Source organism: Microchirus variegatus, assembly GCF_963457635.1.
Source record: "Microchirus variegatus genome assembly, chromosome: 11".
Lineage (NCBI taxonomy): Eukaryota > Metazoa > Chordata > Actinopteri > Pleuronectiformes > Soleidae > Microchirus > Microchirus variegatus.
The window spans coordinates 1,132,623-1,265,515 of NC_139812.1; the positions used below are offsets into that span (position 1 = coordinate 1,132,623).

At 39.2% G+C, this 132,893-nt stretch overlaps 2 protein-coding genes across 2 annotated transcripts; both read left to right on the forward strand.

The window, feature by feature from the left end:
- Positions 1-1,871: 1,871 nt before the first annotated feature.
- Positions 1,872-106,826, forward strand: kcnq5a (potassium voltage-gated channel, KQT-like subfamily, member 5a). The gene is made up of 17 exons (XM_083897878.1): positions 1,872-2,245; positions 80,302-80,392; positions 82,620-82,746; positions 83,299-83,474; positions 84,100-84,225; positions 85,302-85,412; positions 86,804-86,899; positions 90,114-90,208; positions 90,951-90,977; positions 93,577-93,630; positions 95,769-96,010; positions 97,373-97,481; positions 101,819-101,950; positions 102,764-102,880; positions 104,016-104,129; positions 104,933-105,059; positions 105,758-106,826. The coding sequence occupies exons 1-17, from the start codon at positions 1,893-1,895 to the stop codon at positions 106,808-106,810; spliced, it is 3,150 nt and encodes a 1,049-aa protein (XP_083754004.1). The 5' UTR covers positions 1,872-1,892; the 3' UTR covers positions 106,811-106,826.
- A 17,013-nt stretch (positions 106,827-123,839) lies between these two features.
- ddx43 (DEAD (Asp-Glu-Ala-Asp) box polypeptide 43) lies at positions 123,840-131,530 on the forward strand (the record flags this gene model as incomplete). The annotated part of the gene is made up of 16 exons (XM_083897980.1): positions 123,840-124,173; positions 124,375-124,430; positions 125,557-125,674; positions 125,862-126,032; positions 126,210-126,291; positions 126,725-126,884; positions 128,384-128,502; positions 128,609-128,719; positions 128,802-128,943; positions 129,087-129,187; positions 129,461-129,548; positions 129,731-129,858; positions 130,082-130,191; positions 130,342-130,480; positions 131,005-131,092; positions 131,387-131,530. 16 exons carry the CDS (start codon positions 123,840-123,842, stop codon positions 131,528-131,530), a joined length of 2,091 nt encoding a protein of 696 aa, XP_083754106.1.
- Positions 131,531-132,893: the final 1,363 nt, after the last annotated feature.

The following is a 132,893-nucleotide window of genomic DNA, read 5'->3' on the forward strand; positions in this document are numbered from 1 at the left end:
TCTCAGGTTTCGAATCCAGCTCATGTCGTGACTTTTTGATCTGCTGCACGGTAACCTGTCAGAAAACTGGAGGAGATTTCGACAAAGGTTTGACCGGAGGTGCTAGTAAGCTAAGGTAAGGTGCAACCTTCACTATTCCTTTATGTTGCCGGAGAAGAGGCAGTTGTAATACCTTCACACAAGCAGACAACGATTAACATAAATTGCCGATAATGCCGGACAAATTCGATCTGGATTCGAGTAATCGAGTACTGTGACCCAAAAAAGGGAATGAGCAGTACTGTAACAGTACTGAAGCTGGCATCCTACGGGGGGGGGGTTGCTCTTACCCACCTCTATGTCCCTCCAGGATGCATACACCTCCCCACATACATTTAGGGCACTGGGGGGAGGTATGGAGGGGCTGATGGGAGGTTGAACCACCACATGTTGGGGCCACTCTCCTTGGCCCCTGATGATCTGGGTGAAGGAGCATGTCCACTGTCTACCAGCAGTGGGGCGTCCGTGCCACACCTTACCCCCACACGAGTTTCCAACATAACTCATATTTCATACTCCATATCACACACACATGCACACACACCACCAAGTCATCCCCTGGGGGGTGGGCATGAGTACTCTCCCGGTTACCCGACCCCTGCTCACTCCTTGGCCCAATTGGGGTTCTGGCTGTTTGGGTGTAAAAACTTTTGTAAGGAGGGCGTTAAAATTCTATGTAACTTCAATACTTGACCAATAGAGGGCAGACTTGGGCCACATTTGACATAAACTATCTTCATGTCTTGCTGAAATATCCAAGCTGCTGGTGTCTTTGGAGACACAATCAAAGAAAATAACAAAGAGAATGAAACTATATCTCAACTACAAATAGGCACTTTAAAAAAAATTCAAATAACAAATGTTAATATGAAACCACGCTTGCAACATGAACATGTGCTGTGATCAATTAAGGATTATTATCAAATTCACTTTTTAATAAGTGTGATTTGAAAGGAGTCACTCATTTAGTGAAAAGCACAGATTTTGTGGAGTTCCAGAACCGAGGCCCTGAAATGGAGGAAGAAGTCGGACAAGGGAGGAAGAAGAACGGAAGAACAAGAAAAGAAAGAAAGTTCAATGGTCACGTGGTCGGTCGGCGTAGTAAACAGTGACGCAGCTGCTAACAACATGACCAGGGAACGTGTTCGGTTCACGGAGGAGACAGAGTTTAGTTCACTGCTTTTCTCGTCAAGTTATGTGCTTGAAAGAGTTCATAAAAAGTTATGAGTTGTTCATGAAATTCCGCTACTCTGTCAAAGTCTTGCCTCCAGACGCAGGAGCAGGGATTTGTAATGTTTACACTGAAGTGATCGATGCTGCGCGTGTGTAGCCTGGAGCCTAATGTGATGTGATGAGCGGTAAAGTTCTCCTGCGTAAAACCTGCGTCATCGGTGCATTTGATGCCCTTTGACGTCGCTTCATTATAACACATGATGGTTACATGTAAGGCAATAAGACATCATCTCAGCACTCCACAGTGTGGGTTTGATGCAGGAGCTCAACTCCACGCGCTGTGTGCAGTTTGAGAGGAAGACGCGTGACGGGGAGAGAGTGAGTTTGGGGAGAGCGTGGTGGGAGGGTGTGAGAGCCCTCCCCCCCTCCAAATGGCTAGATGGATTCACTCCTTCATAACCCAACTCCTCTTCAGCCTTGCGCAGATGACCAAAGTGTCCAGAGGAGCCAGAGAAGCAGCCACAGAGTGACAGGATGAGAGCACAGTAGACTTTTTCACTCCTCGCCCACTCATTTGTCTCATTTAGTGAAAGCCGAATCAGCCAAAAACAACCTCTGGCTCAAAAGCACTTGGCCTTTATGTGAATGCCAGCGCACTCCACGCCTGCGCTGGTGATGCCATGCCGCGAAGTCACACCGGCGACGACAGCGGCGGCGGCGGCGGCGGCACCGGGCTCTGGCTGAAGAGCTCCACGGGACGCCGGGCGCAGGATTACGCACTGAAAGATGTGGAGTCTGGGAAGAGGACGATGAATAACGCGGCGCGTGTGGGCGAAGGGCTCCTGTCTCCCGGTTCGGCAGGTGCGGTGGGAGCGGAGAGGACGCAGGGCGCCCGGCTCAGTCTGCTGGGGAAGCCGCTGATCTACAGCGCGCAGAGCGGCCGCAGGAACGCGCGCTACCGGCGGCTCCAGAATTACCTCTACAACGTGCTGGAGAGACCGCGGGAGTGGGCGTTCATCTACCACGCGTTTGTGTGAGTGCTTCAACTCTTTTTGTTCATCTCACACCAGAGATTTAGAGACTGACCAGACACTTTTCACCATTCTCTTTGTTTCAAATATGTAAAGTAGAGTTTCCATATTCTCCTGGTACCAATATAGCAGACTGTAGTTGATGTTGACTGATGTTCGGATTATAATCATGGTATGAAAGTGGTGCAGATTAGAGTGGAGAGGGGTGTTTCTAAAGAAGAGTGAATGTTTTCGCAGAAACGCCTCCTTTTCATTCTCCTTCATTCATTCTGAATGCAGAAAGAACCTAGAAAAGAAAGTACTACAAGCACTTGGTGACTTGTTTTTTTTTTCATGTTTCTGCATGGTAAAGATAAGATAAGATAAGATAAGATAAGATAGCTTTATTTATCCCACAGTGGGGAGAGAACAGGGTTCCAGCAGCTGGGAGATGGGTGTTTTGTCTTATTGGATTATGTCATGTTAGTGTGGATGTCTGATTAATGTGTTCACCTGTTGCTCCAGTCACAGTCTGCAGAAAACACTGAAAGTGAAACACCTTAAATTGGGCTACATTTGAGTCATTTTTGAACAAAGTATCACTATATACATCACAAAGTGTCCATAATACACCAGATAGACAAACATTGATATAAATAATTGTGTTCATACATACATTTGGGGTTGGATGTTTTACCCCAGTCGTTTGCTGATCCACACGTTCAAAACCACTACTTCAACTCTCTTTAACTTTCTAAATTGTAATATTTAATAATCATCATCATATTTTTTTTTATCATCTGAAATAGCTACTTTGCTGTTTTGATAACCTTTTCGGGGCCATGTATCTCACAGCCGTTTAGGGGTGCGTGTTTGTTCGTGAACATGTTTTCCCGCTCGGTCAGAACCATCAGTGTGAGCACATGATGACGTTGTGGAGACATTTTCAGCAGGTCCTCACATCTTTAGGGTTTTCTGAGGAAGAAGAGCTGGATTTAGGGTTGGATTATCAGGCCTTACGATTAAATGCAAACGTCCAAGTATATTATTTGTACAAAAAGGGTTAAATCTGTACATAACATGAGAAAATCTGAGTTCTTGTCAGGGAAACTCTGTCAACTCTCACCCGAAAATTGTGCATGTAATATTATCTGCTACTACTTCGCCTGATGTTAAGTCTTTCATCGCTGGATTGGTGAGAGAGAGAGAGAGAGTCTGGGAATCATACTCGAAGCACACATTTGTTTTTAAAGCCTAATTTCTTCAATAAAAACAGTCCGCTGACCACAGCGCGGTGTGAAATTGCCCTCATGGCCAGTGCTGCTGATTTGAATTCTGCCTATGAAATAATAACACTGCAGCTTCCTTTTGCCTCATGCAGTTTCAATTAACCAATTTGGAGATTATAGCAAACATTCTGGCTGAGATTTCCGACTTTGTGTCTAAGCTAATAGGATTTGTTGTAGTACTGCCTGCACTGTTTGAGTCCCAAGGGTGTTTTTCCACATGACGCACATACTTACTCGATTCATTCACAGCAGTTTTTTATCTTGGTAGCGATCGCGTCTTTGCAAGCAGTTGCTTGATATCTCGGTAATCTTGACAGTTACTTGAAAATCATCTGCAAGAGTTTCTGCTGTGCTGTGTCAGTGCTCTTCACCCGAGAGATCACCCGTCAATCACGCAGGGTTGCTTGGTTGCAAAGACACCTTTCAGAGCTGGTAGTAACATTTTGTCCAGAGAGATCTGATCATGTTCAGATCACATTAAGGGTCATGGTCTGAATGCACAATATCTGTCCTGAATGCATCCTCAGAGCCGATCACAAAAAAACACATTAGGAGGTGGTTTGAGGTTGCATGCGGCCACATTCCTGAGCTGACCTCCTCTGACCTTTCACCTCAGTTTTTTTTTTACACTAAACAGCACCCATACATTCACTTATTTGAAGCCACAATATTAACTCTGATCGCCATGTGATTTATCTTCATAGTTTAAATTGGTGCTTTGGTTCACTCAGCTGCTCCTGACTCTTATTCTTCTCTCCGTCTGTCACTCACACACACACACACACACACAAACACGTGCACAGCAGACACATCTGTACAGTCGCACGTTAAAAACAAATTTTGGTTCTTTTGAACAGACCATGACGTCACGAAAAATGTAGGGCAGATCTGATCTTGTGTTCGCAGGAGAACAGTCGTTGCTAGTGCTCACATGCGATCACATCACTGAGGATGTTGAGTTTGCTGCTCTTGTCTTTGCTGCTCAGCTGGTGCAGCAGATGTTACTGGGTTTTTTTTTTTTCACTGTTTCATAGAAAAAGACTGCCGTACTTGGAATGTCTGTTTTTTTTTTTTCATTATTTCATTATTATTAATGAAGAGCAGACTGCACTATCACACCAGTTTTAATTCCCTCCTGCAGAATACACACTTGATTTCTTTTTCTCACTACTGTGCATACTGTATACAGTGCAGTCACATGGTTGGAGCGATGAAGCACCACATCCCTTCGCGTTCTGAAGGAGTCTTGTTGGAAGAAGAGCGCTGTGAGAAGGAGGAAGTGGAGCTGTCAGAGGAGGGGCTGTGAAGCCGGATGTTGACATTTTATTTGCTCAGGCGGGACAGCTGAGGGTGCAGGGGTTAAGTTGTTACATCTGTTCACGACCACAGCCTCCCACACTTGGTAGTTAGCATCAACTGCATGAATGAAATGATATACATGTACCACTCAAACAAATTGTTTAAGTGAGACATTTCACGACAGAGCCGCAAAAAATGAATCTCACTTAAAAGACAAACTGACAGAAAAGGAGATACAGATCACATGATGTGTGACAGTGTTCACGTATCAACTTGTTTTGGTCCAAACATCCACATGGATTCAAGGATAAAGTGGACGATGTTCAGAGGCTGAGGTCACGAGGACCTCACAAATCATGTTTATGACCAAAAACTCAATAATTAATGCTCGAAAAATGACAGATGACCAGGATAGATCTAATTAAGGTAAAAAAAATGAAGAGGTGACATTTTATAACCAGAAATCCATAGCTCAGTTGTATTATGATATCACAATGTTCTTCACAAACATTTGGGCCACATTTCCTCCAACCTGACAGGACGGCTGAGGCTTACGACTGTGAAGCAGTTATTGTTATTATAGTTCACCTCAGCAGTTTTGTTGCAGCCCTTTATCTGATTTCAGTGGATCAAACTAAACCCTGTTAAGGCACAATGGTTGTATTTGATCTGCGACAACACTTCTCTGTCCAAGTTCACTCACCAGCCTGTGTCCAGTTTGAGACACAGTTTGAGACACTGCGAGATGTCCATTTGTGTTTCCCTTCCACACTATTGTTTAGCTTTATGTGCGTAGTGAAGCACTTACGTGACATCTATGTGTATTTTTGATTTTACTGGATGCCTTTTTGCATGGAGTTTACATTTTCTCCCCATGTGCGAGTGGGTTTCATCTGGGTTCTCCAGTTTCCTCCCACACTCCAAAAACATGCGGATTTGTGGATTAGGAAAATCGGACACTGTAAATTGACCGTAGGTGTGTGACAGTGGATAGTTGTCTGTCTTTATATGTGGCCCTGTGATGGACTGGCGAGCTGTCCCGGGTGTACCCCACCTTTTGCCCTATGTCAGCTGAGATTGGCACCGGTGCCCACCATGACCCTCATGTGGAGGATATAGTGGAAGAAGATGAGTGAGTGAGAGTGAGAACATAAATAAAAACAATTCAGAAAACAAAACAGAAAAAAAAAAATCATGGCAATATCAAAAGAATTAAATAGCCATTATGTATTGTGAGGTTATTTAATGTATTATCATATATTTGAAAGATTTTAAGATTTTAAAAGGCCATTGAGTGGTCCTATCGCACATATATGTTAGTTATGGAGGTCTACTTACAAACATTAACTTGTTTTTATGTTCAAAAACCTCCTACTTGCTGGATACGAGCCGATAGAAATCTCTCCTCACTGAAGCTCTCCTCAGCCGCTGTGTTTCAGAATGAAATCTCACAGCCAGAAGACAGACTGTGTTGTGATTGGCCAGCCAGCGTAGAGCCTTCCCAACTCTCTTGTGATTGGCCAGTACCTGGAAGTGACGTGATTAGCACACCAGCTCTCAGAAGCGCAGCAGCTCCCCCCTCTGGAACGGTGGATGCACTGCTAGTCATTATCAAAACATTGTTTTAACAGTGTTTTGATAATAGATTTGTCCCGACTCCCCGCCGCAGTCAGAAGACACTGTCGCAAGTGAGACGCCTCCACAACGGAGGTTCTTCTTCTTCTGCGGTACAATACGCAACCGGATGTGCCCGGACTAGTGCTCGGACCAGGAGGATCTGCTGTTCAGGAAAATGCTGGTTGTGTAACGAGAACGGGTTTTTTCAGACATCTTGCTGAGCCTGAGATTACAATACAACACAGCGTTCGCAGCAGTGACTTTCCAACCTCCAGGGCTTCATAAACGAGGCAATGGCGCAGATACACACCAAAAAAAAACCCAGCGTTAATTGGAACTCCCGTTCTAGGGCCGCTTTAACATTCCAGAGAGATCTGGTGATTTTGACGGGTATCAGATCGATACCAATACTGAATATCACATCAAATCATCCCTAATTTATAAGCACCTAGTGTCAGTTACAAATGCTGCACTTTCTTTCTTTTTTATTTGCTTTTCCAAAATGTAAAAATAATACAATTACCCCGAAACATGGTCACGCCTGAGGATAAATGTACTATCCATCGATTAGAAGGGTCTGAACACTCTGTTCCCTTACACAAGCGCAGCTTCCATCATTGATCTCAGAAAAGTTTGCTCTTGTGATGTTCCAATATTGTTCTGGCATTTGTGGTCTTTGACTCCTGACATTTTTATGTGGATTCCTTGTGTTTGTCTTTTAAGACCACGTCTAATATATCATTGCACGAAAAACAATCTGCTTAATGAAACCCCCCCCCCCCCCAAAAAAAGACTATTTGGCCCAGATGCGGTTTCAGTGTCTGAGTGGACTTCTGTCATCATGTCCAAGTAGTCCACATTAGTAATCATGTACGTTTCTCAGCCTAGAGGATAAATGACGTCTAGTCAAAACAAAGGGAGTCTGAGCCACTTTGTTGTGAGAGATGAATTCAAAACAAAGTAATTGCTACGAAACAATAGAAGCCGATATACATTCCACTACATAAGCTTTTATAACCGATGTGCAGGGAGACACACACATCTGTCAGAAGCAGAGCAACTTATGTGTGTCAATGAAATCTGAGATTTCAGTGTAAACATAGTATTAAAGGGAAACAACGGTAACTTATTGCTTCAACACGTCCTAATTCATTCACATGAATGTGAATATCTTTGTGTAAGGTCATTATCTATAGTTGGTGTTTGCTGCCAAGATAAGTTACCCCTGAGAAACCTTTTGTGAAATTATATTCTATATAAAGGTCGACCTCAATGCTGTAGATCCAATATACAGTAATAAATCAAAATGTATAGGAAAACTTTGACCTTTGAATGTTTGCAGTCGTGAGACATAAATCAAACGCACACACACACGCTATCTGGCGTAGTGACTTCAAATTTCACAGTTACTCCAATATTTGTGTTTATTGTTTGGTGTCATGTTAGGGGTTAATGCACATATTTACAGTACACACATGCTTGTACACTTACTGACACAAACCTAGATCATTTATATTAAGTCGAACTGAACAATAAATTGCTTTCAAATCAAAATCACTGTATGAAAAAAACACAATTCGAGGATTACAAAGGCTGCAATGCACGGGATGATGCTACATCATGTCTTAAATCTATTTCAGTGAATTTAGAACTGATGGTTCTGATGGCAGATTAAATCGTAGTCACGTTTGTCAGAAAATGCACAATTACACATCTTCCTTGTCATGTTGCATTCTAATATTCGATGAAAAAGGCAGAAAGACACTCACAAAACACCTCCTTATACACTGACAATGAATGTGCACATATGTATAATCTGATAAAACATGTAATGATATGAAAAACATTTATAAATGTCCCTGAAACACTGAAATAATATATATTTTTTTGCATTGCAGGAAGGACACATATTTATATTAACATTCTAAAGTGAAAAAACAAGAAAATAATCACAAATAAGATCATTATAAATTGCATTCGGGAATGACTGGAAAGATGCCGGCACTTTTTATGTCGATCCCTTCACTTAAGAATAAATCAATATCACAGTATGTTACATTATTTCAAATCAATCCCGGAAAACATCAATGATTTTCCTCATTTACAATGATTTTTAGTGCATGTCATGGTTAAATCATACACCCTCCCATCCCAATGCACTGCACATACCCATACACACGTGTAGAGAAATGTACTTTCCTACATATTGTATAAACAGAAAAACAATTGTATATTAACAAATGTGTATGTGTGCATCATATACAGGTACACACCTGCTACAAACACAATCAAAACAAGGAATATTATTGTTTACCGCCGGCTTTCCATCACACTCATGATGTCTGATTGGCTGCAGTATGAATCAAGACACTGATAAGCATCTGGGCTTGTTTCTTGCCAAATAGTGCTCCCACACTGAAACACTGCTGGCTTTAAGATTCAATCTCTTAATGAGATGGCGTGTGTTGGGCTAATCACATTTGCTGAAATGGGTTCCAGCCACAGTCTGCGTTGTGCGCTGCATTCAGAAGATGTTTCCGCTCGTGTGTGCGTGTGTCTGTGTGTCAATTAGAGTAATGTTTCACTGAACTGTCTGTCTGTGTTTTTGTGTTTGGTGCACATGGGATAGTGTGCAAAGGTACTAATATTACTTCAAATTAAAAGCATTTCCTATATATAAAAAAAAACAACGATTGAGATTGAAACTGTAATGAGGAGCAGTTTGTAAGGGAAATAAAACAGATGATCACTTCACTGCTACTTTTATGAGACGCATACAGATCATATATCTGTTTTTATGTTGTCTGTTGCGTGTTCTTTGTTTAAGAGCGCAGGGATGCCTGCACTGTCTGCAGCACAACGACAACAAAGTCTTCTTTTTTGAAACTGACAAAATGTGGATTACCTTTGTTATCTTGCTGGAACATCAAAAGAAAGACGATCTCTGGTGTAGGCAGTAATTGGACACTTTAATTTTTTAGGGATGAATATCTAATTTTACAGGGGTTCACGATATCAGAGGGAATGGTAATTCTTACATCATTATTCTCATTTTCTCTCAAAAAATATATGTTTAAAATGATACTGAGATATTTCTGCAGATCTGTGAGAAACAAAAATGTTCCCTTGTAGAATAAGATGTTGATAGATCAAGATAATAATTGAACTAAAATTATATTTTCACACACGTTTTGTTTTGGCTTGAACAAATATCGCGCGTCCTACCATTTGAAAATGACAGTAGGCTGTGTTGTGTTTTCAATAAAATTTTGACTAATTCAGCCCTAAAAAAAAAGGTCAAAGAACTTTGGAATTAATTCTAAAACATAACGAAGAAGCTAATAATAATAATAATAATGTTCTATAAATGGATTTACAACCATCTAAAATGCTGGAGAAATTCAGCATATTTCTGAATTTAAAGAAAAGGTCTAATGTAAGTGATTATTTAGAGGAGGAAAAGTTAAAAAAACAAATAGTTTTCTTGCTGCTTTGGGTTTTATACATAGATTCACATTCCCCTCATTAACTTTATGAAACTTTTTTTTTACTCATCCATACATTAATGAGCTCTGGGGCGAAACAGAACTGATGGTTATTTATGTTGAAACACATAGGCTATAATAATGAAAACAAAACCAGGTCATGACTGCCTCCTTGAGGAATACCATGCTGTATTTGCAATAACACATAAGCACTAAGAGTCTTTGCGTTTGCGACGACTCTCAGGTCATGCACTGTACATCTTTCAGTCTCTAGGCTGCAGTTTCCTCCATAACTACATCATCACATGGCTTTTCAAAATTGCAGTTGTCAGTTGAATGAACAAGCATTTGACTTAAAACATTTTCCTCTCGAAGGGAGTCGATAATAGTGTGTAATCTGCATCCCATATTGATGAGTTTATGTGTCCATGAAATCTGTGTGTGTGTGAGAGGGAGATTTACTCACACAGTGAGTGCATCCACCATTGATCGCGGAGCCAATCTGGAGAATCGACAGGTAGCACTTCAACCCGGTCTCATGATCTGCAAGGAGTCGGGCACTAGTGATCTATTCATTAACCTCAGTCCAGGTTTGACTGCTCACTGCACAGATTTGTGTAGAATCTGTGATGCATCAACTGCCGCCTTCAATTACGCTGCCTTTTTAAAAAAAAAATCAATAAAACAACCTCTTTTATCTTAACTCAATCAGCACATGGACATAGTGCTGGCAGATCAGGGAGACGTCAAGGAGTTGAAATTCTAATATTTTTGAAAATGGCAAATGGCTATATTTCATCGATTGCTGGACAGTGATGCAAGTGTATAATTATAGTAAAAACTTCACTGAGTTCACACAATGTTGATATGTCATACGTCATCTCCACACAACTCTGTCCATGTTTTTATGTACAACAGTGTTTAGATCCCATGTTGCCAGGTTGCAATCTTAAGCTCCACACTGAAAGTTATTCATCTTCTTATTCATCATTCACCATAGTTGTTTGCTACTTTGCCATCTTTGGTCCTCATGCTGCTCTTTAGATGCTCTGGTGTTGTGATTGTCTCCTCGAGAGGATCATTTAGTTTGTCCGTGTCCTCCACTGTCACGGAAACTTATCACTCTACACTACAACTCTGATGGTTCCGATTACTCCCGCATGTGTATGCTTAGTCGGACTGGAGTTGGACTTTACATTCTGCGCGTGCACCAACATTTCTTCCCCGGTCTTTGACCCGTAAGTAGAAGGAGACGATGTATAAATTACAACTATAACAAACAACACAATGGTGTTGGCAAGACACAGCTTTCGGACTGATGTACAGTACGAAACTTACAGAACCACAGCACGATCCATCTCACAAAAGCTGACACTTGTATCCAAAGCGACTTGATCAATTCTCACATCTGAGAAAGGCAAGTAGCATTAAGGGCCTTGCCTAAGGGCCCACGCTGGGTATTAGCTGACCCGCCTGCCTGCTGACTGGGATTTGAACCCCAGCTCTCCATACCAAAGTCTGTGGACTACACCACTGAGCTACACCAGCTAACTGCTTGTTTTTCAATTCGATTCAATACGCACTAATGTATAGATAGATACAGCGCCACCTATGGAGGAGGAGTCAGATATCCATCCTCATGGAATGCCGACTGAAAGCTGTGATGCCAAAATATTAGTGTTTAACCACCTGGAGATCAGATTCAATCAATTATTTTTTTCCAGCAATCATGCCCACTGCAGCTCTAACCTAATTTATTTTTTACATTTTTATGGCAAGTCGTATTGCTTGGGCTTTTAAAACCACCACACTGTGCTGGATCTTACCACAGCAGTACAGTATTTGCTGTACCTATGTTTTTTTTTTTATAGCCAGCACAGAACGTCTCCTCTTTTCAATCGAGTGTGAATTGAAACGTGAAACACTGCAAAACTCTGTTGCACCCACAGACCACGCAGTCACTGCAGCTACATTTATCTAAGAGGGAAAAATGTAACCTGCATTCATGCAAACATCAAAGGGCCTCACAAAGAGACTGCACTTTGTTTCCCAAGAACGTGGTGACATTTGAGACACCTGAGCACATAAAAGAGTCTCTGTGTTTAGGTTCAGAGTTACGTCCAGGTAGGGAGGAGGATGTTGGCTGGAACCCAGTGGAAAATGCTGGAAAATACTTAGGACCTATTAGATAGGACGAACAGAAGGAGTGATGTGTGTGTCTGTGTGTATAAATACTGTCATGATGTGTTCCGGTGTTTGCAGGAATAGCTACGTCTGGGTAACAAGGTGGCGCGCGTGTGTGTGTGTGTATCCCGTGTCTTCACTGAACAGTGTAACACAGCACAGATACAGTGAGCATTTTTGTGCTCGGGTCACCGGTTTGCAGAACAGAAAGGTGGAAGCAACGTTTTGCGAGGGAGTGAAGGTGAGAACAGAGATGTTCAAGGTTTTTTCAGTGTGGGGAAAACACAATAGCAGTTTTGTTTATCTGCCGCGTCCTGGAGGAAAAGAAACATCTGTGTTCATCTGTCTGCCCAAATTGGAAATAAAGACCGATCGTCACAGAGACCATGGGCACACGGGAGGATTTCAGCTGTGTACGCATTATATCCGAGCACATAATAAAAGATACGCAATATATGAAAGGAAAGTTCACTTAGCCAGGATTATGTCAATGTAACAGGGTCGGTTACTGCAGTATTTGTGTTACGTGCTGCAAATGACCACACACCAGTGACGTGCAGTCAGGGTAGACAGTGCCGACCCTGTTTTCTGCTCAGGCAGTGGCTGCACAAGCCATTCACCATTGCGTTCTATTACAGAGCCAAGGCACAGACCTCTGCCTTTCTGTCTCATCGGTATGTGACTTTTTTGCGCATGCGCAATCAGCCTATTGACGTTACTGTACTGTGTTTGTGCTGCATTTACGTTCACATTGCTTTCGTGAAAACACACCGTCACGCCCTCTCGCTGTTGTACGTCCAGCAATTTAGCGGGAGGTGTAATGATGGCTCTACAAGAGAGGCTTAAACATTTCTTAAGGCTGGCATTTGATGAAAAACTGCAGCTCTTATCAGAGGGAGACCCACGTCTGAGCTACCAGACCTTCTCCAAAGAAAGGGAAAGAAAAAGATACGTACTTTTCAAAATGAGTGGTATAAGAAAACGGACAGAGCAACTGTAAAACTCTGTAAAATGTGTGTGTATGTCTTCTACCCTAGAGCTCACTGCACGTCACTGCACCACACACCTGTTATTTACACGGGACTTTAAGTTGCCATGTGGAATCTTTGTGATTTTCTGTCCCCACATTCACTTTTGGGGCACCAAGCTGGTGCATAAGGGTGTGTCTCAGCCTTACTTTACCCCTTGTGCTGCTGCATACTGTGGAAGAGGTACGCCACGTGTGCTTGTTATTTCCATAATCGTTTAGCACTGTCATTAAGCACATGTGCAGGTTTTTTGTTTTTTTTAATATGAAACACTGTACACATTTATTTTATAGAGGGAACATACTAATGGGAGTTTATTTATCTGCCTCGTGTCAGGTACGTCACTGTTGTGTTTTCTTTAAATTTAATAATTATGCCCTTGTGCTGCCGTGTACTGGGAGAGAGGACACATTTTCCTGTGTTTCTTATGCTTATGGGAGTTAAAAGGGACTAACTCCAAGATACTGTATTCATAGTATGGTGAAATTCTTCACAATGCACACCAACCGCATCAATACACCGGTTATATCAACACCAAAACATACATTTTATCTTCTTCAAATGTAGGCGCCTAGTAAAAGCCTAGATAGAAGAGTGTGATCTATGTGAGATTTTATGGCTGATATCTATAAATACACTCTGTAATACATATAAAATAATGATTTATCAGGTGGAGCTCTCACCAGTATACAGTAGTTTGTACTATACATATATACATGCAGTATAATGCGCTGTTTATAGTTTATACCTCTCTTGTAACGTTTGGACTTAAAAGGTCTGGTACACTGATAAATGAGATGTTTGGACTCGGCTCCAAATTGCAGACTGTGTCATTTTCGCTGCCAGCGCTAGTTTTCAATCACGCTTAAAGTTTTTTCCTGGGAGGAAAAACAACACAAAAGACCAAACTGCATTCAGAAAAACAACTGAACAATACGTTGTTTTCGAATAAAAATGGCTCAATGCACACGTTGGAAAGAAGCCGCATCTTTATGTCGTCATCCTTGCATTAGGTTAATATTTCCTATTTATATTTTGAATTGGTTTTTACCAGGGAACAAGGGAAAATAAATTAAAATATAAAACTAGTTGGGGGAGGGTTTGTTTTTAACACATTAGGTTAATATTTTAACGGGTGTCATGTAATAATGTTCCTGTTTTAGATCTATTACACAATGACTATCAAAGTGAAACAAAATGATGATATAAAAAAGTACAAATACATGTTTTCATTCAGATGTTATTCAGGAGAGCAATGATAAATGACATATCATGATATATAGGGACACAGATGACAACCAAAAAACTATTTAATCACCCAGACTACTTTTAAACTTTGCTTTTATCCAAGTAAGTTTTTAGTACTTGTGCTTGGACCTAAATGTTCATTAAATTTCCATTTGAGGACATTTTGCTCGTATCATCAGTGCAGTAGAAAAGCGTATGCTTGGATCCCCCATGAGCATTACACCCACATTGCTCCCACTTCCTCATCTTTCTGCATTAAGTACATGTTCAGATGTGGATGGAAAAAAACGAAAGAAACGAGCTCATTAAACAGCGTGTGAGTGGTGAGATTTGATGAGCGGTCAGATCAGCTTTGATGTAGGTTTCATCAGAGCTCGCTGGTGAGTGGCTGCGACATCAGTGGACACGACACTGACAAATATACTGTGACATTCAAGCGGGTCACAGAGGAAGTGTGTAGGTTGTGTGTGAGTGTGTGTGGGGTTGGCTTTGATGGAGAAAGACTGCATGCGTCGTGTTAGTAATGGGACGATATAGGATATCGTGATGAAAAGATCTACAGACTTGACTTTCTATTTTCGTGATGATCGTGAATGAAGAAAATACTAATATTTTCTTTTTGGAAGTTACTTCTCAAAATTCTGATTTGATTCTCTTGTTTTGTCCCAAAACCTAAACAAATACCTTTTTTTCGACTTCACCTGCACGACATCTTATATATTTTTTGATTTGAATTTTCTTTTATATAACGTTCTAATAAACTAAATAATTTTGCTTTTTAATGATTTCCTTGTGATATGGATCAGAAAATATTGACATTTAAGAGGCAGAAAAATGTTAATTATTAAAAAACAAACACTAAAACCGACTAGATCTTAGCTTCTGCGATCTTTCTGACCACTGTACGTGCAGATGAAAGGCTCTGCCTATTTAAGAATGTAAACAAAATATATTTAAACATATTTTTCAGCCATCACAATAATATCTTGAATCCCTTTTTTTGGTCAGGATAACTATGGTGGGACATTTTTATATCGTCCCATGTCTACTTGAGTTTGAGTTTGATTTTGTTTTATTTAAAGCAGGGACAATACATATTAATGAACATATACATGTAAATATGTTATGCAACGGCTAATTGGCCCAAATTGCCATCGTTATTCCACGTTATTATTTGTATTGCTCATGTTTGAGTCGCTGTGCATTTGGTTTTGAAATCAGTGTCAGTAGAAATAATGTGGAAAAAGTTATTCATTATTTATGACGGGATTATATACAAGTGGTGCAGAATTATTATCATAAATAGACACTTTAATGTTGGGATTTTGCCCTTTAAGGGTGTGGTGGATTAAAAAGAGAAGGAAATTTTAGTTGAAATCCATTAAATTGTTTCATTTGATTAAAAATAATGTATTTGATAAAAATAATTACAATACAAGTTTATTTTATGTTAAATTTATGAGTAATGTGATGCACATTTTGATAATTGCAATAACAACAGCAATTTGCGTTTACTATTCAAAGGTTTTTCATGTGCACAGCTAAACACTCACTATAAAACCCACTTCATTCTCTCAGCAATCAACTGAAATTGCGAAATTTAATGGAATAAAAATGAAGGAGGATCATAAAGTGTTTGAATGAAATCTAGTTCTTCTTTGGGTAGAAAATCAATCCCTTTCAGATGAGCTCCACAAGACTCTCAACACGACTGTGTTTCTCAGTATTGCAGCGTTTTGTTTTTGTGTCTGGGGTGAGTGTTGTGTTTTATGTCATGACTAATAGAAGGAAAGCAGAACTATTACAGCTAGGCTCGTAAAGTGAGATGACAAGATGGCAGTGAGTTGATATATACGCACCGAGGGTCATCCTTTTAAAAGCTCTGCAGACTCACCTGAGGAGTGAGAAAAGTCTGGCGCCTCCTTGGCTAAAAAAAATCATCCACAAAAAGTTTTATCCTGTTCCTCACAGTCCTGACATGTACCCACAGCCTCTGTTTGTGTGTGTGTGCGTCAGAAAGTTACAGCAAGAGAAAACATAACTTCCTCACAGCAGCATCTCTGTCACTCACTGCACAAGCTCAGTTCATGTCTGCTTTTACTTCAGCAGCTTGTGTTTGACCTTTTCGATATTCACTTCTGAGAAACGATCAGAAAAATACATTAGAGATGTCTCCTCAAGCAGAGCACGAAGAACCTTCAGTGACGACGAGCTCGCAGGGCTTTACTCTGAATCTACAGGCTGGTAAGTGCTGATTTAGATGCTGCTGTCATACAAGTCAGGCCCTTAAAAATCGAGAGCAATCTTTTGAAATCAGTGCTAAAACAAGCAGAGGCGGCCAGTGAAGGGAAGGAAAATGGGAATATATGTAGTTCATGCAGGTGTAAAGTATATCAGCAACAACGTCTCCTAAAAACTATGTTCCCACAAAACTCAGTCATGTTGCATAAGGAATATTTTCTGTAACAATCTTATTTACAAGTCTCCAATTTTTCTTTTAGCAGAAATTAGGAAATGCAGGTGATAACCATTCGTTGATCATGAATTGAGTTGGATTTAACACAAAACACCTGGTTCGGACCCAGAAAACATCATGGATTTACTGAACAGCATCAGCGAACTCTGCAAAAGAAACACATGTTTTAGATAGGGCTGTCAAATGATGTTAATTGCGATTAATTAATTACAGTGATAATTAACGCATTATGTTTTTTTAATCACGTTAATCTCTTCTGTACACACACACACACACAGTGACAAAAACCCACAGAAAGGTCAGAAACTCGGCTAAAAGCTCATATAAACCATTCTTATGTTCACGAAACACAGTTAAAACACTGATGGATCAAACCACCAGGAGCGAAAAAAAATCTGTTACAGCACACACATTGAAAAGCGGCACCGGAGCGTCAGCGTGATTATGTAAACAAAACAAAAAAATTCTGCTGGACAGCGGAGAATCTACAGATTCAAACGGGACAAGATTCACGGATTCTGCCCCAAAATAAGAGCAAAACAACAACTGACTTTCAAGAAATACAAGCAGAAATGTTGTTTGCTGTTTATCAACAGCTGTTGATAAATATCTGTTTCCACCAGAACAAAACCACCTTTAATGAAGAACTACTCTTCCCAGCATGCTTTGGGAACAAATCCCGGTCTGATTGATCATTACAGAGCGACATTAGATCGTTCTGATTAGAGAAGGGCGGATGTCCGCACAAATCATCGTCATACGTGCTAACTTACAGCACTGTGATTGATGGGTCGGATTTATTATTTTTTATTATCTGAAGCAGAGAAAAAGCAAGTTCAGTGTTGTATTGCTCAGAAATTCTAACTGATTACTGTGTTTTCTGTAAATGGCTTTGTCAAAACAATAAATTACTTTATAAAGCCACTTTTTTTTTATTATATATCAATCTTTTGATCTGCCACAATAATGTAATAATGAATTTAAATGAACATACCTCAAGTTGAGGGCTTTTCTCAGCAGGTGAGATTAAAAATGAGATTAATTAGATGAATTAATTACAGATCATAATTAATTAATCACACTCATTTTTTTTAATCGCTTGACAGCGCTAGTTTTAGAGTTATGGGTTATGGCGGCAGTAAAACACACTGGGACATGACAGACTCAACTTTTGGTCTCACGCTGGACTCCAATTGTGGTCGGCTGCTTGGCAGACATCTCTCATGTTGCTCATTTTTAATGAGACCTTTTCTTTCCCCAAAAGAAGAATTTGTCTTGTATAAAAAACATTAAGAAATGACACTGCCAACCTCTACCTCTGGGTAAGAAGTACACAAAAAGTGTGATATGTCAAAATAACATAATTAGCATTAGACTAAAATTACTTGATATGACTTGACTTGATATTTACATTTTCTCAAATATTGAGGAAACTTTGGATGCCTGCTTTTGCGGCCTTGCCTACAAACCTGGCAACAGAGCGACATTAACACCACTATGTGAAATGTCATCTGACACTTCAAATCCCACAAAAAAGGTAAGACAGGAAGTCAGCTGGTTGCTATTTTGAGCTAAAACTAGTTAGTGTCTTGGGTCAAAAGCTGGTTATGTAAAGTGAACGAAATGTGCCTAATATTTGAAATACATGTTCATGGTTTAATGCCCAATGTCAGTATTATTTACGTTTTAGGCTGTGTAGTTTTATTTATTTTCACGTTATTAATGTTAATTAGGTGAAACTCTAGCAGTTCAATCACTGTCTTTTTGAGCATATTTAAAAGTGGAATATCTGGGAAATCATCTTCTATATTCATACAGTTTGTCTTGTAACTTGCTTGTTTCTTGCAAGTATGATTTCTGACTTGCTTGAGACTTAAAGGTTAAGACATGTATGTGACTTACTCCCATCTCGGATCCATAGCCTAAAAGCGCAGCAGACATTTTGAAGTAATAACGTTCTCCAGTTGTCCAGAAGAGGGCACTGTGAGCTCAGCTTGCCCTGCATCCATGCACTCCTTTTTCATCAGAAGAAGACAAGAGTGACGTCGTGTGTTGTTTTGTCAGTGATTACTGAGGACGCAGACAAACTTAACAATCACACTAGAGCATCTGAAGAGTGGCGTGTGGAAGTCATTCTGATTCAGTAACAAACAAATCTGTGGTCTGCGCTGACGATCTCTCGAGACCAAGCAAAGATAGTCTTGCGACCACAGTAGTGTGTCAAGATTTGTGCAGAAGATAAATCCTATGGGAATGAGACACGCATGCAAAGTTACTGCTGCACAGAGTTTCCTCCCTGTGTATGAATATGTGTGTGTGTGTGTTTGCTTGTGAGTGCCCACATCAGTGTGTGTTTTCTTGTTAGTCATCTGGCAGTTCTCTCGTACATCATCATCAGGTGCCAGTTTGCTGAGCAGACTGTGGCGCTGATGGATGGAGACAGGCCGAGCTCCTCGGTCCTCCTGCCCACACACAGTACACTGCTGCTGGGTTCGCGTCACACACTCTGGACGTTACGCTGTCAGTTCTCCTAACAATGAAAGCACTCACTTACAGAACCTCTGTGCGCACACACCCACACATATGAATGCACGACGCACATACTCTCTCTCTCTCTCTGTCTCTCTCTTTATTGAAAACACACTCACTGCAAAGTTCACTCAAAATCCATCAGTGGTATTCTCATCTAAATGTACAGAATGAAAATGAAAGTGCTCATTATCCCATTACAACATGGCAAACCCCATTTAAACCACAAAATGTGTTTTTTTTATCTGTTTTTCTGTGTAGACGTTGCGATTCCCATGATAATCTCAAACCAGCTCATGTTCCCTGTGGACAAGCCTTTGCATGGCTAATTCTCCATCGCATGAAAATCTGCATAGATGGACTTTATTTTACACCCCAGCATATTTGTTTTTCTCACTGTAGAGTGTGTGTATCTGCGTCTGTGACAACATGCAGTTACACACACTCTCTGCATATTTTATGGCTGAATATAAAAAAAAGACTTCGTAGAATCAATAGATGAGAAAGGCTGTGAACCACACTGGACCAATGAGTCAGTAATACATTTTCTGACCTTCAGCTTAAATGTCAAAAAGAAGTACAGTTATGACAGTTTCATACATATATATATATATACATATATATGTATATGTGTATAGTTTCCCACCCAGTCTGCAAATAATCTGGGTTGTTATTTTGTCCCCAAAGGAGAGTTCTTACCCTGAATAAATAAACAGCAACATGCTCCCACTCAATATTAATAATACGGGTACAGACGTGCACATGCATCACCCTTCTTCCCTCCATGGCCCTTGGATAAAAATCATATACATATACAGACGCAGCAGGAACTATGAGCCATGTGTATCGGCACAGCTAAACCACCTGGAGTGACGGGGTGAATATTTCATCAGGTTTCTGCCGATGCGTGTGTGTGTGAGTGCGTGTGCATACACACATGCCAGGTGGCTCGCTGTGCTCTGTATAAACATACATATATACAGTTTATATATATATATACATCTCAACACATCATAATAACACACACACACAGAGCTCAGCATTGTGAATACTTTACTTTGGTTAGTCGTACACGCTTTTCCCTGGTGACACATAGATTCGGGAAGAACAGCAGCAGCAGCTCACCCACACCAACAGGTTGAGACAGAGTTGGAGGTTGAGAATGAATACTGCATGAACAGGTGTTTGCTTGGTCTGACATGGTTTTTTTAGTGGAAGGATTTGTCATGCCGGTTTAGTAATTGGGTGAAAGGGTTGAGAGTTACAGGAGATGGGTACATTAGAAGGGGGAAAGGAAAAGGGGAGACGTGGTTGTGTGAGAAAAATGGAAGTAAACAGGCGTGATAGAGAAATAACATAACACACAGAAGGGTAGTGGTGTGAGATACCTGGCAGTCGCCCATGTTGTTTATTTGTATCGCTCTAAGGAAGCTTCTGTGTTGTACACAAACTTTCTTACTCTAGTAAGACACCATGATTTATATTAGAACAGGTGTGTCAAACTCATTTTAGTTCAGGGGCCACATGCAGCGCAATTTGATCTCAAGTGGGCCGGAACAGTTAATTAGTAGCATAATAACCTTTAAAATAAGAACTCTAAATCCCACCCCTTTGACATTAAATGAAGTATGTTTTTCCAAAACATTTTATGAAAAATGTAATTTCCAATTTTCCAATATAGTATATGTTGTATTATGATTAGATTTTAATCATAATTTGGCCGGATTGAACTCTCCGCTGTGCTGGTTCTGGCCAGCGAGCCGTACGTTTCACACCCCTCTTAGAAGATTGTAGAAGAGTCTCCTGCTGAATTTGACTTTAACAATGAACAGGAACAGCTAAAAGTAACACTGTCCAATTCGCCTCAAAAAGGAGCTTCTTTTTATTTATGTTTTCTGAAATATGAAACCCTCACAGTGCTGTTTTGACACAGTGTGTTCGTTGTATTTTATTTTCAGTACTAGCTCTGTGAAAACTGAGTTGTCAAAGCTAAAAAACTATATTTTCTTCTTGGACTGGTTGTCCTTATTTTTATTTTAGGCAGGGTGGCTAAATGTAAAAATGTGAAAATGACTTGTTGGTTATTGCCTCAAGAAAAAGGTTTGGATTCAGTAGAAAATTGCAATTATCTATTCTATTGAATTGCAATACTCAAAGAGTCGCAATAAATCAGAATTGCTTTTCAAATCGAATCAGCAGCCATGTGTTGTAATACAATAGAATTTTGTCAAAAGCATATTGTCCCAGCCCTCTAAGCACAATGATATAAAATCCTTTGGATTTTTGTTTTAAGTATAATAAACTTCTTAAATGCGTTTACACAGAAGTTAAAGCTGCTGACAGTGAAATACTTAAGCTACAATATGTGTTAAATAGCTCTATATTCTGACAGCTGTCTTTGATTTACAGTGTTTGCTCAGTGACCTGAGTTTTTTTTTAAATTCTCAGGCTTTGGAGTAGCTTTTCCACTATATCACACAACACTTAATCCAATCAGGAGCCAGAACTCCACAAAGAGTGACAAAAATCTCTCTCCACTCTTTCCTCTCATTGTCCCTCAGTTCGTCTACATGGCATTGTTGTTTGTTGTGTATGACTATAACTGCAAAAATGCATGTATTAATCTGACTGAAATAGTACTTAACCTATATGTTTTGATGTCGGACGAACACTCAGATAATGCAACTGAGTGTCAAGTTACCTTGGGTCTGACCAAAGTTGGACTAAACACAGGAAAATAAGACAACAGTGACAATAATGATGGCACAATTCAGGCCAGTACATTTTGGATTGAGAAGGAGACAGACTTTAAGAACAAGAAACTGCCTTGTTATAACTAGATGAAAGGGGGTGGAGGTGGACACACTTATGCAGAGGAAATATTCAGTAAATTCAGTATATGGCTTCTGTATCAGTGCTTGTATACGAGGAAAAGAACAGAAGTCCAGTTGAACTAGTCGAGCTACAAACGTAGATCTACTTATGTCCTACTGTAAATCCTTTGCTAGAAAATGCATACTGATCCATAATGCCCTGTTCCCCTTATACACCAGAAACATCAAAGTCTTTATTAATTATTACTTCATTAACTAATCATTTCATAACATACAGCACCCAGTAGTGTAGGCGTTAACTGATCTTCCATGCGTCCACTAAATCCATCTCAGTAACATTTGGAAAGAAGACTTGAACTCAAGTTATTTTATCACATTTTCCTGACGGTAACTCCACTGAGGCTTTTAGCCAAATTGATTGACATTTCACAGCAGGGAACAACAAGCCATTTGACATTCAGTCTCAGAAATTCAGAATGTATAGCTCTCCACGTAACAATGCCTTGGGCATCAAAATATTCATGCACATATACTTGAGGGCTTTTATGCAAATGAGACCCAATTACGTGTGTTTCTGCTCCGTTTTGCCTGGACTATAAAGTAAGCAGCTCAGCATCCATATCAAACCAGCATCAGACAGCATACAATAAGGACACAGAAGGAGGTGAGGAAAAAAGAGAGAGTCCAACAGAACATAGTCCAATTAGTATAACGGGTTATACGAGTGTGATAAAAGATATAAAGAATTATCCTCTCAACTTAAGGACATTGCAAAAAATATGTTGCTGGTTGGTTCAAACAAAAAGGATGGGAAACCCAAACAAACCCTTTCCATCACTTGAAAATCAAAAGAGTCAAACTGTATATTTCCTGTGCACAGCAGTTGTTTGTTACACAGTTTGAAGCATGATGTTTTTGACATGGCTGGTTATGGCTAAATAGCTGGTGGTAAATGCATCAGCACAGATGTGTCATGAACAGCTTAGTAGTTCAGAAGCTATATTTCATGTAAAACAACTGTAACAGACTGACACTTGTATCAAGGTTATATTACAGGTATCGGTATTGAATACTGATGGTGTTGAGTCATCCCTACAAATCACCTATATATTAAAAAAGAACTCCCAATGTGAAGCCTCCAGATTTAATCGGCACCACAGTCAGTTTTTGAAACCAGAAATTCAGTCATCTGCATCTGTTGAGAGATATATATATATATATATTTATATATATATACAGTCACTCACTCACTCACTCACACACTCACTCACTCACTCACTCACTCACTCACTCGCTCACTCACACACTCACACACTCACACACTCACTCACACACACACTCAGTCACTCACTCACTCACACATTCACTCAGTCACTCAGTCACTCACTCACTCACTCACTCATTCACTCACTCACTCACTCACTCACTCACTCACTCACTCACTCATTCACTCACTCACTCACTCACTCACTCATTCACTCACTCACTCACACACACACTCAGTCACTCACTCACTCACACATTCACTCAGTCACTCACTCATTCACTCATTCACTCACTCACTCAGTCACTCACTCACTCACTCATTCACTCACTCACTCACTCACTCACTCACTCACTCACTCACTCACTCACTCACACTCACTCACTCACTCACTCACTCACTCACACACACACTTACTCACTCACTTATTCACTCTCACTCACTCATTCATTCACACACTCAGTCACTCACTCACACACTCACTCACTCACTCAGTCACTCACTCACACACTCAGTCACTCACTCACACACTCACTCACTCACTCAGTCACTCACTCACACACTCACTCACTCACTCAGTCACTCACTCACACACTCAGTCACTCACTCACTCACTCACTCACTCACTCACTCACTCACTCACTCACTCACTCACTCACTCACTCACTCACTCACACACACTCACTCACTCAATATAGTAAATACTCTGAGTGATGATACTTCTTTTGCCATATTTCCCATGCTCATGAACTCTAATAGAGGTAAAAAAGAAGAGTTTATCCCCCTGAAGGTAAAATGTCACCCTTGACCAATCTGTCTTGTCTGTAGTCGCCTTGTGCCTCATTGAACATTTTAATGGTGCACTGTAAATGTGACATATGGAGAGGCTGCTTTTTGAAGCAGCTTATAAACGGCAGAACCACATTTTGATTTAAATATTAAAATTGCTCTTGCTCTGTCTCCTTCTCTGTGTTGCTGAATCTGTTGTGAATCAGTGTTCCTTTATTGCCCTTTAAAGATGGCTCTTTTGTTGTGGAGGCGTCAGACCATGGCCACTCTTTGAAGTGCTGTTAGTGAAGAATTTTTGGCATATGTGCACGAGTTTAATGAAACTAACTGAGTCTGGCTTTTTTTTTTTTATCTTCAAAGCCATCAGGAGCCAACACATGTCCTTCTTGGATAGCGTTTCCCCCCCGAGGACGTCGCGAGCTGTCCATCAGCTGTTTCTCTTTGTTTACTGAGCTGCGTATCTTTGTTGTCCCTCGTTATGAGATCGAGGTTATCTCTTCTGTTGAATTGTTGGTTCTTCATTAAACCTCAGAGAACGATGCCTTACCTGCACCTCTGAACCCTTTAAAGGGAGACTGAGCCAAAAATATTGCCTGCAGTTTTACGTCTAGCTCCATGGAAGACGTTGTGAGGTCAAGGGAGGATGTGGTGGAGAATTCAGTAGCTCTTATAGGAGAAGACGACATCAGAAAGACAGCAAATCAAAGAATCAAACTCAAGATTTAATTTTATTTTTTTTAATTTTATCCGTCTTTATTCAAAATTGATGAAAAGTATTGTTAAAAGGTGAAGGAATTCAGTTTAAGTAAGGTTTCCTGACAAAATACAATGCTATTGACAGTGTTTTTCTGGTTTCCCCTTATTTGTGATTTAAAGTTTATAACCTGCTTTTATTCAAATATTCTTATAATATTCTATTATAGAGGGCACTATATAAACTTTTTCATGGCTATATAGTTTTCATTTGTCTGTAATCACATGAACTAAGAATCATTGTGTGTTGTTATCTTAGAATAAACACTTTATATCTACAACACTGGCAACAGTAGTTCAGAATAGTGTTTGTGTGTGTGTCTGTGTGTGTCTGTGTGTGTACACCTAATAAGCATCGTTTCTGTAAACTGTGATTCATCGAATGTCACTCCTGTTTATGACTTCCTCTACAAATATTCAACAATTTATGAAGAAATGTTCCGCTTTTCATGCTCTGTAATTTGTTTTTGTATGAACAGTCAGATATGTATGTCTCTACCCAGTGACTCCACACACAAAAAGTTGTTTTTTTTCGCCCCCCCCCCCAAATTAGGTTGCCCCTAGCAACCAATACAGTGTAAGTCATGTTACACTGCATGAGAAGTGCCCTCTCTGTGTGTATATGTGTGTATATGTGTGCATGAGAGGATAACGGGGAAGAGGAGGGAGAATGTCCCTGTGAATGCCTGTGTATGTGTGTGTGTGAGAAATGTTCTCCGCTATGTAGTGTGTGTGTGTGTGCGTGTGTGTGTGTAGGCTTTTGGCCCAGTCCATTGACAGGAGTCAGTCTAATGTAGAGTGAGTCTCTGTTTTCTCTCTGTAAAGCCTTCTCCAAGGCCTGCGGAACAGCAGAGCAACCAGCCTGACACAACAAGACAGGTGGCTGTTTGGATAACATTACACCTTCTCACAGTGTGTGTGTGTGTGTGTGTGTGTTCTTGGATTTTTGGCTTTGTGAGGACCAAGCACCCTATTAACCATATGGAGTGTGGATATTTTGGCTCATCCTTACATCTTTAAAGGGCTTTTTGGTGGTTAAGACCTGGCTTTAGGGTTAGGCACTTAATTTTGATAGTTAACATATTATTTTAATTTGGCAGAAATTGATGATAAAATACTTATACTCATCTTTTTGAAGTGTTGATGTAAACTGAAGGCCACACAGGTTCTCCAACACACTCTAGAAAACAAACACGGAAAAATGGGAATGCAAAAGTCTCACAAAAAAGCTTTAGTTGAACCAGGATTTGAACCGACAACTAGGGCTGGGCGATATGGAAAAAAATGTTATCACGATATGTTTTTCTATATTGATCGATCTCGATTCTTATCACGATATGTAGTTTTTCAGATGCAGCCAGTGTGAGGGACATCCTGAAGCTTGAAGAAATAAGAGATTCACTGAAACTTTGTAATAAAGTTTAATAATGTAATGTTAACATGAGTCATCTCCCTTTACACAATAATACAAGCTTTTACTTATTGAAACATTGTATATAAACAGCTGTGACGTCTATCACATTAAATAACTAGTGAACATTTCCAGTACAAAAACAGTAAACATGGCCCTGGCACAAATGCTACCTGAAAGTTTAAGGTAGATCTCTAGATATATTTTAAAAGTAGAACGAAATCTGAGCCAAAATTGCACAATATGCAGTAAACCAGTCAGTTATTCTATCATTTACCCAATTATAGTTTGTTTTTTTTAGCTTACAACGGCATTCATCATAAAGCTGTGGCAGTGCCGTCTGAGAAAAGTATTTTCTACCATGGAGCTCGTACCTGGGGTCTTTAGCGAAGCAATAACTAATAGCGTTCGTTATATTTTTGCTCCGTTTTGATAGTTTTTCATACAGGGCAATTGCTGCAAAGCACGACTGGATAGATTATTGTTTCACAGCGCCGCTCCCGCTAGCGATGCTAACGGCAGACATCGTGCTAGCTTGAGCCCGCAAGCTACCAACCGCCGGCATATTTTACAGACCGGGTTCGCCTGCTCATGGTCGCGTTTGCAGTATTCAAACCACGTCCACACAGTTGACGTCGTGTTACCTTTCTTTTCAACAATCTCTTCGCTGTGTTCGCCATTATTTTCGCTGTCTTCGCTCATTTTGTCCTCATTTCTTCAACTTCTTTCCCGTTCTCTCTGTGGTTGGAACTTTAGCGGCACTGCTATGGGAAGTGGGCGTGTCCGACGGCTGCCGACAGACTCTGATACTGTTGTTGTTGCGCTTACCTTTTCATATCGAATAATATGTCCCGAGCTTATTATCGAAATCGATCAAAATTTTATCGCGATCCCGAATCGAGATCGAATTATCGCCCAGCCCTACCGACAACCTGAAGCATCAGTATAACCAACGTATGACAATCCCACTCCATTCATGCCATGTGCATAATGGAGTCAGATCATGTTGTTGATGGAACAAAAAAAACTGTTGAAACAAAATGGATCTATTTAAGTTTGAAGTAAGTTTAAACTTCATCAACCAGGGGCTGACATTTATAAGGCTTACAACTCAAAGGTTACAGTTCTCTGTGTGTGTGTGTGTGTGTGTGTGTGTTTGATGGAGAAAGGAACATCAAATTCTCATATAAACTGACTTCATCCGACTCACTCGGGCGTTTAGGCAAGACACAGAGAGAGAGAGCGTGAGAGCAGTGGAGGGGGACATTTCCGAGTCTGTGTTGTACACTTGCTAAATGTCAACGCCATCTAATTCTGCACGAGGCAGTTTATATGGAGGCAAAAGGCTAAAGATGACACTCTTCACTTCACAACTTAAATGTAAACGCGTCTCTCTCCATGTATCTCCTCTGCTCTCTCTCACATAATCAAGTCTTTGGTATTTTCCAGAGCACAACTCTATCCTTTCTATAAAACACCAACCCTGCTCAATGAGCCTGCAAATTTAAGAAAAAAATGTAATTTGTTTGTCAAGCATATAGAGAGTTAATGCTGCAGAACAGCCACCAGGATGAGAACAATATGTATTTATAAATGCACTCACCAGTTTCCATGCTCCTAAAGACACTTTCCCTGTTAATGCGGGAAATGCAGACCTCAGTCAGTGCAAGTTAGGAAGCAAACAAACATCAAAGGTGTCCAGCAATTCACTGCATTTGTCTGTGCAGGTGTTTTCTGTTACGTTAGGTGTTTTCAGTTACCATAAGTGCTGCAGATGAACATCAGCTGTTAATAGCTTTTTGAGTGGCTGTTGTTGGAGTGCAGTTTGGCTCGGAAAGTGCTACACCTGTCTTTAAAGCGGAACACATGGTATTAAGTAGTGAGTGGATGAATTTATCTTCGCTTTCAGTTCAGAATTGTGCCTTTTCATTAAACTGTAGCTAAACATGAGTTAAGTGATATAACAGGGAAGGGTATGGTTGGGATCTTATTGATACCAATACTGATACTAGTTCGTCTTCCTTACTAATCCTCTTACTTATATCTACATATAGAGCCATGTTTCCATCATGGTACAGTTTGTTGTGGTACAGTACGGTATGGTTTTCAACGGTTAAGCTATGTGTCAGGTTTGCGTTTTGACTGAGAACAGTATCTTTGCTGTATGAAGTAACGGCACAAGGAGAATGAACGACTTTGAAGTTGAGTCTGTGGCCGTTTGTCTCCACAAGACGTCACGATGAGAATAAAGTGCTTTGAAGAAACAAGGGTCGCAAGGGAATGACACTTTTCTGTCGTTCCACCCGTACCATACCATTACTCTGGTACCCCAAGGGAAGGGCACCGAAACATTTGAATGGTTGGGGCTGGTTATTTTAGAACTATTACCAAACCGAACTTTCCACTTGGTGAAAACACGGCTTATCATGACACCTGAATGCAGAGGTATAGGCACAGAGCTGTATTTCAGTATTTCCTGCTTGACTGGAGCACAGACTCCATCAAGTGATCGTGATGCGGCTCTCGATCGCCGCTTTAGGCAGTGCTCTCGCTAAATACACCGGCCTCCTCCGTTACATATTGAGATTTTTGGCATTTCCTTACTAAATGTTGTAGATTAACGGAAGTTTTTTAGAATTTTGATTGATCTACAGTTTGGCATTGCTCACTCAGATTCTTGTGTGGGACGTCTTGCTCATGTCTCTTCTAGTGATGGGACTCTGGCAATGCATCATGCGTAGTATCAGCTCAGCTTGCTTGGAACCTCATCAGAGCAGGTACTAAAAAAGTACCAGGTACTATTGCTAATGGATTTCTTTTTCTTTTATTTGCCTTCTAACCTCAGATGGCAGTAGGAAGAAAATGTAAGCACTGATAGAATACTTGCTTGGACACAAAGTAGAGGTACTTTATCTGATTTGTGTTCTCTCACAGTGTTTTTGACCTTAAGGATGAAAACGGTGTCTGGTTAATGGATTCCCTGAGCAGCTTTTCTATGAAAGCTTCAGATGACGTCTGAATCTGAAAAGAATACCAAACAAAAGGAGTTACACCAGTGACTGCCTGACCAAAATGTGAAGAAAAAAAAACAGATTCAGCAACATTCAAAATTCAACTATGGAGGGATATCAAATTGTTGGCAACGGTGGAAATAAAATGTCTGTATCCTGTTTTTGTGAGGCCAGTCGGCAGTTTTGAACTGTGGTATGGATGATAAAAACACATACAGTATAGTGGTATAACAGAACTCGATATGCATTCATTTTCTAATACACAATAGCGATGTATTATTTTGAAAAAGATTTTCCAAAAATATCAAAGTGAGGAGACAAAATAGTCCCACTGCAAAAAAAAAGAGAGATAATTTCAATTTCACAGTTTAGAATTAAATAAAACTAACCCTGGAACAAACACAATAGGAACTTTTAGCCAGACCTAATAAATCCCTGGACGGCCATCAAAGCATAACGCAGGAACAGTGAGCAAGAGAGGGACAGACCTGTGGAAACTGGGCTACAATACTTGGATAATTTATGTTTGTTTGGACTTGGTCCTGGTTTTTGAACACGTTACTGTTCCATTATCAGGCCTTGTCTCATGATGCAATGCTGTTTCATATTAAGTTTTTTTTTTAGCCACCCCAACAGCTCAAAGGCCCTCATAACTAATGCAGTCTAAGGCCTTCACTTACTCTCGTCTGCAGGGATGTTGGAGACCTCATTCACCCCCAATTATGTATGAGTACATCGAGAGAAGACAACCATGGGTGAACCCATGCCTGGAGAAGAACGATACATGTAAACATCTGATGCGCACAAAGGCCAAATGCTCCTCAACCACAACACCGAAAATGACAAATCTCACGAGACGTGACAGCCAAAGTGATTATGCATATTCTAAGGTCTTCTCCCTGTGAAGACCATGTTTTGGAAAAGGCCAGCAAATGAATCGTGGCCAGTAGCTCTAAAGTAAATAGTGCATTGACAGCAGATTCAGTCACTTTAAAGATATTAGGACAGACATTAAACAAAAGACCTGCTCCAGACATGGCGCAGCTCCAGAGAGCGATGAGGATGAGTGCGAGTCATCACTTCTGTATTCTTAACTGTACCATAAAATCAGCAGAGGCCACCTCAGGTTGTGCATTTGTTGCTGTCGACTGCTTTTCTGTTTGTCTGATCCCTCTTCATTTACTATTCCTGTTCTTTTTCCCCCTTAACTCACTTCTCTTTCTCTTCCCATCTTTTGTTGAAAATGTGTTCACACAGCTTGGCCAACAGCATCAGGGATACGTTTATGATCTAATCCTCGGATTTCATTTTCCTTTAAAAGGCAGATTAAGCAGCATAACGTGAATCATGGTTTGCGTGTTATCAATTCAGTTTTTTATATTCAGAGAATGGTTTTGGGGAACACGTTATGCTTCACATCATTAGCAAATGCAGTTGTGTCACAGTTAATTGCAGCACTTTAAAAGAGTCAGATTTTACACCTTTGTTACTTTTGATGCAGTGTCTTGAAATTTACAACTCTCTCTTACCCAATAATGTCTTACAATTTTCCAAATGTAGTGCAGCATAAAATAAAATGAAGGCGCACACATAATGCAATAAACTAAAATGAAATTAAGACCATGTTATGCACCTCCTTCCCAGCACATTTTAATTATAACACATACGACTCAACACTTAATCTCAAAGTGATGTTCAAGTTATTATCTATCTTTTTAACCTTGTTCCCAGAAAGGTCAGAAACTGACATGAAAGCCATTCTTATGTTCACGAAAACACTGTTAAAACACCAATGGATCAAACCAGCAGGAGCGGAAAACACTGTAACAGTGCACACATTGAGAAGTGACACCCGATGTGTTGTCTTACCTTTGCTGTTTATCAAAAAAAGTTATTTCTGATTGATCAGTACAGAGTGACATTAGATCATTATGAATACAGAAGGGCGAATGTCCACAGAAATGTGTCATTTATGTCCTTTTGACTTGCCAATAAAGTGATTCACATGCAGTTTGGAGACCTGGGCCCGATTCTATCAGTTCAGAGGTTTAAAACGAGCTGTCAATCACCCAAATTGGCCAAGGTAAGCCAGAGCTATGGCACTGCGTAACTAAACATGCTCACAGAGTTGTTATTACGCTGCACACAGGGAGCATCAATTTACAGCGAGTTTTCTTCCTTTTTTTTGGTGCATTATTTAATTTTATAAATTTAAAGCAACTGGCCTAACCCTAACCCCAACTGGCCATAAAATCCTCCTAATATGTCACAGAGACTCAGGAATAATGTTCATATAACAAACTGAACTCACCAACAACAATAGTACAGACAAAATATTTGCATTAAAAAAAACATTTTGCAGACTGCAAATCATCAACCACGGGTTGCCAGTTACGTCAGAAAACGAAACCTAAAAGACCTCTGTATTTTGAATTTGAATGTAGTAACTGTTTTTTGCCACATTCTTACATATGACACCTATAATACATGTTCCTTTTAGACCAATAATGACATGTAAATAAAATGAAATAGGTTTAATAATTTGGTACCTAAGAAATCTAAAATGGCACAGATGGTGCTTAACTGTGCCAAACGAGATAATATAAAATATGTTGTTACATGACCTCCATGTGTTTTTCAGCTCCTACTGCATATTTTCAAAGTTATACACACAGTGGCATCTACAGTGGAATCTCACAAGTGTTATCTTTATTTTGATACCAGGATAATCCACATAGAGCCTGTAACTGCTGAGATTTTACTCCATGTCATTTTCTAGCAGGGTCTCCGAAAAAAAGAGGGTCAGGGAAGAAGAGGTTAAGTTCAGATCTTGGAATCAGTGGCAAACTCCATTCAAGCTTTCACTCATATAAAAATTACTTAAAAATAGAAATTCAAATAAATTCCATGATAATAATTCCTCAGGACGGCCACCAAATAAACTTTGGGGGCAAATGGCATTATAGGATATTAAAACATAAACAGTGCCAACTTTATTTTACATGAAAAGATGATTTAACCAGTGTAGATTCAGTTACATGCTACATACTTAACATCACCAGAATCCTACAATCTTCGGCATTATCCACTTCTTAGTTGTGTAGTGGTAGTAAGGGTTAAGGATAGAGCAACACAGAGACATTAATTTTGATGAGGACATGTCTCATTATCCTTCACTTTGATTAAAGTTTAAAACTCAAACTCAACTACAAACAAGTTGTTTTGGCTGCTTAAACTCAGTCAAACGTCTTTAAATTGTACTTTTTTTTTTATGAATAAACAACAAAAGGGAAACAAGTCCAGTCAATGGGATTGTCAGTGTTTCCCTTTCATGGTGTAAGCACACACTGTTCACCTAATTCACACTGACAACTTGCAATGTGCATTTTTGAGTTCGTGCTCATTTTATTTATGAGAGCGCTTGGAAAAAAATATGAGAGCGGATGGAAGTCGCAACATAACTGTTACCACAACAGTGACACAGATGTTCCTCCATGCAATGACAAGGCTCAGTGCAGCCAAAGTGTAAGTGTGTGTGTGTGCGCGCGCATGTGTGTGTGCGTGTGTGTGTGTGTGACACAGTGGGAGGTTTTGTGCTTGTGTGTCATTTTTATAATGGGTTTCTCAGTGGTCTTGTGCCGCAGGGGCAGAGGAGCAGAACAATAACAAAAGTGTTGGGAAGCATTAACAGAAATAAGAAAAACATTTTTATTCCGTCGTTCCTGAAATAATTGCTCAGAAACTACATTCGCTGGCCAAGAAATATCCTTTTAACTCGATGTCTCTGGCAGCCACTGTGCATATGACTGAGTCTGACTTTCTGTGTGCGTGTGAAGTTGTAATGCTTTTTCCATTATGAATCATTTTTATTATTCATAATTAAGAAAAGCAGTGAACCTAATACTACAAAACAAAACAAAAAAACTCCCCTGTTATGTAGACTACAGCTGACCCATAATCCTGCTCTGTAATTGGATAAGAAGAATCAAAAACCTTCATCCTGATAGGTAGGAGAATGAGTTTGGATTTTAGATGGTTTGACATAAATGATACCACTTCCCCCCCCACCCCCCTCGCATCTGAAAGAGGAACCATCACCTGTAAGACATACGTAGCCTGCTAATGTTTACAGTGGAGGAAATAAGTATTTGATCCCTCACTGATTTTGTAATAAAGAAATGAACGCTCTATAATTTTAATGGTAGGTTTATTTTAACAGGGAGAGACAGAATATCAAAAAGAAAATCCGGGAAAATCGCATGAACCAAAAGATTTAAATTATTTTGCAATTCATTGAGTGAAATAAGTATTTGACCCCCTATCAAAACATTACTTAGTACCTGGTGGAGAAACCCTTGTTGGCAAGTACACAGGTCAGATGTTTCTTGTAGTTCATCACCAGGTTTGCACACATTTCCACAGATTTCGGATTTTGGTCTGGAGACTGACTAGGCCGTTCCATGATCTTGAGCCACTCCTTTGTTGCCTTGGCTGTATGTTTTGGGTCATTGTTGTGCTGGAACACCCATCCATTTTTAGTTTCCTGGCAGAGAGAAAGCGTTGGTCAACCAGGATTTCACAGTACAAGGCCACATCCGTTTTTTCCCTCGATGTGGTGAAGTTGACCTGTCCCTTTCTTTTTGATATTCTGTCTCTCCTTGTTAAAATAAACCTACCATTAACATTATAGACCGTTCATTTCTTTGTTAGTGGATGATCTTACAAAATCAATGAGGGATCAAATGCTTATTTCCTCCACTGTATGTCAGAAAACAAGTCACCTGCAGCAGCACAATGACATTAAGAGAAAATGCAATACTGTAAGTGTGATTCAGGGAAGATTCATTCTAATAAGGAACCATTTGATTTAATATGATTCAATGCAAGACTTCTATATTTAGAAGGTTATTAGAAGATGAGAAGATTATTTTGAAGGTACATCAACTTACAACAGGGTGAAGCAGGTCAGCATCGCCTACATTGCTACTAAGTAACTTGTGGTTTTGTGTCCAGGCCACGATAACAGTTGGTACAAAATTGTACCATTTGGACTTGAGAATCATGGTGACACAATGGCAACATGAAGATTAAAACATCAACTCTTGAGAGTATAGTGAGTCGTCCAAGCAAAGAGAGTTTGAAGACGCAGTGAGCAAGTAACAGCACACCAATTTATTACATTTAAAGGCAGACACTGAACCAGTTCATACTGCAATTTAGAGTAATACAAAGGTTCACATGTATATGTACTACACTACTACTAAAAAAACATATTTATACACATACCTGCACAGCAAAGCTGATTGTGATGAGGAAAAATGTATATGAAATGGACTTACAACATCACAATCACTCTTATTGTAAATAATACATTTCCTTAGATATCTACATAATTTATCTTCTTATCGATATTTGAATAAAACCAGTTAATATGTAAAAATCCATGAGCATGACATCAACTGCTCTACAGTTTTATTTATTTTCACATTATTTGACAAAGTAACACATTCAGATGAAGGCATTTTGAGGTTGGGTTTTCATTGCACAGTGATGAGTCTTAGACATTGATTCTACACTAAAAAGCAAAGTGTTCATGCAGTATTTGTCATGGCGTTAGTGAGAGGTTCTCCATCACAATTGCTCCTGAGGCTAATTACACCAGTCATGCAGCACTCATTAATGCCTGCTCTCCTCAAGAAACTGTAAAGCAGAGCAGGTTCATAGTAAATGACCCGCTCAGGTGATTACTGATGTCAAACACACACACACACACCTTCCTCCATCTCAAAGCCTCCCAGTCTGCGCGCCATGACCGTTTCCATGGCGATGCCCACCCCTTTGACATCACAGACCCTATTCCTAATTTGAGGTGGGAGACAAAATTGATTCCTGCTCGGCTTGTTGGTGCGAGGTCTGCGTTTGTGTACTTGAAAACCGAGTAAACAAACCGATGAGATCGATGCAGTACAGTCAGTGTAGAAACATTCTTTAAGGTCATTGAGTTAGTTTTGAAGTAGCATAAATATTGGTAATGCACCAAACTTCACCACAGTTTTATTTTTAACTCAGTTATACTGCCTGTATGTGTTTTGCATTAAATCTTTTACAGTCATTCAACATTCAAGATGTTTAACATCCAGAAACCATCGAACCAAACAGTCCAACTGTCCAGCAGTGCCGATGACATCAGTGAATCCATTTTTATATTTGTTCCTTTTCCACTTGTATGCATTTTAAAGCTTTTGCTAAGTGAGCCAATGAGGGTGGCTACCATTTTCAGATCTGCCAAGTCAATAAAAGCAATTAGATATGAAATCACTTCAGGGAGCAGATGATTTCTTACTGGAAATGTGCTGATCTGTGCCCCAGTCAACTGGCCAAATACAACCACAGGCTGTGAACTGCTGGAATTGATGGGAAGAAAACGGTGGCAAGACAAAGGCAATTTTGTGGCAGTATTCAGCGAGAGGCTGGCTTATTAACAATGGAGAAAGAAATGGTTTACATTAAAAAGATTATGGTTAAATTCTGTTCTTTTGGAAATGGGAGATCAACTTAGTATTTCATCTTGGCAGTCAGATTTAGTGCCGATACTGCAGAGTCCTCCTCACCACCCTGTTTTGAGATTAAATAGAGAAGAAAATAGCCTATACAGTTGGAAGACCAAGCTAAATTGCTGTAGACATATGTAAATCTGTAAACATCTTATTGTGATGTCCAATCGTTTTTGGTGTAGAACAAGTAGAATGTTGAAGATGCGAGGGGTTAATTCAGGTCTGGAACTTCTGGCTCTGGCTCTGGTTTCCACACTCATAAAAATCACCAGCAGGGCTTTATAAGCGTCAGATGATATTCAGTTCTGCAATATATTGCACGATCTTTGTGTATTTAAAGTGTGCCGTGAACTTTAACGGCCTGAAACTGGCTCTGGGGCTGTTCACGTTTGCAGAGGCTTTTCCTGCCAAAATGGCGACGTAAACAAAACGAGTGACTTCTATTGAAATAAAGATGGCATTTCTGTCTTCTTTAATGTTTCCTAGGAAAAACATAGATTGGTGGAACATCCTGGAAAAGTTTAATTCATTTACTTGTGTTTGGTTCCTGCTCTTCAAATATAATTTATAAGATTGCAAATTGGAATTTGGAAATCATTTGGGAAAAGATAAAGCCTCATCTAAATCACTATTAAATGAATATTAAGCTGGGTTTAGCTTTTCTAATCTTACCACAGTTTCCGTCTCTGAAGGAAATTTATAGGACATTGTGAACTGGTTAAATCTGGAAAAGAGATTGGGATTTTTTTTTGTATAGTCATTTTGCCCATTTATTTAATACTCAAGCTGTTATTCCACTAAAACTGTTGGCATCTTGTCTACTTCTTTGTCCTTCTACCTCTTCTCTGGACGTCAGGACATGGTGACCTGCACTTCTGTCTTGATTTATTAGTTTATGATAAAGAGATGTTAGTATTGTAATGTTTTTTTTGTGTGTGTGTCAGAGCTAGTAATCATCTGTAATGGCCTTGTGTGAGTGGTAATGAAAAAAATAAAACTGTGTACTGCAGCACACAGTTGTTGTGTTGTTTATGTAAATGGTATTTTTCTTAGTCACTGTAATATTTAAAGGGGGGTCAGGCTGTAGGTGGGAGTGCATTAATTCCTCCCCAGTTTGTTTCACGTTGCTCTCTCTTCACTCTAACATGACATACTCAACAACACCATAATGGTGTCAATCAGCACACGATCAAAGCTCCTTTGAGCTATGGTAATAATTTTCTGTTCATTGTAATGCTGCAACTCAGACATACACTGTGTTCTTTTTGTTTTCCCCTTGCACAAAGTTGATGTCAATTTAATAAGAAAACAAGCAAAATCTGCCACACTAAAAGGGAAATGCAAATTTTAATGTCAGTTTAAAAAAAAATTGAAATATTTATAAAATAAATGTACAAAGTATTCTGTGAAAAATAAATCACCCAATATACAGTATTATATCTGAGTATTTTTTATTATAAAACCATGCTAAACTATAACTTATTTTAAAAATGTAATTCTAGAGGCTCAAATCAATGTGGCCTCTATGTATTACCATGGATTTACAGTGTGATCAGCCTTTAAATGCACATCTGAAGGATGTGTACGTGGACGGATGAAAAGACAATTATTGCAAATAGGTCAAAATTGCACTGACCCAATTTCTTCTTTATTATGCTGCGTCTTTCATCGGATGCTGAGGTCGGGGACAAAATCAGTCCGGCATACATCAGTGTGTTGGATCCAAAGTGTTGAGGTGTGCTGGTCATTTCGCACCTAATAAGTCTTTATTTCCTCTCCCTAAGCTCTCAGCTGGGAAAAAATACTACTGTTACCACGACACCTTGATCTCTGCTCCTTTCATTATGTGACTCATGAAGGCTGAGGATTACACACCGTCTTTCTTCACAAACATATGAGGTCACTGTTTGATATTCAAAGCAAAAAAAAAAAGAAACCTTGTGTATATGTTTCTGTTGTGGTGAAGGATTTTGACCATCTGTCTTTTTTCTGTTATTGTAGGAATATGACAGTAATGTAGCATCTAGCATCCTAGTTTTAATATTTGATATTAAAGATTTTCTTTTTGTTCAATAGAAAATGTAAGGTATCCCCCATTATAAGAAAGATGTCATAAAATAATCATCCTCCTGCATGTAACGTAACAATAATGCAGAGCTGAAAACACAGAGCTGAAACAATTACTTGATTAATCGATTGCTAAATGAATCATCAACTATTTTGATAATCGATTAATGGATTTGAAGCTTTATTTTATGATTAAAACAAGATTTCTGATTGTTTCAGCTTCTTAAAAGTGAATATTCTCTTCATTTTTTTTGCTCCGTATAACAAAGAAATCATAAAAAAACGAATAATTTTGGTTTGTGGGCAAAAACAAGACATTCTGTGAATGTTTGTGTAGCAGATTTTTAAATCACGCTTTTCTAAGGTGTTAAGATTGTATCATCTATAGGTGATATAGCCTCTATGTGTGCTTGTTACAGATCATTAGTAACCATGGTAACGCACATGAAATACAGTTTCAAAACCTGTAAATGTACAGATGTACTAAAATGTGATTTTGCAGTTGAGAAGAGAACAGTCCAATATTTATTATCCTCCCCATCAAACTGCAATGGCAGGCCTTGTTAATGCAAAACCATGTTTTTGCCTCTCTAAGTACGATTATACTCATTTTGAATGATTGGTTGTGAAATCCAAATATTCATCTTTCAAAGTACACCTTGGTTATGACTGTTGTAAAAACTGCTTTTGGCACCAGGTTTAAATTCTCACTCACATTCTACAACGCTTGTGTGTGGCAAATGCAGGACAGTTAAAATAGGGGATTGTAGAAGATGGTGATTATAGTAAGGTTTTGTCTTTATATGGCCTCGTGAAGTTCACTCTGTGTCCTGCATTAGAGGTTAAATGTTAGCTCTAAAACTTGAGGTGCTGGAAGTAGTTCATAAAACCTGAGAAAGGCGACCAGTTTATTCTGTGTATGCTACGTCAAACAGTGCAACGGATGTGAAATGTGTAAAAAATGTCAAAAGTATTACTCAGCATTAACAAACACAGCATTCAACCTGACCAAATGTCCAACTTGCCATTACCAACAGTCATTATTGTGCTGCACTCAGCCCTTTGGCGAACAAACTGCCTGCTGCTGCAGCCAAATACTTCAAATTGTGACTTATCAGGCCAGAGCACCATTCCCAGTTCTTACTGTATGTTTGTGCATACATGAGTTGAATGGCCTTGTTTCCATGTCAGATGTATAGCTTTTTGTCCGCACGTCTTCCATTCCACTTCTGGCCAGACTAGAATGGTTGTACCTGCGTCCCACGGGTTTCCACCATCGTTCTGAGTTGATGCTACTGCTGGACATGTGCTGATTTCACCAGGAAGTAAGCACAACGTCTCCATCATTTGCCACGCTAAGTTTCCTTGGCTGAAGGTTGCATCTACAGTCCTCAGTGGTGCCTGTTTCTTTGTGGTTCTGCACAAGAGCTTGGACAAGAGCACATCTTGAATCCCTGGTATACTTTGAAATCTTTGCCTGGAAGAGACCTCGGTCACTGATGAAGTGCAACTACCATGTTTTTTGTTAACCTTGCCTGCTACATCCTCACCTTGGTAGCACAGTAGTCTGGCTGCTCCTCACCCATTTTTAAGCCTCTTACAGCTGTTTCTCTTTCACTTAATGACTGCGTTTCAACCCACATATGAAGATGATCATCATTAGCACTTGTTTGGTATAACCGGTTAATTATGCACTTGACTGTAACCCTATGTATCCAGGCTGATCGATCGGAGATATGAACATGACATACATCCACTTGTCGTGCACATTAAAGTGAGAATGACGGAGCCACAGACGGATAAGAAGTGAATTGCAGAGTATTTGGTCAAGCAGCTGAAGGGCAGGAAGTGTAACTCAATAAACAGAGAGGGAACAAATGGTCTCAGACATGATGCAAAACAATCAGTCTGCACATCCTGCATTTCTCTCTCTGGTGCATTCCTCTTGTGCACTATGCTTCGTAATAAACTGGGGAGGACATAATGTCTGTTGTAGTGCAAGTGTTCATCGTTGCAGCTTTCAAAGAAGTAAAATTGTCCAGAGAGAAGCACTGTGTCACGTACTGAACTCCTTACTTTGAGATTCAGGGATCTTTATTTTTCAGATCCTAAGGTGAAAAAAGTGCACATCATGAGTCTGTGCGTAAGTAAAGTAAAAAAAAAAAAGTTCCCTCTGAATGTAACATTAAATGTCATGTATGTGAAGGAGAACGAGAAACATCCATCCATTCATTTCTCCAGTCCCAGCTGACACAGGGTGAAAGGCAGGGCAACACTACAGGCAGGTGGCCAGTCCATCACATGGCCAACATACAAAGACAGAAATGGAAACAGAATCTGCCAAATGACTTACTTCCAGACATGCAAAAATGAGCCTGACCCTTTTTTTGGAGTTCACATATGATGCAGTAAGACATTATACCAGTCAGACATGACGGACAGCAGCAGAAAAATTCTACCCTGCAGTACATCCCCTGTAAATGTGTTGTTTCTCAGAACTCAAGATGTGACATTAGCACTCTGTTTTAGGTCTAAGGTTCATATGTGTCCACTGTGAACTGAAGTCATTGGATGTTCTTAACCCTACTACTATCAACATGTTCAGGTTTTCTTGTGTGATTTGGAATGTTTGCTCCTTGTTAGTACAAATATCATCCTCGCTCTTTTGGAGAAGTATATTTGGTGTTTCAAGTTGCTGCAGACTGAAGATTTCCAGCTGCTGCTTCTCATGAAGCGCATCTGTGACTTGTGCTTTTTTTTTCTCTCACTTTAAATTTTTTTGCATGAGTGGAATGGCACAAGAAGAAAGAGTCCCGCTGACATGTGCACACGCTCAGAAAACATTTTCTGTGGTGTGTGTGTGTGTGTGTGTGTGAATCACCAGCACCTTTGAGCTGCTACATGAAAAGCCGTATCTGCTGTGAACCGGTTTACAAGATCTACAGTAGGTACGGAAATCACGGGGACGCTGTCACGTTGTAGCGCGGCGACTGTGGATTGAAACGTCGATGCACCTCTGGCTTCACTCCAGTCACAGATATGTTTTCTGTGAGCTGTCGACGACAAACACTCGACGCGCCGTCACCGACTGGAGCTCGGCCAGAAGTGCAACATGCACAGATGGTTGAACCTGTGAAGCAGTTGATGAGCAGAATGAGCAGAAGAGGAAATACCTGGAAAGCATTCTTTGTTCTCTCTCTCTCTCTTTGTTTCGACCTCAAGGTCACTCCTAATGATGCTGTACAGTTGCCTGACTCTCTTTAATATTGCAGTCACCAAAGCTGACGTAATGTGAAATCCTCCACCAAATCTTTGCATGTGCACGGTATGAAGCAGCAGATCAACGCACTCGGTTACGTTGCTTCAGTCAGTTCACTGCAGGGAACTGCAGGGAACAAGTGCTTGCTTTCTTGTTTCAGCCTCTCCTCTTTCTTCTCTTCTCAACAGTGGAAACAAAGTCCGGCCTGAAGTGTTTAAAAATTCTCGAAGGCTTGTAAATTTTCTTTTACTAGAGTTTTACTGCTCTTCAAACGAACTGCCAAAACCTGCTGTCTGAACTCTGCTGAGTTGGGAATTGTGGGTATTGTAGTGTCACGTATGTAGCATGTAGTATGCACCTATGATTTAGGTTTCAAATCGTGCTACATTTAAATTTTTTTGAAGAAATTCAGAAAAAAAAAAAAAAAGGACACCTCCCTCCCCCGTCACTGTACATAAAACCCTGCCCTCAGCACAACTGACTGAAAAGCTGAATACTGTCCATTCTGTTCAACCTTCAGTGAGTGTTCAAGGTTGGCACGAGCTCTACACTACCAGTGTTCAGGGAGCGGTGCCGCTGGGTCAGCCAAATGGCTAGTTTTGAAGATCAAAACAAAAAAAAATCCACTTTTTACTGAATATTTTGGACCAAAAATGAACAACGGAAAACTAAAACTGTTCTGCAGCATGAGGGGAGAAGAAGAGACTGACCCAAATAACCTCAATAAGTTCATAAAGATTAAAAGAAAAACAAAATAAATAAAGCAAAAGTGAAAACTAAACTTTAGGCCTTTTCAAAGTTGGTCACCTTCCTCTCGGTCAGATCCGCTCCTCACTTCCTCAGCTCCACCCTCTCGTCCAAATATTGTCTGCAAACTCGAGGTTTCAAAAACAGGAGTTCCCAAAAACCAATGGGTGACAGTGTGTATCTTGCCACTTGGCACACACACACACCAACGCTCACAGACAGGATTAATGTGTGTCAATGGGTTGGGATTAGAGGAGTGGACTGGTGTGAGTGCAAGCCTGTGATAGCAGAGGTGTGCTAATCCTTCAGTCGCCCCCTGGACATTACCTGTCACATAGCATCACACAAAACTAGTGAAGACCTGAGAAATGCCAGATGGTAGATAGATCATAGGTGTTCTTATTGGGAAATATTTACATTTTGTAAATTAGTTTCTGGCCTGAATAATAAAACCTGACACACAATGAACTGACTGAACCCGCACACAAAGCAATGCAGCGTTTTTGATTAATCTGAACCAGATTTAATAGGAGTAAATAATTTCTGTGACACATGACTCACACACCATTCCTGTCCCCTTTTGTTTTTCTCATTTTGTGGCCATATGCTGAGATGTTTGCACATTTCACCTTTGGCAAAGCCTCGCAATCTCTGTCTCTCTTTTGGGTACTTTGTATTCACAGCACTATCACAAGCAGAGTATTGCTTTTTCATCTTTGTTTTAACATTGTTTTGAATTTTACACAGAAGCTGGGAATGTTTCCAGGCGAGGGAAATGTCCCCATACAGCAAATGATGTGTCAAACAATAGAAGACTCATAGTGGATCTAAAATAAAGTGGGCTTTTCTATTTTTTTTTTTTCTTTCCTCACATAGTGAGAGTGCTCACCAGAGAGAGAGGCGTGGATGAGTGGAAGATGATGAGAGAAAAGAAATGTAGGATGGTGGAGGGTGAGGTCCTGTCTTACTAATAGGGCTGCAACAACGAATCGATAAAAATCGATTACTAAAATCGTTGGCAACGAATTTAATTATCGATTCGTTGAGTCGCGCGATTAATACGTCGCTCCTAGGCGCGGAACTACAGATGCCGACTGTGTCATGCCGGTTCATGCACGCCCACAGCGAGCCTTGTGTGCGCGCGAATAGTCGAGCGAATAAGTGGTGCGGGAAAGTTTTAGAGTGAGCGACAACTTATATTTTAGACTTGAAACATGGCGGAGGCGGAGAAAACGGTTCAGCCGAAATCTTCTAAAATGTGGGAACACTTTACCATTCATGAACCTTAAAAGTGTGTTAGCTGCAATCTTTGCAAGAGCGAAATGGCGTGACACGGGAGAACTACAGTGATTAACCAGCACCTAAAAAGAAAAACACGTCGGAGTCCTCAGTGACAAGGAAGGGAGTAAGGAAGTAAGGACATGTTGCATTAGTCTCTCATGTTTCCCGTTTAGTGGGTTAATTTATTAATTATTCAGCTTTACAAACATGAACAGTTTATTAAACTAACGAAAGCTGGTTAAAGTGTGTGTGTGTGTGTGTGTGTGTGGGGGGGGGGGGGGTGTATAAGCACTTACAGCTTAAGCATGTCAGACAGGGTCAAAATCAACATATTAAATATACTTAAATTAGTATAAAAAAAAATACATGTTTACTTTAACCTGTAAATATATGTATATCATACATTGTATGTTTTTTTGTGTTATTCTAGTAAGTTTTGATTTTTTTTTTTTAATCATTTAATATTACTTTTGATAGCTCAGAGACGTTGGAGCAATAACCAGTTGTTTTTACGCTTTAGTCTGCACTGTGAATTTGAAATGTTCCGTTTTTGAATAGAGATGTGGCAATTACAAATGTTTCTTTTTTTTTAACCGATTCATCGATTAATCGAAAAAAATAATCGACCGATTAATCGATTATTAAAATAATGGTTAGTTGCAGCCCTACTTACTAACCCTGATTCCAACAGGATTATAGATGTTTGTAGAAGGTTTAGAGATGAATAAACAATGTCATAGTTCAGCTGCGACCTTTGACCAATGTCATGCAGTTAGGATTTTTGAAGTTTTGGGTATTTGGGTTGGTGCTGAAAAAGACTCTCCATCATTTCAGATCTGGTTCACGGGTTTCCGTGTGTGCAGTGCGCTGCATTCTGCCGAGTCTGTTCTCATGGGTTTTTCCTGCTGTGTGTCTTCTGAACTTGTGACTGGTTTTGGAAGCCAAGGAACTTTGAGCAGGATTAGCTACCTAGGTTTCCTTCAGCCTGTTTTCATGCACATTTTCAATTTGTGCTTCACAACACCAACCAGAATGGAAAACACCGAAAATTTGGAAAAAGTCTTGAAATATTGCATTAAATTTGGCGTACCAATAAAAGGAAGAATGAGAACGAGTGCAATGGAAAGAGTTTCTGCGAATGAAAGAGAATATTTAGAAATGACATGAAAGGTCCCTCCTGCGTCCACATCGTGCTACACTGGAAAAATAGAGGAAATGGCGGGTAAAGCGGGCGAGAGGAGGTTTGTGTGGACTGATGAGGAAACCACAACATTCCTCCACTTAGTGCAGGAAGCAAATATTATTACAATAATGAATTGAAGCAGCCATGAAGCACCACTATATATGAACAGCTATTGGTGCTATTTGTTTACGTCATCACGTTGCAACTTGATATATTTCTGTGGCGATACAGACTGTTGTGCTAACACAGATAACACAGATAAATGCACATTTTCTTTTACTGCATCTTTGATGTAATGGAAACAGTATATAGGCTGCTTTATTGAGGATATTATGGTGTTTTTCCACTTATCTGTAAAGCAGTGGATTTGATGACTTTGTACTTCCTGACACTGCGGAAACATGCATACACTTCAATTTGTGTGGTTATAGACTTTAAGGATTGATAAACTGTATTTCAAATGTATTTTTAGTACTATCAAGCTATTAGATGTATTTTTTTAGAATCAAAGAATTTCAAAAATGTCAAGACTTAATGTCGTCTTGATGTCTTGAAAGGCTTTCATTACTCTGACGATTACATTAAATACTACCGGAAAACCTGGAGTTTGTAGACATGAACCATGGGAACGTCCAGAGAGCGAGTTCCAAAAACACATTGGTCCACGTGTGTGTACGTGTAACTCGATCAGATCCACCGTGAGTGTCACATCCCGATAGTGACTCCAACAGAAGAGCCAGATGGTCTATAAATACATCAAGGAGGAAAAATAATTCAGGATGGCGAGAGAGAGAGAGAGGAAGATGCTCCTGTAAAAGATGGAGAAGATAGAGGAGAATTAGCTGCACAAATCACATTGTGTTTTACCCTCAAACATGATATAAATCTTGTCTGAGCACATGTTATTTATCTTACAGCGGATTTAATCAAAACCGTGTCAGTAGATACTGATATTATGAAGATAAACAAGAAACTAGAGGATAAAAAAAAATCCATTATAAACATCAAACAGTCTGGTGTTAAGAATACCAATTTTTCCAAATCTTCAACTGAACAAACAATAAAAACCACCGTCCCCATGTTTCCAGTCAACATTGGACAAATCCAGTGTTAATATTTTCTGGTCTTTGTTTACTTCAATTCTCAATATACTTGTGACAGCATGTGGAAAGAAATCATTGCAGTCTAGCGAAATTTAGACGCAATCGCCACATTAATCATCAGCTCATTTGCATTTCCCCATGTTTTTTTTCCACTTCACTTTTTTTTATTACTGTAAACATTTCCTCAGCATCATTATATTATTTCCACCAAATCTGCCCACTGATGTGTGCTTCTCCTGACTTTGATCCCAGACGTCGTCATGAAGCGGCAGGGAAAACAAGGGGAGTAGATTGTTTGTTGCGCTGCAGGACACAGGGAGATGTGGGTGTGGAGATTGTTTGTGTTGATGAGCTATTTAATTAACAGGTAGATGAATGAGTCTGTAAGACAGAGGGAGGCCAGCTGGCTGCAGGAGGGGAAGGACTGCTCAATACAATTATTTCTGTCCTTTTTGCTCATCTTTGATGTTGTTTTTCTTACAAACAATAAATAAATGTAAAAGGAAAAAGCATCTACTCGGAGAGTGAGTCTGTGTTAGTAGATGTTCCATAAGTAAGTATATATTTTATTTGTAGGTTCCTCTCATGTTTATGTACAAACATGTGAATGTACACATGCATTTGCATGCACTGGGTAAGAACACACACTCACTGTAATCCATCTGCTTCATGGTTTGACACGCTGTGCATTCAGAGACAGTCTTCTGCATACCATGGTTGTAACCGGAGTTTTGTTGTTGTTGTTGTTGTTGTTGTTGTTTCAGTTACTTTTACCTTGAAGCAGCCTGGTCACTCTCATTTTCACCTAGCGAGAACTGGTGCTCACTGGATATTTTGTCTGTTTTCTCTGTGAACCCGAGAGATGACTGTGTGTGAAAACCCCAGGAGATCACTAGTTTGTGAAATACTCTAACACACCACATCATGTTCAAAGTCACTCAAATCACCTTTCTTCCACGTTCTGATACTCACTTTGAACAAGTCGTCTTGACCATGTCAGCATGACTAAATGCACTGACTGATGATGTGAATGAAGGATTCACATTAAGACACAAGTGTGTGTTTGTGTGTACGGAGCATCTTCTCATCTTTTTGTGTTTCTATACTGGTATGGCTCCACATCACGGGGACTAGAGCTGAATCGTTTTCAAATCAAAATCACACTTTGAAACATTGCAATTATAGCATTCTCCAATTTTATTGTAATGTTTTTTTTTATTATCTATTTTTTATGGTTTATGCCAATTCATGCTTTTTTAAAAATGAATTTTGGAAACATTTCACACCCCTAACTTCTTATCCGTTAGCATTAAAGTGGAGATTCATAGTTTGATGTTATCTAAGGTGATGATCCTCTATTTTGTCATGCGCTGAAGCTTGACCTGCAATCAAACTACAATATCTTACTGAAAAATTGCAGTTATGTATTTTCTGGTCATTCAGATCTAGTGAGGGCATATTAGTGATGTGATGAGGGCTTTGGTTTTTAGTGGATATAATATATCGATGACTGTCCTCCACAGAGATGGGGAAATAAGATTGCATGTACGTGTGTGTGTGGGTGCTTTTGTGTTTTGATGACTGAAGCCTCAGAGCAGCTGCTGCCATCAATCTCTCACCGAGAGTCAGCCACTCATTCACTAAAGACAGCTACCCACCAACAGTGTTAGCTTCAGCTAATTACATTAGTTTGCCTCCAAGAACGTGACATCAACAGTTGTTCAGTTGTTGTGGTGACTGTGAATGTGTCCTGTAGGGGGAACATGTTGCCAGTGTCGTATGATAATGGTTATACATTGGAAAAACTGTAACTATAGCTTTGTAGCTGAGATTTTACATTTAAAAATGTATTTAGCCCTTGAAGGGTCCCTTTATAGACAGCTATTGGGCCATTATAATAATTTAGTCCCTAATCACAACAGACATCATACTCCAGCTAATACCCTGCAAAGTACTCGTGGTATGTTGACCCAGTGTGGTGGTGCACATGATGCCAAAGATATTTTAAGGCTCATTGTACAGGAATACTGGATGTTGCCCAACTACCGACTTACTTTTTAGTCATGCCAGTAGTGCAGCCCATATGAAAATGCCTTAATTACTACTGGAAGACTGACCCATTCCACACACAGTCATATTCTCCAGAGGATGAACCCGAAAGACTGGTTAGTCCCTCGTCTTAAAATTGTAAGGATAGATACTTTGGTGGTGTCACAATGATGCCAAAACATAATGTTAGGATTACTGTAGGTTAGTAATTAATGTAAACATCCTCACTGTCATTTTCATGAAAAAAATTCTAATTAAAAATTCTAATCATGATGCTTTGACCTTGGTTTGTCAAGAACTAATCTTTTTTTTTTTTATCTGAAGAGCAGGCACCACTAAATGGCTGTAGCGCTGCAGAATTTCATGTTAATGCGGGTTCATCACATATTTGATCGTGATCAAATTCACTGTTTATTGATTTGGATATTGCACTTTGTCATATTATGCACTTTCTGATTATTGTACAGCTAAATATGCAGTCCTAACACCTGCTGATGTTTCACAGATGTTCATGTTTGCGATGACCGCTGGATCCTCCAGGCGGTTTTTGTTGAAGTAATATTCTGTTTGGACTTTTTTAATGTTGTGTTTTCTTAACACTAGGTTTTTAGTCCTCGCTCTGGTTTTCAGTTCCTTTGTTTCCTGTTTGATAATGACGTTTTTTCTCGAGTTTACCTCGTCCAGTTTAGCTTCCTGTCCGATCTTCTGGTCCTCGTGTGTTTCATTGTGTCTTGTTTGTCACACCTGTGCTCCCCAGTGTCTGTGTTGGTTCCTTCTGTAACAGGTGTGTAAAAATTGTTGTTGTCTTTCTTCTTACTTATTATGCCCTTTGCACATTTCTGCACCTCTTGTCGCCTTAATTGAGCTGTTGTAAATGTGTGTTTCCCCCCATGGGGAGGAATAAAGTCATTCAATTCAATTCATATTATTGTTATGCAGGGAAACTAAATGGCTTCTTTTCCTGCAAGATACAGTACATGGTGTATGTTCTTGTTTTTAAATAGATGATCAAAAACTTTTTTTTTCTCACTGGTAGTACAAGACCCAAAGGTCAGCCCAGTGAGTAACAGAGTGAAGAAGGTGCTCTGTCAGGTCAGTTGCGTGTAAATAATTGACTGTAGCACAGTTTGGAGACGTGACCCCTCTTCCTCCCCCCTGTCCCTCCCTGGCACACTCTCTTATTCCCCTCACTGCTGGTGTTAAATTTTAATGAGCCCACTCTGCTCAAACTGTTCAAACAAACAACCTTGTTGACAAGACAAAGCTTTGCATTAACTTTGCCAGATGGGTTACATCCAGTTCAGGAGTGACCACAGCTACAAATGGAAGTCAGTAAACTACTGAAAAAAGAACCCGAGGCAGACCTCAAACCTCAGTGCCATAGCCTGGATACAGGTTGGTTGGAAATAGATCCTCAGCACTTTAACTGCAGTACCGTTACCTCAGAGTGGTCTAGTTGGCTGTGTTTTACGCAAAGCCACAGTCGCGCCCGGATTGCTCTGGGTGGCAGTGTTTTCATTAGGACAAACTGTACAGTAAACAGTATTTGTCGTGCAAGTTTGTTTCAACACCCACACTGATATAAATAACCGCATACATGTTTACATCATTTACCACCTCCCGCTCTCCGAACTCACTCTGAACTGAACAAAGATCAATTTTGTTCAACCGGGTTATTTCCCAGAACGGATGGAATCAGGTGTCAACACCAAATTAATCTGTTTTCGCCAACTGTGGTTTCTTGTAGTGTTTTACCTGCTGCTCAGGCAGAGCATACTTCTATAATATAATTTGCCCATTTTCGTTGTCGTCATTCCTCTGATTTCCTTCCCTTCCTTCCTTTGCCTCAATGTCTCCACCAGTATCCCGTCTGCAATCCCAAACTATCTTAATAAAATCTCCACATGGTCTGTCTGCGACAGTAAGGGAAACGGCTCCTTCTCCTTGTAATTCGCTTGGTACGCACAGCACTGAGCCACATACATAGTCTAGCAGATGTGGAGAGTGAGCTGGAGGAAGCAGCAGCTGGCATCGCTACTCCTGCATTTGACCTGGATGCTGTAGTTCTGCGTATGATCACCTCCACCAGTTGATCCAGGGGTTTTTTGCACTGAAACCAGGCTCAAGGCTTCCGGTCTATATGATCCACACTAAATCCAGACTGAGAACTTCACTCTCAATTCCACTTGGTCTGTTTGGGTCGTCTCAATGTTGACTCATCATAGGGCTCGATGATAATATCGATATAAACATATATATGGAATTAGACCATAATCACATTTATCGATATCGTTCCATTTTATTATTTGGACAACTAAGGATTTATTCATGAACCAGGTGAAGAAACCTGTGTTTATTATTTATTCACTTGATTTTCCAACTGCTCAATAGCCAGTTACAATAAAACTAATTGTGACACATGTCATATTTGTCTTTTTTCTTTGAAAACTATGCATTTTAGTCTGGATGGTCAGAAATGGAGACCTTTGAAAATGGTGACCCAAAATAATCCAAATTCACTTCATGATTGATGGTTATTGGGCAACGACTTGACTATCAGCTGTAACTGACAATTACAGATTTACTGATTACACCTACTGACAGTATCAGTTTCACTTTGACAGAAATCCTTGCTCTGATTTTTTTTCAACCATTGTAGTGTCTTGTTAGTAGATTTTTTTTCTGAAACTAAAGCCATTTTTTCCGTCACGGTATAGTATGGTTTGGAACGGTGAAGCCCTCGGTCAGGCTTGCATGAAGAAATACCGGTCGCAAGGGAGTGACGCACAAGCTTCACCCCCTACCATACAGTACCATTACTCTGGTACCCCAAAGAAAGGGTACAGAAAGTGCAATGGTTATTTTAATACTATTCCTAATGCAAAAAATATGTACTGTACCTAACTGAAATGTTTCACTCAGTGGAAACATGCCATAAAGAAACAACTGCAAATATGCAAATGCAGAGCTGAAACATTTGTTGGTGTGCAGACGTTGACAGGGCTCCGTTGGAAAAACACAGGTGTAAATAATCAAAATAATGATGGCTGTGTTCCAAGTTAGCTTCGTCCCTTTCAAAGTGCATGCTGACTCACTGTCCTGACCAACAGGAGTTGAACATTGCCACTGTTAATATTATCAGTTACACCTGTGTTAAGCAACGTTTTAAAATGTCTCGTAGGAGAGAAAGACCGAGACAAACTCCTGACCCTCTGTGATCCTCTCAAACTCACTCTGCAGAACTCAGTCGGCACAGACAGATGCAACAGAATAAATCAGCCACATGTTGAAACCTAAAATAAGCAACACTAAGTGAAATGATGTGCAATATTTCCCAGCACTGATGCTTTACTGTTTAACTAAACAAACTGATTTAGAGTCTGTGCATCTCCTCTCCAGTTTGCTTCAGTGTGTCATGCTGCCCCGTCTTTGTCATTTTCCCATGGTAACCATTACCAGAGACTTATGATGTTTACTCCACATTACAAGTGCCTTAAAAGTGCTTAATTGTGTGCTAACAAGTACTTTGACATGACTACAAACAAGATGTGTGGCTTTTCTGGGGGCGTGTGGTTCCACTTTATGTCCATTTACTTGGATCATTATGCTGCACAGTGAGCCCTCATTAAGAAAACTAAGCTTGTCTTGTGTTGTTTACTCCTTGGTGGTATAATGGTCTGTAATCCAAGCAAAACAGTGATAAAGAAAGATGAATAAGAGGTGGCACAAGTGTTTATCACCTCATTGACAACTAGTTGCACTTTGACAAGACTCACACCTGCGTTGAAAAACAGGGTGTGCAGCAACTGACTTATAAACTTGCAACCCCAAAACTTCTTGTGCCATCCAAGGTATATTATTGCCCCCCTTTGACCCATTTTGGCCAGTAAATAGCGCCATGACCCCAGCTCGCAAGCTGGTTAATGGATGCATCTGTGGCGGCGGAGGTAGGCTGGCTGCACCCCGAAGTGGGGCCTCTCTTCCAGGGGCTCTTAAATGCAGAGAGCTGGGGGCCCGGGAGCTCCGTAGATGACCATGCATCCTGCCGGTGATGGCTATACCATAAACGGCGGTGAAGTGGGAATATGTTCCAGATGCTGTGGGGGAACCGAGCACACACACACACACACACACGCGATAACACACACACACACACCCATGAACATTCAGCCATACAGGAAAAAAAAAGAAGCCTTACACATACACACAGCTAAGACACGCTGAAACCTCTACCAGTGTGGGCCCCGGGGAAAATGAGTTGTGAGCCCGCATGGAGACAAAAGTTCAAGGGTCAAAGACCACATTAGATCATCCAGTCATTATTCGCATACAGACAGCATTGTGTGTGTGTGTGTGTGTGTGTGTGTGTGAGAGAGAGAGAGAGATCTGTAGACAGAGGGAATGTAGGGCAGTTAAAAAGGGAAGGTGTATCCTTTACACCACCACACCCTTTCTGTTGCATACACTAAGTGCATGGGGGGAGACTGACACTCCACAGCCACACTGATGCCTCCGCAGCAGCTGTCAAAGATGCTGCTGTAGACTGAAAAAGAAAGTTTGGAGACACTTTCACAAACAGGTGGTTATTGCAATTTCATAACGGTTGCAGAAAGCTGTTCACAACCTCGCCTTCGGCAATTTTTAAATTGTTAAATAGCTCATGTCTGGACGGAGCGATGCATAAATAAACAGCCCACGTATCACACACACATGCTCTGTCTTTGAGCAGATCAGCCACTAGTTTGTGGCCAAATAGTGGTTGAAAATAGTCCTGTTGTTTCTCATCCTCTAGTTAGTCATCACTATAGACCTCCAGTAATCTGTCTGTCCTCTCTGACCCACAGCACCTTCCTGAGTCTTTTCTGCCTGGTGTCGCTTTAAAAAATACAAACTATTACAATGTACATTTTAGCAAATCATACAGTCAGTGCATATCAATGTTTCTTAAGTCCATGAAATCAACAGAATGAAATGTTGTTTTTGTAATGTATCCTGTCAACATTAGGTACAATTATTTATGGCAAAAATCTCACCTGGTATGATGATGATGGGTTAGAAGATTTTTTGCAGTAGTGGAGATACAGGTGTTTTTTTATGGCTAAATCTAACCACAGGTAACTCACAAAGACTGTGACTAAACGTTTACACATAAATATATGTGTAAATGCAATGTATTTGTGGTTCGCAGAACTGAACACAAAGATTTAATACTGCATTAATACTGCATCAAACGAGTAAACACGTCAGTGGGAACCTCAGCAAAAATATACTATAATAAAAAAAAAGCTTCTTTTGGTAACAGGTCTCTTCAATTTCTTAGTATCCAACAGTTTTAATTATTAAATTAAATAAATAAATAAAACACATCTGTCTGGTGAAGAATGAGTGTGCTTGCTGTGTTAGAGAATAGGTGTGCGTATCTTAATGAGCACTGAGATGAGTACTGTATGTGCATCAGGGTTTAAGAGAATGTATTTGATCTCACTCACCGTCCTCCCTCTCAGACACACACAGACTCACACACCTACAGTACATAGACATATGCACGTTGTACAATGGCATCAGGCTGAGTGATTTCCATGAAGTGTCCCAGAAAAGCCTGCACCACCAACTGCAAATGACACACTCTGGTATCACACATTTGGTATTTTCTCGTCATGTAAATGCTACGGTCCACAATTTGTGCCACTGTAGATGTCTGTGGAAGACATTTGAAATGCAGTGATGCATGATGGGAGCTCATGCTGCGATTCTTTGCTTCCACTCTCTGCTCAAACCTGCCATTAACATCCATCTGATCACACTGTTGTGAGGGAATCTGTACTTGTGCCTCCACTCGTGATCACATCTCACCGCCTCACTTCCACTTTGTGCAAACACACAAATATTTCCTTGTTGCAAAGACCAGAAAATATTGTTTGTAGCCTTTGTGACTTTGACAGATGGGTCTATTGTCACTGCACTTGTGTGAGGTCGTGGGTTTGCGTGTGTGAGCGAGGGAGTGAGTCACCGTGCACGGCTCTATAATGAAAGATTTTTCTCATTTGAGGGGAAATTGAAATTCAATACATGGCAGTCAGTGTTGGTATTGTTTTGGTGACCACAGTAAGTCGGTGCATGTGGAACAATTCGAAGTGTATCAATACCTTCTGTTCATTGTGAAACTGTAGCAGGTAGAGCGATGCCAGCTGAGTCAGGACCCATTTGCATTCATGCAGATAAAAGACTGCGGCCACATACATCTCAGAGTAACTGTGAGTGAATTAGTGAGGACCAGGTTTGGACAGAGCCTTGCATGAAGGTAAAGCACTCTGCACTTTCTGAGGTTTCTTGTTTTTCGTTCCCTAAATTATTCTTTTCTTACATTATTTTATTTTTTCTGTCTCCAAATCAAATTTTACAGATTGTAAATCCTTCTTGTCATTTGTGATTCTTGGCTCGACGTGATTCTTTACTTGTTGCTAGAAGATCTGTAAAATACACTTGTGCCTTGTTATACAGCCGCAGGCTCCACTTGGTATCTGTGTGTATGCGTGTGCATGCGTGTGTGTGTGTGTGTGTGTCTTTAAAGACAAGTGTAAATTGTGTATAACCCAGACACAGCAGTGTTGACCACAACCTGTGACGGTGTCCAGACCACAGGCAGCTCACGACACCACTATTGTGTGTTTGTGTGTGCGCACGTGTGTGTGTGTGTGTGTTCCACTGAGAGATGAAACACAGCCACAGTAGTAAGCCAGACACAAGACCCACTAATATTCCATTACGTAGTGCTCTTTTTCCGCAACAAGGCTGCAGGCTGGTCACAGTAACATCATACAGCCGTGATTAAACTTTCACTCCGTCGATTAGTTGCCTCCAGGGAGACGGTGATTACATTTACTTTACATTGTAGGAATTCTGCTGACATTCTTTTCCACGACTCAAGGACTGAATAACCTATAATTTATATTTCATCTGAGATGTGGTGCCGAAGTTCTAATTCAAGGAAAAAAACGCCAATTCAGAGCAGGAGGCCACGTGAAGTGGAGCGGTGTATTCAGAACGTAGGAGGAGGTGTGGGGTCGTTTTATTTGTTTTGGTGGAAAAATCACAACAGCATCTGAAAATGTAATCTCTGTCTGGAGTTGTATCCAGATTAAGGGGCTGCCTCCTTTGGAGGATGTGGTCATCACTAAGGGACAGTCTGGTCGACGAAGGATTTCCTGCATGTGTCGCCGGTTTTTATCCGTTACTGTTGCACCATTTGAGCAGTTAAACTGAAACTACTTCCCATTCCCGGCCATTTTATTTCACAATAAAATTAACGGTTATACCCACGATTTGTGGACCTGGGTGAACCTGCTAAAAGGCAATAAAATAACATTCCCATTACCAGTGATTGTCCTGCACTGTGGTGTTTTTTCACCCTGTGACCCCTGTGCATGAATTATGACGTCGCCAAACATGCCGGAAAAAAAGCTGTGTGTGTGTGAAACAAACATTCAAGGCTAACACATATGCTGCTTGCACGGGAAATGGTGCAGGACATTGCACAGTTACCAGAAATGAAGCAGCCAAAGAGGAAATGACCATCTTCACATTGGTTTTGTGGTCCCTTGTGAAGCCGACTGCAACTTAAGCTGATAAAATCATGCGTGCATTGCAGAGTCATTTGACATGGGAGTGAATATGAATTATTGGCGACACATTGCTAATAGTAAAAAAAGAACATTTAAACCAGAGATTTGAATAAACGATAAAAATACATTCTGAAAAACTCATGACTCCAGCATTTGCTGCCGTATTCTATTTTTGAAAGTGAAATTTTCACTGGCACATGCAAATCCTGGAATAGGTTGGCTTCAGAAAGATCTTTCCATTGTAGGGATGCACAATGTTGGACTTTTTTTTTGCCAATATCTGACTTGCTGTATCAGGAGTGCTTATTACTGATTATACACTGTACGTTTTCCCCGTGTGCCCAACTTCAGAGGTCATTTTCTGTAGTAAAATGAACATAATTATTTTGCAAACTCATGCAAACCTATAGGATAGCCTAAAGAATTTAAGGAGGTAGCAGCCTGGTCAGCCTACTGCTTTAGTCATTAGTCATATATGCGGGTTTTGGCCGTGTTTGCTGATGACTGTTAATACATTTTCAAGTCAATATCAGCTGAAACTGATATCTTGCCAATAATATTGTGCAACCCTAACCCATAAGGTTGTCAGTCACATTTCAAGGAGCCTTGAAATGCAGCCTCTTAAGAATGTGACCCCTGAATTGGAACACAGCTTCTATCATGCCAGCGATTGTGGGTAGCAGAGTGAGTGATGATATCTGATCACTAACTTCCTCATGCTTGGAAACCCGAGTCATCTGAGGTTGTTTACTGTCGTTCAGTTATGGGTCTTTGCATTAAGTCAGACTCTCTGTGCTTCTTTGATGACATGATGCCTAAAAAGCTATAACCTAAACAAACTATTATATCTATCGGTTGAAAAATGATTACTGACAAAGTTAATTAAGAATGAAAGGAATAGTTTAAATTAGAGGGCTTGATTGTGTTGTTTATTGTTTATTATTATCATGTTTATGACTTTTAATTTAATAATAGGGATGTTTCATAGAGGATAGTGGGGGTGAAACTGTTTGGGTGACATCAATAAAAGGAAGTCATGAACAAATATCAAAAACAACAGCACGGACACAACCTTGCATGAGTAAACACCAAACCACTCTGTGCCTCTGAAATTCATTTCTATCACATTCATGCTGCATGACTACTCATGTGTGACAGTTAAGCAACAGTATTACATATTTTGGGTCTGCGAGTGGTTTGCTTATGGTTATAATTGGATGAGTAAGGCAGTCCGACACTTTGAAAAGTGCTGAAGTTAACCAGATCCACAGAGTTTGTTTTTTGTGTTAGGATCTTTTTTTTTTGTTCACGATCTTGTGGAAACTTATTAAACCAATTTAAAAATATGGTTTTGGAGGTTACACGGAGGTTACAACAACAGGCATATGAAGCAGTGGAAATCCAAAATCTGATTTACAGAAGAACATCATGTTAGGAACAGTGAATTTTCTTCCAGTATATGTCAAGAATGTGTGGCGTGATCAAGTATATGGTATAGTCAGAATCTCCTGTTACTGCTATGTTGTTCTAATTCCAGTTTTTCCTTCTTTTTAACTGTCCCTGGTTGTTGTCCACATGGCTTTCTTTCTACACAATGAGTAGGTGAGTACCTTCAACCATATATACACACACAGCAAAAACATGCTAGATTATTTGAAAGATTATATGAATTGTATTTAAGTTGAGTTATAAGTTGTCAGACCTTGAAGTGACTTTCCTTACGCCTTCGAGTGTATGTGCGTGCGTGTGTGTGTCTGGGAGTGCAGCCACCCTAATGGATGGAAAATCTCTTTACACACTCCAACACAAGATCAAACCATCCCTTACTCGCACTTGCATAGACAAACACACGCAAAGAGTAAATCTGCACATGTGCATGGAAATGTACTGCAGTCGCTCTTTTCCCCTCTACTTCTCACTCTCACTTCTCTGTGACACACACACATGCTCTCGCTCTCTCTCACACACACACACACACACACACACAAACTCTTTCCTCTGCCTCTTTTGTCTTTTGGCAAACTCAAAAAGCGCCGTCATGCTCCAAGTCCTGCGATTAATAAAGTTATTTCAGCCAGAAGTGGCTCATTTAAAAAAAAAAAAAAAAAAATCAGTGATGGTTTTGTTTTTCTCTCAGTCACAGACTCTGGTTGGGAGCTGGTGTCATGGAAGATTAGCTTTCAATTGCAGAACATGGAGCTGGGATTAGCTAATGAGTACCTGTGTGTTTGTTTACAGTGCCAGGCGGGTCGTGCAGCGTTCAGTGTTTGCTTCTTCTTCTAGTTTGTCAGACTTGTATGCCGTACACACTTTGCTAAAGTTGGACTACTGTCCTTGTCCCATTAGAGGGGAATCTATTTATTGACCTACGTACACGTGTCTGCCTCTGTGATGGTAGATGGCACACACACACACACACACACACACACACACACACACACACACACACACACACACACACACACACACACACACACACACACACACACACACGCACGCGCTCTCAGCTTGTTAGTATAAGGTGGTTTCCTGTTTAGGTTGTGGTAAGTTGTTAGCATTTTGAGCTCCATTCAGTCTTTCCACCATTCATAATTTTTTCAAATATCAGACTCTTTAAGTTGATGGAGCATGAAATGAATGAAAAAGAAAATGTACCAGACTGAATTTCATCCTGTTTTTGTTTTTGTATTATGCTTCTGGATACTCGTTTCTCCTGTTATTTCCGGATTTAAGTGCAGGATGGAAATGGATGTAGTGCAACGTCAATCAAACTAATTGTGTTTAAAAATCCAATTTTTGTCAGACTAACACAATAATTAGATTTTCTCTAATGTCATGTTAAGGTATGGAGTATTTAAGGAGGTTTGACTTTAATGGAACCTCACTGATTCCCAAAAGATGGAAAAATCAACTGAAAAAACTCTTTATGTCTTCAGTTTCATTTTAAAAAGCTTTCAAAATAGAGGGTTAAATTGAAATCATGTTCCGCTAATTACTGCAATATCGTGTCGCAGAAAACAGAAACGGCATTCTTTTGTGATGATTGCACACACAGATGATGGTATGGGACCAGTGTAACTGGACCTCGCACAAATGCACATTAGAGCGTCATGTAATCCCCCCAGTGTCCCAGTACAAACTCCCATTCTCGCGTGTGCCATAAAAGCATTAGTTTTTCCTGCCACACAGAAGTCGGTGTTTGTGTCAGTCTCTGCTGTTGTATGGAAGCACCAGAGAACAGCAGCTGCACAACAGCACAACAGACAGTTCAGGAAATAGCTAGCAGTCCAGGACACACACTCTCACACACACACATGCACGCACGCACTTTGCTGGCTGTGGTCCTGTCAATGTGCAACAGCTGGGCACAGCCGAAGTCATAGACGCAAGTGTAAAGGCATGTGGCCACAAGGCTCTTCAGTGCTTCTGTGTGTGCGTGTGTGTGTGTGTGTTTATGTTTTCTGCTTGTTTGCAGACCTCCAACAGCAGCGTTCTGCGAGTACACAGATACATTATGTTGCACATACACAGCGCAGGGTTTGTTTGTTGTTATTCCACGAAATAACTGTCAACCGTGTAACCAAGCAGCTCAGATCTTGTGGCTAACAGTTTTTTTTTTGTTATTGTTTCATCTCGAGTCAAATCCCAATTCCAGTTGTTCCTCACTGTGTTGTGTATGAATGCTCGCCCGTTCTATTCCAGCTATTTTCAAGACATGCAAAGTGAGGTTGGTTAATTGGAGATTCTATATTGACCCTTTGACCCTTACAGGACAATCGATAATGGACGGTTTTATGGTCTGGTGTGTTAAAAAACAATAACCAGAAGGTTTCTACTAAAATAACCAAATAATTTGACATGAGGTATGTCTTAGTTTATGTGGAAATGCAGAGGCAAAGGTCTTCAAGAAAATCCAAATGCGTTCCCTGTTCAGCCATCTCTCAGTGATCTGGCAAAGGAGTGGAGTTGCAGATCGATCATCGTTTTCCATTTCTTGTTGTTCAAAAAAGATCTTGCAGCTTCAGATGAGAGAAGGAACCTGAGGCTGTTTGACACTGTGAGACTCTCAGTCAATACGTCAGAGATGCAGGTTCACATAAGCTACAAGAGTGGGACTTTGTCTTCTACTGTTTCTGACTTATATGTATTTATTTGAAAAAAAAAAAAAAAAAAAAATCCCATTTAATCTCACTCGAAAACGTGTTTCTCTGCTCTTGTCACTCTACGTGACTCGATCGGCCTTTTCTGAACAAAGGGCCATGTCTGTTTTCTTTAAAGTTTCTCTGAAGCGTTGGTGGCCGCAACGAAGAGAAAAATGTTGACATGGAAATGATTACCATGACTGAGAAGAATGAAAAAGAAAAAAAAAAGCGGGAAGGAAGGAGTGGGGAAAAGAAGAATGGAAAGAAAAGGAGTCTGGAGTGAAAGCAATAAAAGATAGAAGCTAAGAGGTAGATGGAAGCTGCAAGGCCTGGGAATTAATGGAAAAAGACACATACTGAAGACATTGCAGTGCGTGGCGGTTAGTGTTAATCAGAGCGGGCAAGAGTCTTGCAGGCTGCTCTTGATGGGAATTGGCGTGTAATCAGCTGGAATAATGTTTGGGCTGCGAGAGAGCCCTGTGGGATTCTGTATGTGTGTGTGTGTGTGTGTGTGCGCGGCAAGAGGCTAGACACCAGCGAAAGCATAAAAAAAGCACATTCAGCAAAACCCCCCCAAAAAATGAAGGCTTTACTGCTTTTTGATGCTTCCCATTGTTGTAGAGTTTGGTGTCAAAATTCAAGTTACGGTTCAACACTGAATGGTATTGATTGTGTTAAAACAGAGCACAGAGCCATTCGTCCATCCATCTGTCCGTTGGTCCACTGAAGCCTCTCAGACCATCACAGGGCCGTCAAAAAACTCATATTCATCCCACAAACGTTCAATTTTGAGTCTCCAATTAATCTAACCCTAATCTGTATGTCCCACGCTTACATGAACATGCAAACTGAGTTCGACTCGACGATCTCCTTTCTCTGATAATGCACCTGTGAACAGCCACCTCATCGCTGTGCGTTTTCAAAACCTTTCTCCATCAAACACTTATCCTCTGCCTCCACGCAGGAAATACCTGAGCCGCTGCACATTTCTTATGTCCTTATTTGAAAATGTCCCAGCAGTTATTGAACACCGTTGGGCAAATTCCATAGTTTGTTGGTTCCCTAAGTGAAAAATTCCTGACTAGAACCCTGGCTGCAAACGCACATAAAAGCCTCCGTGTACATGGTGTCCTCCCAAAGGACACAGCTGCAGTACGTCTGTCCCTTCACGTCTCGTTAGGGAAGTTTGTGTGTGAAGTTTAAGGCCCTGGCCAGACCTGGTACTGACACCCGTCCTGAGAGATTCGATCGCACGTGTACAGCGCTAAGTCTCACCTGGCATTAAAATGCATCTGCTGTCACTTTCCCCTGAGCTTCTTGCTGACACAAAAACAGAGTCTGACTCTACAGATGTGTTTGTGTGGTGGTGGTGGTGTGTGTGAGTGTGAGTGTGTGTGTGTGTGTGGGCATCTCTGTCTCTTTATTAGTGTGACTGACAGGCAGACACATGGAGAGACAAGGCCCTGTTCAGACCTGGTTGTATCATCCTTGCTGAGTGATCCGATCATGAGAAAGTGAAAGTCCGATTGCACCCTGAATGTGTCCTGAATGCTTCCTCGGGTCTCGTCGCTAAAAAACCACATTCGGAGGTGGTTTGGAGCCCCGTGTGGCTGCATTCCAGAGCATGCATGAACCCAATCTGTCCCCAGGATGGATTAAAATGACCCGCTGCAGTCTCACAGTGCCCATGTGATTTATTTGTAGCCACACAGACGATATTAACACCCATCAACACTAAATTATGAATTCACGTTACAGCGGCATGAGAAAAGGCTTTGGTTCACTCAGCTCTTCCAGACGCCTTTTTTTCTATCTGTGTCTTCTACTCATGTAGACGCACACACAAACACCAGACACATCTGTGCAGTCAGACAAAACATGTGATCATATATCTGCACAATTGTTACGACACGATCAAAGATAAGAGGACAGAGGAGTTTGGTGTGTGTTGAAATGAGGCTCTCTCCGTCTCACGTGACACACGAAGACCACCAGACATTTATTTACGACACTGAACCCCGTCTGCTGTCAAACCTCATTTGAGCTGTGAAATACACAGTGTTTTAGCTTGACGTTTATTTGTAACGTTAGACGACTCAAGCAGCCGATCCCGATCACATCAAGTCGCTCTCGTTTTGTCAAAACGATAACAGAGGCGATGAAGCGGCCAGTTTTTTGTGGCCACACAGCGAGTTTGGATATAGAAACACATGCAGGATGTTATGCAGTGCGTGCAGACGGGTTCTGTAAAAATCCCCGACGCATGACAGCGATGCTCACCTTCAATCATAAAAAGCCATGTTATATGCACATCATGCTCACACTGACGAAAACATTGGATTGCCCACAATTTCCCGCCAATCAAACATCAAACGGCACTCTGATGTTTCCCAGCCAGAGCTTTAGATGTGGTTAAACGGATGTCATCGGGGCACACGTTTCTCTCATCTACCTCCATTAGCAAAACAGCCTTTTGCCTGATTGTCTGTCTTATCTGGAGGATATCAACTTGGCTGATTAGGACATTCCCAGAATTCCATCTTTTCCTCTTTGACGGAATGTCTGCATTTCTGCCGCTTGTTTAAATGTCATCTGTAACTGCACGCACTGCATTAACTCTTTTTTTTCCTTTCTCTATCCTATTTCATGACAGCGCTTGGATAAACTTATATTGTGAGTGACTATATGTCCAGTTAAATTGCGATAAACATGTTATTAGTATAAAGGTTGTTGTTTTTTGTTTTTTTTGCCTTTATCCAAAGATTTTGTCCATATCACTCACACTCTCAAGGAAATATCATGCATTTTTCCTGGGCTGGTAAAAAGAAAAAGTAATTTTTTAACATTTTTAGAGCTAACAGCAGTGATCCGGTCCAGAGTCGTGCAGTCAGCACAACCTGTCACTCTTTATTTTACTGGTCAGTCAATAACAACCTTAGGAGCCTTAAGAGAGTCAAATGTGCACAGTCAGGAAAGAGAGTGCTATATTTTACTCCACTTACACGTTATTTCTCTTTTTGTCTGCCAATCATAGCATTAATGGTGAGCAAGGCAGCATTTTCACCACCTCGACTCCGCATGGAGTTCTTTCAGTTCTTTTAGTTTATTCGGCACATCCACGATAATGTAGTAGTCCACAAAAAATAAAACTTAATAAAAATGAAATTGTTTATCCTATCATTTTTTCATGTAAACATTATACTACTAGCCCAAAAGCACAATGAAAAAGTTTCAGAATTTTCACATTTATCCTTTACTGCGTTAATTCTTTTCTATACTAAGTGAAAATGTTGATTTTCCTTTCATTTGGATGATGTGCAATTTTCTTTTATGTAGAAAACAAAAGGAAATTCACAACGTGACTCCATCCTCAAACAGCGCGTTAGCTGCTGTGCACAGTTGTAATGAGTCCTGTGGGTTTTCTTCATTTCCCTGGTAATTTTAAAACAATCATACAGAGCATTTGTTTTCATATTTGATTCACCAGATGTCGGACGCCGTTTGCATAAACCCATAAAATGTGACGGATAAACATACAATTTGTGCTACTGTGCTTTTGCACATTAAGGAACAAATACCATGAAGCAGTCAGGGGGAGCTAGTGCTGCACATGGTGTAAAAAGGATGCATTTGCTTTCCTCCCAAAGGGGGTGAATGTAATGTTAAAGTGCATAATCTTTCTGTCTCTCAAATACACACACAGCTGCTGAAAAAAAAAAAGAGAGAATGAGAAGAGAACCAATAACAAGAGCTATAGCTGATGTCTTCCCTGCCTACAGGCTGACTGTGTCCCAGTTCCACCAGACTGGAAATGGGGAAAAGCTTGTTCTTTTTCCCTGTCTCCATCTTTTTTTCTACCTTTTCCTCTTCCTGTTCTTTACATGCCACCTCTTTAATTGTGCTTTCTTCGGGGTGTTTTACACAACCATCCCTTCGCCTCCACAACAACACAAGTCAAATTCTATTTTTATAGCACCAAATCACAACATACATTATAGTAAGACACTTACTAGATCTACAACATTTAAAAAAAACATACAAACAGAACAACAACATCATTTTTTATTGGGCTCAAGTCGATAAAAAACATAAAACTAGGGATGCAACTTTGTCGTGTCTGATACCATTATCACAAACTCAAGTATCTACTGATCCCGATATCCGTCCGATACAATTGATTTTATACCTTTTTAGCAATTTAAAGCTTTTTCAAATATATAATTGTTCAACTGTGTCACAAACATCAATCTCCCATAAAGAAGAAATTCAGCCCACAACATGACAATGACATGATGTTTAAAAAGTATTATTATTATTATTATTAGTAGTAGTAGTAGAAATAATAATAAATTAAAAAAAACAAGGAAACAATAAGAAAACACAATTAAATCCATTAAACATAGCGGCATTTCAACGGAGCCATCATGGGGTCACAAAGAGGCACACTAATGCCATTTTCACATTTATCCAGATTTTGCATGAATTTAAACATCAAATGTATTAAAACAGTCATAATAATAATAACATAAATACAAAATAAAGAATAGTTAGTGTAAAGAGTGTCACGTCTGTTAGCAGCATCATCTCTGATGATAATACAATAATAATAATGTCTCAGGGTCTACTATATGTGATTTCTAGTGTCTACACTACACTGTATATTTTATTAAAGAAGAACAATATCTGCCAGGCCAATGATCCGCTGTGGCGACCCCTAAAGGGAGAAGTCTTAAGAAGAAGAACAAAAACAACAATAATAAAATAGTATTTTAAAATTGTCTTTAATGTTTAGTTATATTCTCTGACTTCTTGGCCAATTTTTACTGAGGATTTTCATAGTGTTTCATGATTTAGTAATACCGACACACTCATTATGGATAAGGGGGGAGGGGGGGGGGGGGGGGGGGGGGGGGGGGCACTGGTTTTTTCCACTTCACACACTGCTTACATCTAACATACCCACACCAGAGGGAAGGAAATGCCCCAAAGAGACAGAATCAAAGAAGCTGCTTTTATTTTTAATACTAAAATGTTTGCTTTTTTTTCCCTTATAACATTTTATTAAACTCATTAAACTTGAAACCGAGATAGTCAAGAGGACAGGAGGCAGCAGAGCAGATGGAGCTGTGTGGGCCGGTACGTGCGTTGACGTACTTGATAGCTGTCTGGATACATATGCATGTTAATTCACACACACGGGCGCACACACACACACGCTGGTTTGTGCAGCTATCCTTATTAGAACTCTGCACTGGCTTCATTCATTAGCAACCAAAACCTAATCCCTAAACCTGGACTGAACCCTTAAAATTAATGCCTAATCCTGACCACACTGTTCACATCTTACCTCTAACATTAACCAGTTCCTCAGAATACAATGAGGTTTTGCCCCATTCGGACCAGACTTTGGTCCTCGTGACATTTACTGTGTTTATGCCAGAAAACGTCCTTAAAAGGTAACAAAAACACCCACGCATACACACACACACACACACGCCACTTAAACTGCTATCAACAGCTTTGCACATGGTATAGAATCACACACTTATGCTGCTGTTAGCCCCCGCTGAGTCAGCCTCTCTCCATTCGAGTATCAGTGTCTGTGCTGAGGGAACCATCAAAGCGTCTGTTTGTCTTATGAGCCGACTCCACTGAAACAACCCAGCAACACATTCTTCAGCCGTCTAATTCACTTGTACACATGTCCACAGTGTGTTTTTAGCTCCTCATCCTTTCTGGCTTTGTTCTGTTCATTCAGCCAATAAATATGTTTTTCGAAATGACTCGAAGAACGAGAAGATAGAAAAGTTTAGCGCTGTAGCCTCGCAACTTTCTGTTTTCATGACGCTGTGGTTTTTTTTGTTTGATATATGAGCCAATTATTATGTTGAAGATCCTGGGTTATTCTGGAGCCCCAGGCTGCGTCCACCTCTACTCTCTCTTATTTGGGTTTAAAATGCATCCATTTTGCTAATGTATATGTAAGGTCATCCACACCAGCCATAAAAGCCCCTAAAATGGAGAATTTCAAAATGCTGCTCCGGCCGTGTGACACATTCTATAATCGCGTTCTCGCATGTGTTTAGTGTTGAAATGTGAGTACGAAACAGTACATATTATTTGATATTCTAGAGGTAGCTGAGCTTAACACTTAAAGGTGCCATATGTAAGAATGTGGCCAAAAACAGTTACTACATTCAAATTCAACACACCGAGGTCTTTTAGGTTTCGTTTTCTGACGTAACTGGCAACCCGTGGTTGCTCGGCAGCAGAGATTCTACTGACTGCAATGATTGGTAGACGGCGGTAGGTGGCGCCACATGACGCCAAACCGATTTCAAAACATAAACATGATTTGCAGTCTGCAAAAAAATTTTTTTAATGCAAATATTTTGTCTGTACTGTTGTTGTTGGTGAGTTCAGTTTGTTATATGAACATTATTCCTGAGTCTCTGTGACATATTAGGAGGATTTTATGATTTATTACATAATGCACCTTTAAGACAGACTGGTGGCATTAACAAGATGCACAAAATTGTATACTCACTAGTCACGTTAACAAATTAAAAGACCAACTTTTAGTGATAAGAAACTGATATTACTTAAAAGCAAGAAAAACAAATGATATCGTGGTGAGACACAGTCTGACTGGGTACAGGTTCAGGTTAGGGCTGCAACTAACCATTATTTTCACACTCAATGAATCTGTTGATTATTCTCTCGATTAACCGACTACTTGTTTGTTTGAAAAATGTTGATCGGCCTTTTTTTTTAAAACGTGGGAATTATCAATGTCTTGTTTTGTCCATAAACCGAAACTATTCAGATTTAATGATTTCTTAGTTGGCAAAGAAACTAGAAAATATTCACATTTAAGAAGCTGAAAAATCAGAAAACTTAAAAATAATGAAAAAAAAACCCCTCAAAAAAATAGTTGACGATTAATTTATTAATCGATTAATCAAGTAATTATTTCAGCCCTCGGGTACTGTTATTACTTTTCTTCTCGTCAGCAATGGCCAACAGCAAGTTCTGCTTCATATTTCCACTGTCACACGTATGTGAAAAGTCATGTTTCTTAGGTGAACAGAGACAGAGATTATTTCTCCTACGTAGCTCAAACAGGAATTGTTTTCATTCAAAAACTGAAATCTATTAATATGGACGTAGCTACAAACATATCCAGTTCACATCTGGATGGATGTTCCATCTCACGTCACCAATTTCCTGCCTTCTCTCCACTGTCATGTCGTTGCTATAAAAGAATCATTAGATGCTCCAAAAAATACTTGACAAGCATGCAGAACCGTGGCTGTTGCCTTTTAACCGTCACGAAGAATACTTTTCTACATTGTGTTTTTGCACTCTTCACTTGAACGTTAGTGGCACGTATGGGAAATGTCCACTCTTGCAGGGAGGGGGGAACGAGCGTCAAGTATAAGAATTCAATTCACAGTAAATCTCTGACCTTTAAAAAGAAAGCTCGTCAACACACTTAATAAGATTCACAAAAGGCTCAGCTTGAGAGGAACAAGAATAGAATGCTGACTGATCTTTTTTTGGTTCTTTGCTTAACTGTCCTCAGTTAAGCTGCAGGGGCATTGTGCTCATTTATTCATAGGGGTTTTTTTTTTTCAGATCATACCAGCCACGTCTGATTAATGAGCCTTCACGCGCATGTCGGTATCTCGTGGTTAAGTGGCATTAATCAAGTCTGCCCACGAAGCTCAATGGACTTCCTCAGACACAAAAGGTGCAACGCCATCTGTCATAATGTGCACAATAATGCTGGCTAAGTGGAAAATGGCAGTGTTTAGACCACAGTGAGAAGAAGGAGGAAAGTGTATCTGTTAAATGTACACAGAGAGTTTGTCATTGAACAGATACACTACCTGCAGATTTGTTAGTGTGCAGCTACTGCTAGTGCCTTTTTTATTTCCTTTGGCTCGGAGATCGGTTTCGATAGATAACCACGGGTCCTCTGATTACTAAAATGATTTGAAAGAAACATTTTGATGTGAAGTTCAATGGAGAGGAAGACGGAAGCGGAGCTTCCTCTTCCTTCTCTTCCACTTTCTCGACGACTATGGTCTTTTGGTGGTTTAGGCATGTTGTGCTTTTTGCTAAGGTTTTTAAAGATCAACTGAAAATAAGCAATTAAAGATACAGTTTGATTCTATTTCCTGCTCTCTCTCTCTCTCTCTCTCTCTCTCTCTCTCTCTCTCTCTCTCTCTCTCTCTCTCTCACACACACACCCACACACTCTCAGTCTCTTTCTGTCATTCCCTCTCACTCATTCTCTGTGCGTCTCTGTGACATCTGCTGCACAGCACTCTCTAAACAGGAGTACTGAGACGAGTGCTGATACGAATCTGATGTATAGTGTGTGCGTGTGTGTGTGTTTCATGAACCCTAGCTGTTGGCTTTCTCTAACAGTATGTCAGTCTGTGTCTAGTTAGGGAAAACACACACATACACACATACACACACACACACACGTGCGCACACACACACTAAAAGCTTTCCAACTCTTCTTGCACCCTTCACCCATCCTCGGTTCATCCAACATCATGGAAAATTGGCCTCTGTCCACCTCTTTCTCTCTCTCCGTGCCCCTCTCCCAAACTGGACTATCTGTCTCTCTCTGACTGCAGTCACATAACTTCTAGATGTGGGATAAGAAAAGGACTTGCTGCTTTTAAATCTGTTATATTCTGTGCAGGGGTTTTTTTTTTTCCTCTCCTCAGGTTCCAGGTCAGTTTCAAATGACAATTTCAATATACATATATCAGTGGAGTGACGCATGCTCTGCATGCATCATTCAGTATTTAGGCATACCCAATCATTCTAGCGTCTGTCATATTCCCTGCCGTGGTCACTTTGTCCACTTTAACAATTAAGGTTTTTTTTTTTCACCAACTCAGTGGTTGGTGTGGTCGCTTTATTGTAGAGCCGTGTGCAGTTCATCAAAGGTTTGACCGTCTTCTCCAGGCAGGCAAAACACGCAAGTGTAGAGTTCTCAGTTCTCATGCAGACCTCAGCCTAACACTATCTCTGCTCTTTGCTTATTCCCCCTATGTAAATGACAATCAAATCATTTTTGACATGTTCCTGAGCCAGAAGAAGAAAAACTGATACTCGCATATCTCAAAATGTATACATTTACTCAACTGAATCCATACAGAAACCAAAAAGGAAGCATCAGTATGCACCAATGCTCCATTGGTGCATACTGAGTGTTTAAAGCGGAACTAGACCGGAAGTTCCTATTATCGCTGTTTTTTTGGTGTGTATCTGAGTCATTACCTTGTTTATGAAGCCCTGACGGTTCGAAACAAGCAGTTCAGCCATTGCTGAGAACGTTGTGTTTTATTGTAATCTCGGGCTCAACGAGATCACTGAAAATCCCGTAATAGTTACGTAAGCAGCGGTTCTCCTGAACAACCGATTGTCCTGCTCCGGGCGGTAATCCGGGCACATCCGGTTACGTACATTGAACCGCAGAGAAGAAGAATAACGTCCGTTGTGGAGGTGTTTTACGAGCAACAGTGTCTTCTGACTCTGGGTCTGACTCCGGTTTAAAGTCATAAAAGGGACTGCGGCGGGGAGTCGTGACGAAGCTATTTTTAAACACTGTTAAAACAATGTTTTGATAATGAGGAGCAGTGCATCCGCCGTTCCAGAGGGGGGCGCTGCGCTTCTGAGAACGGATGTGCTGGATAGTACTGGCCAATCACAAGACTCTGTCTTCTGGGGGTGAAAGTTCACTCTGAAATCTCGCAGCAGAAAAACACTGTCAGAAAAGAGGATTACTATCGGCTAGTTCACAGCAACTAGGAGGTTTTTGACCATAAAAACAAGTTAATATATGTAAGTAGACCTCCATAACTAACATTTATGTGCAACAGGACCACTCTATGTGACCTTTAACATGTTAAACACTTAGTATGTTTAAGTAGTGGTGAGTCTAGTTTGCTCTTATGTTGCTTATATAATAAGCAACATAAGAGCAAACTAGACTCACCACTACTGTACCTTTGAAATGTCACATGCCTCTGTGGTTTATCCATTATATGCTGCTGACATCAAATGAAGCACAGAGATGTGATTGGTGTTTGTTTTCCTCGGGTTTCTTTGAAGTTCACTTTCTTTGTTGGTTCTGCAGCATTTTGAGGTTTGAGTTCGCTGATCTGGGTTGATCCAAAAATGGCTCCGGCAACCACAGTAGGGACCGAAGAGGAAAATAACCAAATGTTGATTTGCCATTGTTCTGTGAATGTCGGAGCCTTACAATTGTCCAGGTCACTAAAAAGAGCAATGGCTTGAAAGAATAAATAATCAGCCCCTGGCTCACATGCATGCATTAGCAGAAGTAAGTATTTATGTGCTTCCTTCATATGACCTCAAGTCTCTGATATAAATATAATTTGAGAATGACTATCCTTGTAGATCAACATTACACAGAACTGCATGTGCAAAGAAAATTGGCTTGTGCAGTGCTGTGTCCTTGGCCCGGCTCTGTTTGGTCAAGCAGTTGCTTAGAAATAAAACCGTATGTTTTATTGCTGCCATCATCAGGTGAGATACTGCACTCGACTGGATAAACACAAGGATTAACTAATAGACTGTTGGCAAGGAGTCAGCGTGCGCTCCATCCCTTTGTACCATTCTTTTCCCCTCTCTCTTTCTTTTTCTTTGTCTCTCTCTAACCTTAGTTCTTCTTCTTGTCTTCCTCTCTACCTCTTTGCATTATCCATAGTCCATACAACAGTTCAATGTATTGCCATAGCTATTGATTAAATGGAAACAAAATCAGGATAAAGTGTCTTGTGCAGACCATCGTTTGGCTTCTCCTCTGGTAGAGACATTATTGAGAGACCTTTCTCGTTAAGTAACATTAGGTGTTATAACCATTAGCTGCAGCTCAGTTTAAATACTGTAAGTGCTAACTAGAGTGTTGAAGTTATTGGGTGTGGGCTGTAAATGAACATTTTGAATGTTCATGAATTGAGTGTTTAACATGTTAAACACTCAATTGCCTAAGCTCTGATGACACAAAATTGTCTTTTTATGATTTAAAGGTCACATAGAGTGGTCCTGTTGCACACATATGTTAGTTATGGAGGTCTACTTACATACATTAACTTGTTTTTATGCTCAAAAACCTCCTAGTTGCTGTAAACGAGCCGATAGAAATCCTCTTTTCTGACGGTGTTTCCCAGCCGCTAGATTTGAGACTCAACTCTCTCACCCAGAAGACAGAGTCTTGTGATTGGCCAGTACTCGGAAGTGACATATTCAGCACACCAGCTCTCAGAAGCGCAGCTGGATGCACTGCTCCTCATTATCAAAATATTGTTTTAACAATGTTTAAAAATAGCTTCTTCAAGACTCCCCGCCGCAGTCCCTTTTATGACTTTGACCCAGAGTCAGACCCAGAGTCAGAAGACACTGTCGCTCGTGAAACACCTCCACAACGGACGTTATTCTTCTTCACCCGTTTCCGGTGTTTACATAACTGGACCGGGTTTTTTCAGAGATCTCGTTGAGCCCGAGATTACAATAAAACACAGCGTTCTCAGCAGTGGCTGAACTGTTTCTTTAGAACCTTCAGGGCTTCTTAAACAAGGTAAGGACGCAGATACACACTAAAAAACAGCGTTAATTGGAACTTCCGGTCTAGGCCCCGCTTTAATACAATATAGTTCTTGTGTAATTTACCTTTTTATGTTTTCAGATTTAGGCGAGCCAAAGGTCAAAGCCGTGATTGCCTCGCAAAACATGTTTTTGGCCTCTTCAACAGAGTGGGAAATTGTGAAGCCTGAAACTGTTTTGATCAAAGGAGGTGTGCGATAGTCGCTGTAGATTCTGATGTACGGATCTATCAAACACTTTCTTTCAAGGAAGAAACATAAAGGGCAAATCACAGCCTCTGCTACTCCACTTTCATATCGGAGAACCCGCTGTTTCACAAGATTCAGCATCTTCTCCTGCTGCTCTTCTTCTTCCTCTCCTCGCCTCTGAGACATTTACTCATCCAAAGCTCCTCTTGCTCCCAGTTTCTGCTTCTTCTTCTTCTTCTTTTTCTCTCCTTTCATTCGTTTGCTGTCTCTTTCCATTCCCTCCCTCCATCTTGATTGAAAGGGGACTCGCAGCAAGTGCAGAGAGAAAGATGGAAATAGATAATGAAAGCAGATAAGATTGTTGAAAACTCTTGGGTACTCCAGTCACCCAGTGGATTATTATTTTTTTTTTAAACAAGTGTTTTTCGTGCTTGGTGTCAAATCTTCCACTTTAATGTGACTTCTGAGGGGAATTTATCCACATGTCAACACTTCTGTCTCTAAAGTTGTGTGCACAGTAGACTGTGTAGAGGGAGTTTTTAATTATTCATCCACTTACATGTCTCAAAAAGCAGAATTTACACACACTGTCGCATTATTATCGCAAAAACATTATTATGCTTTGTATGACGCGTCCTGTTTTGAGAGGGTAGAGTAGTCAAAGCTAAAAAACAAACATGCATTGTTTCCTAACTGTATAAACCAAATCTGTACTATAGGGCTGCACAATTAATCACAAAATAATTGAACAAGCACAGTATCCAAAATAGGAAGACACTGCATTAATATGATCAAGATAAAAAAACAAAACAGCATCATGATGCAAGTCTGCAGTGCAGCAGGAATTCTGGTCCAAAAATCGTCAGGTGAGAAAAATGTTTTCTTGTTGACGCCACAAAAGTAAAATCACCATGGTTTCAATATTTTTTGGGGTGTGGAAATAACAATTAAGATGTAAAAATGTATCAGTCGTACCATTACAAAACAATCAATAATATAATTTCCTTTTTTTTTTTAAGCCGTATTGCAGCTCTAATTCAACACACCATTGTATAGCATTTACATTTATCACAAACAATCTGCTCACTCTTACCTAGACCTAGAATAACTATGTCGTTTGGAAAAGGAAAGTATTATATTTATTTATTACCTTTTCTTAAAAATAAGAAAAAAAAAGTCAGCTGCAACTGTATGTTTAGGTTCAACATTACCGTGGGGCAAAGGTTCAATAAGAAACAGTTTCAGAATCAACTACTGTTTGTAGTTGTACAATTCTCCTACGTCTGGTTTGCATTTGAAGACATGACGCTTGTAGTGAAACTGCCTTCCAAAGCCAAGGCTGCAAATCTACAGAGACCTGATTACTCACACACACACACACACACAAACACAGAGAGAGGCTTTTCAGCTTGTACGGGAGAAGTGCAGGTTTTTTGGCTGTATATGGTTTTGTCTGTGTGTCCTCAGGTTGTTCATCAGCGTTAAACCACAGGCAGTTTGTCTCCGACATATTATGCACCAGAGTGGGTGCTCTCTCACGCCCGCAACTCGTTCAGTGTCCACTGAGGACGTCAAGCGGCAACTTCCCCAGATGTCAGTCTGACAGTGTGACGTAAGAGCAGGACAACACTAAATGTTTAATTAAAGGAATTAACTGTTGTGTTGAATGGAGCGTCAGAGTCAAATGTCCTTCAAGGACACTGCCACTTAGAGATTCTTATTGCAGCTATTCAATGGTACAGAACATCAGTAAATCACTGTCAGTATTAATGTGCACTTCTAGTTTTGCAGTGCTTTTAAATAAATATGGAAAAATCAGGTTAGCGTTCACTGTTAATTCAGCATATCTGATGACATCAGGTGAGCTCAGCCCTGAGGGAACATGGAGAAATAGGGATGAATGTTTTGTTTCCAGATGAAATGTGATGATGATGTTTCTGCTTTGAGTCAAATAGCAATGAATTTAAATGATGATTTGACACAGGCCAATGTCATTACACACAAACTGTGTCGAGGAAATCATCTCGTCTACTTTCCTGTTTTGACTGGATAATAAATAATACAGTTTGTCAGGCAAGTTTCATCAATAGTGAACACAGAGGGGCCAAAGCTAAAGCTAATTGATTGTTTACATTGTATTAATATTAAGTAAGTACAATTGCAATTGCACCCAAAAGTGATGTTATACATGCAAATTATGACGCAAGAATATCATCCCAGACTTATCACTTTAAACAACAATCAATGAAGAAGAGTTCAATTCAATTCAGCTGACCTGTGAATTTGCCTCACTGAACCAATGGCTGTTTATTTCCACAGCGTGGAGACTGTTCATGTGTGTCAGACACCTGAGTGAGGACATCTGCTCTTACACTTCTTCAGTAGTCGATGAATTTGACTGAGCTTCACCGAAGCAGCTTTAACTCACTTCTTGATTAGTGTAGCTGGTGGAAGTCACTGATATGTGAGAGACCTACAGACGATCATGGGGGTGATGTGTGAAGCTCTCAAAGAGTCTAACTGACTTTGAGAGCTTCACTCATCTTTGTTACATCTTTGTTGCTAGCATGTAGTTCTGTGTTCTAGTGTAGTTTTAAGTTGTATATGTTGTTATACTGTTCATGTAAAAGCCCAACTGGGGACAAGAGTTTTTCTATTCTACATCCCATTGGGAACTCATGGGTCAGGACCCAGAGTGAATTCCAATTCCTTGCTTAACCCTCAATTTCAAAAATGCGCGCTCCCTCTAGTGCAAGTGCTGTCCTGATTCTCAGGCAAATTAAGTTGAGGACCAAGTTTAAGGGCTGTATCGCCCTCAATATTGAGATTTTCCAAGACCACCCTTGGGAGCAAGGTCTACCCAGAATGCATTGCGTGTTTTTACATAACAAAGATGGCGCCGAAAGCAGCGAAACGAGTGCGCTACAAATGAAGTCTTTTCTTTGTTAATAGAGATATAAAAATGATGAAAACCATTGTATTATCTTAGTTTAGGCCCATATTATGGATTACTGACGTCATTGTTGCGTAACATTAATTTTTATTTTACGATCTTTTGTCAATAGTCGGTTAAGATAAGGGTTGAGCTTGAGGATTAAGATTGAGGGTTAAGATAGGAATTGGCCCTTAGTCATTTTTAAAATAGAGACTTTATTGTCTCCATAAGGAATCCCTTTTTATTGAGTTGGTGTGAGAAATAAAAGTAGGGTGAAACACGACAATTCAGGTAAACTTACCCTAAAAAACAAGAAAGAAAAAAAGAAAAGTAGTAATCCAACAGATGTAAACAAATTGGCATGTGGCATCCTTCCTCATCACTCACAGCCACAATAAATACAATAAAAGAGAAGTCATGACCTAATATAATAATTTAATCACACTTTCTTGAATATCAGTGAAACAAAAGTGGTGTGAGTGAAACCCATTAGGCTTAATTTCAATTTAAAGCTTTCATTATACTTTATAATGTTTTCTTTCTTTCAGCAGCGGTGCAGTTTCATCCATATTCACATTCCTGCCAGTAACTGTAGATAGTTACTTATATAGTTGTACTAATGTGAGGCTTTAAATTTTAATGTACAGCTTTTGTCATTTATATTATGCAGAACATCAGTCACACCATTTATTGAGAATTAAAATTCAAGAGTTTGAAGCAGCCTTTAAAAGAAGAGAGTGACTCACTCTGGGTGATGTCATTATAGGTTGGCTCGTGTTATGCCGTGATATAGAGAATAATTAATGATAATAGCTGCCGTGGAAAAAGTCAAATCCAAAACAAATCTCCTTTACAAAGTGGAATTAATCACAGCAACAGTCGGCAAACAATCTAATTACTGAACAAATTTGTCTTGACACGCCTCAACACATGCTCACGTCTCCGTGCACATGTTGGTATCAGCTATTCTTCACAGCGAGTGACCGATCGAGAGGCTAATTCACCCAGAGGCCGATCAATGCAACAGCATTATTGATCGCTCGTGTCGTCGTCCCTTTGAAGCCTCTCGTTCATCACGTCCCTCTGCGCACACTACACCTGAGTGTGTGAGTACACATTTAAGAGATAATAATAAGTATAATATGTTAAGAATATACCAATTTCAAATTAGATGAAGACAATTTAAGTGGATTTGTAGATATTTATCCCATTAGTCACGACCTCAGAGTTGACGTGAACACACTTTAAGCTAAGGAATGATTATAATTTGAAGGCAGACTTTACTTTCTCATTTCCTAAGAGATGTTTAAGGACCATCTGCTGTTCTTGGGGAGGTGATGTTTGTAGCTGGTTACCTTGAATGAAAAATAGCATCCAAAACAGACAGATTTTTGTACATGTGGCTGTGTGGTCACTGCCGTCAGAGATGGCAAAGTTAAATATTGTACTGTATATGTAAATGAAAATTGCAGAGGCGGTTCAAGGTCTCTGAGCGCAGAAATGATGCAGGTTTTTGTCTTTCAGACTCGCAGATTCGGGGGTTGTCTTTCACTCCTTTTATTCATCGCCTCCAGGTCTTGTTCTGCTGTGTGAATGCAGAGATTACAAAGGAACAGAAACATGTTTTTCTCTCTCGCTCTCTCTCTCTTGTGGAAGCTGAGACCTTGAGCTGCAGCTTTTTGAATTATTTCTCAGCTTTATGCTGCGCACACACACACTCACTTGACTGTATTAAAGTCTGTTATTTGTACAGTGAATACTAATTCAGATTTCCACTTAATTTCTCATACTTAAACCATTTTTTGCTTTCATAAACAGGGACTGTTTTCTCAAGAAAACACCTTTTAAAAATTGTGTTTTCATTGCAATTTTTCTGCATATATCTATTATTCACTACATGGACTACACTGTGGAACAGGCTCTTTATCAGCTTATCTTCATTCATTTTTTATCAAATCCCTGCCCTGAAGTGATTATGTAATACATCCATATATTCACCTGAGAATATTTATTATTAATTTATTCAGTGAAAAGGTTTTTTTTTTTTCGGTCAAAATATAGCATGACTTTGAGTTTTCATACCATGTATTATTAAAATACTCTTGCAGTGGGTGGGCACCAGTGTATATAAATAATAAATTTCCAAAATAGTGTCAGATCAATTGAAAAAAAAATACAAATTCATGTATAACAATCAAAATTGTTGCTTAAATATTTTTTTTGGACCATTTTTATTATATGAGACACTTTATCTGACATGTAAAGTTCCAGTGTGTATCATTGATAATGATTTATTGGCAGAAATTGAATTTATTAACCATAAGTATGTGTGTATTTGTGTATAAAACACTATTTCGACTGAGTTAGTGTTAGTGTTGGAGGTGGAGTAATGTCATTTTACCACGGGACATCTGGCCAATTTGCATGGGATAAGAAATCTCAGTAAAACTACCACAATTAGGCGAGGTCTGTCTTTTACTGGACCCAGTCGCGTGACCCCATATTGACTCCAGCAGACAAGGCATATGCTCTGTCACCCTAACCCTGTGACCCGGGGTGCCAATGAGGTCCTGGGGGTAGTAAACCCCGACCCAGCACCGGCTATGTACAAACACCTTCACCTCGACGTCCTGGGCACCCAGTGGTGCTCGATTTATGCACCACTGTCACCTCCTGTCATCATGTGCACATGTCACTGCTTCTTGATATCACAAATCGCAGACACACAATCAATATAGCGCCTCGATCCATGCTTGAAAATCCGTGGAAAAAGGAGATGACGGAATATATTTATTGCTGTATATACTATCACCTGGGGTAATTTTCCCAGACCTGCAGGTATAGGTCACCGTTATTTTTACTGACATCATCTAATAATGATTACTGACATGACACATTCGGACTGAACTAAATCAATGAGAAGCTCTGGTAATAATGAATTTAACCAACCTCCTAATGAAAAACTAATCCCGTACGAACAGGCCTTACCGATTTAAACTAAAATCTATTTACGCTTGTGTAGCCTTTGAATAATGTTTCTGCAGAAGCCTGGACAGTCAAACCAGCCAGAGCATGGGTATTTAAATCATGAGGTTTACAAAGCAAAGAGGAAGAAGTATGGCAGTGAAGCAGAAAGTGGAAACGGCAGAGCGTTGTGAAAGTGTTTACAGTGTCCAGACACTACAGTGAGAGCCACTGTAGTGCCCTGACCCACTTGAGAAAGGGAGGGGTGAGGGAAGGAGTCCTCTGTTTGTTGTAATATGCAATCCTACTTTTAGATGTCCCCTAACTGAAGCTATGAAGCTGTAAACAAGAAAAACCTGACCTAAAGATATCAAAGAAGTGTCATAGCGTGACAGATGCAAATGTTGCTCTCTCATTTGGAGTCAAAATGAATCCATCCATCCATTTATATCTTTTAGGGGCCACGGGTAAACTGTAGCTATTCTCAAAATGAATCACGTCTATACAGAGTGAGACAAACAAACAGCTCCACAGTAGTTCACTCATACTGTTGACATTTACATTGAAAAAGAACAATGCAACGATTGAGCAAGAACAATTCATTCTTGACGTAACCGGCACTGGATGGAGGACCACTTTCACATTGTTGACCACTTTACACTCGCACCGCGACACAGACCTTGCTACCAGAAGTGGATGTTTGTAAATGTGCTCTCCAGGCTCGCAGTCTGTCTGTGTGACAGTAAAGAGCTGTTAGTGACAAAAGCCACCATTAGATGCAGATGTGGCTCCGATGTTTGGAGCGATGGGCTCTCCTCTGCTGTAACTCAGCCGCAGGTGCACATGCTGTTCATGTGCGCGCACACACACACACACACACACACACACACACACACGCACTTCCCTGCTGATATTTCTCACGGATCCCATAGAAAATAAATGGTTGCATCAATCATGAAGAGGAACCAGGAGAGTACAGAGAGACGGGGGCAAACTAAAGCAGAGGCACAGAGATGGAAGCAAGAAAACAAAGAGAATATAAGATTACAGAGAAAGTAAGGCTGAAAGCCAGTAACATGGATATAGTTGCAGTATTCCATTGCTTTTGAGATCTTCTTTTTCTTGGCTCTTGTCTCCTTCTCTCTGTTATACCCTTCTCCAAAACAGTGTAAAGGAGTTTAACTAAATCAAGAGGGAAGGGAACTGCGTTGTGGATGCCCACGGCCATGTAGCACAAGAGATGAAGAAGATGATGACATAGAAGAGGAAGTAGAAGAAAAAGAAAACCTCAGAGAGATGGAACAGAAAGTTGAAAGGGGTTAAGAATGCTGTACTGCCATGTCAAACACCACAACCAAGCAAAAACCAAAGCTCTGTAGAGATGAGAAGACCATCAATTTCAGATAGACATATGGCATCTTTAAAAAGCAGTGGAGAGGTAATCTGTAGAACAGCAGGCCGGAGCTTGTAGCAAGTACATATGTTGCCTGGGAAGCTGCCTTCTGAATTTGAATTTGTATTTGCTCATTAATCATGTTACCATATGACGGAGAGTAGTTTCTCAGCCAGCGGAGGAGGAGGAGGAGGAGGAGGAGGAGGAGGAGGAGGAGGAGGGGGGGTATTCTGGGTCAGGATAAAGATAGAGAGCACAAAGAAGTCTTTGGTAACAAGTCATTTTGTAGAATCATCTAATTGAAAACTACATTTAAGATTTCCTCAAGGTGTTATTGTCACATTATTAAGATAATGATGTTTAAATGAGCTGTCAATAGAATATTCCATTCATATTCTTATTGTCATTTTACAGAACATAGTGTGATTATGACTTGTTGTTGTCTATCACATCCCAGTGGTGGCTCAAGAAAATTTCGGAGGGGGCAATTTTTTCTGGTAATGATTAAGGTGACCCATTCAATAGGTGCATAAAGCAAGACCGTATCAATTTGTTGTTAGATGATTAATAGAGTCCTCCTTGTGTCCACTAGATGGCAACTTGATAAACAAAAATTATTTACATGAATCTAATGTTGTATGATGTAAAATAGCTAAACAGGACACAAGATGTGTCCAGGAACCACATAAAGACAGTGGCAGCATATTAAGTCAAGTATTTATTAACTGACCAAGGATCAAGAGCTTTCACAACTTTTACCAGATACATACAACAAACGTGACAAGATAATCACATCAAATTATTCATTAAGTGTAAAGGAAAGTGCAGAATTTGATCTTTAGATGTGTTGCTAAAGGCATCTTACAATACTTTCTTACACAAAACAGTCCGATTGTCTGATTCGCGTGAAGTTTAACCTGCAGTTAAACCCTGAGTGATACAAATACACTAATGAACGTTGTCTCAAATGACTGCTGTCCGCTGCTACGAGCCATAAACAGTTAACGCGTATGAAAGCGTGAACTCCGTGCCACTAGTGAAACTTACAAGCATGTTTGTGCCTGCCCAAACATCGTCATTGAAAATGCATTGGAGAGAATGTTTTCCGAATTTATTTTATTTTTTTTAACATGAGAGTCAATGGGAGAATATTGGGGCGATTCTCCACATCAATACAATCGCCCCAGAAGAGGCGGGACCATAATACTTGTCTTGAATCTGATGATTCTGATTGGACAATGACAGATAATATATCTAGAACACTGATAACATCTTTTGCTGGCAGTGACAGCTGAAAGGAATAATAGGACTAAGTACTAAGACCTGTTTTTTTTAGGGTAAGGGGATAGTTTTGCATTCTGTCTGTGAGAGTCCTCACTATGAATGAAGCATGTGTTGCAGTAAAAACTGCTATTGGCAGGAACCTGTCCCTGGAGACGCTTGTTCATTCTTTTTTTTTTGTAACATCATTGATCAGTGACGTTGCCAAAGAAACTTGCTAATTGACTCTGTCAAGGAATTAGCTTTGCAACTGTATCAAATTCCCACTACCATCTGTTGCTGTGAAATGGGTTTGTTTGCCCCCCAGTCCATCTACGTAGTCGGTATGTGGATCAGCTGGATCGCCATGGTAACAGCAATACAATAAATGGTGAAGCTCTACGCTGTGCTATATCTTAATAATGTTGTGTGTGTGTGTGTGTGTTTTTTGTCTCCACAGATTTATCCTGGTGTTTGGATGTCTGGTTCTCTCCGTGTTTTCCACCATCCCTGCTCACCAAGAGTTCTCCTCACACTGTCTTCTTATTCTGGTAGGACACACATGGACACACATGTACACTCAAACACACACACACACACACGCACACACACACACACACACACACACACACACACACACACACACACACACACACACACACAGGAACACAGAAACAGATGCAAATAAACTTTATATCACTGCTATCCCAATAAATGCAACATGCAAAAAAAAAAAAACATGTCTTTAAACTAAAGTTTGCTAATATATTCAATTTCTGAATATTTTTAGATTTATTTTTCTCTTATGTGACACCAAACTGAAAACCTTTAGTTTGTGGACAAAACATTGACATGACATTGGAGGATGTCAGCATTTTGAAAGTTTCACCACTTTTTGAAGTTTTATAAAACCAACCATTATTCAATGGATCAATGAATTGCCAGATTTATGTAAGTGCAATTATCCACCAAGGCCGTTAAGTTTCCCATTGTGTCAACATACCCTTGACTCCGGTCATAGATTTGGAACCCCATCAGAAATTATTTCTTTTTTTTTGTAGGCCATAACCTACAGTACATGCTCAAATTTTTTTTATTTAAATCTGTTAATTAGTTTTTGAATTAATGTTGCTTACTTTCGCACTTAAATGTGAAGAAAGTAGTTTATAGTGACATCTAGAGGAGAGGCTGAAATTTACAACAACGAACTGCTCCTCTGCTCACCCCCTCCCTTCCCTGAGCGCTACGGTATCCTCAGCCGGTCAAATGTCATCCTCGTCATCTTTCTCCGTATTTATTCAGATGTATGTGTGTCTTTTGTATATCGTATTAGCACTGGTCTTAGACATGCAAGATAGTGAAATTAATTGATATATTTTTTTTCATACTGTGTTAGCGTTCTAATGGCTAATAGCGAGCTAGGTGCGTGTTCACACAAACTGTGACCGCAATAACTGGTAATGATAGTTATTTCACATAGCCGTTACGAGACGGGGCTAGCAGGGAACGTATTTATATCTGCAGAGCCATGTAAACCATGTTATTTTACATGACTTTTTGAAACACTACGAAAATGAAACAAAAACTCTTATACAGCGACTAGACAATGCAGGAGCATTGTGGATTTTGGGTCATATAAACCCATAAATACTACGCAGTGTCCCTTTAAGGAAGTATTTCCTATTAAACTTCATTTTGGTATTTTTTTTTTTGTTTGAAATATGAAGTTTGCCGTGGGTTTACAGGGTAATATATGCTACAATTTGTCTCAAAAAGAAAACTTAAAAAGACAGTTAGAAAAAATAGCCACTGCTTATTATTATAGCTGCAGATTAAGTACTTCTTGAAAGATTTTAGTTGTTTTAATTGTCACTTAATTGTGACTAAAAGAACCATTAAGAAAAAATGTCTATTCCAGCAGGGAAAAGCACAAGTGTAACTACTAACAGCAGCGATGGCTGCTGCACTGAAGTGTCACAGCAGGTCAAATTAGTGAGCTTGCATAATAAAGAAAAGCTGTGGAACTGGCACACTTAGAAGAAGAAACACAGCTATTGTTCGTGGTGTTAATTTCACGTGGGGATTTCCTGTCAGGAGCACGTGGCGTCACCGTCTGAATAAAAAAAATCATGCACAAGTAGTCCCACTGAAATTGTGATAAATCAAACGTATCAAAGACGGATTAACACACACCAGATAATGCTGTTAGAATATGAATCACTGTTGCATGAATACAACAAGAAGACAACTAACGAAGTAATCCAGACTACTGCACATACCGACAAGAAGACTGAAAATATGCTTCAGGTTTAAGAATGAAGCATTTTGAGGTTAATTGTCAATCAAAGTAAAACTCCTTAATAGCTGACAGGGGGCATATCGCCACCTAGTGTAATGGAGGTGGATAGACTTCATTCAATAGGGTTAGGGCTAATCAGTAATCTCCAGTAGTGTTTGTAAACTGAGACAAGGACAATTAAATGGTGAAGCTACAATCCTAAACTTAACTACACATAGAAGCGTACTGACGATAGAACACCCTAAATAATAGGCCTTCAAGTACAGGTTGTGTTTTACTGCTCTTATTGACTTTGTATTACTGTAACCTTTCAATAGGTTCACCGCATGTGTGAGTGTGCTGTGACTTGTGTGTGAGAGTTCATTATTTGTCAGTGGTAAAAGACTCAACATCAATAAAGTGCATTCATTATCTTATCCCTTGTGTGTGTCTCTGTCTCTGTGTGTGTGTGTGTGTGTGTGTACGTGTATGTCCTGCAGGAGTTCGTGATGATTGTAGTGTTTGGTCTTGAGTACATCATTAGGATATGGAGTGCTGGCTGCTGCTGCCGCTACCGAGGCTGGCAAGGACGCCTCCGCTTCGCCAGGAAACCTTTTTGTATCATAGGTAGGTGTGTGTGTGTGTGTGTGTGTGTGTGTGTGTGTGTGTGTGTGTGTGTGTGTGTGTGTGTGTCACAAACCTATGAAATGAAACATTAAGTTTGTCTTACTTTATTGCATGATTCCAATATCTTAAAGGTTCAAGGGGGTTATACATTTATACTTGAGTTATTATGCTGTTTGCAAAGATAAAGAATTTTCTTTTTTTTGTTTATTCTTTTTATCTCCACTTCAGTTTCTAATTGTTGACATTGATGAATAATGAATACCCATTGGTTCAGAGTAGACTGGCTCTCCTTCCTTCTTATGTAACTCCCTAAGGGAGAAAGTGAGTTTGCTGATGAAATGAATGAGAAGAAAAAAAATGGAGCAGTTAAGTGTTGCACACATTATTGCAGAAGAAGAAGAAGAATAACAACAGCGATGGAAAATGAAAGAAACAGCTCACAGAGAATCAATAGTTATAGATGGTGATAGATGACCATGTGGATAGAGTTTGGTGTGTCCACCTCAGTCTGTAATATCGTGACCTTTGACTTTTTCCTTCTCTCACTCACAGACATTATTGTACTCATCGCCTCCGTTGCTGTGGTTTCAGCCGGTAGTCAGGGTAACATCTTTGCCACTTCTGCACTGCGTAGCCTTCGCTTTCTTCAGATCCTGCGCATGGTGCGCATGGACCGCAGGGGAGGGACCTGGAAGCTTCTGGGATCTGTAGTTTATGCCCACAGTAAGGTAAGGTTGGTGTCAGATCTTTGTGTCTTCTGACAAACTTTCATTTTTAAAAAAATAAGCTGATGGCAGGCCACATGGTTGGTGTAGTGGTTTCCTTTTGCAGCTCAGATTGGCACCAGCACCCCCGAGACCCTCATGTGGAAGATAAAGTGGTAGAAGATGAATGAATAGTAATAAAGCTGTGTGCACTGTGAGAGATGGAGGCAACAGTAACAATGTACTAATAAAGCAAGACATCTGCAAATAGGTTGGAGTATGACACAGAAATGCAAATGAAAAGTGAATTATACTAAAAAAAAAATGGTTCTTTGTGCTGCTGCAGTATACACCCCAATGCTCTCTCACTCAGGTCTGATAGTATTGCTTGACAGAGCCCGTTTTCAGATGAAGGACACAGCATGCACATAATGTTGCATCATTTCTGCTCACAAACACCAAACATGCAGAATTAATAGCATCAGTAACAACAGAAATCATCAAAGTTACGCACTGCAGCTTACTAGATATTGCATGTAGTAAATATTCAGCCTCCAGTTGAGATAAAGGTCATGTTACGTAACAAAAAGGTCGTTATAAAACTTACGTTTGTCTGTTTTTACAATGACTTGTATGTATTTGTATGTAGGAGCTGGTGACTGCCTGGTATATTGGCTTTCTGGTGCTGATCTTCTCCTCCTTCCTGGTCTATCTTGTGGAAAAAGAATTCAATAAGGACTTTGCCACTTATGCTGATGCACTGTGGTGGGGCACGGTGAGCACACACACACACACACACACACACACACACACACACACACACACACACACACACACACACACACACACACACACACACACACACACACACACACACACACACACACACAGAACACTCTCAGTGTGATTGCTAAACATCATTTTTAAATGCAGTTATATACAATTTAAGGTTTAATTGGATTTTACTCCACCAAATGTCTTTTTTCCATGTCCCTATTTAGATAATTCATTAGATTCAGTTTGAGTTGCTCCAGTTTTTACGCCAAGCGACACAATTAGAGTTGTTTTTTGTTGTTGTTGTCTTTTAATTTCTTTGTGTTTTTCTGACAGCAGTGATTTATTTCCCTTAACTCGTTCTGTGTGACCTTAATGGCGTCAGTAATACGTAGATTAAGAGAAGAGGCTTTTGAAGTCACACATGACTGACTGCACTGCACTGTTTCCTCCTGTATCTAGAATCCATTACACTTTCAAAATGTTGCAGCAAACAACACACAACAAAAACACAAACGCAGAGAGAAGAAATGGCTCAGTCAATAAATTCAATTTTCTCCTGCTGTCAGGTGAGACTGTGTCCTGTGACCTCGGATCATCTCTCTGGTCGACACTAAATGCTGTTATATCGCTTTTTTTCTGGGGGAAAAAAACTTAATTTAGCCTGAAAACCTTTGAAGGATTACAAGTTCATACGAAAGCTGAAAGGGGGAAGTAAAAGCACCTCACCTCTGAGATTTAGAAAGTGCAGTCCAGCTTGTGTAGCAATGTGGATTTTACTTCTGAATGATATTCAGCAGTCATCGAGCTTTTCCCAGTGTGAACTGGGAAAGAAATGTTGTTGTTTTTTAACACAGAAATGTGCAAAATGTTTGTTCTTTGTTCTTTTTTGTATGTTTCAGGAAAATTCATGTTCATGTATGTTCCCATTTGCATCAATAGCAGCTGTGTAGTTTGAGTCCGCTGACTTCCTCTTCTGTATTTACTGACTGCTGATCATTATAGTCAAGTGACACTACAAGCGGATGAGGGAGATAAGAGTTCAGGTTGCCTGAGCGTTGACCCTTGATCTTTCAGATCACCCTTACGACCATCGGCTATGGTGACAAGACCCCGCAGACGTGGACAGGACGCTTGTTATCAGCCGGTTTCGCTCTGCTGGGAATCTCCTTCTTTGCACTGCCAGCCGTGAGTCACACAAACATTTAATCCACAGCTATTTCTAAGGAGTTTTATTTTTTATTTTTGGACGCTTCAGATTTCACCCCTTGCCACTACCAATTAGCCCTGCTTTCTGTTTTGGGCGTTCACATGTAGGGTGTAGGGTGTCCATTCATAGGGTGTGGGACTAACTAAAGTCTAAGTGACTCTTCAAATAGAGATTTTTCAAAGGCACACTTCCAATGGAGGGCTATGAGATATTTCCCAGATTGGATACATTGGATAGCAAGTTGTGTAGCTATGTTAACCACAACAGCATCTGTTTGCAGTCTTTTGTACATACCACAGAGTGGTGAAGATGTTTTTAATGCAGACAAGTGCATAATAATTCCCATTGTCCACAATAGTGATGTAAATACAGCTTGAGTGATTTGAACTTGTTTTAGGCTGCCATCAGAGGTGGGTAGTAACATTTACTACACATTTACTAATACATTTACTCCGTTACAAATAACTTTTTTGAATATATTGTAATTTTAGGAGTATATATTTGAAGAAAAAACAGTAGTTTTACACCGTTCCATTGCGTGCCCCTGTGCGCGATCTATTTCTGACGTCTTCAGCCAACATTTCTATAACGTGACTATTTTAACCAGTCAAAACACAACTTTGGCTATGGCTGACAAAATCTTGCTGCCAGTTGAGTCACATGACAACACTCATGTGACTCCGTGCCGCATCACCAGCTGTTAGCTGCAGATTTCGGCTCCAAGTGGATTTAAAACACACCAGCGGCTCATTGTTTAACCATGTCTGACACCGGCTCTGGTCTCCTGTCTCCTGTGTTGCTCTGAATGTTTCAAAAATAAATCCAGAGACACTCTTGAGTAGTCTTTTCACTGCATACTTTTACTCTTGCTCGAGTAATTCTTTTCATGAGTACTTTTTGGCTACTCTACCCACCTCTGGCACCCATTGGCAGGAGTAACAGCCGGGCAGCTGGATAATTTACAGGGCTTTCACCATAAGAGAGGCCACCATGGGGTGTTGCAGTAGAGTAGTCAAACCAGGAGATAACCATGAGTTGGGTGGCATACTGAATCAAGTAAGTCTTGACTTAATACAACAGAACATGATCAGAGAAGGATAGCACTCACATTTCGTGTAACCTTTGTTGGGGTGAGGGAAGAAGAGACAATATTGATGAGGTCTAGCTATTAAGATTTTCTCTCAGACTGTGGGATTGTCTGGCTGAAATGCGATAACATGACGCGTCTTCTCACGCAATGACGTGTCATGTTTCGGAGCGAGTGGTAGAAGGCTGTAGAAGTTTCAAGTGGCACGGGGGCGAGGGGTTGGGGTAGGAGTAAAACTGAGATTTGGCCTCAAAGTCAATGTGTATGTGTTTGCACGTATAGGGTATCCTTGGGTCAGGATTTGCCCTGAAGGTACAGGAGCAGCATCGACAGAAGCACTTTGAAAAGAGGAGGAACCCAGCTGCCAGCCTCATCCAGGTACGCTCACACACACAAAGGCCAAACACAACAGCAGCAGCAGCAGCAGCAGCAGATGAGGACCAGTGCGAATACAAACAACTTTCTCTCCTTTTATATGCACATTATCATGTATTTGTGTGCACTACATATCTGTTTTGACCACCTCTTTCCCTTCCCATTCACTGTTGGTCTCTGTGTCTGAATAAAAGCATGAGAGTGTGTGTTCACTCTCTGATGAGAGTGTTAGGGACACCCTGAAGTGTGTGCATGAGTGGTTTCACCTTCTATCTCCCTATCAGGTGTTTATTAAGGATGTAGTTAATATGAGGGTCTGTGTGTGTGTCTGTGTCTGTGTGTGTGTTATACCAATCTACCCACTGTCAGGGTGTGTAGTTAATGATCCTGTGTGTATAGTCGTGTGAAGCACCCTGACATCTCTCTCAGGTCCACCAGCAATACACACTGCTGAGATTTGTGAGCCGTTTCCATGGCGATTATTCCCTGGGTAGATGCTCCTCCACACTGTCACTCATTTTAATAGACAAGAGCAGCTGCATTACTTTCCAATGAACAAAAAGTGTGTTATTTCTTGTGTGGATTCAGTATTTAAATCCAAAAAGTTAAAAGTTAACACAGTTTTTTGAAACTGCATATTTGGAAGAGGAAAAAAAAAACAACTACTTCAATACCTGGGCTCAATGATGAAGCAGATGTGTTTGTATTACGATCAGTTGAACTACACACTGAAAAAGCCACTACAGGGTGTAAATAATAGGACACATACACCTATGTGTGATGTTGTTAATCACACAACGTGATTGTACTGTTATAAATTTCATGCCACAGCTACTTTTAACCAATCTTGACTTCACATATTTGATTTAGTACAGATATGTCTGTTTTTATTATAGTGAATGACAATGATATGACATATTGCGATAATTTTGCAATGCTATGAGCAAGGTTTTGTGATGTTTTCTCCCCAAAGTAGTCTATTTTTTAAGAAAAACTCTCTTAGTAAATATACAAATGTTATACTGCTGCTAACTTGTGGTCGGAGGCTTAAATATAAACACAAAACCACTGTTAAAAATAACACTGTCAAGAATTCTTATTGGTGTATTTTTGTTTTCTTACACCACTACATAATAAACAGTGGTTTCTTATAGAGGTTTGCCATGTTTTTCCGCTTCCAAATATGTTTATAGAATTCAAGGACAGTGTGAATCTGTCTAAAACACGGTCTGATATGTTGAAACATTATTGATGTAAATCTATATTTGTTTTGTCTGTCCTCCTTGTCACGAGTCAATATCACTTTCTTGTGGAGCCCAATTGATCCTTGTAATAATCCACTGAGGGAGCGTTTTATCCCTCATGTCTTGATCTTGTTTCTGTTTTATTGGCAAAATCTCAAGCACCTGGTCACTGTTATCTGCCAAGCTCATAACATTTCCCTCAACAGGTAAAAGGAAACTTGGAAGCAGCTTTAATGTGTTAAATATGTGGATGATGTTACTGTTCTATCCATCATTTCACTCCCCTCATCTCACACAACTCTCCCTGCTTTAAACCACTGTGTGTTTTGTGTTTCTCTGTCTCTATGCTGCGTAGGATATTACCACTGTCTGCGAGCCTGAACAGCTGGTCTATTCTAAATTTCACCTGCTGTAAAAACTATTTTGTCTACTATCTGTAATTTCAAAACCAGATTGAGCAGACTAAGTGGACTGTAGAGGAATGACGACGAGCAGCCAGACTTGACCAGCGTTTGGCAAGTGGGGCCGGTGTTAATTTCCCACCCATGTGCGTAAAAGTGCTTATATAAAAGCTCATGTCACAAATCCTGTAACCGCACCATGGCGTCGTCATGGAAGTTCAATGAGTAATCATTTGAGATTTACAGTAAAGAGAACAACTTGTTTCAGTGATTATGGCAGAGTTAAATATTTTTTCTGTAGAATGGAATAGCTGAATAGACAAAAAGGAGCAAAACAGCCACACTTTGAAGCAGAAGTTTTCATGAAAGAAAGGGTGTCTGCTGTGCACCTGCAGTGGGGGTCACTGCTCTGTTTAACTTTGAAATTACTTTGATATAGTTTTAAATATGTCTCTTCAGTATGAAGCTGCCCTGCCTGGATTAATCAAACGGTCGTGTTTGTGACATTTGCGTCATATGTAAATGCGTGAAAGTGTGGTGAAAGATCAGTTTTACGGTCTAATTTGCGTTCTCTTGAGATGTAGGTCTCACCAGCAGCCAGTGTGGCTGCTCTAATCAGTTAACCTGTGCACCTAAATGAAAAGTGAGATGCTATTGTGAACTGCTATACATGGTCACACACAAAACAGTGATCATGCTTATATATATATAGTATATTATTATATATATACAGTATATAGTATAGTATATAGTATATAAGTGCAAACAAAATACTAAATTGTGGCCACAAAATACTCGTAAAATTGTTGGTTAAGTATCATTCCCATGAACAACTTGAACAAGATGCTGTTATGTAATTTTTGTGAATATTTATTTATAATAATTGTCAATAACTTCAGTATAATACATTGTAGCGTTATTAAACAACACTCTGAAAAAAATATGCCTTTATAACAAGTGGTACCTTGATTAAAATCTTAGCTTCCACTTACAGTCCACTGCTCTGAGGACCTTCCAGTATGGGCTGCCAGCTGGTAACATCCTACGACACGTATATTTACGTGTTGGCATTCTTTCCTTTAATTTTCCTCACTGTGTTTGTGCCATTGCCCCTCTGTGTCTTGCATGTGTGTTTGTACTCGTGCGTGTACATGTGTGAATGTGTCTGTGTCTCTGCTCCCTCCTCCACTCAGGCGGCTTGGCGTCTGTACTCCACGGAGGGCGCTCGTCCCTACCTCAGGGCCACCTGGCACCACTACCAAAGCTCCCTCCCCCCCCACAGGCATGTATCCCCACCACCACCCTCACCTCCACAAGCACCTCCATCACCCCCCCCCCCCCCCCCTCCGCCCCCACCTCCCTCCAACAACCCCCCCAATCACAATGCATCGACACTACCCCAAAAAACTAATCAGCTTTTTTCTTTTTTTTCCCTCCCACCTGACTTTCCTTTCCTCACTTCTTACTCAACTTAATCGCCCCTCCCTCACCAATTTTTTCCCTCACACACTTTTACCCCATTAATTGTTTAATTCATCTTTATTTTATTTATTCTTTCGACTCTGCATGTAGTGTGTCTGGCGTAGTTATGCTGCTGATGAGAACTCGGTTTCCGTTGCTACCTGGAAGCCTCATTTGAAGGCGTTGCATACCTGCAGCCCCGCCAAGTAGGTAACAACTTACAGACTTACAAACATGGCCGCTGCTGCTCAGCCCTTCTCCTCATTTCTCATCCTGCGCTGGTGTCTGCTCATCTACTTCAGTGTAGCTTCTTCCTTTTTTCCATCATGTAACCCTTTCCTCTGCAGAATTCTTCCTCAAGTATAACTTTATAAACAATTTGAAAGTTGAAAGTTGTTTTTTTAAGCATGCATGGCCTGTAACACCCTCATAACACTCAGACAGGTATTCAAAACCTAGATTGGCCCAATTCAACATTAGAAATTGGTAGATAAACACCGCAATGTACAACATTAGTACATTCAGAATATTTTCTGTGACTCAGAGAATCAGCCGCTTGTTTACACCTGCATGTACAGACCCAGTGTACATACGTGCACTTGGTCGTGTTGTACTTGGCTCAGAGCTAAAACACGTCAGGACTCGGTGTGAACAGTGACACAAACACAAACTCACACAAACCAGATTGGGTTCCTTTACCTCTCTGATTTCCACACTCGTCTTCAGCTAACACTCTAACGCCTCACTGTGCATGGCCATAGCTTGCATGCGGTTGGAAATACTTAAGCCCCTTTTGATTGAGGTTTCTATTTCTCTTTGCTTCCTTTTGGCCTGATGCCTCCCATATCCATTAGTGGAAATGTCTGTATGAAGCTGTATGACTCTGCTGGAAAACTGATCTCTCTTCCTTTTGTCTCCTCCTCCTCTTTATCCCACTAACCCTTGAAGGAAAGAGCAGGGCGAGACTACCTACAGGTTTGTATGACTCTCAGCTGTACACACACACTTTTATCTCTGAAACTGTGAAATCTGAGGATGTACAGACACATGCAGGGTATTAGACGCATGCAAAGGATGAGTAAATAAACAAATGTATCTATTTGTTTGTTTATTGACATTTGGTGACATTTGGGTGTTGATCGGTGGTTTGTTTGTTGCTTGGTTTACGAATTGATTGGTTTAGTATTTGACTGAACCCTTATTTAACCTCGAGGAGGAATTCAAAGGTCAGCGTTATTGGACAAAACACATGCTTCAGTTCATGTTTATGTTGAGCTCTTTTTTAAAATTCATTAATTTTATGATGGAGTAACCCAGGACAGCAGTAGGAAAACATTAGAAGTTCCATTGCAGTCATACAAAATAAACTTTTACTCGACATGACCATTAATATTACTGTGGACAGTTAAATAATAACAAGGTGTATGTGTTTCTGGTAAAAGGAAACCAGAGATGACAGGTCAACATATGTTCACTCGAAACACCGGCAGATAAAATATTCCACCAAGAGATGCTGTGTTGTAAAGGGAAAGTTCAGGTTTTTTTTTTTTAAAAGTGTTTATCTACACTAACTTCACTGAGCACGGCGTCATTTCTGTGAACCGTTTACCAGCCTCACCACTCGCTCTCACTGATAACATGGCTGCCAGCAGGGGGACATAAGAGAAAACAGATTACGCTTTCTGAAGCCTGATGTTTCACCTTGCTGCCTTTTCCCTGCTGGAAAGTTCGTAAACAGCTCGCTCCTTGCTCAAAAGTCTGTAGTAGAAATCATTTCTGCTACAGAAACACAAGTTTCCAGGCGGAAAAACAGTTGTCTCACGGCTGAGATAAAGCATAACATAGACTTAGGCAGGTGTTCATTTTATAACTTGAGCATTCCGCTAAATTCTCTTTTCCCTTCTGTTCTGTTCTTCTCCTGGCAGCCGTAAGTTATTACCAAGAGTGTGTGTCCACGGTCCCATGCTGTTTCATTCAGTGTTGATAATGTGTCAATACATCACACAACCACACTTCAAAAAACAGAATGATCCCCTTTAGTACACAAAGTAACATGAACCCTTTCTCGTGAAACCTCTATGATGTTAAATTAGATTTAACATCATAGAGATTACTTATCCTTTTTATTTCATTTTGCTACCTCAATTTTCCGACTTGGCTCCCATCTCTGATTTTCTCCTGCTTTGGTTACTCTTTCTTCACTTGACTCTCAGACAGGGAAAGGGCAATGGGCTTTTCGTGTGTGTGTGTGTCTGTGTGTGTGTGTGTGCGCACAAATGCCTTCAAAGACAGGAGTCTGTACCATGTCTGTACCATGACGCACTTTTTCCATTGGGATGGTATTTATGTAACTCATCAAACACAAGTCTAGCAGCGACAGAGTGAAGTTGAAAGGGGGGCTTGTAGGGGATTTCAGAGAGGGGGGAGAAGACAGAGATTTGTGAGTTTAATTATGCTAGTATAGTTTTTACAGTGCAGGGCTTCTTTGGCAACATTTGGGGGCCTTATGTCGAGCCAGCAGCTTCTTATGCACATTTAAACTTAACACAGCCACACACACAGATTTAAAGAATGAAACTTAATTCTCTCAGTGGAAAAAAAAAATTAAAAGAACAAATGTGTTTCTCATCCCTAAACAAAACAGAATTTAATCAGGCTTTGTTGCTTCCATGACTGCACTCATCCCCCAGACATCCTTCTGTTTAAAGGGCTGCGTTTAGTTAGGCTTTCCCCTTTTTAAGTCAACCAAAGTTCAATTTGCACTCGTGAAATCATAATTACGCTCACTTTTATGACACTGTTTATTTTCTATATGTTCCCCTCCACCGAGACAACACGGAGCTGTGTAATTAGTGGTTTTACAGACTGTCGACTTCTTGGCGGTGGTAGGTGCCGCGGTAAAAACGACTAGTGGTTTTCGTTTAAGCAGACTTGTAAACACCAGCGGCAGTAAACATGAGGCGCACCACAAAGTGCCACGGCGTGCATCACGCCGAGCGTGAGTGAGGAGCGGCGTGGATTAAAGGATAATAGGGCGTTATTGTGGAGTTTATTGTGGAGTTTATGAGAGCTGACAGGTGGGCCACATGTTCGAAAGGCAGGAAAGTGGCTAAACCTCTGATCGGTAATGATCAGTATGAGCAAAGACCTATTGTTTTTTCACTATTCAAAGATTATCTGTTCAAATTATGCTTATCTTAAATATTTTAATGTTTGTAGGAATATCACACCGATACAAATATCAGTCTGAAACAGTCATTTTTAAGTCACTAAGCTGTTAACAACACATTTGTGTTCAAAAACGTCCTTCAAGCGAGTTTAAGAGAAAATTATGAAGACTTTTTTTATAAAAACACAAATAAAAACACAAAATATAAGAAGCTTCGCAATGATGACACGTTGGTCAGCTCTGTGTAGACAGTCCAGGTTGTGCACATGTGGTTGTAAAGCTCTGAAACTGGCCTGAGTCTTTGTTTGATGACACTGGTCCAATGATATGTGATGAATACACTTTTATCTCCTTCCTTCATCTTTTCCATTCTCTTCCATCCGTCTCTCCCTCCTTTCACTGTAGCGAGGGTCTAAGTAATAGGAGACTCTTCAGAAGGTACTCTCGGAAATATAGGAGGTACCGACAGCATTACCCAGCATCCTCTCTGCCCTGAGAATGCCTAACTATAACTAGCATGGAGGGGAAACAAAGAGCTCAGACCTGAACTGTCCTTCTAACCTCTCTCCTCAACCCCCTTTTTATCCACTTGAGGATTTTGTCTGAGATGAGCGCTGCTGCTTGCCGCCTGTCAAACGCCAACAAGACTTAAGCGTGTTACAAATTAAAGGGGAATTCCACCAACACTTAACTAGTCAGTGAAGAGGCAAAGATGTTTTTTGAGATCAGAGTAAATGATACCAGATTTGACTGTCGATTGTAAAGTGTACATTTACCGCAAAGATTTGCATGTTAATCATTCAGTATCCAAAAATGTATTTAAAGTCATTTGAATCAGAAGTAGAAAATGACAATGAGTCAGAAGGCAGGGTCTAAATTCCCCTTTATTTTATACTTCTGCAATGATATTTGCCTCTGAGCCTTCCCTAGAAACTGTCCAGTCACATGAGTATCTGTTATTTTAATTATGCATTTTGTGTACAATCATTCCATTACAGTGTCTTGGGATCAGAAACTAATTGTTTTGAGGATTATTTTTTTCATTTTCATTGTAATAATCCCATGCATTGCTAAAACAAAATAGCTTCAATGACAATTGAGGTGAAAGAATTGGAAATAAAATAACCAATTCATGAGGCTGGACTTAATTCACCTTCAATTAACTTCAAAAACGAAATACAAAATATTAATGCACCATTTCAATACATAGATATTGACTAATTTGACTGCATGCTCCCTGTATTCCTGCTGCACCGCTCTTTCCAGTCATATTTCTGCTATTAGAGATTAGAGATGGACTCATTATCAGTTGAGTTAAATGTTCTACACCGATCGGCTCCATTGATCGCATCTTAAAAAAAAGGCTGTTAGTTGAAGGTACACAGGATTCTGCAGGTCCAGGATGGAAAATGACTTCATGTTCTGCATGTGTTGTAAAGAGAGACTGCATTAAACAGTATAGCAAAGTGTTACCTAAAAATAAGTCTTTTAACAGTTTTGTAAAATCGAGGGGGAAAACCCACTTCTGTCAAAGTAGTTAAAACAGATTATAATTATAGGTTGAGTAAAGTGAAACTGTGAAGCATGGAAACTGTATTGGAACTATGCATCTCTCTCTCTCTCTCTGTGTCTTTCTTTCTCTGCTGCATTGCATGCTGGTCTATTTGCCTTATAGCATCAAATTCTGTACTGCAGCAAGTCGCATTGATTGAAACGTGTCCACATCCTCTGTAAAGGTTACAAAAGACAACAAAAGGAAGTGCCCACCAAAGGTTTCAGAAGGGAAACTGTAGCCAACTGCTCAAAACTTCACTTCCTCAGTCTGTTTTCAGATGAAGGAGGCAGCACACAAGTCAATGTGCCATCATTTCCTTTCATGAAGACCAAGTTGAGGCAGAAAACAACAACAACAACAACAAACTTTTACCATCACTGTAATTATAGAGAATAATCGTAACCAAAGCAGAGGTTGTATTTTGTTAAATTAAAGCAACTAATCCTTTTTAAAGCTCATTGGATCGATCTACAGCCTCACAGAGATTTAGCCAGACTATCGATTGTGTCATTTTTGCATCTCTGTAGTGAAATGTGAATACATGAGTAGTTAATCAGCTGATGGGCTGAGGATCTGGCCATTTTGTCAGCGAGACGGATGATGTTTGGTCTGAAGGAAAGGACAGAACACTGCTTTGTGACTGCACTCTGAATTTCTCACAGGGAAATAGGTGTTGACAGCATTCTCTCTCTCTCTCTCTCTCTCTCTCTCTCTCTCTCTCTCTCTCTCTCTCTCTCTCTCGCTCTCTCCCCCCCCCCCCCTTCTTATGCCTCTTTATCAACCCCCAACTGTCACACACATACACACTCCATCCTTCACTCACTTTCCCACCTATTCCTCCCTTTTTCTTCCTCTGTCACCCCGACTGTCTCTCTCTGGATCGTCACTCCCATCACTCTCGATCCATCTGTTTCCCCCAATCTATCTCTTTGTGTCTTTCAATGTTTTTCCTCTCCTCTTTCTCTCTCTCTCTCTCTCTCTCTCTCTCTCTCCACCCCCCTCTCCTCTCTGTCCCCCTCTTTTCTCCACTCCCTCCCCGCAGTCAGAAATTGAGTTTTAAGGAGCGAGTCCGAATGGCGAGTCCTCGTGGTCAGAGCATGAAGAGCAGACAGACATCCATCAACGACCGCCAGCGATGTTCCCCTGGCAACGAGGTGGTGGGAGGCACCGAGCTGATGGGCGGCAGCCCGGCGAAAGTGCAGAAGAGCTGGAGCTTCAATGATCGGACCCGTTTTAGGCCGTCGCTGAGGTTAAAGAGCCAGTCTCGGAATGTGGTCCCAGATGGTGAGTGGGACACGAGTATAGACGACACACCTAGACAACATCTTGACAAATTACGCTTCACAGCACAGTGTGTTAAACTGAAACCTGACTGCACCAAAAATTATTTTTAAAAGCAAAAACAGAAAAATACGGATGTCACTTTATATGGCACGTCTGCAATTTCCTTCCCAGAAAGAAAAACAAAATATTAATCACAGGACAGACTGAGGCATTGCTGAATTAATAAACATGTGCACATCCATCGATTCCTATTGTTTGTTTGTGCAGAAGCACATCGCTGCGGCAAAGCAGCTCAGCTGAACATGCAAAAAAGAAAGCAAACATTCACAGGATCAATGATAGATGATTTATCTTTTTAACAAACTAAAGAATTATCATATGCTGTTGGAAAAACTGTCAGCAATAACTTTAAAAAATGTTCTTTATTCTCTACATAATGCCCATAGTATAGATATAGAATCTATAGGACAATGGCTGTTATTTCTCCATGGCGGATATATTGTAGTTCACTTAAAGGGATACTTCACCGATTTGAATGTGGCTTTATATTGCTAGAATAGCAGTAGTATTTTTTAGAAAATGTGCTTCCCTCCCTCAGTGTTTCACTGAGTTGTAAAAAAATCTCCAGTTTTCCATTTTCAAAATTTGCCCTACTGTGATGCAAAACGCATCATTTGACTCACAGTAGGGCACATTTGGATAAGGGAAAACAGATTTGTTTACAAGTCAGGGAAAAACTGAGGGAGGGAAGCACATTTTCTAAAAAATACTACTGCTATTCTAGCAATACAAAGCCATATTCAAATCGGTGAAGTATCCCTTTAACTCTCATACTTTAAATCTCAATTCCACCATTTTTTATTGAGGTCATTTGAGGTATGTATACTATACCTATGTTTGGCTACTGTGTTTTTCTTCTGTATGATATTGCCGACTCCTAACATTTCTTGCTCTCTTTCATTTTAGCAGTTTTGCTATAGAGCAATTGAGAAAGAGAGGAAATGATGATGAGTCTATATCATAATTTCCTCTCTTTCCATTTCCCCGTGCTTTCTCTCCTGCACTTTCTCTTTCTGTCTCCTGCTCTTATAATTTTGGGAAGCATCAAGGATATACAGTATCTATCCTTTTCTCTCGCCTCATACAGCTGAGCTGGCAACATTTTGCCCCTTCCCAACGATCTCGTCCAAGTGGGGCATACATTTTCAGCTCTTAAAAGCCAAAATAGCATCAGTTTGAAACATTCTTGGAGACTTCTGTCAAGACCGGCCATGCAGAGAGTGTTTTATGACTTTTGAGACTGGAAACAATTTTGCACTGGGCTCCATTTATTGACAAAATGACTCTCTCTGCCTCTCTCAGTGGACAGTGGCATGACCACAGAGGATTCTTTTGATGAGAGGGGCTGCCATTGCGACGTTACAGTGGAGGATCTATCGGCGCCACTCAAGGCTGTGATCAGAGCTGTCAGGTGAGCTCCCACTGCTGTTATGCTCCATCTTTCAAGTGTTTTCAGGTGACGCTCCCAAACTGTAAATCACCAGAATCTTAGAAATGTTTTGAACCATTTTTTTTGTAAAGTTGCGTCCAAGTCAAGTGAGAAATTGAATTAACTTTTACTGATTTGTTTACATAAACACATGCTACCCAAACCAGACAAAAGGGGATAACACCTCTGCAGTTTGCTCTGAAAAACAAATTGAAAATGACGAATACTCTTGGTGTCACTTGTTTTGTGTTCTCATTGGACACTAAGTCTAAATTGACCGTAGGTGAGTATCAATGGTTGTTGGGATTGGCACCAGCGCCCTCCATGACCCTCATGTGGAGGATAAAGTGGTAGATTGCTGGATGGATGGATTTGTGTGTTTTAAAGCTGCAGTGTATACATTTTTTTTTCCTGGTGTTACTGATGATATTATTCTGCATCTGTTAAGTCTTTGTGAACAGAAACAAAGTTGTTGCCGAGTCCTTCATTTGAAAAACGTGCTCTGACAAGATAATACTACCAGGCCTGATTGAGGGAGCATCTGTGTGAATGCACCAGCAGCACGGGGGTGGGGGTGATGGGACTGGATTCGAGATTCAAGATGCTTTATTTATCCCGAGGGAAATTATTGTGCAACAATTGGGAGGTAAAAGTGGTGATGTACAAGAGTTAAAAGATAAATAAAATAAAAATAAAAGTAAAATAAACAAATAAGACAAATGCAACAAATGATGAAGTGATATGGGTAAAAATGATAAAGTGACTAAGTGACATTTGGATCAGGACACAGTGTCTCCACTGTTCCTAATGCGGCCAGTAAAACGCTGCAGTGTCATGTCTCAGCAAATATGAACAATATTTCTCTAACGGAAAGTGATCACAAGTCGGCAAGACTCTTGAATTTGGGATTGTCCAATCCTGCAAGCACTTGCTTCTGCATCAGGAGGAAATCCGACAGTTTCCACTGCTTCTGAGTCTCTGTGGTCACAGGCGTGGTCACAAACACCCTCCGAGGCCTTCAGTCTGTAGCACTTCAGTGTATTATCAGCATCCTGATAGCGTGACACATTGAGTACGATTCTCAAGGTCGTAGATGAAGACCAAATGCTCCAAGAGAAATCTTTTTCTTGATAGATGCAGTTATCTCGTTGATGTACTCTGTGAACAAAAGGGGAGAAGGTCTACCTGTGTAGGAGGCAAATCTATATCAGGTCAGTTTTAGAGGTGGTTTACAAGTGGTTATTGATGGTGTCACTGTGTGTGAATCATTTGAAGTTACAGTAGATCGCCCTCAGTGTTCAATCTGTCAAAATGACGGACAGCCTTCAGATTTTTCTGTCATGGTAGAAAAAACATCCACCAATGATGGAGGCTTCTGGGTTAATACAACGCCGGGGGGGGACAAGAAGTGTTTATCCTCTCAATCTGCTGAACAATGAGGTTTTTCAGCTGTAGAATTCACTAGTGGCACTTTTCCTGTTTTCTTTGTTTACTAGAAATTTACTACCTCAATTTTGACTGTGCAAGATTTTATCGAGAAACATAGAATAAACTGAGAAACATAAAGTTGTGCTGATCATTTGACAGTGGTTTCAATCTACAATCGACATTTACCGTTACACACTTCTGTTTTGAAGTTATCGTTGCTCCACCACAACCAGCAGCTTAGATGAACAAAGACTAAGATTACGAGTAATTATTGTTTAATAAAATAGTGATTTTACTTAACTGCAACATCATGGTGACCACAAGAGAACAAGGTTACACACAACTTAGCCGATTAACCAGAGTAAGCAAAGATGCTGTAAATCAACAGTCCAATTGATGATTTTTAACATATCTATTCGTCATATCATCTATTTCTACTTATTTTCTTTCTTTGCAAAGAACATCTTACAGTTTGGTAGCTTAACTTAGACTCTATGCCTAAGGATTTTTTTTTCCTCATCTTGTTCAAGGCTTCTGAAACCATAGTGACAGCAGCTCACTGAGCTGAGGATCTACGATTTGACCGGTGACGTCAAAGTTCTGCCTCCTTTTGATCGCTCAGCCCAGCACACGTAGCCTCGCAATTCAATCTCTGTATTAACTAAGGGAAGAAATCACTACACCATGTGAATCGCTTATGTTTTGGTTTATTTTCCACACAGTTCATTACTTTCAGTGAAAGAAGGTTTTAAACGTGTATATCTATCTCTACTCTTTCTCCTCAGAGCATGAATCAAATATTTAACACAACAACTAAGACCCTTTCTGTAATTCTGGATGAGAAAAACATATACTCACATGATGTTTGCTTTCCTCAGGGGATGTTTGTATTTTGCAAGTATTACTTTGTTCTTTCCTCCCATCTTTCCCACTGTATCTATATGAACTGCTGCCATGTTGGAGGCTTTTCCTGTGGGGGTTGCAGTGTGTGTGTGTGTGTGTGTGTGTGTGTGTGTGCGTGTGTGTGTGTGGGTCGGAACTGATGAGCGTGCGTATGTGTTTTTCAGCAGACCTTGCTGTCTCACACTGGCACCGGCACCCTGTGAGCGAATGTCTTGTCCAGCTGGCACTGAATGCTTCTTTTCACTTCATCACTTCTTCTCACCGTATTCGTATTTTTTCATTGAAAAGAAAAATTGCACCTCTGAACAAAGCAGGCTTTTCAATAAAAAAACAAGTTGACTTAAGATTTCCTTTTTTTCTAATATTTTCTCTAATGTTTTGCTGGCTAATTAAAAAGTCAGATGCGTCAGATTAATGAAGGACAGTGACTCATAACCAGCTTGTTTTTCCTCACAAATTTGGTTTGAATTTTCAAAACAATAATATGCAGGTCTCTGCTCACTAATCCTCTCCTATGAGCACTTGTCATTAGTTTTGCTTCTCTACAATCTCTCCTCCGGCATTACTCAATCCAGTCGCACCTTTTTACATTATCTCCTTCTTTATTTAATTGTTCATACATGTATTTCATCCAACCCATGCCAAACATAGGAGAGATTAACATATGGAGTGGAAATGTGTTCTCAGCGCACACAGACGCCGTCCATATGGGCCACAAAGTTTTCTCTATAAATAAGATGTCTCACTCACACACTTTGCACAGATGTCACTATATTTTTTTCATATTTCTAGTCGTCTTGCATCTGTGCTTGATTCTGTGTTTCTTCCTCCAACCACTTTCTCAACAGAGATCAATAAAAACTTCCTTTATGTTCAGATAACTCTCTTGGATACAGTTAGGGTGTTAGGCAGGTGTGATATACCTATGTCATATTATCCAGCTTTTTCCAGATTAAATTCACATTTTATTTTATAATTTTAATTGTTATCTGTTCTCTACACTAAAAATGACTTATAACTGTTCCCTTTAACCTTCATGCTGCTATTTTACATGTTTTAGTAATTTTAACCCTTTAAATGCCCATTTTATAAATGTATTTTCAAATTTTTTGACATAATAAAGACAAACTTTTTTCCATAAACTACATGATAATGACATTTCCATTAGAGGAGATACAGTCACTATTACGTTAAGGTAAAATCCACTCAGTCATTTTGACTTGTTACTCGTTGTTCTGAAAGATTTGACCTGCAGATACCTTTTCCTGCTTTTGTTTTTTAGTAAACTGACATATATGAAAAACCGCCCCCTCAACCACCAGCCCTCTGCTGTATGACTCACACACACACACAGACACACACACAGATCCTATACCACCCAACTGTGGACAGCCTGCCCACCCACTCAGCAGGCATACTCCATGGGACAGCCGCGGCCCAGGGCTTTCCCAGGGTGTCGGGTTGTACGTTGGGCACCCCCTCCCCTGTCAGGACTGTTATTACAGAGGGTCAACTGTCACTGTTGTTTCCACTCGGACAATGAGAGCGACGGGCAACTGGAGAAAAGCCGAAGCCACTGGGGGATCCGAGTGAACCAAGAGCATAGATTCTCTTACCTGTATCAATATTATTCACCCAGCAGTGGCTGTTCATCAAATAGACAGAGGATTAAACTCTGGTTCAAAAGTCATTCATTTTCATTACGGACTCGACAAGAAGACCAGGCAGTGTTGGTTTCCCCGTTAGATTATCCTGTAGATATTTGAGATTCTAATAACATTTTTTGTAATTACACTGAAAAACAAAATATCAACAAGTGAAATGTGGTGAGGATCGTTCTGTGGCTTTGTCATAGTTTCTGCTTCCATCTAGAGGTTAGGTGGAGTTATTGCACCCTTGTCTCACGTACCATCGTCTCTTGGTTTCACAGCATCTGTCTTCCTCTTTTGTCTATCTGTGTGTGTGTGTGTTTGGTTGTTCGTGTCTAGGATCATGAAGTTCCACGTAGCGAAGAAGAAGTTTAAGGAGACGCTGCGTCCCTACGATGTGAAGGACGTGATAGAGCAGTACTCTGCGGGACACTTGGACATGCTCTGTCGGATCAAAAGCCTTCAGACCAGGTCAGAACACACACACACACACACACGCACATCCACTTAACTTGACACACACTCGCATTACAAAATATGGAAGAGCTGTTTTATCCTTGTGTTTAGAGAACATTCTTTTTTAATTAAATCAGTGATATTTACTGAATGAATCTGGCTTTTTTTAATACAAAAGTTTAAAATTGCACAAGTGGGTGTTTCCACAGATGTTCCTGCAATTTATGCTATTCGTTTCTGAGTAGTGGTTTCCTTTTTGTAATGGAATTTCTGATTTTTAAGGCAAGGAAATCATTCTATTATATTTTAGTTTTCACCCTTACAAAATAAACCCACAGGTTCAGTAATTAAACCTGTTTTTTGTAGCCTAATTCATTTGACTCTTAGCGTTGCTCAAAACAACCTGGGTAACTATCAGAGTAAATCTTGGTTGACTACTATAACACCCAGAAGGTTCTTAGTGTCTTAAAGAGAAAGCTGTCTGAACTTTACCCTTTAACTCTGTGTGACAGTGCGTCAGTGCTTTGTGCTGATGACGTCAATGTCACGACTGAGCAGCAGCTTTTTTTTTTTCCGGTTTTGGTTCACCTACGTCATACACACAGAGGTTTTTGCAATAATAATAATGATAAAGGATTGTCACTAAATCCCCACAGTGCACTCACTGGACTCACTGTACAGCATGAACCACTGCTACAGAGGTTATCGATTGCTTAATTAAAAAAAACAATTAAGATAATACTTTCCACTCTCATCTTCATCTTGCCTCCAGCTATCGAGTGTGTGTATGTACAGTGTGTGTACATGTGTGTTCCCTCTCTCTCCCAGACTTGACACTGTAGTGGGTCCCCCTCCACGGCCTCTCAGCAGTCGCGTCAAGACCTTTTCTTCTCCCTCCCTGCATTTATATTACAGCCAGGCCCGGAGGAATAAATCTGCACCGGGGTTAGACATGCCCCGTCACCTGCCTGCCGACTGCTCCCCGACTAATTCAAAACCAAAAAAATGTCACACCTGAGTCGCGCAGAGGCCAAATGTACAATTTCACAATGCACACAAGCCCATTGTACGTGTATGAGCTTTAGTCCGCATTTATTCCCAAGACAAATGTGGTTTATGGAAAAGATGATGGCATGAGTCCTCACAGAAACGGGCCCTTTGACTCAGGTGTGGCAGTGGTTTCATATATAAATATGCCAGAGGTCCTCGGGTAGTTCTAATACTGGATTATGAATTCGGCTTTACAATATATTTTTTTTTGTATAGATGTAACATGGAGGAAATAATGTATGTTCCTGTTTCAGCAGTCAATACGTTGCTCAAATCAAATTTCCCATTTTCATTAACCCCCTTTGTTCAATTTGACTTGTTTTCTAAAAGACTGTGGAGATGATGCAATAATCCTTATTTCGAGCCACGTGAGGACCTCGTCTGTATCTGTAGGTGTTGAAAAACATAACGAGAGATGTTGCTTTAGATGTGTAGCTGCATTCTGAATTTTAAAAGACTTGATTATTCAAATTAAACGTTTGTCAACTTTAATAACTCAACTCAATTCAAAAATGATGTTGTTGGGGGTTTTTTTTTGTTTGGTTTTTTTTTTACCCCTGCATGACATTTAGACATTTTAGATTAGTTTCAATCGTGTTTTCTTGTTGAATTAATCTAATGCATGAAAATGTAGAATAGATTTTCTTCATCAGGGGTCAAATGTAATCATGGATTAAGACGATGAAATGAAATGTGAAGTTCTGAAATGCAGAATGCACTGAAGGTGATTTTCTTTACAATAGTACTGCTGGGGAGTGACATAGGGCTCGGTTGCATTATTGGTAAAAGGCTGTAGGTTCACACAGAACACCTGAGTGTCTCCGCTAGATAGTTTGAATCTGCAGATGACAGAAAGAGCAGACTTTCATGTGACGACATTTAGCCAAGCTTTTTCCATCATGTGCCTCCTCTCCGTGTCCATCTATATTTGTTCATGTTTGCACGTGTTTCCTATACCTTACTGTGTGTGTGCATACGGCATGTGCTTTTAAGATAGCTGTATCTGATACAGTCTTTTTCCTGTCTTCAGAGTGGCCAGTGCAGCGGGCTCTGGTCCCAGCCTAAATAACCGACCCAGGAACGTGTCCTCACCTGCTCTGCATTATTATTACAGCAACGACAGGAGGAAGCTCCCTGGCTCAGGGTTACTGCTATTTCATTTAATGTGGATTTTTACCAGTGATTTAGAGTCTCATTCGTTCCCTTGCAGTTCCTCAAATACGCAAATAATTACTGTTTGGATTAACACACTTTTACAGTAGCTGACCAGATGGTTGGAGTTTGCACTAAAACACAAAAATTCAACAGCTATTCACCCAGAAACTTGAATGTGTGAAACTGCACCCAACTGGTGAAATTATAACTAACCCTATCTGATTCCAAATGTCACTAATTTTTACTTTTTTTGTCCTAATTCAAGGACAATTATGGTCGTGAATGTAAAATGTGTGTGGAATCATGACTGTGATATGATTTCATATAGTTTGAAGCAGAGGAAACAAAGTCTTCTTCTGTGGTATATCTGCATGTTGAGATGATTAACTTCAGCTATTCCACATTATTTCATGGGAAGGCATTAAAAAAACTGATCAATATTCTGCCTTTTCACCCACTATTACTAATATCACTAATATGCTCTGGATAATTATTTCCATTTTCAAATTCACAAGCCCATGAAACCAATGCAAACAACAGACTGTGTGAAATCTTATCTCTTAGTCTTAATTCTTTATTCCTGGAAAACTGACATTTTGGTTTTGAATATGTTAGCTCTGATACAGCCCAACCATGTGTGGTGTGTTTGACTAACCCTGATCCTAACATCCTGCTGTTGCTCTAGGTTTGTTGCCTGACGTTGGATAACCTGAAATGAAGCTCCGGTGTCTGCTCACATTACAACATCATTATTTTCTAATATATTGACACGAGTGTGCGTGTGTGTATCAGGGTGGATCAGATCCTGGGAAAAGGCCAGATACCTGTGGATAAGAAGATGAGGGATAAACTACATGCAGATGGTGACTCTCTGGAGGGCATGAGCATGCTGGGACGTGTTTGTAAGGTGGAGAGACAGGTGAGTTTAGAAAAAAAATATGCACTGCACTAAGCTTTATACAATTTTAATACCGTCAAACCACAAGTGATCTGTCAATATTACTAAAAACACAAATTAAAGATTATGGAGCCTAATATGTTGAAAGTTGCAGTGTGGAACTTTTGGTAAGTCTTATTCTTGTTGTTACTTTTCTGCCTCTTTTGGGTCTTAGTGAAGAGAAATAACAGTAAACTGTGTCCTTCATCTTAAACCACTTCTTTGTGTTTTCAGTCATACTCCAACCTGTTTGCAACCGTCTTACTCTACTTGCACAATTTTGCTGTTGTCAACACTGCTATGCTTGGAAACACACGGAGAGTTGTGTGACGCTCACAAGATTAATCATAATTGTGTGAATACATTTGACGATTGTGTGGATGCAATGGACATTGTGGATTCATTTTAAATAATAGGAAAACAGGAAACCGAGCCGGCACCTGCAGTCTTAGGGCCAATTCCAATTCCTATCTTAACCCTCAATCTTAACCCTCAAGCTCAACCCTTAATCTGAACTGGCTATTGGCTATGTTATTTTGTCACTTAGAAATGGGACACCCCTTAAATGCAGATACGTCTTCAGACTGTAGGGGGCAGAATAACGCGTTTTTGTTTTGAAACATCACTATCTTCCACATTTTCCATTCTGACCTTGCTACTGTTTACTCTTTTACTCCCAGGTGACTTCCATCGAGTCAAAGTTGGACTCTTTGCTGGACGTCTATCGCCAAGTTCTACAGAAAGGTCCCTCGACACTCACCCTCTCCTCGCTGCCTCTTTTCGAGCTGGGCAGCCACCAGCACCACAGCTCGGACTACCAGACTTCCATCATCGGCAGGGATCTTCCCTCTCCTCAGGGAGGGGATCTGGTGGGAGGAAGAGGCGATAGTAATGGGGGCTTACGCCCGAGAGGCTTGCGTCTCATCCTGGCACCCGCCGACGATGACATTCCACCAGACTCAGCACCCCCATCTTACCCCCCGTCCACAGCGTCCCTCTCTCCGTCACCGCTGCTCCCGCCTGACAGCCCATACCCCACCTTGGTCACGCCCAACGGCACATCCAAAAGAGCACACCTCCCTGACCTGCCACCCCCACCTCCTTCAGGTGGGGGTTTCACCCTTCAGCTGCCCCCAGTAGTTCACCCCTCCCATCACCGTGGCTCTGCTCACTCCATCACAGATGATTTGACAGATGAAGTGACAGCAGACAAAGAGAGCTTCGGTCCTTCTCTTGATGTGGGATCCATTGTGGACCCTGACCACGAAGAGGACAGTGAGGCAGTTTCTGTCCCGGGAGGGTTGCAGCTGCGAGAGAAATCTGGCTTGAAATCTGAGGGGGTGTGGAGGAAGCACATGAGCCTGGAGATGAACCCCCTGCTGCTGCTCACGTCTAGCCAAGATGGGACACCTGCAGACTGGGATGGCAGTCTCGGGAAATCCATCTCTGCGCATAATCTCAACCATGCCCCTGGTCTGTCCTCTGCACTCAACAACAACATCAGCAGTAGCAGCAACAGTAGCAAACGTGGCAATGACCTCAGCAACTGGGATGGAACAGAGTTCTTCATTGGCGGTTGCAAGCTAGAACCAGCAGGAGAACATTATGACTTTCTGTCCCAGAGACCTGACAGCAGTCCATCCGACCTTTTACAGACTGTGGAGGAGGCTGCACCTCACCCTCGGGGAAATTCAGATTTTCTCAATCAGTCTCCACACATACAACTGGCATAACCACGCACACACACACACACACACACACACACACACACACACACACACACACACACACACACACACGCACACACACACACACACACATGCATACAGTCTTGCATATGGTATGTACACACTTTTGAGAAGCAACCTTTAAGGTATTTTTTCAGGACAAATAAACGTGTTTCAAATTGTGCAATAGAACGCTGTGTATGTGGACAACGTTTTTAAATTTTGTCAGACACAAATCTGTCCACTTTCATACAGATTTTATTCGGCAAATACTTATTTATATTTTTATGGGTTTCTAAAATTAACATTTAGTCAATAAGACGATGAAACGAGTGCAAAGTACACATAGAATATTATGTATGTCAGTGGCCAAATTCATGGAAGACAAAATACACAAACTTTCTGCGGGAGAAACTCTTCTTTACTTTTGTCTCAAAAGTCAAAATAGCAGGAGTTTTCTTAACTTTTCTGCATTGTGCCAACACTGATAATTAAAGGAGTTAATGTAAACAGTAGAAAATACTGTCTCTATATTTGACGGGGAGAGTGTTGCACATGATAATGAGGAGTAATATGAGGAGTGTATCTGAAACTTGAATAAGCCACTGCAATTGATGGGTCAACCACTCACCATGTGGTGAAACTAGTACATGAAGTTATATGCGCGCACACACACACACACACACTTGCTCTTTGACGCAGACAAACACACATTCACACAAATACACAACCACCGAGTCCTCTCAGAAGAGCCAGCTTGACAAAGACTGTGAGGCTGACCAGTGACTTATTGTTTCTTACAATTGCTTGTTTTCAGAGACTTTCTTGGACGAGAAGGAGAGTTCCAACTTATTCAGTATCTGTTTTTGGTCATGTAAAAATGTCTTCTTTTACTTATGCTTTCATACATATCACTGCATGGGCTGTTGCCAAAAAAAACAACAACAACAAATGAATGGAATGAGAATATTTTATATGAGGAAGAGGCCTGGTGTCATTGGAATAGCTTTATTTAAAAAAAAAAGAAAGAAAAAAAGCTAAAGGTCAAACTCTGAGCATGTGTTCGTATCACAAGCATCTCATTCTGTTCGTCTTCAGCCACCACAAAAAAAAAAAAAAAAAAAGTGTGCGTCATTGTTGTCACAAGTTCATTTGGGTGCAACAAACATCTGTTGGGAGAGCAGTCACTCGAAAAAACAAAAGTGTTGGAACACGAACTCTCTTGGTTTGGACGGAAGCTCAAAGAGTTATTGCGAATGGTCTGGATGCTGAATCGCAGCAGGGTTTTCTCACCTTAGCATGAGATGCTGCTTATCGCATGTGACGTACTGTTTTCTGTTTGGCTTCAGTGGAAATGATTTTTTTATCCTAATTTGAACTAATTAGATAGTGCCAGTTATATGGATAGCCCACTTACTATACAAGTTTAAGATGCACAAGGTTATTATTTAATAAATTTTTTGACAAACCCTATCTTTTTTGCTGGGTGCTGGTTGCACCGTGTTCATGAATTGTGATTAAAAGTGCACTGTGTTACTTGTTACGTTCAACTGTTGTCGAATTAGTTCAGACGGTGCCGATGAAGCCTGTCAAGCTCCACGTGACTTTCTCGGTTTAGCGGTGTTTGGATTTGGATCGTGTGTCGCCTGGTGACACACGATCGCGCTGCTCGCGCCCACGCTGCTCACAGGAAGTGATTTGTTTTATGTTGAGATGCATGAAGGCAATTGCAACATTGTGCTAGAAAAGTGAGACGGCCTCCGACAGGTTGGAGTGTGACTAAGAACATAAAAGTTTCAGAAGCGAATCTTACTGCTCACAAAACCTGGTTGTTTCCGCAGTTTGACGAGATAAATTCTTATCCCCGCCCACCCCTGTGCTGCAACTTTACACACACAAACGCTCAGTCAGTCAGGTGCGTATTTTCATATTTTCCGATGAAGGACACAACATACTAACAGAAGCAGAATAAAATAACCACAGGCTTCGCAATGCAACTTAAAAGGCTGCTAAACAGACCGTATTTCCCACCTCCCAGATCAGTGTAATGTGTTACAGTGCAAAATCTGCTGTGCACATGCATTTCTAGCACAGGGGATCAGTTTCACCTGAGGAATCCACGGAGATAATTCGTTTTACGCGCAGTACTCTTGGTGATTTAGTCGGCCGTGTGCGTTGTCCTTTATCAATGTGTTCACTCTGCTGCTAACAACGTCAAAATGTGATACAGTTTTTATAATAAATAAGAGTGAGGGAGAGATAAGGTAAGATAATAATAAATCCTCATTGATATTTTTTTTGTGACTTCAGCCATTTCATCATTCAGCGTTGTAAAGTTTCTGCTGCTCCAAAGCCGAACGCTCAAGGAGACAAACTGGACGACAATAATCTGACCTGAAACTGAAGTGAGGGGCTTTTGCCTCTTTTCATTACATGTCCCACTAATATATACTGTATAGGTAACATTAACCAGGACTTTGAATCCCTCCTCACCACATCAATGAATTAGTGTAGTGACAATATGACATGTTATATTTTATTGCATTATGTCATTTTCATATTGCAAAGATGTGATTTTTACCAGTGTTGCTTATGAAAAATGATCTCCTGCAATTGTCTTTAAAGAAATGACCATAAGCCTACAATTAATTGATATTAATTTTGATTGTTATCTAGCTTGTAGGAGGGTTGACTACCCCTGAATGAAAATCATGCATAAAAATATGGCAACCATTTAATTTTTGTATCGCCATCTTATATTTTTAACGTCTTAAGGGATGTGCAGTCACAGCAGTCTTAAAGATTTATTCTGAGGTGTGATGTCGATCTTTATTTGTCATTATGTTACGTCGCTTACTTTTTGAATGGTGAGCAAGTGCATTGCTTAGCAAATTTAACATTTTGTAGTAGACAATGCATAGTACAATACTTATTATCCTCTAACAAATGAAATGTAAACACTTAGAGGTGGATTTTGAAATTCTCTACAGCCCAGGCAGGAGTTTGTGGTACGATGATGACATACAGTATATAATCAACTTGAAAGCACAGTTGTGTATGGTGAGTTTGAGGAGCCTGAAAATGTGACACAATCGTTTGAACTTAATATGGGAATATATTTGTCGTAGTTAATTATTGATTTTTTTTTTTTTTGTTACATATGAAAATAAAACTGTCAGTTACTTTGGAGCAAGATCAAACTATATATCGACAAAAGCTCAAATCAGATGGAGATTTCTTCACATCCCACATGCTCATGTTTGCAGTCTGTAAATTGCTTCTGGTGCCTTTCTTGCATATGATTTGTTTTCCCATCTTCACAGGGCTACAAAGGACTAGTGTGCCCACAGCCTATAGCAGCATATTGTATTGTTGAAGTTTTAGGTTGGTCATCCAGGTCATTTAAGTCATGTCGCTTCAGCCACAGATTTTATGGCTTTGATGGCTGATAATACATTTTCTCAACTGCCTGAACAGTAATTTATTACACAACTGGCCTTAAAGCTTGATAATGTTAACATTATGATTTCTTTGGAATTAATTTATTAAGTGCACATTATGTTCTCTGGACGAGAAATGCAAAATAATTTTATTATTCATAAATAAAGTCCAAATTAACTAAAAGCTTCTGGTTTTGTGTCTTTTGTGTCCATCATGATTTTTCCAGGGTGCAGTGTGACCACTGACCAAGTGCTTCATTGGTGTAACAGTTTGACTAAGTGTACCATTTTATCTTTTACATCTATACAAACTCCACACAATGTTTTGTCAAGTCAATATTTCCTATAAAAGCACCAAAGAAATCATATGAAGCAGAAAACAATGTTCAACAGTGCAAAATTTCTCGAGCACAACATCTCAGGATGAAATAAACCACCACCCTGGTCCAGCAAAACAAAAAAAGCCCAATAAATTTAGGGGTTTTCAGTTCAATTCATTTAAACACAAACAACAAAATTAAGCCTACTTCAGTTTTTGTAGAATCCCAGAAAGATTTATTGAAACAAGTGAAATATACATTGTACTTACTAATTGCACTACTAACTAGTAATTTTTAACATTTAACTGATATTTTGCAAGAATTTTCTTCAATTAAAAATATTCCTTTACAGAACTAATTTTGTAAAAATTTTCACATTTTTGGCAACATACTAAAGTATGACTTTTTTGTCAAATCTTGGATGGCATACGAAAGTACAACTTAATAGTCAAAGTTTGGACGACACACTAAAGTATGACTTTTTTGTAAAATTTTGAACAACATATTAAAGTATGACTTTTTTGTCGTATTTCGGACGACATACTATAGTATGACTTTTTTGTAAAATTTTGAACGACACACTAAAGTATTACTTTTTTGTCGTATTTAGGACGACATACTAAAGTATGACTTTTTTGTCAAATTTTGAACGACATACTAAAGTATGACTTTTTTGTCAAATTTTGGACGACATACTATAGTATGACTTTTTTGTCGTATTTCGGACGACATACTAAAGTATGACTTTTTTGTCAAATTTTGAACGACATACTATAGTATGACTTTTTTGTCAAATTTTGAACGACATACTATAGTATGACTTTTTTGTCAAATTTTGAACGACATACTAAAGTATGACTTTTTTGTCAAATTTTGAACGACATACTAAAGTATGACTTTTTTGTCAAATTTTGAACGACATACTAAAGTATGACTTTTTTGTCAAATTTTGGACGACATACTATAGTATGACTTTTTTGTCAAATTTTGAGCGACATACTAAAATATGACTTTTTTGTCAGATTTTGGACGACATACTAAAGTATGACTTTTTTGTCGTATTAAGGACGACATACTAAAGTATGACTTTTTTGTCAAATTTTGAACGACATACTAAAGTATGACTTTTTTGTCAAATTTTGGACGACATACTATAGTATGACTTTTTTGTCAAATTTTGAGCGACATACTAAAATATGACTTTTTTGTCAGATTTTGGACGACATACTAAAGTATGACTTTTTTGTCGTATTAAGGACGACATACTAAAGTATGACTTTTTTGTCAAATTTTGGACGACATACTAAAGTATGACTTATTTGTCAAATTTTGAACGACATACTAAAGTATGACCTTTTTGTCAAATTTTGAACGACATACTATAGTATGATTTTTTTTGTCAAATTTTGGACGACATACTAAAGTATGACCTTTTTGTCAAATTTTGGACGACATACTAAAGTATGACTTTTTTGTCGTATTTAGGACGACATACTAAAGTATGACTTTTTTGTCGTATTTAGGACGACATACTATAGTATGACTTTTTTGTCAAATTTTGGACGACATACTAAAGTATGACTTTTTTGTCAAATTTTGAACGACATATTAAAATATGACTTTTTTGTCGTATTTAGGACAACATACTATAGTATGATTTTTTTGTCGCATTTCGGACGACATACTAAAGTATGACATTTTTTGTCGTATTTCGGACAACATACTATAGTATGACTTTTTTGTCGTATATCGGACGACATACTATAGTATGACTTTTTTGTCAAATTTTGGACGACATACTAAAGTATGACTTTTTTGTCAAATTTTGGACGACATACTAAAGTATGACTTTTTTGTCAAATTTTGGACGACATACTAAAGTATGACTTTTTTGTCAAATTTTGGACGACATACTAAAGTATGACCTTTTTGTCGTATTTAGGACGACATACTATAGTATGACTTTTTTGTCGTATTTCGGACGACATACTAAAGTAAGACTTTTTTGTCGTATTTCGGACGACATACTAAAGTATGACTTTTTTGTCAAATTTTGAACCACACACTGAAGTATGATGATTTTTTTTGTATTTCGGACGACATACTATAGTATGACTTTTTTGTCAAATTATGAACGACATACTAAAGTATGACTTATTTGTCAAATTTCGGACGACATACTATAGTATGACCTTTTTGTCAAATTTTGGACGACATACTAAAGTATGACTTATTTGTCAAATTTTGAACGACATACTAAAGTATGACCTTTTTGTCAAATTTTGAATGACATACTAAAGTATGACCTTCTTGTCAAATTTTGAACGACATACTAAAGTATGACTTTTTTGTCAAATTTTGAACAACATACTAAAGTATGACTTTTTGTCGTATTTCGGACGACATACTATAGTATGACTTTTTTGTCGTATTTCGGACGACATACTATAGTATGACTTTTTTGTCGTATTTCGGACGACATACTATAGTATGACTTTTTTGTCAAATTTCGGACGACATACTAAAGTATGACCTTTTTGTCAAATTTTGGAAGACATACTTAAGTATGACTTTTTTGTCGCATTTTGGACGACATACTAAAGTATGACTTTTTTGTCGTATTTCGGACGACATACTATAGTATGACTTTTTTGTCAAATTTTGAACGACATACTATAGTATGACTTTTTGTCAAATTTTGGACGACATACTACAGTATGACTTTTTTGTCGTATTTCGGACGACATACTATAATATGACTTTTTTGTCGTATTTCGGACGACATACTATAGTATGACTCTTTTGTTGTATTTCGGACGACATACTATAGTATGACTTTTGTGTCAAATTTTGAACGACATACTAAAGTATGACTTTTTTGTCAAATCTTGGATGGCATACGAAAGTACAACTTATTAGTCAAATTTTGGACGACACATTAAAGTATGACTTTTTTGTAAAATTTTGAACAACATATTAAAGTATGACTTTTTTGTCGTATTTCGGACGACATACTATAGTATGACCTTTTTGTAAAATTTTGAACGACACACTTCAGTATTACTTTTTTGTCGTATTTAGGACGACATACTAAAGTATGACTTTTTTGTCAAATTTTGAACAACATACTAAAGTATGACCTTTTTGTCAAATTTTGGACGACATACTATAGTATGACTTTTTTGTCATATTTCGGATGACATACTATAGTATGACTTTTTTGTCAAATTTTGAACGACATACTATAGTATGACTTTTTTGTCGCATTTCGGACGACATACTAAAGTATGACGTTTTTTATCGTATTTCGGACGACATACTATAGTATGACTTTTTTGTCGCATTTCGGACGACATACTATATAGTATGACTTTTTTGTCACATTTCGGACGACATACTATAGTATGACTTATTTGTCAAATTTTGAACGACATACTTAAGTATGACTTTTTTGTCGTATTTAGGACGACATACTATAGTATGGCTTTTTGTCAAATTTTGAACGACATACTAAAGTATGACCTTTTTGTCGTATTTTGGACGACATACTATAGTATGACTTTTTTGTCGCATTTCGGACGACATACTATATAGTATGACTTTTTTGTTGCATTTCGGACGACATACTATAGTATGACTTATTTGTCAAATTTTGAACGACATACTAAAGTATGACTTTTTTGTCGTATTTAGGACGACATACTATAGTATGGCTTTTTTGTCAAATTTTGAACGACATACTAAAGTATGACCTTTTTGTCAAATTTTGAACGACATGCTAAAGTATGACCTTTTTGTCAAATTTTGGACGACATACTAAAGTGTGACTTATTAGTCAAATTTTGAACGACATACTAAAGTATGACTTTTTTGTCAAATTTTGAACAACATACTAAAGTATGACCTTTTTGTCAAATTTTGGACGACATACTCTAGTATGACTTTTTTGTCGTATTTCGGACGACATACTATAGTATGACTTTTTTGTCAGATTTTGAACGACATACTATAGTATGACTTTTTTGTCAAATTTTGAACCACATACTATAGTATGACTTTTTTGTCGTATTTCGGACGACATACTATATAGTATGACTTTTGTGTCAAATTTTGAACGACATACTAAAGTATGACTTTTTTGTCAAATTTTGAACGACATACTAAAGTATGACCTTTTTGTCAAATTTTGGACGACATACTAAAGTATGACTTATTTGTCAAATTTTGGACGACATACTATAGTATGACTTTTTTGTCAAATTTTGAACAACATACTAAAGTATGACCTTTTTGTCAAATTTTGGACGACATACTATAGTATGACTTTTTTGTCGTATTTCGGACGACATACTATAGTATGACTTTTTTGTCAAATTTTGAACGACTTACTTTAGCATGACTTATTTGTCAAATTTTGGACGACATACTATAGTATGACTTTTTTGTCAAATTTTGAACAACATACTAAAGTATGACCTTTTTGTCAAATTTCGGACGACATACTATAGTATGACTTTTTTGTCAAATTTTGAACGACATACTAAAGTATGACTTTTTTGTCAAATTTTGAACAACATACTTAAGTATGACCTTTTTGTCAAATTTTGGACGACATACTATAGTATGACTTTTTTGTCGTATTTCGGACGACATACTATAGTATGACTTTTTTGTCGTATTTCGGACGACATACTATAGTATGACTTATTTGTCAAATTTTGAATGACATACTATAGTATGACTTATTTGTCAAATTTTGTACGACATACTAAAGTATGACCTTTTGTCAAATTTTGGACGACATACTATAGTATGACTTTTTTGTCGTATTTCGGACGACATACTTTCGTATGACTTTTTTGTCAAATTTCGGACGACATACTATAGTATCACTTTTTTGTCAAATTTTGAACGACATACTATAGTATGACTTTTTTGTCGTATTTCGGACGACATACTATAGTATGACTTTTTTGTCAAATTTTGAACGACATACTATAGTATGACTTTTTTGTCGTATTTCGGACGACATACTATAGTATGACTTTTTTGTCAAATTTTGAACGACATACTATAGTATGACTTTTTTGTCAAATTTTGAACGACATACTATAGTATGACTTTTTTGTCGTATTTCGGACGACATACTATAGTATGACTTATTTGTCAAATTTTGAACGACATACTAAAGTATGACTTTTTTGTCAAATTTTGAACGACAAACTAAAGTATGACTTTTTTGTCGTATTTAGGACGACATACTAAAGTATGACCTTTTTGTCAAATTTTGGACGACATACTAAAGTATGACCTTTTTGTCAAATTTTGAACGACGTAAGAAAGTATGACCTTTTTGTCAAATTTTGGACGACATACTAAAGTATGACCTTTTTGTCAAATTTTGGACGACATACTAAAGTATGACCTTTTTGTGAAATTTTGGACGACATACTAAAGTATGACCTTTTTGTCAAATTTTGGACGGCATACTAAAGTATGACTTTTTTGTCAAATTTTGGACGACATACTTTAGTATGACTTTTTTGTCAAATTTTGGACGACATACTTAAGTATGACTTTTTTGTCAAATTTTGGACGACATACTTTAGTATGACTTTTTTGTCAAATTTTGGACGACATACTAAAGTATGACCTTTTTGTCAAATTTTGGACGACATACTAAAGTATGACCTTTTTGTCAAATTTTTAACGACATACTAAAGTATGACCTTTTTGTCAAATTTTGGACGACATACTAAAGTATGACTTTTTTGTCAAATTTTGAACAACATACTTAAGTATGACCTTTTTGTCAAATTTTGGACGACATACTATAGTATGACTTATTTGTCGTATTTCGGACGACATACTATAGTATGACTTATTTGTCAAATTTTGAATGACATACTATAGTATGACTTATTTGTCAAATTTTGAATGACATACTATAGTATGACTTAGTTGTCAAATTTTGAACGACATACTAAAGTATGACCTTTTTGTCAAATTTTGGACGACATACTAAAGTATGAATTATTTGTCAAATTTTGAACGACATACTAAAGTATGACTTTTTTGTCAAATTTTGAACAACATACTAAAGTATGACCTTTTGTCAAATTTTGAACGACAAACTAAAGTATGACTTTTTTGTTGTATTTAGGACGACATACTAAAGTATGACCTTTTTGTCAAATTTTGAACGACATACTAAAGTATGACTTTTTTGTCGTATTTAGGACGACATACTATAGTATGACTTTTTTGTCAAATTTTGAACGACATACTAAAGTATGACTTTTTTGTCGTATTTAGGACGACATACTATAGTATGACTTTTTCGTCAAATTTTGAACGACATACTAAAGTATGACCTTTTTGTCAAATTTTGGACGACATACTAAAGTATGACCTTTTTGTCAAATTTTGGACGACATACTAAAGTATGACTTTTTTGTCAAATTTTGGACGACATACTAAAGTATGAATTATTTGTCAAATTTTGAACGACATACTAAAGTATGACTTTTTTGTCAAATTTTGAACAACATACTAAAGTATGACCTTTTGTCAAATTTTGGATGACATACTATAGTATGACTTTTTTGTCGTATTTCGGACGACATACTATAGTATGACTTTTTTGTCAAATTTTGAACGACATACTAAAGTATGACTTTTTTGTCAAATTTTGAACAATATACTAAAGTATGACCTTTTGTCAAATTTTGGACGACATACTATAGTATGACTTTTTTGTCGTATTTCGGACGACATACTATAGTATGACTTTTTTGTCAAATTTTGAACGACATATAGTATGACTTTTTTGTCAAATTTTAAACGACATACTATAGTATGACTTTTTTGTCGCATTTCGGACGACATACTATAGTATGACTTATTTGTCAAATTTTGGACGACATACTTTAGTATGACTTTTTTGTCAAATTTTGGACGACATACTAAAGTATGACCTTTTTGTCAAATTTTGGACGACATACTTTAGTATGACTTTTTTGTCAAATTTTGGACGACATACTAAAGTATGACCTTTTTGTCAAATTTTGGACGACATACTAAAGTATGACTTTTTTGTCAAATTTTGAACAACATACTAAAGTATGACCTTTTTGTCAAATTTTGGACGACATGCTAAAGTATGACCTTTTTGTGAAATTTTGGACGACATACTAAAGTATGACCTTTTTGTCAAATTTTGGACGACATACTAAAGTATGACTTTTTTGTCGCATTTTGGACGACATACTAAAGTATGACTTTTTTGTCAAATTTTGAACGACATACTAAAGTATGACCTTTTTGTCAAATTTTGGACGACATACTAAAGTATGACTTTTTTGTCAAATTTTGGACGACATACTTTAGTATGACTTTTTTGTCAAATTTTGGACGACATACTAAAGTATGACCTTTTTGTCAAATTTTGGACGACATACTTTAGTATGACTTTTTTGTCAAATTTTGGACGACATACTAAAGTATGACCTTTTTGTCAAATTTTGGACGACATACTAAAGTATGACTTATTTGTCAAATTTTGAACGACATACTAAAGTATGACTTTTTTGTCAAATTTTGAACAACATACTAAAGTATGACCTTTTGTCAAATTTTGGACGACATACTATAGTATGACTTTTTTGTCGTATTTCGGACGACATACTATAGTATGACTTTTTTGTCAAATTTTGAACGACATACTAAAGTATGACTTTTTTGTCAAATTTTGAACAACATACTAAAGTATGACCTTTTGTCAAATTTTGGACGACATACTATAGTATGACTTTTTTGTCGTATTTCGGACGACATACTATAGTATGACTTTTTTGTCAAATTTTGAACGACATATTATAGTATGACTTTTTTGTCAAATTTTGAACGACATACTATAGTATGACTTTTTTGTCGCATTTCGGACGACATGCTATAGTATGACTTATTTGTCAAATTTTGAACGACATACTAAAGTATGACTTTTTTGTCAAATTTTGAACGACAAACTAAAGTATGACTTTTTTGTTGTATTTAGGACGACATACTAAAGTATGACCTTTTTGTCAAATTTTGAACGACATACTAAAGTATGACTTTTTTGTCGTATTTAGGACGACATACTATAGTATGACTTTTTCGTCAAATTTTGAACGACATACTAAAGTATGACCTTTTTGTCAAATTTTGGACGACATACTAAAGTATGACCTTTTTGTCAAATTTTGGACGACATACTAAAGTATGACTTTTTTGTCAAATTTTGGACGACATACTAAAGTATGACCTTTTGTCAAATTTTGGACGACATACTATAGTATGACTTTTTTGTCGTATTTCGGACGACATACTATAGTATGACTTTTTTGTCAAATTTTGAACGACATACTAAAGTATGACTTTTTTGTCAAATTTTGAACAACATACTAAAGTATGACCTTTTGTCAAATTTTGGACGACATACTATAGTATGACTTTTTTGTCGTATTTCGGACGACATACTATAGTATGACTTTTTTGTCAAATTTTGAACGACATATTATAGTATGACTTTTTTGTCAAATTTTGAACGACATATAGTATGACTTTTTTGTCAAATTTTAAACGACATACTATAGTATGACTTTTTTGTCGCATTTCGGACGACATACTATAGTATGACTTATTTGTCAAATTTTGGACGACATACTATAGTATGACCTTTTTGTCAAATTTTGAACGACATACTAAAGTATGACCTTTTTGTCAAATTTTGAACGACATAAGAAAGTATGACCTTTTTGTCAAATTTTGGACGACATACTAAAGTATGACCTTTTTGTCAAATTTTGGACGACATACTAAAGTATGACCTTTTTGTCAAATTTTGGACGACATACTAAAGTATGACCTTTTTGTCAAATTTTGGACGACATACTAAAGTATGACTTTTTTGTCGCATTTTGGACGACATACTAAAGTATGACTTTTTTGTCAAATTTTGAACGACATACTAAAGTATGACCTTTTTGTCAAATTTTGGACGACATACTAAAGTATGACTTTTTTGTCAAATTTTGGACGACATACTTTAGTATGACTTTTTTGTCAAATTTTGGACGACATACTAAAGTATGACCTTTTTGTCAAATTTTGGACGACATACTTTAGTATGACTTTTTTGTCAAATTTTGGACGACATACTAAAGTATGACCTTTTTGTCAAATTTTGGACGACATACTAAAGTATGACTTTTTTGTCAAATTTTGAACAACATACTAAAGTATGACCTTTTTGTCAAATTTTGGACGACATACTAAAGTATGACCTTTTTGTGAAATTTTGGACAACATACTAAAGTATGACCTTTTTGTCAAATTTTGGACGACATACTAAAGTATGACTTTTTTGTCGCATTTTGGACGACATACTAAAGTATGACTTTTTTGTCAAATTTTGAACGACATACTAAAGTATGACCTTTTTGTCGCATTTTGGACGACATACTAAAGTATGACTTTTTTGTCAAATTTTGAACGACATACTAAAGTATGACCTTTTTGTCAAATTTTGGACGACATACTAAAGTATGACTTTTTTGTCAAATTTTGAACGACATACTAAAGTATGACCTTTTGTCAAATTTTGGACGACATACTATAGTATGACTTTTTTGTCGTATTTCGGACGACATACTATAGTATGACTTTTTTGTCAAATTTTGAACGACATACTTAAGTATGACCTTTTTGTCGCATTTTGGACGACATACTAAAGTATGACTTTTTTGTCAAATTTTGAACGACATACTAAAGTATGACCTTTTTGTCAAATTTTGGACGACATACTAAAGTATGACTTTTTTGTCAAATTTTGAACGACATACTAAAGTATGACCTTTTGTCAAATTTTGGACGACATACTATAGTATGACTTTTTTGTCGTATTTCGGACGACATACTATAGTATGACTTTTTTGTCAAATTTTGAACAACATACTAAAGTATGACCTTTTGTCAAATTTTGGACGACATACTATAGTATGACTTTTTTGTCGTATTTCGGACGACATACTATAGTATGACTTTTTTGTCAAATTTTGAACGACATATTATAGTATGACTTTTTTGTCAAATTTTGAACGACATACTATAGTATGACTTTTTTGTCGCATTTCGGACGACATACTATAGTATGACTTATTTGTCAAATTTTGAATGACATACTAAAGTATGACTTTTTTGTCAAATTTTGAACGACAAACTAAAGTATGACTTTTTTGTTGTATTTAGGACGACATACTAAAGTATGACCTTTTTGTCAAATTTTGAACGACATACTAAAGTATGACTTTTTTGTCGTATTTAGGACGACATACTATAGTATGACTTTTTCGTCAAATTTTGAACGACATACTAAAGTATGACCTTTTTGTCAAATTTTGGACGACATACTAAAGTATGACCTTTTTGTCAAATTTTGGACGACATACTAAAGTATGACTTTTTTGTCAAATTTTGGACGACATACTAAAGTATGACCTTTTGTCAAATTTTGGACGACATACTATAGTATGACTTTTTTGTCGTATTTCGGACGACATACTATAGTATGACTTTTTTGTCAAATTTTGAACGACATACTAAAGTATGACTTTTTTGTCAAATTTTGAACAACATACTAAAGTATGACCTTTTGTCAAATTTTGGACGACATACTATAGTATGACTTTTTTGTCGTATTTCGGACGACATACTATAGTATGACTTTTTTGTCAAATTTTGAACGACATATTATAGTATGACTTTTTTGTCAAATTTTGGACGACATACTATAGTATGACTTTTTTGTCGCATTTCGGACGACATACTATAGTATGACTTATTTGTCAAATTTTGGACGACATACTATAGTATGACCTTTTTGTCAAATTTTGAACGACATACTAAAGTATGACCTTTTTGTCAAATTTTGAACGACATAAGAAAGTATGACCTTTTTGTCAAATTTTGGACGACATACTATAGTATGACCTTTTTGTCAAATTTTGGACGACATACTAAAGTATGACCTTTTTGTGAAATTTTGGACGACATACTAAAGTATGACCTTTTTGTCAAATTTTGGACGACATACTAAAGTATGACTTTTTTGTCGCATTTAGGACGACATACCAAAGTATGACTTTTTTGTCAAATTTTGAACGACATACTAAAGTATGACCTTTTTGTCAAATTTTGGACGACATACTTAAGTATGACTTTTTTGTCAAATTTTGGACGACATACTTTAGTATGACTTTTTTGTCAAATTTTGGACGACATACTATAGTCTGACTTTTTTGTCGTATTTCGGACGACATACTATAGTATGACTTTTTTGTCAAATTTTGAACGACATACTAAAGTATGACTTTTTTGTCAAATTTTGAACAACATACTAAAGTATGACCTTTTGTCAAATTTTGGACGACATACTATAGTATGACTTTTTTGTCGTATTTCGGACGACATACTATAGTATGACTTTTTTGTCAAATTTTGAACGACATATAGTATGACTTTTTTGTCAAATTTTGAACGACATACTATAGTATGACTTTTTTGTCGCATTTCGGACGACATACTATAGTATGACTTATTTGTCAAATTTTGAACGACATACTAAAGTATGACTTTTTTGTCAAATTTTGAACGACAAACTAAAGTATGACCTTTTTGTCAAATTTTGAACGACATACTAAAGTATGACCTTTTTGTCAAATTTTGAACGACATACTAAAGTATGACTTTTTTGTCGTATTTAGGACGACATACTATAGTATGACTTTTTTGTCAAATTTTGAACGACATACTTTAGTATGACCTTTTTGTCAAATTTTGAACGACATACTAAAGTATGACCTTTTTGTCAAATTTTGAACGACATAAGAAAGTATGACCTTTTTGTCAAATTTTGGACGACATACTAAAGTATGACTTTTTTGTCGCATTTTGGACGACATACTAAAGTATGACCTTTTTGTCAAATTTTGAACGACATACTAAAGTATGACCTTTTTGTCAAATTTTGGACGACATACTAATGTATGACCTTTTTGTCAAATTTTGGACGACATACTAAAGTATGAATTATTTGTCAAATTTTGAATGACATACTAAAGTATGACCTTTTTGTCAAATTTTGGACGACATACTAAAGTATGAATTATTTGTCAAATTTTGAACGACATACCAAAGTATGACTTTTTTGTCATATTTTGAACAACATACTAAAGTATGACCTTTTGTCAAATTTTGGACGACATACTATAGTATGACTTTTTTGTCGTATTTCGGACGACATACTATAGTATGACTTTTTTGTCAAATTTTGAACGACATACTATAGTATGACTTTTTTGTCAAATTTTGGACGACATACTAAAGTATGACTTTTTTGTCAAATTTTGGACGACATACTATAGTATGACCTTTTTGTCAAATTTTGGACGACATACTAAAGTATGACTTTTTTGTCAAATTTTGAACGACATACTATAGTATGACTTTTTTGTCAAATTTTGGACGACATACTATAGTATGACTTTTTTGTCAAATTTTGAACGACATACTAAAATATGACGTTTTTGTCAAATTTTGGACGACATACTATAGTATGACTTTTTTGTCAAATTTTGAACGACATACTATAGTATGACTTTTTTGTCAAATTTTGGACGACATACTATAGTATGACTTTTTTGTCAAATTTTGAACGACATACTAAAATATGACGTTTTTGTCAAATTTTGGACGACATACTATAGTATGACTTTTTTGTCAAATTTTGAACGACATACTATAGTATGACTTTTTTGTCAAATTTTGAACGACATACTAAAATATGACGTTTTTGTCAAATTTTGGACGACATACTATAGTATGACTTTTTTGTCAAATTTTGAACGACATACTATATAGTATGACTTGTTTTGTCAATTTTGTCAAAGAAAGTCATGGTTTACTGTTGTTCAAAATTTGACAAAAAAGTCATACTTTACTATGTTATTCGGTATTATATTTTCGCATTAAAAATATAATTAAGGTAAAAAAGCTTCAACATACTGGTATTAAACATTACAGAAACATATATATATATAAATATATAAATATCTATATAGATATTTATATATAGATTCTAAAAATTCCCATTTTTCAGAGGGTCCTGAATGCGGCGCCATTGTAATTGACATCGTCACATTAATAAGTGTCAGGTGAGGAAGAGGGCGATTTAAAATGTCTGACTGGGAAGAGGAACACGAGGACTGTACAGCTCGCCAGAAAGTCGGTTTTGCAACTGCTGCCCCTGAATGGAGGTTCCAGCGTGATGGTCATTCGCGGGAAAACACATTTGGAGTTAGAAGTGGAGGCAGGTTTTCAGCCTCGAGGGAAGAAAGAGGTGATTTTAGCGGCGAGTACAGGAATCGCAGAGGGGGAGGCAATGACCGTCCGTTCCCCCCGAGCACAGAGCGCCGAGGCCCGGGACAACGGAGCTATGGCAGCGACAAGTCAGACTCTTCCCCGCCCGTGACTCTCAGCGTGGAAACAACTTTGATTGGGAGAATAATAGGTACATGTGTAAGCCGTTATTTGTTTACAATTTACACATGTTGGCCGTGCTAGCTTACGCTAACTTGTCGTTGCTGTTAGCTAACTGTGCTAAATCGATGAAATCTTTCAACTTTCCGTTAGCGGTGTTTTTTTTTTACTGTAAAACGTGTGTTTTCTGATCGAGGATTTAAGACCACAAAATGCATTGTTCCTGTTGAAGGTCGCGGAGGATCCAAAATCCGTGAACTTGAAGAAAGTTCTGGTGCAAGAATCAAGGTAAGCACAAACAAACAGCAAATAAAACGTAAATGTTGCAACAGCATATAAACAATAGACATTTATCCAGCATAGTGTTTATTAATTTCAAAGCTTGATTAATAGTCCTAAAAATACAATGTCCACAGAAATGCACATTTTCTTTGATTGTATCAACACGTTTGTGATAAGTAATAGGTGACTAGTTCATTGTTAATCGATTTATTTGACCATCCACTAATGATCAGTAATGGTCCACAAAATGCATTCATGTTGTAAAGTTGTTTTTTGTTTCCAAGACCTCAAAATGACAGTGACCACTACTGTGTTTTCTGCAGGGGAAATGAATCAGGTTACTGTTTATAAAGTAGCAAAGGAACAAGACACTATTAATGTTTCAGAGACTGAAATCTGAGAATTTGTTTTTGTTTTCTAAAATAAACATATTTATTAATTAATCAGATTGATGTCGTTTTAACGTTGTTGTCAATTGCACCTAGGGCTCCAATAGTTATAATTGATCTTTGGTGCTATAAAAAGTCAGTCATCACAGAGGAATAGGCACAACTTGACATACAAGCATGTGGCTGAGAAACATGATGCGGTTGCATCACTGCTTATTTACTGAGATATTTACTTGCACTAATTTGAGAAATGTTGCAGTTCCCTCATCAGTCCACACATACTGTCCATCCTTTCGTCTGAAATGTTGTCATTTTTCCAGTGCAGTGAAATGCTGCACTTTGAGTAATGTTTCAATCATGTGATCTTTAATTGTCATCCTTTATTCACTGAAATTGGCTTCAGTGCACTTATTTGCATTTACCCTTCCTCAATTGGCCAAGCTTTCCCCTTACCTCAAGCGAAGAAGCGTCTATGCACTGTTTAGTTGAGAAGTATTTGGAGTATTCACACAGTATGCACACATCCAGTATGGACATTTAGACATTTGGACATTGGTCTTCTCTTTCGCTCTAAACTGAAGTTTTTATTTTATTGATGGTGACTTTTTATTATGTTCTTAGAAGCTCTGTTATTTTGGCAAATATAAGTACTGGATCAGTAGTCTGTCCAGTCCTAGGGCCAACCAAGCTGATCCCATTCCTCCTTTTATCCCCTGCTGTATATAACTGTGGTTCTCTTTTAGGTTAACAAGGGAGATTATGAAGGTGAGGTGGTTATATTTGGGTTCCCCGCTGCCCAGCAGAAGGCCAAGGAAATGATTGAAGACTTGGTGGCAGATGGCGACTCTAGATTTTACAATGGTATTATTTTTATTTTTATTATTTTTTTCCCCCCACCCAAAAATATACGTTTTAAAAGGATGAGAACGTATTTTCCATAGTTTCGAAATTGCATTAAATTTAGGGATCGAACGTGACAAACTGCTTTTGCTTTAACTGTCGGTTTCTTCAGTATAATAAATCGGCGGCTTACTGATCTGTCTCGAAGGTGGTGGCAGCGTGGGAGGCTATGGAGGAGGACGTGATGGAGGAGAGAGGAGTGACTCAGTCTGGTCTGCCAGTCAATTACAGGCATCCAATGTCACCCAGCCTCGTGCAACCATCGACTGGAACGCTATCCGAGAGAACAAGGACAAGTATGAAGAGCTCAAATGGAAGGGTGAGGAAAGTGTTTTAACCACACTCAATGTGCAGCAAAATGCTTTTGGAAAAAAAAAAATGTTTGCCCCTGTTTGTGTTGATTAGTTAATTAAAATTAGTTGACTTCATTTGCATCAATGACTGGACCTCATTCACAGCTTTAAACGGTTTATGTTATCTCTACAACTACCTTCAGACCTCCCACCAATGAAGAAGAAATTTTACATCGAGAAAGAGTGTGTGTCCATGCGTGACACAGATGAAGTCCGCGAATGGAGGTAAATCTGATGGGTTTTTTTTTGTGTACATACAAGTGGAATTGTTCTCCAGCCAGCTTTTTTAATAACTCCAGTGTCATCTGAACAGGTCAGGCTGTACCCTTTAAACATATCAGTAGTTCTCAATTTCCCTCGTCTCATATGGGTGTTTAGAGTCGACATTTATGGGGAAAAATGGAAAAAGATTGTCTTTTGTTTGTCATCAGGTCCTCTGACTGTCAGTGTCACATATTCATCTTTATTAAATTATGTTAGATATAAATATGGATTACTATGTTGAATTGATATTCTACATCCAACTTGTGAACACATGAAAATATTGTTCTTTTTAGTATTGTAGAATGACTTTGTATATTGTCATATGCAACGTTTGTAGTTAGCCTTCTAACTCTTCAGTTATTTCCTCATTTTCGGTTGTTTAATCTTTCTGCAGGAAGGAGAATAACAATATCTTTGTCGACGACTTGAAGGAGGGTGAGGAGAAGCGGCCTTTTCTCAATCCCTGTTGCACTTTCCTGGAGGCCTTTGAGCTTTATCCAGAGATCATGGAAAATATTGACAGAGTTGGCTTTGTCAAACCAACCCCCATCCAGGTATGAGCAAAGCACCTCTAATTTAGGTCTCCAGTCAAACTTTGAGAGTATATGGTCATGAAATTAAGGTCAGAGGTTATGCATAATACATTTATAAGTTAATAGAATAAACTAAACATAGGAATCAGAATCTTTTATTGTACAATAAATTGCACAACGAGATTTAAGTGTCAACATTCAGTGCCGGAGAGTCCTAAAACAAGCAATAATTATGGGAGAGGTTTTTTTTTTTTTTTTTTTTTTTTAACAATTTAAATAAATTTAAGTAAAAGAAGAAATGTAAAGAATATAAATATATATACATATACTATACAAACTATGCTAAGAACAAATGAAATGAATGGGTGAATAAGGCAGGAAATATTGCACCTTGCCAGGATATTGCACATCACAACACAACATGTTTTTATATTGCACTTCTATTGTAGTGTAGTGAATTATTCCACATAGTTTTATTTTATTTAGCAGCATTTAGCAAGACTATGGTTGACGGATAGAAGCTTTTTTTGAGTCTGTTTGTGCGTGATTTTATGGATCTGAATCGCCTGCCTGAGGGCAGAAGCTCGAACAGTCCATGTCCGGGGTGAAAGTATCCTGTCGGCACTCTTGAGGCAGCGGGAGTTGTGCAGGTCTTCCAGTGAGAGGAGACTGCCACCGACTATCCGCTGGGCGGTGCGTGTGACCCTCTGGAGCTCTTTCCTCTGTGCTACTGTGCAGCAGGAGAACCATGCACAGAGGCAGTAGCTCAGGATGCTCTCTACAGTGCTGCGGTAGAAGGACATCAGAAGTTACTCTGCGATGTTGTTTTTCCCAAGAACCCTCAGGAAGTAGAGTCTCTTCTGAGCCTTCCCCACCAGCTCTGCAATGTGCAGTCCCCAGGTCAGGTCATCACTGATGTTGACTCCCAGGAAGCGGAAGTCTGAGACCCTCTCCACGCAGACCCCATTGATGTGGAGTGGTTGGATGTTGTGTCTCTTTTTCCTGAAGTCAAGTTCAGGAGCAGGTTGTTGTCGCAGGTTGTTGTCGCTCCACCTCCTCCCTGTAGGCGGACTCATCCTGCCCTGAGATGAGCCCCACTACTGTGGTGTCGTCGGCAAACTTGACGATGGTGTTGGTGTGATGGGTGGGGATGCAGTCGTGGGTGTAGAGTGTGTAAAGGAGGGGGCTCAGCACACAGCCCTGAGGTGAGCCCGTGCTGAGGCTGATGGCTGTGGAGAGGTGGGGGCCCACTCTAACCCTCTGGATGCGCTCTGTCAGAAAGTCCTTGATCCAGAGGCAGGTGGAGTGTGGTAGTCCGATGTCCGACAGCTTGGTCACCAGTCTGTGGGGGAGGATTGTGTTAAAGGCAGAGCTAGTCTTTATAATAAATAAAAATAGTCACATAAGATCAAATGTGAATCAATGACAGGCAGTCTTATGTTCATTAGTTGTCATTTTTGTGTATCCATGTTGCTTAAAAGTTTTTCCTATACAGTAAATTGTTTTTATCTTTGTTTCAGTCTCAGGCCTGGCCAGTGATGCTGAGCGGGGAGGACGTGATCGCCATTGCACAGACAGGAACAGGGAAAACTCTGGCCTACCTGCTGCCAGGGTTCATTCACATGGACGGACAGCCTGTGTGAGTACAGGAGAGTCTCATGCTTTGAAGACTTCTCATGAGCTTATACAAACTGTGAATATACTGTTTGACTATCAAACTCTTTTTGTGCTTTCTTCCTTCCTAGACCAAGGAATGAGCGCAGTGGTCCAGGCATGTTGGTGCTGACTCCAACCAGAGAGCTGGCCCTGCAGATTGAAACAGAATGCAATAAGTACCGCTATAAAGGCTACAAAAGGTCCTGCAGCCTCATGAATCATAAATCAACCGCACTAAAGAAGCACCATGACCATGACTGTTTTATCTGTGCCCTTTCTCAGTATCTGTATCTATGGCGGAGGGGATAGGAAAGCCCAGATCAACCTGGTAAAGTGTGGGGTGGACATAGTTATCGCCACACCAGGTCGACTAAATGACCTACAGATGAACGAACTCATCAGCCTGGCCTCTGTCACCTACCTGGTCAGTTGTTTGTGCCCTTGTGTCGCAGTGGGAATCGATGTAATGGGCAACATCATCAAATGTCTCACTCCATGTGTGAAATTGTGCAGCTCTTGCTGCATTACTTGTAAAAAGAGATTTTCTTCTCTGTTCACCGGGTACAGGTGCTGGACGAGGCTGACAGGATGCTCGATATGGGCTTTGAACCTCAAATTATGAAGATTCTCCTGGACATTCGTCCAGACCGGCAGACGGTCATGACCAGGTATGACTCAAGTCCTAAGAACCGTGGTTCTATTAGGGTCTGAAAATATGAGTACACATGCTCTGCCTGCGAGAACAGTGCAGATCTTCACCCATTAAAAAAAAATAAATCATTATTTTAATCGAGATAAGATATCAGTCACATCTTTGCATGAATCAGGAAAATGCATGTTCTTAAAGAAAATGCAATTGCAGCATTAAAGAAATTTAAAAAAAATTAAATATGACGTCTTACTATGGAAGTTTGATTTTAAAACTAAGTGTAACATTACAGTGCCACTTGGCCTACTGGTGTGCGTCGACTATCCAAATCATACCTCAAGGATCCCATGATGGTTTATGTGGGAACCCTGGACTTGGCGGTAAGTCAAAATGAATCTGTTAAATGTGTTTTGATTAGTTACAGAGGTCTGTGATGTGTCTTTATCCCTCGGTTTCTCTGCTTTTTATTATTTCCTCAGGGCACATGGTGACCTGTATTTGTAATATAAACTATCAGATTGTGAATACTTGTATTAAAACACTAGTTGTTTTCTTTTTTTAGGCAGTTGACACTGTACAGCAAACCGTGCTGATCGTCATTGAAGAAGAGAAGAAGTCCTACTTGTATGACTTTATCAGAAACATGCTGCCCGACGATAAAGTCCTCATCTTTGTTGGCAAGAAGATTATGTGAGTTGGATGCGACTTCCAAGCGAGAGAGTTCTTTGATGGAGTTAAAATCCTACAAAAGAAAACACATTTATTTAATTACATTTATTGCAGGAAAGCAAATATTGGCTTGCACGCTAGAATTATAAAAATGTTAATATAATGGGACCATTACAGTCGTTATTTGGAGAGAATGCACTAACGGTGTCCGGTGTATATTTTTCTCTGTTCATTGCAACCTCAGGGCTGATGACCTGTCGAGTGACATGTGTCTGCAGGGTCTGGCTGTGCAGAGTCTCCATGGTGACCGTGAGCAGTGTGACCGTGAAGAAGCCCTCAAGGACTTTAAAGACAGTATGTGATGGGATTGTTGTTTTTTTTTCCCTAATCAAAACGCCAAAGTAAAGGTTTTGGTTTGCCAGTGCAACTTTACATTGATGTCAGTTCAAGATCATATTTGAACCATTGAATTAGTAAAAAGTGTTTGAAAAATCTTTTTTCCAGGTCGAGTTCGTATCCTGGTTGCCACAGACCTGGCGTCTCGAGGACTGGACGTGCATGACATAACACATGTCTTTAACTATGACTTCCCACGCAACATAGAGGAGTATGTCCATCGCATCGGCCGCACTGGTCGGGCTGGGTAAGTGTGTGTGTGTGTGTGTAAACAATGTCTGTAAGCAGGGAACTTTGGCTACCCTTCAGATTACCACCTACATACAGATCAAATTTGATGGTTCACGTTCTTGAGTACAACTGTTTTGCATCAAAAAGTTATGTAATGTACCGTTTTTATTGATCATCCATTGGGGGGAATTCCGAAACACTGAAGCAATCACCAGGAATTTGTAGGTGAGATTTAGCTTTAGAGGACAACGAACCTCCTCCATTGTTGGTGGTTTGTGCCGCTGGCAAGAAGTCACATGAACTCTGCTCTGATTGCCACATAACAGAGATAGATTAGATCGAGGATAATATACTGAAGTGATGGAACTGATTTGAAAATCAGAAGTGATGGGATTCTTTGTATCAGAAAATAGTCACTTCATCCAGGTAATGTGAACACAGCATGTGTTCTGCATTCTTCTGGGATCACGTAATTTGAAAATCCCTGTCGGTATCTTGCTGCTCTTGGGTTCATTGGTCATGTTTGTTTTTACGTTCCAGACGTTCAGGTGCTGCCATTACCCTGGTAACGAGGGACAACTGGAGGATGGCCCCTGAACTGATCCCAATCCTGGAGCGCTCAGGACAGGTTTGCACACACTTTCTAGTATTTCAAATATTAATAGGGCATGTTTGCAGGTGTTTACCCTGTATTGTCATTTTACAGCAGAGTATGGGGATCTGATTATTTTAATGAATACACCATAGAATACTATTGCACTTCTCCTCATACTGTACAGAGTCCTGTTTCCTAGGTTGAACACTGAAACACATTGTTCTCATGTAGGAATCCATGTTTGAATCCACTGTTTTGTTTTTGTGAATGGATTGAATAAAATCTTCAAGCTTTCAGGACGTGTAATCATTGTGAATCATATTACAGGAGGTCCCTGATGAGCTGGTGCTTATGGCAGAAAGATACGAGAAGCACAAGAGGGAGAAGGATATGTATGATCCAAGGGGAGGACAAGGACGAGTGGGGAGGAGAGATGGTGGAGGAAGAGGAGGCAGGGACTGGGGCTACTAAGACATGATTGTTCATACATGTCGGCATAGTGTTTCCTTCTATTTGGAGTTCTAATGGGAATATAGTTTGTTTTTTTCCCCTTAACATGATGGTGCATAATCTTAAAATGCCCATGTTAAATGTACAATTTTATTTAATTGAACTTTAATTTTTGCTGGATTAATATTATAATTTAAGGCACTCGTGTTTGAGATGCACAGTTTTTACAGTTTGTAATTTACCAGGTTTACTCTGAAAATGTTGTTGTCATTTCTGTCTAATAAATGTTTGTATGTTATTGAATTGGTAACTTGAAATGCTGAATGTTCGATACAATAATGGTTAACTCACTCTGCTTTGCACAATTTGATCCACCACATATTTGGATTTTAAAGGTAAATGTTTGTCATTTACACTTGTAAAGTACTAAATAGTCCTGTTGACCTTAATCAGCTTCAGGACCTTGTCTACTGCACATTGACAGTAAATGGCGCTGCAAAATAAACCTGTAGAGAAACCCAAATTGTAAAAAAAAAAGAATTAAAAAGAATATTGTGATCTTAACCGTTAAACAGCAGGTGTGTTATTTAATTTCTATGCACTCAAAGCACTAGTACATTGTCTCTGAGTGTGGCTTTTTATGATCTTATTACAAGACGTATTTTAAAACTATACCAATAGCTACATCTTGTGGACAAATGGGTGTATTGTAAGGATGCTCTGATTTACTCACAACTGGCTCCCATATGGTGGAACGAGCACCCCATCGGCATCCAGAAAGCCTCCATGTCTTCTGCCACAGACTAAAAAAACACATCTCTTTCGTCTCTACCTCGACTAAGACGACGAGCAAACAAAAAAAACTACTTTGCACATACTTGTGCATTGTACTTATGAGCAGCACTTTATAGTTTTCCATATTTGAAGCACGCACACACTTCTACCTCCTGTTTGTACCAAAATTGACTTATTGCAAGTCACTTTGGATGTGTCTGCTAAATGACATGTAATGTAATGTATTTTACTGATTAAAAAAGACCTAGCTCCTCACACAGAATTACCACAGACCAACAATTTGGTTGAAACATGTTTAATGTTGCAAAGAGGCTCATGCCATCTTACAATAAGGTGCAGTAGCTTATTCTAATTTAAGCTTCTCCAGTTCAAGTGCAAAGTTAGCAAAATGCCAATCAAAGTGCTTCAGGGATCAACAGGTGGTCTCCTCTGAGTCTGTTGAGAAAGACTAACTTGGACCATTTATATCTCAAAACACGACAAAACACTAAGTTCTAGTCATCTACCACTCAGAAGAACATCGTTTTAACTTCTTGCTCCTACGAAGTATCACATAGTTGCAAACAAACACGTCTAGCGGAACAACATG

Coding starts and splice junctions, on each gene's coding strand:
- kcnq5a (XM_083897878.1), top strand. CDS start 1,893: ATGCCGCGAAGTCACACCGGCGACGACAGCGGCGGCGGCGGCGGCGGC. Junction 80,393..82,619: donor CACACTGTCTTCTTATTCTG/GTAGGACACACA, acceptor TATGTCCTGCAG/GAGTTCGTGATGATTGTAGT. Junction 105,060..105,757: donor TTTGTAAGGTGGAGAGACAG/GTGAGTTTAGAA, acceptor TTTTACTCCCAG/GTGACTTCCATCGAGTCAAA.